Source organism: Rhipicephalus sanguineus, chromosome 1 (assembly GCF_013339695.2).
Source record: "Rhipicephalus sanguineus isolate Rsan-2018 chromosome 1, BIME_Rsan_1.4, whole genome shotgun sequence".
Classification (NCBI taxonomy): domain Eukaryota; kingdom Metazoa; phylum Arthropoda; class Arachnida; order Ixodida; family Ixodidae; genus Rhipicephalus; species Rhipicephalus sanguineus.
In genome coordinates this window covers 64,318,169-64,462,347 of record NC_051176.1, presented here as the reverse complement: position 1 = coordinate 64,462,347, position 144,179 = coordinate 64,318,169, and the positions used below count along the sequence as shown (strand labels likewise).

At 47.0% G+C, this 144,179-nt stretch overlaps 1 protein-coding gene across 1 annotated transcript; it reads left to right on the top strand.

Annotated features, from left to right (window-relative positions):
* Positions 1 to 54,746: 54,746 nt before the first annotated feature.
* Positions 54,747 to 121,255, top strand: LOC119393755 (regulator of hypoxia-inducible factor 1-like). Its single transcript, XM_037660927.2, has 14 exons — positions 54,747 to 54,800; positions 55,114 to 55,225; positions 56,671 to 56,755; positions 58,971 to 59,053; positions 65,155 to 65,328; positions 73,389 to 73,482; positions 75,260 to 75,349; positions 75,752 to 75,917; positions 76,842 to 76,921; positions 85,131 to 85,250; positions 86,433 to 86,553; positions 99,520 to 99,706; positions 105,656 to 105,798; positions 121,049 to 121,255. Exons 1-14 carry the CDS (start codon positions 54,747 to 54,749, stop codon positions 121,253 to 121,255), a joined length of 1,716 nt encoding a protein of 571 aa, XP_037516855.2.
* The last annotated feature ends 22,924 nt before the right edge of the window (positions 121,256 to 144,179 follow it).

The window sequence follows — 144,179 nt, the reverse complement described above, 5'->3', positions numbered from 1 at the left end:
TTATGTAACTAGCCCGTTGCTTTCGCGCGCCACACCCTAATGTCTGGGAACCTTCCAGATTATGTCAGAATCTTATAGGCTTGGAGCGCGAAAATGCGGACAGCTGAGATTATTGTGGAATTAACGCGGCCACCAGCGATAAGGCTCGAATGGTCGATGCCGCATGTATAAATACCGACGCGCCTTGCTGCAGATCTGTTTTTATTGACGGCCGACGCTCTGAACTTTGCTATCAGTGTACAGTGTGTATTGCTGTAGTTTCACGCTGCGTTTTCCTGCCACAAGTTCGGCCGAATAAAGAGTTTATTCTAATACGCCGACTGCTGCCTTTGTCGACGTCATGACCCCGCGACATCTGGTGGGTTTGCTGGTCGTTCACGTTCCGGACGGCCCCTTCAAACCGTGAACGCAGCCCACATCGCGAAGAAGACATCGACATCATCAGCGACAGTCGAGCCAGCCGCAGACTCAAAGGACTACCCCCACAATATGGTCCCCTACCGGACGAGCCTAAAGCAACGGCGACAAAGACAACAGGCACGATGACTGCCTCAGCGTCCCCTGCAGTGATAGTGATGCAGCCGCCCAGAGAGCCGCCAACATTCCGTCGTTCGCCATGTGAAGACCCCGAAACATGGCTGGAGATGTTCGAAAGGGTCGCAACATTTAACAAGTGGAACTGCGAGGACAAGCTGCGCCACGTGTGCTTCTACCTGGAGGAAGCAGTAAGGACATGGCTCGAGAACCGGCCGTCCACACTTCGAACCTAGGCCCTATTTCGCAGTGCTTTCTTGGAGACATTCACGAGCATTGTCCGAAAGGAAAGAGCCGCGGCCTTACTGGACACACGGGTGCAACTCCCGAAGAAAACCATGGCCATCTTCGCGGAACAGATGACCAGAATGTTCCGCCACACAGACCCTACCATGCCCGAGGAGAAGAAAGTTCGTTTTCTCATGCTAGGAGTCAAGCAGGAGATGTTCGCTGGGCTGATGCGGAACATACCCAAAACCGTCCGGGAATTCCTGTCAGAGGCAACGACTATCGAGAAGACTGGAAATGCGCTCCGGACACTACAATCGCCGCTTAATCCAAGACAGCGCAGCTGTTCACGCCCTCGGCTCCGATGATTTGCGCGATTTGATCCGAACATTCGTGCGAGAAGAGCTGCGAAAGCTTGCACCTTTTCCGCAGCCTGAAATGACTTCGATCACTGACGTTGTGAGGGAAGAAATTCAACAGTCACTGGGTGTTCCTCAGCAAGCACCGCCGCAGCCACAAGCCTTGAGACACGCTGCTGCAGCCCGACGCACCGCCCCACCCCCTCCTCGCCACGTCAAGACGCCGCACAGCCACAGGACCATGGCCAGACGCCGCCGCCATCACCGACGCCATACCGACCGCCTGTCGGCCAGCGCTACACCCCGAGGAAGACCGTAGTTTGGCACGCCCCCGACCACCACTCACTCTTCAACCATTGCGGAGAAGCTGGCCGCACCTACCGCCACTGCCAGTACCGAGAGATAGGGCTGCGCGGGTTCGCCATCGATGCACCGCGCCCACAGCAGGGTGAACGACCACTTGACATCGTCGACCATCTCGCAGGAGCGCAATGGACCACCCGAGAACTCTCCCGATCACCGTCACAAGGCCGGTACGTCTCTCCCCAACGCCGACCATACACTGGCCCAACGCAGGGCCTATCACCTAGTCCGTGTCCGGAAAAATAAGGGCAGCAACCGATGGAGGTGCGGTTGCTGTACGGCGAAGTATCGATGATCCTCCGCCGCTGTCGACGACGCCGCGACGAAATATGAGCACGCCGCAAACCAAGCGGAGCCCTGACGAAAAGACCTCGCAGCCTGAAGAAGACCTGACGACGCGACATAGAAGCAGCGGGACAAGCCGACCTAGCCGTAACCCGACGCCGTGACTTAACAAGCAACGCAAAACGACGGATTAGCGGCCTCGACCTACTATTCCACGGCCACAACGTCACCGCTCTCGTCGACACTGCAGCCAACTATAACGTCGTCAGTGGACCGTTCGCCACAAAGTTGAACAAAGTTAGGACTGCTTGGAAAGGCCCCGAAGTCCGGACCACTGGAGGCCATCTAATAACGCCGGCTGGAGTTTGCACCGCAAGAGTCACCATCAATAACCGGACTTATCCTGCGAGCTTTTTAACCTTAGAACATTGCTCCACGGATATGATACTTGGGATGGACTTCCTAAGCCACCACGGCGCCATCATCGACCTGAGGTCTGAGTCAATTACCCTAACCTCAGAAAAAGCGCTGCGGCCACACACGACGTCAGGAAACCCGGTATTGAATGTGATAGAAGAGCACGTCACCATTTCGCCTCCTTCCAGCATCATCATTTCCGTCGGTACCGAAGAACCCGCAGACCTTGAAGGCGTCGTCGAGGGCGATCAGCGCCTACTTCTGAACCGCCAGATTTGCGTCACAAGCGGCACAGCCGAGCTGCGTGATGGCAAAGCAAAGGTAGTGCTGACAAACTTTAGCCACGAATATAGCCACCTCAACATTGGTACGACGGTCGCCTACATCCACAAATTCGTGGACGCCAGCAATGCTTTCGCCCTTTTCGATGCTACCGAACCTGGTTTGACGGATCGAGATCCGCAACCCAGATTTCGACGTCAACCCGAGCCTCCTGAAGCACAAGCAAGACCAGCTCAAAGCCCTGACCCTGCTATTCAAGGACTGCTTCTCGTCGTCGTCAAGAATTGGACAGACCACAGTCGCGAAACACCGCATCATAACAGAAGAAAGTGCCCGACCAATCCGTTAGCGCCCGTACCGAATTTCGACGCGAGAGCGTGAGGCCGTTAAGAAACAGGTCTACGAAATGCTACGCAACGACATCATCCAACCGTCCAAGAGTCCTTGGGCGTCACCTGTGGTGTTAGTGAGAAGTGAGAAAGAATGGAACACTACGTTTATGCGTCGAGCCTGAACAAAGTCACGAAGAAGGACGTGTACCCTCTTCCACGAATAGACGGCGTCCTAGATCGACTCCACAACGCGAAGTACTTTTCGTCGATGGATGTCAAGACCACCTACTGGCAAATCGAAGTCGACGAGAGAGACCGAGAAAAGACTGCCGCTATAATACCAGGCGACCCATTCGAGTTCAAGATCGTGCCCTTTGGTCTTTGCTCGGCACCTGCGACTTTTGAACGAGGTATGGATGCAGTACTGGCCGGCTTGAGGTGGCAGACATGCCTCGTGTACTTGGACGACGTCGTTGTGTTTGTTTCAAACTTCGACGAACACATCTGGCGCCTTGAAGCTGTACTTCAAGCAATCAAGACCTCCGGACTTACCTTCAAGCCTGAAAACTGCCGCTTCGCCTACGAGTAGCTCTTGTTTTTATGAGTCACGAGATCAGCAAGGATAGAGTTCGCCCAGACCCGCAGAAAACAGCTGCCATCGCTGCCTTCCCGCCACCCACTGACAAGAAGGCGCACAAGCCGATTTCTCGGCTTCTACGCCTACTACAGACATTTCGTCAAGAAATTTTCATGAATCGCGCAGTCGATAAATCACTTCACGAAGACCGAGGTGCCATTCAAGGTGGAAACAGCGCAAATTGAAGCATTTCAAGAATTGAAACGACGCCTCAGATACTAGCGCATTTCGACTAATACAGTGGTACAGAAATCCACACCGATGCAAGCAGCGTAGGACTCGGAGCCGTCCTTGTGCAGAAGGCTGACGTCTGGAAAGGGTCATCAGTTATGCTAGCCGGTCGCTATCAAAGGCAGAGACCAACTATTCCACAACAGAAAAGGAGTGCCTGGCCATCATCTGGCCTACATCGAAGTTTCGCCCCTGCCTCTATGGCAGGCCATTCAAAGTTGCGAGTGACCACCACGCTTTGCGTTCGCTAGCTATAACTTGAAGGACCCTTCAGGTCGTCTCGCACGGTGGAGTGTAAGACTTCAAAAATTCGAAATTACCGTCGTTTACAAGTCCGGAAGAAAACACTACGACGCTGACTGCCTGTCTCGTGCCGCCGTCGACCTACCGCCGCAGGACAACCAGGATGATGACTGCTTCTTGGGAACCATAAGTGCCGATGACTTTGCCGAACGAAGGAGAGCCTACCCGGAACACAGGGGCCTTGTGTAATACCTCAAGGGCAGGACCACCGTTGTTCCGAAGGTATTCAAGCGAGGACTGGCGTCGTTTTTCTTGCGAGGCGGCGTTCGCCTAAAGAAGAACTTCTCACCCCTTCGATCCAACTACCTTCTCGTGGTGCCTTCAGCATTGAGAGCAGAAGTCCTGCAGGCGTTACACGACGATCCGACGGCGGGGCACCTCTTTGTTTCCCGCACGCTTGCATGAATACACGAAAACTACTACTAGCGGCATCTCGCCGTCGACGTCGTACACTACGTGAGGACCTGCCGAGATTGTCAGCGACGCAAGAAACCGCCGACAAGACCAGCAGGCATTCTTCAGCCGATCGAACCACCTCGCCATCGCGAGGTGGTTCGGTATAGACCTACTGGGGCCGTTCCCTACGTCGACATGCGGGAATAAATGGATCGTCGTAGCTACCGACTACCCAACCGCTACGCCAAAACAAGGGCCCTGCCCAAAGGCAGTGTCGCCGAGGTAGCGAAGTTCTTCCTTAAAGACATGGTCCTGCGTCATGGCGCCCCAGAAGTCCTCATCACCGACCGAGGTACGGCCTTTACTGCTGAACGAACTCAGGTGATCTTGAGATACAGCCAGACAAGCCATCTCTGGACTACCGCCTACCACGCACAGACCAATGGCCTCACCGAGAGTCTAAACAAGACCATCGCCCACATCCTGGCCATGTATACGTCGACGTCGAGCACAAGACGTGGGATGTCATCTTTCCGTACGTGACCTTCGCATAGAACACGGCCGTGCAAAAAACGACGCAGATGACGCCATACAATTTGGTATACGGAAGGAAACCGGCAAGGACGCTCGAAGCCACGCTACCCAATGTCACTGACGAAGAAAACCTCGACGCACTGTCTGCCTTCAGCGCGCCGAAGAAGCCCGATAATTCGAGAAGCGTACGTTGGGGGGCTAGTTGGTGAGACATAATTGAAAAAAAATTATAACTGCGCTAAGGACGAGACACCAGAAACGAAGTGGACAGGATATCGCAGACTAACAACTGGTTTTATTGAAACATACACTGCCCTTATGAAACAAACTAAACGCGTGCGCAATGACATTCATGACCACGTGACAGGTTTCACCACCCCCAAGACTCCTATGTACTACAAAGGAAATCACGCTCTTTTCTGGAAAGATACACGGATGTGTCGCTGACGCACTTATCACGCACTTATCACAAGCACGAACTCCTGGCAACTGCCCATAGCATTGCGGACAAAGTGCATGCTGAAGAAAGGGAGCGTTGTCGTCAAGAATGCGTAGAGACCGTGCAGAGCGGCTACAAGAAGAAGGACGGCACCCGCATGATGCGAAGAATAGCGGGATATATGAATGACTCAGGCCATGCACTCATGTTGGCGGACAAGGATGGAAGCTTTGTAGTCATGCCCCAGGGGCTCTTTGGTGACAAGGCCCTAGCGGCTGTGAAGAAGAGCTTTCGGATTTCGGTTGTGAAACCGCAAAAGCAAAAAAGGAGGCAGTGGCGTTGCTGGAAGATTTAAAACTCGACCGGATAAGGAGGGAGGTGAAGAACAACAAGGTTCATGCGCTCACCGTATTCTTCAGTGCAAAAAGCCATAAGGTGGATTGTCACTTCAGAGCCATTGTTACGGAGCGTGGAACATGGCAGGCTACTGTCAGCCGATACCTGCAGAGGCAGCTTACGGGGCTGGCCCCTGAGGACCCGTACAAGATCGCGAGTTCAGACCGACTAGTGGGGCTGCTCCAAGATAGTATACCAGGAGCGAACTCCGGCTTTTCTATTGACATTGAGGAGCTCTTCTACTCGATTCCCCACGAGGACCTTTTCAAGGCAGTACGCCATTGTATTGAACGCTCTGGTAAGGTGGCGTTCCAGAACTCGAGTGGTGTCTCGGTAGGGCGATTCCTGGAACTGCTGGAGACCTACCTTACATCTACGATTGTGAGTTTCCAGGAGAGCTTTTACGTACAAAAACGAGGCATATGCATAGGGTCTTGCGTAGCGCCAGTGCTCGCTGAGATATTTTTAGCTGATATAGATTGTTCGTTGTCCCGTGTCCTTACTGACGATTACATTGTTCAAGTCTGTAGATATGTAGATGACTTTTTAATACTTGTAAACACTGACTCTAACGATGACGTTGAAGAGATAGCTAAGCGCATTCTTCAGTCTTTTAAATCCACAGCAACTAAGTTGAATTTTACTTTTGAATTGCCTGACAATGCATATCTGCAGTTCTTAGATTTAAAGTTGTTTTTTAAGGACAGCAAACACTTGTGCTGGTCGTACTCGCCACGCACGAACAAGGCCCTATTGCCTTTCGATTCCTCGCACTCGAACCTTGTGAAGAAAGGCATGGCGGTGTCATGCTTAAGGTCTTCTTTAACCAAGTCATGTCACCACTATGTCAATGATAGTTTCTCTTCACAAGTGAGTCGTCTCCGAATTGCAGGTTTCCCGCAGACGCTGCTTCAGGCTGTAGCAGAATCACTTTTAAGGGTCATTTGCCACCGTACCACGGCCGATGACGGAAACGCAGAAGTAAATGAAGGAAAAGAATCGGAGAAGAATGAAAGGCGCAAGTTTGAAGTGATGCCGTACATACACAAGGTGTCGCACGGCATTAAAAAGGTGGCGAGAAGATACGGGGTCGATATGGTTTTTTTCAGCGCCTTGCAAGTTGTCGCGTTTGTGTGCCATGTCCAACGCGAGCAAAGTGAACAATGGAGGATGTGATGTTAAGCACAGACGTGCGTATGTACCCTGTACATCTGAAGTGGTCTACGAATTCCCCCTGACCTGTGGAATGGTTTATGTGGGGCAGACCGGAAGGTGTATTAACAAGCGTTTGATGGAACATGCTAATTCATTAGGAGACGGGAGTGGGAAGCACCTACCAGTTCATTGTGGCGCATGCGTGCATGGATGCAAGCCCATCTTCAGTAGCACCAAGGTGATAGGGCGAGCCAGAAGCCAAAGAGCAAGAGAAATTTTGGAGGCATCTTGGATAGCTAGACACGGGCCTGATAGTGCGTCAGCGACACATCCGTGTATCTTTCCAGAAAAGAGCGTGATTTCCTTTGTAGTACATAGGAGTCTTGGGGGTGGTGAAACCTGTCACGTAGTCATGAATGTAATTGCGCACGCGTTTAGTTTGTTTCATAAGGATGGTGTATGTTTCAATAAAACCAGTTGTTAGTCTGCGATCGTCCTGTCCACTTCGTTTCTGGTGTCTCGTCCTTAGCGCAGTTATAATTTTTTTTCCCGATAATTCGCTCGCCTACGCATCAAGGATCAGCAGACAACCGACAGTCGCCGTTACAATCTTCGACGACGCTTCGTGGAATACCGGCCCGGCGACCATACGTGCTTGTGTCTGGACGCCGATTCGCCGACGTGGACTTAGTGAAAAACTTCTTCGGCGATGCTTCGGGCCAGACAAGGTGCTTCGACTTCTGAGCGCTCTAGACTACGAGGTCATCCCGGACGGCACCACGATCTCTCATCGGCGCCGCGCACGATCTGAAGTCGTCTATGTCGCGCGCCTTAAGCCGATTTATACGCATTAGCGAACCTTAGGACTCTGCTTTTTCCTTTATCGTTGTTCTTTATTTGTGTATGCACTTTTCCCCCTTCCGTTTTCAGTTGCCGATGCTTTTTCATAGGGGGGCAATGCCACGCGCGCTTCTTTTCTTATTTTTATGTAACCAGAATGTTGCGCGCGTAGCCGCTGCCTTGCGCAAGCCGCACCCTAATGCCTGGGAACCTTCTAGATTATGTTAGAATCTTCTTGCAGGCTTGAGCGCGAAAACGCGAACAGCTGAGATTATTCGGGAACTAACGCGGCCACCGGCGATAAGGCTCGAATAGTCGATGCTGCTTGTATAAATGCGGACGCGCCTTGCTGTAGATCTGTTTTTATCGACGGCCGACGCTCTGTTCGTCGCTATCAATGTACAGTGTGTATTGCTGCAGTTTGACTGCCCTTCCCGGCCAGACGTTCGGCCATATAAAGAGTTTAGTCTAATACACCGACTGCTGCCTTCGTCAACGTCACGAACCCGTGGCACTATACTGCCAAAGATTGCAATTTTTACTTCTGATTGGCTGCAAGTGTTTGGTCTTCAGAAGAAGTAAAGCTATTTTGTTCCCGAAGTATGTGCTATATATATAATTTTCATTTTCCGGCAGGTGCCCATATAGGTTCTATGTTGTTATCAACCGGAATTAACGAACTAACTTGTACACGAAACGCGACTTAATGAAGTTGTGATAAATAAATAAATAAATAAATAAATAAAAAAGGGTAACCCGCTTCTAATTTTGGCACCGATGGGTTTTTATTCGAGCGACCGCTGCAACACTGTCGGGTTAAGACATCTCTAGGCGTCGTATAGTCACGGCCCTAGCTTTATTACAACAGACGGGGCAGTCGGTAGCACCCCTACGTGCCAAATGGCGCTAGGGGCGGCGGTGGTTGGTTTCGTTATTTCATGTTTGATGCAGCAGATAGGACTGATCCCTGCAACGCTCGGTCTGCTCGCATAATCACTGCACTTGTTAGCCACGTTATTGCATACCTCTCATAGCATCACGTTACCGTCCACCTGCCTTGCATCGCCCGGACATGGAGCCCCCCACGAGCGACAGGAAACGCTCCATGCCCGGGCCGCCGTTGGGCTTCCCTCACGGGTTTTTCATATGCGCGGGTGTGGGGGTGTTGCTACGTTACAATTTTAGATTTCGGAGGACCAAGAAGTCTCTTTCTAGTTTTGACGAACCTCCCGAGTTAAAAAAAATAATGCTGCGGGCGTGATCATCATTTCTCACTTCGTCAAATCAAATTTCAACTGACTGGTGTCGCTGAGTTTCCCAATAGAGCATACACGGCCATGCATGATTATTGGACCAGTGTGGCGCTTGGTACTGGGACGCTGGCACGCCGCACGGGGCACGCTTGGACACTCGGGCTGAAATCGGTCTTTCGAATTGCTTTTGAGAATTTAGGCCATGCGCGGGTCGTACTTAAGACTAAAACAAGAGCACTGCGACAAAATAAAAAATAGCCAACCCCCCTCTCCCCCCCCCATAAAAAGAAAAAAAAAACGTGCGTGCCGGATTCGAACCTACCACCTCAACGCACCTTGCATTTGTAGTCTGGCACGTTACCGCTACGCCACACTTGGATTTTTTTTTCGTTAATTCATGGAAAGATGACCCGTTATAGCTGTGAACCACACACTACATACTTCGTCACATTAGAATTACCTTAACATGCAGAACACCCACATTGTTGCCTACAGTAAGAGGCTGTTCAAAAATCAGGCAAACACACACAAGCGTCCAGAAGTGCAAGCCACTCCGGAACGGGCTCAAAAGTCTCAACAACACTGCGCACCTGAGCAGCTTCTTCTCGGAAGACAGACCTCGTCCATCGTGGTGGCTCGGCGTGCCTATCGATCATGCGACCTTTCCATCGCGAATAAAGTCCTAATAACATAAATAAATCATACGGTGTATTATTTGTGGCGCTCTTTTTGAAAGGGAGGAACCTAATACCATGAGCTGTGATTGGAAGGTCTTTTCTGATTGTTCTCTTTAGAATGTCCCAGAAATAAAATGCGCACGACAATGGATAAAACAATGCTCTATCGTCTCAGGTTGGTTACAGAGTCTACAATTTACAGTCCAGGGCACATATATTGCTCTTTCATTGAGCCATTTCTTCACTGGTAGAGTGGATGTGTGCAGTTTAAAGGAAAACGTTTTCGCTGCTGGCGATATACACATTCTACGTGCACGGAATAATACATCATGGCCAGGCAAAAGCAAATATGGCAGTCGGTATACAGGTTCTGGGAAAAGGTTATTCACAAGTGCAGCGGTTAGCGTTGTTCTGTCTATATTATATAAATACTCTAATGTAAATCTGGTTTTCAAAATGTTGACAGTATCAACAATTTCTTTTAAGAATGCCGACAACTGCGATTCCTTGGCAACACTTGTCGTGACATAAAGAAAAGGAAGATGGTAACTCAGACGGTTTCGAAGAACTGCCAAAAGAAATGGGTGACAGACGTCTTTAAGATAAAAAAATCGCAACACCAACTGTCGCACAAACAAATGCACCACACTGAGGCCGCCCTTCTCAAGTGGAAGAAAAAGTTTGTGTCTTCTCATGTGTTCCCATGAAGAGCACCAAATAAAACACGCAAATATTCTGTGAAATGCTTGAATGTGCACACGAGAGCAGTGCAATACCTGCAAAACATAGACAAGCTTTGATGCAAGAAATATATTGCACGCTTTAGCTCTTGAAAAAATGGAAAGGTCTCGTCCGTGCCATGTTGACACCTTTCGACGGATATTAGTTATCGCGGACGTCCAACGTGGGCCGCTGTTACGATAGTTATCAAGAGGCACACCAAGATACCGCATAGCAGTCGCATTCCAATGGATATTTGAGAACACTGAGGGAGTTTGAGCCCACATTCCCAGACAGAATCCTCTACTTTTAATTTATACTGGCTCCAGCGATTTCACAGAAGCGTAAAGTAGTGTTTACTGCTTCTTGATCACTAGGTTTATCGATGCAAGAGAAGGCGATGTCGTCGGCATAAGCTAGAACTTTAATTTCCTCAGCCTCATATCGGGGGTATCCTCTAATGCTAGAATTTAGAAGCACACTTAAACATAGTGGTTCCAGGTATATTGCAAAGAGCAAAGGCGAGAGCGGACACCCCTGACGTACGGATGAATTTAACTCTATTACATTCGAAAGTGTGCGGTTTACAATGAGCCTTGTAGTGCACTTTTTATAACAGAGTGAAATGCCATTGTACAGTACGTCACTCAACTGCAGATGTCTTAGGAGCCTGAACAGGAAAGGATGCTGTACCTTATGAAAGGCTTTAGCGAGGTCTATTTGAAGAAGGGCTACTTGGTCCATACTACCTTCAATACATTCAAGGACTGACCGCGCTATATGGATATTTGTGTGTATAGAGCGGCCTCGAATTCCACATGCTTGATGGTCACCTACGCATCTAGTGATCACTGTCTGCAGGCGATTTGTCAGCAGTTTCGCAAATATTTTGTAATCAACGTTACATAATGATATAGGCCTATATCCGTTAACTCGCTTTAACGCTTCAGTGTCAGTACTTTTTGGTATTAATGTTGTATGGCCCTGATAGAAAGAAGGAGGAAGCTCACCACGTTCATAGGCCTTCTTAAAAAGTTGCTCAAGAAAAGGAACCAGAAGTTCTTGAAATTTTATGTAAAATTCCCCACTAAGGCCACCTGGGCCAGGAGTTTTGTTTTAAATGCGAAGCATTTCTTAGCGAACCTCAGGCATTTTGGGCGTTTCTATCTACGTATCTATCAATCTATTTATCTATCTACCTAGCCGCCTATGTCTGGGTGCTCTCCTGGTCGTCTCCATAACTTCTAATATACCAAAGTTGGCATAGCAGGGGATCAGTGTATGGTGAACACGATTCACTGGTCATGACATCAGTAACGCAGAATACCTGTCGCGTACATCATGAAACCCTTTCTCTTAGTCACGTGTGGCACATACCCGCATAACAGAATTAATATTATGCTGGTATGTGCCACAGGTGATACAAAGTCTCAACAAACACAGTAAACGCGAACACACACACGCTGACACGCAAGGAAAGTGATAATAACAATAACTGTTGGGGAATAATTTTGACCATCTCGTATAGTTCAGAACAACCCTTGAAGACGCTCAACTACCACGCACTCACTCACGTGGTCCGCCACGTGGATCACGTCGGTTACGCAAAAACCGGGGTCAGTGCTTCCTACAATAAATCTGCTGAGAGAACAAGGCCTCTCACCATTACCCGTGACTGCAACATTGACTTATCAACACCCAACAACGCCTGGTTTTTATACTGCGTGAAAGACGGCTTGGATGTGGACAGAACATCAAAAGACCTCGCTGCCACGTGCAGGACAAGAGGCGTCATAGATCATTTCATCGTAAGAGGCATCCATGATTTCCACCAGCTGTGCTATACTTCGCACTTCGCTACACTGAGACACCTCGTAGCCGCTATCACGAACAGATCCGTTTAACAAGTCCGGTCCAGCTGCTGGTGCTCACTGATCACGGTGATGATGACCTTGTTCAAGAACTGTCAAGAGCCCCTTCTAAACATAAACACGGGTTCGTGAAATGTGCGTGCGTTTCCGTCATAACAGATAAGTATACGCATACCAACTGTAACGCAACTGTAACAACTGCAACTGTGACTGTAACGTACGTGCAGTGCGCCTACGTGTGCCACTCGGCTGTGTGTACATCCAGGGGAACTTTGCTGAATGAAGCTTAGATGCGAGTAACGCCTGTCCTGTGCATTTGTGTTTCTTCTTTGGGCTCTTCAGATTCGCGCTATCCAGTATTGAAGAATATAAGCACTACATATCAGCTTACCGCGTCTGGTGATGGTAACACCTATGTTGCTCTTGGCATCGTTACGCAACTGTAAACAAGTGGTTATATATTACGTATGCGACTCTACAGCATATGAATGTGTTTATACCACTTCCTCATTTTTCTAGCGTCATTCCGTAACGTTTCGCTCAACATGAAAAATTATGCCACAGTCACCATCCCGCGCATGCTTCGGATAACAACGATTCCCACAGTACGTGGGATCTGCCAATTTTTTCTGCAACGTGCTTATTGCAAACCTTATTTCTTCCCTATTGATGGGCCCATCAACACTCAGTCTGTCATCCTCTTGTAAGGGTGGCACAAGCGCAATAAAGTGGTCAGCTTTTTCTTCACAATCATCCCGAAGCTCAGCCACGGTAAATAGTTTTTTATAACTCTCTTCGAGTGCGGCTCTTATTTGACATGTCTCTGTGCAAATAGAACCACGTGATTCAATTTGCAACATCTGTTTAGAAAGTGCATACCGCTTTTCATCCCCAAGAGCGCTTTTTGTGGGTTCCTGATCAGTGAAACGAGTAACACGTGAACGAATCATTGCTCCTCTATATACTTCTGCATCATGTTTTTGTATCTGTGCTCGAACCGAATTTATCTCATCAACGTACAATCCCGGCTCTTGACTTTCAAATGCATGGAGCTTATGAAGTAAATCATAAAGATATCGTTTTTCAGCAGTTTTTCTATGGGTCAACTCGCATGAAATACCAATTGCCTCATATTTAACTTTCTCTTTGAACATTTCCCACTGAGCAAAAATTGGCAGCTGTCGACATTGTGTTACCTCACGTAGCAATTCGTTGACTATTTTTTCGAAACATTCCTCACGCAAGAGCTGTACGTTAAAGGGGTCATAAAGCACCCCTTGGGCTTGTTGAAAAAACACATCCTGCGGAAAGCTGACACGGCTATGAACTGCTTTGCCAAATATTACAGTCGTGCGCGCCGCGTAAAGGCCACAAGCGGAGCGCGAAGTTGCCGTTTCCCCAGGCACCCTCTTTTCAAACAGAGGCCGGTTCTCACTCTCGTCGGTGGGCGGGGCGTCTGCACGTTGACGTCGCGGATCTGCCAGTTTAGGTCGCAAGAGACATAGCATGCTAATTGGTCGATAGCAGACGTAAATCGAGAGCGGCGTTCGGATCAGATGCGCTTCTTGCCACGGGGTGCCGCCACTTGCCTGCGCCGCACTCCTCAGTACATGGTAGCCGCACTCGCGCACGCGAATCACAGCGGGAGAGCGATCGCGTTTCATGACGCGCGCTGGCGTAACTTCTTTCCCCCGTGCCATTCTTCCCTGTGTAGCTTCCAGTGCGCTCGTCGGCACGAGAAAAGAGAGAAAGCGCTGAGAGCGTGCGGCAAACCCCCGTAACTCCGCTCATTCTTGACGGATTCGAGAAATTTTTGCGGCAATCGATTCGGGAGGCGGTAAACTCCGATACTGATGTCATTAGATCGTTACTTGGAAAAGTGGTTCATGACCCCTTTAAGCGCCCATAGTTCCCAGTTTGGAGGAACCTTATGTAATTTTTGGGGACCCCATGAAACGGCGACTAAGCAATGGTCTGTAAAAAATATGGGCTTTACAGCATAGTTATGAATGTGAGACCATAGGTTTATAGATACATACATACGGTCTAGTCGAGCGTGCGAGACACCATGAAAGTGCGTGAACTTTACCGAGGAGGGCGCATGTGCTCCCACATCTATTAGATTGTGGTCATTCAGTAATTGCTGCAGTAAAGCCGCACTTGCATCATAACGATTCGTTATATATGAATGATCTCTAGTGTCACAAACACAATTAAAGTCTCCCAACACCATCAAATTTCTGTTAGTGTTCAGCAGCGAAGCTAAGGAGAGGAAAAAGCCTTCCTCTCGTTTACTTTTGAGGGACCATAGACACAGACAAACCTCCAATTATGGGAATGAAAAGAGAGGTCACAACAAACAAGGTGGCCTTCCCCATCAACATGTAGCGACATTAAAGTGTGATTTAACCGCTTTCTTACTAATAAAAAGCATCCAGCGGAAGCACCACGTGCTTGGCTTATGTATACATAATAATCTCCTAAAATTTCTAGTGCAAGGTCGCCATCATTAGCAGACGAAATCTTAGTCTCTTGAACTGCAGCAACGTCAATGTTTTACTGCTCAAGCACGTGGCGTAACTGCCACTGACGCCTAACATTTCTCAGGGCACGTACGTTGAGTGTCGCTACACACGTAGGGAAGGTAAGTGCGGTAGCCATTTTGCTCACTTAAAGCTTTTGTTGGTCGCCTTTAGCCACAGGGCAACCTGTGGCTTTACCTCCTTTTCACTTTTTAGCAGCACTTTCTTGAGGACGCTGGCACAGGCGGCGCGTCCCTCGGTCCCCAAACGAGACGACACGAGGGCCACAACAAGACATTTGCTCTGTTGCGTCTGACGCATTTGTTCTTGCTTCGTCGCTGAGCGGTGCCGGACGCTTCCTTGTCTGGCTGCTATCCATTGCCTCTTCTTCTTCCTCGTCATCAGGAGGCTTTTCTTTAAGTTCTTCCAGGAAGTGTTCCCCTGCAGTAATCTCATCGCTGTCTTCGCCGATGTCTTTAGCAGTGTTATTGTGGCTGCTGGGCATGGCTTCCATGGACAAGTGTTGATCTTCCTTATGCCACCTACTGCTTTTCCCGTTGCTTCTCCTGTCGCATCAACTACCTCAGTAGCATCCATGATATGGTCCAGATGCGGCTCTTCTGCGCTGGATTGGCCAGAACGAAGCTTGCTGGCGTAAGTCGACACGCAGGCATCCTACGAATGACCGAATCGATGGCACTGCATGCACCTCGCTGTTTTGCATTGTCGACGGACATGCCCCACTCGCTTGCAACGAAGACACAGCGGAGGCCTACCGGGAATAAGCACTAGGCAGTGGTGACCGTATATAGACATAATATGCGGTATTGAGCTCACAGTGATGGTGTCCTTGAGCTCCAAGGCAACATCCCTATTTGTTGTCGTCCAGTGTTCCATACCAGCACACTTCCATGCCTCTCTGTCAACGGACTTCACCACACCGTAAGCTTGGAACGCCTCTTCCACATGTCGTGATTCAAGATGAGGTGGAAGCTATAGAAGCTTTAGCTTAATATTCTTGGTCTCCGGGTCTATCACCATACACTTCCGCCCTTTTACACGGAGCTCACCACGGGTGACAAGTTTCATTTGATATTGTCCCACACCTATGATGTCTGCAGTGGTCACCACTTCGAGCAGCGCGTCACGGAAGTCTGGGGCACGATACGGTCTACCACTCAAGTCGGCATGAAGGAAAATGGAATGCAAAACATCGTTACCAGTTGGTAGACGAGGCAGGACGACTTTGTAGCTTGAATCTTCGTCAAGAAGCGGGGTTGATGATCCTCGGCCTGTGGCCGTTACGCTGTTCCCAGCAGAGAGCTTGCTTGCTTGCTTGCTTGATCCTCTTCTACTGGCTCTTACCCACAAAGGGGGAGTGGCCATGAAACCGGCGGTAAACATTACATGGAAATTTAGAATTTAGACAAAAGTAATTGAATTAATCGGACTACAAGCGAGTATTGAAAATAAAATAAGAATCTTTGGGTTATGTGCCAATAGAATGAGAAAAGAACCGTAATATCGAAAATAATTACTTAGAGAAAAGAATTATAAAATACCAAATTGCAATAGGAAATAACTTAATAAGGAAATTTTCTTGTGTCTCGAAGAAATTCGCAGACAGCTATGCAAACGTTCCTGTTGCTGTGGCCCAGAGAAGACGCCCCAAGGGAAAGAATTTTTGCAGAATCTAGAGGAATGTTCAAATTTCTGAATAAATATTCGAAATGTTTTTTTCCTGTGACTGGAGAAACGACGGCTCTTGACATAAAAAGCAAAGAGGGGACGGAACCAGACCAGCCCTGTGTAAATAAAAATTTAGAGGAGGAATACGGCATCGAAGTTTGGTAAGGGACACCTCCAATTTACGAGAGGGACACCATTTATTGTTCCAAGGAAAAGAAAGGTGCCCATATTCTTGCTGTGGTAATCTCGCTTTCATGGAATCCTGATGTAATGCGTATTTTCGGAATCTAGATGCAGTAATAAAGTCTGTATCCGGTACAATGTACATTGCAGGACCATCTAGGGACCACCGCGCGAGAACATCCGCCACCTCGTTTAAAAATATGCCACGGTGACCTGGCACGAGCATTTCCGAGCACAGCCGTTCGATACGGCTTCTTCTTCTTGCGTGGATTTCTTTTCTCTAGTTCATGGAAATATTACCTCTAATTATTGTCACCTGCGCACAAGATAATTCATCAGATTAGAAGAACTATGTTGTGCAAGGGTTGGTCTCTTTTTTTTCATGTAACAACTATTTACGGTGGCCCGTCTTTTCATTTTCTCGTTAAGGAACGCGGGTTTCAGTCTTCGCACTCACGACATCCTAAAAGATAGTTAATGTGTTATTTGCTGCCCGGAATCAGAACGTCCATCTGACACGTTTTGCAGTGAAACATATTAGCGCAACCAAAGATGTGTGCGACATTCGCACTGCCTCGCTAAGTGGTTAGCCATATCTTTGTACAAAAAATCGTACATCGAAACTGCAAACTCAACACTTAACTTTTCGTCACCCGATTCGACATATTTTCTGCCATTCTTGTTTACGTTCCGCGTACTACAGCCGCATTAGGTTACCCTAGCCGAACCGTCCAACAATAAGTTAGTAAAAAGTCACAGTTTCGCCGCAACGGCGTAGCAATGAATGCGATAGCAATAAATTGTAATGCAACGCGAAGAACAGAAAGCAGCTCGAAATTGCCAGCGCGTCACTCGAGCCCAAAGGACGCACGAAAAGAACGCACACAGGACGAGCGCGAACTAATGCGTCACAGCTCGACACTTGAAGCGCACTGCTCAAACATAAAGCAGGACGCACGAAACGAACTAACAGGTAGACACAAGACGAGCGCGATTTAACTGTCACAGTTGTTACTTATTTCTGTTTGAACAGCGCGCTCCTTTCACAAACGCGGCCGTTGCAGCGAGCGAAGCGAAGCACCCCACCGGCCGCGCCTTCTTTCCTCGAGATAAGCGCACGAAAGCGACCACGCCCTGTAGAGCGAAGAGCAGCGGCGTTCGCCGGAGAGTGGCGACGATCTTTAAAGCGCGGGGCCACACGCGCGCACGTCGCGCCATCTATGTGGCCACTAAGAAAGCATGCTGAATTACATGGTGTATATAAATAGCTCGCCGTTAGCAGGCTGAAAGACGGTGCTGTCGTGGCCTAACGTCTAACGCGGCGGGCTGCAAAGCGAGAGGTCGCCCGTTCGATTCCGCGCGTCGGAAAGAATTTCTGAAATACTTTTCTTTGTCGCTTTTCTATATATATACATACTAATACATATACGGTAAATGACGGCGACGGGGACGGACATTTTCCAGCCGAGACTGTCCATATAATTGCTATCGCAATAAAAAGGTAGTGACAGCAAGCAAATAGGTAGTAACGGCAGCGGTTACTAACTTCCTTGGACCATTACTAACCTATTGCTACCTGGTTACTAGCTACATTAGTAAACAGTTACTAGCTGCAACCGCTACTAACTTTTTGTTATCTTTTTACTACCTACGTTCCTATACAGTTAGTAACTGCAAGCATAGAGGTAGTAACTGCAGTCGTTATTAACTTTCTTGGACCGTTACTACCTTTTTGTTACCCAGCCGTTAACTACTTAACTTAAAATTGAAGTTAATAGCTGTTGTATTAATTGCCAACTGAAATCGTCCCGAAATAGCCATTTTAATGATGAACTGTCGAAGAAAATGCCCATAGATCAAGAATTTCCTTTTTTTTGTAATTACGCAACCGCAATGTCAAGCATCATTCTGCTATTGTGGAAACGGAAGAGAAAAGTTAAAGAACTATAAGCAAGTGCTACATGCAGTTCAGTACACGCTACAAAATCCAACAAACTTACATGACAGGCCGACGTGAAAGAACTTCAGGGGGTCAAGATTAATCCGGAATCGCTAACTACGGCGCGTCTGATAATCATATCATGGTTTTGGCACGTACAACCCAAGAAATAATTATTATTAGCTTTTTACGGCTTATGTAACAGAACAGGGATCAATTCAAGTGCATTGAGTCTATATTAGTAAGTTTAGTACCTTATCTCGACCGTTGTATATAATGCTTTTTTTTGACAGTTCTATGAAGACGGACATGAAATATTGTTTTTTTTTTACTACGGTTGATTAAAAGTATTGTGCTACGTCCCCAAGCACGCATAATCACTTTGTAGGGTACAGGACTATTGGTCCACATTTTTTTATTATTCATCCTGAAACACAGTTGCTCACCGATTCCAGATATGCATCTCCAAGGTAGGGGCTATAAACACTTCCGGAGACGGTCATGAAAAGTACTGTCGCGTAGTGAACTTGTTGTTACATCTGTGTGCTCTTCTCATTCATGCCATTCCAAGCAAGACTACCCAAAGTTGTGTCGTAATGTCAGCTCCTGAATCTGACGTCATTATTAACAATAGGCAAATAATGGGGAAAAATGAACATGTCAGTAGCGGTTACTACCTCTCTTTCTTGCAACCTTTATTTTATTTACCAGATATGGTTAGTAACGGCAAAGGTAGTAACGGTTACTGTTTGGTGTTAGTAACGGCCATAATGGTAACAATTACTATCCTTGCATTTACTAACTTGCACTTACTAACAAAGCAGTAACATATGGGACAAGCAGTTACTACTCGAATTTAGCAAGTACTATTACTTTTTTAAGAGTGTAGAAATCTACTCTGTGCCAGGATCGCTGTCAAGAACATGGGTATTCAATCACGAAGAATTTATTAACAGTTCGAACTTAGCTTCTATCATAACTGGCTCAAGCGAGGTATTATTTGCTTATTCGACTACACAAGTCAAAAGTTAAAAACGCGGAGATTGAGCGTTGTTAACAAACCTTCCTCCACATCGGCTAAGTGCTGCCGGTGACGTACGGCTTTCAGCCGTACCAACCCATATGAAACGCCTGACTGTTAGAGAAGGTTGATATTGATTATGAGACTGATAATAATGCCATGTTGTGTTAATAATGATACGTTCTTTCAGTGCAATTATATCAAATAAATGCACGGCACTCGATCACACACTTCAGAGAAAGTTCACGCGCTCTATAAAGATGTTTGTTTTAGCGTATGCGTACGTCCATTGCCTAAATAAAACTAAAGCTAGATAAGTGTTGGACACAGAATAGAACAATATTTTAAAAATATTCGATAAATAATGCGCTCGATATGTTGTGATCCAATATCAAGTTTTGGAAACACAGGCACACATAGGAGTATAATGGGCGCGCTGAGGTCCACTCAGCGCGCCCATTATACTCCTATGTGTGCCTGTGTTTCCAGTTCGCGCGAAGGCACTGTACAGTGTCCCGAGTGCCTCACAGTGCGCTGTAAGACAGTGGGACACACTGTACAGTACTCCTAGTGCCTTTCAGTTTTCAGCGCACTGGGCGGCACTGGCAACGCTGTACAATGTGTCGCAGTGCCTTCCAGCGCTCTCTAATAAACACTGGGACACACTGTACCGCGTCTCCATGCCACCCTGTGCTCTGAAAGGCACTGGAGACGCTGTACAATATCTCCCAGTGCCTTCCAGCGTTCTCTAATAAGCACTGGCACACATTGTACCGCGTCTCCAGTGCCCCCCTCCCCCTGTACTCTGAAAGGCACTGGAGACGCTGTACAGTGTCTCACAGTGCCTTCCAGCGTTCTCTAATAAACACCGGGACACACTGTGCCGCGCATCCAGTGCCACCTTGTGCTCTGAAAGGCACAGGAGATGCTGTACGGTGTCTCCCGGTGCCTTCCGGCATTCTGTAATAAACACTGGGACACACTGTGCCGCGTCTCCAGTACCCCCCCCCCCCCCTGTGCTCTGAAAGGCACCGGAGACGCTGTACAGTGTCTCCTAGTGCCTTCCAGCGTTCTGTAATAAACACTGGGACACACTGTACCGCGTCTCCAGTGCCACCCTGTGCTCTGAAAGGCACTGGAGACGCTGTACAATTGTCTGAGTGCCTTCCAGCGCTCTCGAATAAACTGTGGGACACACTGTTGCGCGTCTCCAGTGCTGCCCCCCCCCCCCCCCTGTGCTCTGAAAGGCACTGAAGACGCTGTACAGTGTCTTTCAGTGCCTTCCAGCGCTCTCTAATAAACAGTGGGACACACTGTCGTGCGTCTCCAGGGCCCCCCTGTGCTCTCAAAAGCACTGAAGACGCTGTGCAGTGTGTCCCAGTGCCTTCCAGCGCTCTCTAAAAAACAGTGGGATAACTGTAGCGCATCTCCAGGGCCCCTCCTGTGCTCTCAAAGGCACTGAAGACGCTGTACAGTGTGTCCCAGTGCCTTCCAGCGCTCTCTAATAAACAGTAGGACACACTGTAGCGCGTGTCCAGGCCCCCCCCCCCCCCTGTGCTCTCAAAGACACTGAAGACGCTGTACAGTGTGTCCCAGTGCCTTCTAGCGCTCTGTAATAAACAGTGGGACACACTGTAGCGCGTCTCCAGGGCCGCCCCTGTGCTCTCAAAGGCACTGAAGACGCTGTACAGTGTGTCACAGTGGCTTCCAGCGCTCTGTAATAAACAGTGGGACACACTGTAGCGCGTCTCCAGGGCCGCCCCTGTGCTCTCAAAGGCACTGAAGACGCTGTACAGTGTGTCACAGTGCCTTATACCGCTCTCTAATAAAGAGTGGGACACACTGTAGCGCGTCTCCGCCCCCCCCCCCTGTGCTCTCAAAGGCACTGAAGACGCTGTACAGTGTGTCCCAGTGGCTTCCAGCGCTCTCTAATAAACAGTGGGACACACTGTAGCGCTTGTCCAGGGCCGCCCCTGTGCTCTCAAAGGCACTGAAGACGCTGTACAGTGTGTCCCAGTGCCTTCAAGCGCTCACATCCAGCGCACACAGTGGGACACACTATAGCGCGTCTCCAGCCCCCCCCCCCCCCCCTCTGTGCTCTCAAAGGCACTGCAGACGCTGTACAGTGTGTCCCAGTGCCTTCTAGCGCTCTCTAATAAAGAGTGGGACACACTGTAGCGCGTCTCCGCCCCCCCCCCCCCTGTGCTCTCAAAGGCACTGAAGACGCTGTACAGTGTGTCCCAGTGGCTTCCAGCGCTCTCTAATAAACAGTGGGACACACTGCAGCGCGTCTCCAGGGCCGCCCCTGTGCTCTCAAAGGCACTAGAGACGCTGTACAGTGTGTCCCAGTGCCTTCTAGTGCTCTCTAATAAAGAGTGGGACACACTGTAGCGCGTCTCCGCCCCCCCCCGTGCTCTCAAAGGCACTGAAGACGCTGTACAGTGTGTCCCAGTGGATTCCAGCGCTCTCTAATAAACAGTGAGACACATTGTAACGCGTCTCCAGGGCCGCTCCTGTGCTCTCAAAGGCACTGAAGACGCTGTACAGTGTGTCCCAGTGCCTTCCAGCGCTCACATCCAGCGCACACAGTGGGACACACTATAGCGCGTCTCCAGATCCCCCCCCCCTCTGTGCTCTCAAAGGCACTGAAGACGCTGTACAGTCTGTCCCAGTGCCTTCTAGCGCTCTCTAATAAACACAGGGACACTCTGTCCCGCGTCTCCAGTGCCCCCCTGTGCTCCGAAAGGCACTGGAGATGCTGTACGGTGTATCCCAGTGCCTTCCGGCGTTCTGTAATAAACATTGGGACACACTGTGCCGCGTATTCAGTGCCCCCCCCCCCCTGTGCTCTGAAGGGCGCTGGAGACGCTGCACAATGTGTCCCAGAGCCTTCCAGCGTTTTCTAATAAACACTGAGACACACTGTTCCACGCCTCCAGTAATCCCTGTGCTTTGAAAGGCACTGGGAGACACTGTAAACGCTGTACAATGCGTGGCAGTGCCTTCCAGCATTCTGTTATAAACACTGGGACACACTGCACCGCGTTTCCAGTGCCACCCTGTGCTCTGAAATGCACTGGGAGTAGTGATGCAGAATTATCGATGGTACTATCGATACTATCGATAGCTGGGTCACTATCGAACTATCGATGGTCAAAGATACTATCGATAGCGCTATCGTTAGTAAAAAATTCGATGATACTATGGATAGCATAAAATAACAGCCCCTACTCACTGCAGAATAAACTTGGTTCCCCGCGCGCGTGGAACATAGTGGAGCCGGAGGAGCAGGCTCAGGGGCAAGAAATTTGAGGTGATTGTGTTCTTCAGCACAGTGCTTTGCTGAAACGTGATCGTGAAGTGAAACTGGTCAGCTGTAGCGGAAAGGAAGACTGTACATGTGATGGGACTGCGTGGCTTCAAATTAATATTGCATTTTATGATTTCAAAATAATAAAGATACCAAGGATTTAATTGCAAGGTGCAACTGGTTGCTTTTGGATTCGAATTTATTGATGTATATATTCCGCCATTTTCACTGCGGAAATGATTAATTTCTCTGCCAAAAATTGCTAATTAAGCAAAGCTGGTAGTAGGCTATCGCAAATTTTTTGGCAATATGGCCTGCAAGCAACTGTACCATTATTCACACCACTATCGATAGCATTGTCTCGTGGTTGTGACGGTGAAGAATGCTGCAGCGAGACTGGGAAATAAGGAGCTCTTTATTTGGGCGAACTTGTGCCCAGAAAATCAAAACTCAAGATACAAGCGATACATGCTGCGCACTGATACCGACGAGAGCAGTCGTCAGCCGTCGAGTAATCTGATCATCGGTGGAACACGTCGTCCTTTATACATCAGTCATCAAACCTTCCAGCGTTATTGCTGGCGTTCGCGTAAACTCTCGCATAAACTTGACTGTTCGCGTCCAGCGCGTGATCTTAACAGAATGATCTCAAACAATTCTGAAGCTTCTCAAACATTAAGGCGCCGTCTGCGTCAAACGTTGCTAAAAGTCTTGGTAGGTGAAACCCGAATACGTCAAAACAAAGCAATAGACAAGCGTGGTAGTAACATCGCTATAGTAATATTAACGATGGTACTACCGATTGCACTATCGATAGTTTGTCGATAGTAGCACTATCGATAGTTTGTTTAGACTATCGATAGTTTAAAAAAGCTATAGATACTATCGATAGTCAATTTACCGATAGTTCTGCATCACTAACTGGGAGGCACTGGAAACGCTGTTTTTTTTCAATAAGATATATATGTGGCATCTTTTTCTAAAATGGTCAAGCCCACTTTAAGTAAAACTGGGAAAACACAGTTTTTTGTTGCTGATAATTTGGTCGGGCCTGTTCCAATAATTTTTTGGCAATGAGCTTGTGTAACTAAAATACCTCAAATCTATTTGCGGCTAAGGTCTATATAGCCCATTATCGTCGGTATTCAGAAGTAAAATTTAGATTTGTCTATTATGGATTACAAAACGTATTAGGGTTTGAATTAGCTTGTAAATGAAGTGTAAATCACACCGAATAAACGATACAAGCAATATTTTGCGATAAAATTAACACCATTCTTGAGCTTCTGTCGATGCGATCCTTTGTTGCTTGGGCTTAATCGCGATTACTAGACTTGTTGAGCGAGTGGTCCTTTTTTGCCCACTCGGGGGCCTGTAGATTACAGATACTACTGATTTTCCTATTCGCAACGTTAGACCCTCGACATCCTCACTGATTTCTGAGACTTCTTCAGCCACAGAGTAAGAAAGGGAGTCTTTGACATATATTGCCACTCCGCCCCCTTTCTTTTTGTTCCTCACCAAGTGTTCAGAACGATAGCCAGGAAAAAACGGAGTTTGATCATGTGCTGTCATCCAGGTCTCGGTTATACAAATAATATCGAATTTTACTGCTGTCGATTCAAAAAAGATGCCCAGATCTTCTTCTTTATTTCTCATGCTTCTCGCATTAACATGTACTGCTCTCAAAGCATTCTCTTCTTTTAACTCTTTCGCAAGTCTACCTAAGGTGTAGTATCCATTTTCTTTGTTTTCTATTGCCATTTGGAAATGCCTCTCAGAGAGTGCCCCTCTGTTCTACAGGTGTCATTTTGGACAGATCGTCTAGACTAGTTATGCGCAGAACAGGAGTGTTGTCGTCCCTTCTTGCGCATACTTTGCCTTTTGACGTCCAAACGTACTTCCACGTTACTTCTCTCTTTGTTTTGCGGCTGCAAGCAACTTTTTGTTTGCCTGTGTCAGGTGCTCATTGACGAACACATTATTTGCAGTCTGATACCCCAGTGTTGCTGCATTTAACCTCTTTTTCCTCGCCAGTGTGAAAACTTCATCTCGCTTACTTCTTTGAACAAAACGAATAATTATATTCCTAGTTCCTGCCTTCGGAGTCTGCACCCAGTGGCAGGTGTCAATATCAGTCGGTCTGATCGTGGCACCAACACATTGCCCTATCCGTTCCACAACTTTTATCGGATCAGTCTGTTCTGTTATTCCCCTAATTTCCAGGTTGGTCATGCGTTGATACTGTTCCAGTTCGTCAATTCGTTGTGACAGTCTTTCATTCTCTGTTTTTAATTTTCTGTTTAGTGTTGTCATTTCCCTCACTTCCTCCCTGAGTGCTGCAATCTCTTTGCTCAGGCCCTTCACATTATCGCATGTGTCCGAGCAATACTTTATGCTGTCCTTCAATTCCCTCATTTCTGTTCTCAAGTCACGCTTCAGATTTTCAATTAGCTTCCCAACTTCTTTTATGTCTTTAATATCTGATGGTGCCATGACTAGTAACAAGAATGGCAGCACAACAAGAGAAAAAAAGGGCACTTTGTTCGGCAGCAGTGCGTTTTAAAAAAAACAGCTACGCAGTAAGGTATTTATTTTGTAGCGAAGCGTTCGAACTTGGTGATGGGTCGTCCTCTCGAGCACCTTCTAGTGGGTCGCCCTCTTCGGCTCGAAGAGAACGCAGCTCGCGCTGAGAGTCGGCCCCGCCTTGACTGTCGCTGTATCGTCGAGTATCGTCGCCGCTAATAAACCTCTTTATAATTTGGTGGAGAGTGCTGGGCCTTCACAACAACCTCGGCCCTCATTCGATGCCCCTGGCTCTTCGATCCCGTACCCTGCCGCCTACCATGCCTCAAGACGCTTCCCAGCAAACGCCCCCGCCCGCACCGACCTCATGTCCTGGTGTCCCCTCGTATTCGCGACCCTCCCGTCTTCACTGGCGCCGATGGTACCGACGTGGAGGACTGGCTCGCGATTTGCGAGCGCGTGAGTGGTCCCCAATAAATGGGACGAGGCAGGAAAATTGACTAACCTGGTTTTCTACGTCGCGGGTGTGGCGGGCCTGTGGTACAACAACCACGCATCCGATTTTACGACGTGGTCCGAATTCAAGACCGCCATTATCAACGTGTTTGGCCGCCCTGCCGTTCGTAAGCTGCAGGCCGAACAGCGCTTACGTGAACGCGCTCAGCAGGCCGGCGAATCCTTCACCAGGTACATTGAAGACGTCCTCGATTTCTGTAAGAAAGCCGACGCCACCATGTCCGAGTGTGACAGGATCAGGCACATCATGAAAGGCATCGACGACGACGCCTTCACCATGCTCCTCGCCAAGAACCCCAGCACAGTGGCAGAGGTCATAACGCTCTGCCAAAGCTATGGGAGCTGCGCCGGCAGCGATCGATGACCCGTCGCTCTCCATCACGCGACGCCGAGCTCGCTGGCTTGTCGACCGTACCCGACCACTCCGCGTTGCTCGCAGAGATGAAGACATTCGTGCGCGAGGAAATCGCGCGCCAGTTCTCTCTGCTGGACTTTGCTCGCCCTCGGTACGCTCAACAGCCGTCGCCCACCCTTCTGCCTCCCCTCCGTCGAGCAATCGAGCAGGAAATCGCGGAGGTCATGCCCGAGTACCACCAGCATCATCCGGCTCCTGCACCTTTGAGCTACGCCCAAGTTGTCGCAAGAACGCCCCCACCAATCGCTACGGCTGCCCCACACATTTACGCCGAAGCCTCCGCTCGACCTCACTCTTTCGAAGCGGATGTACCGGTAACCTATGCCGACGTCACGCACAGGCCACGACTGCAGCCCACCATGCAGTCCTATCAGTTGCCGCCCCGTCAATCCCGTCCTGCACCATGGGCGGGCCCTGCCCCAGCGAACCGATGGCGCACACCTGACAATCGCCCCATATGCTTCGCATGTTACGCCGGCCACGTGGCGCGCTATTGCAATCGCGTGCAGCCGCCTAGAGACGTGTCGCCTGCCACCAGCCAGTCGAACCGCCCATATTACGACCCACCTACGCCTCCATCGCCGACGTCTCGCCCAGCTGCATCTACCCGCCGTTCACAGTCACCACGACGCCGCTCGCTGTCACCGATGCGGCCACGTCCGGTCCCACGCGATCAGGAAAACTAGTCGTCGCAGTCCACGAGGCAAGGGCTGCGACGCAATCGAACTGCGAAAGCCCTCAGCGAAGCCCATCGAACGTGATAGACGTTTTTGTGGACGGTGTTCGCGCCTCTGCCCTTATCGATACTGGAGCCGCCGTATCCGTTATGGACGCTAAACTAAGCCGCCTGCTACGAAAAGTGACGACGCCACTTTCCGGGCTCTCCCTCCGTACAGCCAGCGCCCAAAGTATTCACCCGACGGCGGTATGCACCGCCCGCGTCATCATTCAGGACGCTCTGTACGCCGTCGAATTCATTATAATTTCTTCATGCTCTCACGACGTCATCCTGGGATGGGATTTTCTCGCCCGCCACGACGCCGTCATTCATTGCGCACCAGCCGAAATAGAGCTCTCACCATTCTCAGATTTGACGCCGGCAGACAGTTCATCGGCTGCGACCAAGGTATTCGTCAAAGACGACGTCACAGTTCCTGCAAATTCGTCAACGGCTGTGTCAGTATATTGCACCAGTCTCTGCGACGCCGTTGCACTCCTTTCTCCATGTGACCGCGTTTTCACTAGGAAAGGCTTGCTGGTGCCGTTTGCGACCGTGGAAATCACTCAGGGCGACACGGATATTTTTGTGACCAACCCATCCCCGTTCATTGTTACGTTGGTGCGAGGGGAATGTCTCGGCAGAGTGGAACCCCTCGAAGACGCACAAGTTATGGACGCACCCAACGACACGCACTGTCCCAGTTCCCGTACGCTCAATGCTGTTTCCACGTCCGATTCGTCACCTACTGATGTGTTTAGGTCCTCCATTGCTGACAACCTCACATCGGTCCAGCGTTCCCAACTTCTGTGCCTGCTGGAAGAATTTCGTTCTTCTTTCGATATCGGGCAAACTTCTCTTGGCCGCACTTCTGTTGTTACGCATCGCATCGACACTGGCGCCCAACCACCACTGCGGCAACGTCCATATCGCGTGTCTCCCGCAGAACGTCGGGTCATTAATGAGCAAGTCGACGATATGCTTCGACGCGACGTTATTCGGCCCTCGGACAGCCCATGGGCGTCTCCCGTTGTTCTCGTTGCGAAGAAGGACGGTTCCGTGCGGTTCTGTGTGGACTACCGACGGCTAAACAAGATCACTCGCAAGGATGTTTATCCGCTGCCGCGAATCGACGACGCGATTGACAGCCTGCAAGGAGCCGAATTCTTTTCATCTCTTGATCTGCGCTCGGGGTACTGGCAAGTGCCCATGGCGGATGACGCTCGACCGAAGACAGCCTTTGTCACGCCCGACGGCTTGTACGAGTTCAACGTCATGCCGTTTGGTCTGTGTAATGCGCCCGCGACCTTCGAGCGCATGATGGACACCGTTCTGCGCAACTTGAAATGGCACACGTGCTTGTGTTACCTGGACGACGTCGTGGTTTTCGCTCCGGACTTCTCCACGCATCTCCAACGTCTGCGGCATGTTTTGACGCGTTTGCGCAACGCCGGCCTCCAACTGAATCTGAAGAAGTGCCGATTTGCAGCACGGCAGCTGACAATCCTCGGCTACGTCGTGTCCAAGGACGGAATCCTTCCCGATCCGACCAAGCTTCGGGCCGTGGCCGAATTTCCCAAACCTACGTCCGTCAAAGAACTGCGCAGTTTCGTAGGACTGTGTTCGTACTTTCGACGCTTCATACGAAACTTTGCCACCATCATATCACCGCTGACGAAGCCCCTTGGAGGTAACGGACCCCTAAAGTCGTGGTCGTCCGAGTGTGACGACGCGTTCGCAAAGCTCCGTCGTTTGTTGACGTCTCCTCCCATACTACGCCACTACGATCCTACGGCCCCAACGGAGGTACACACGGATGCCAGCGGTGTGGGCCACGGCGCTGTCCTTGCGCAGCGCAAACCAGGGTTCCCCGAATATGTCGTGGCATACGCAAGCCGTACGCTTACCAGAGCCGAGACCAATTACACAGTCACGGAAAAAGAGTGCCTGGCGATCATCTGGGCCCTTACAAAGTTTCGACCTTATTTGTATGGCCACCCATTTGATGTCGTCACCGACCATCATGCACTATGCTGGCTGTCGTCACTCAAGGATCCCTCAGGCCGTCTCGCCCGCTGGGCACTTCGCCTGCAAGACTACGACATCCGAGTGCTGTACCGCAACGGACGCTAGCATGCTGACGCCGACGCCCTCTCGCGCTCTCCCTTGCCTGACGACAATGCCCCTTGCTCAGTATCTCACATAGCTGTTGCTTCAATCGACGTTCACACCATCGCTACCGAACAGCGCAAGGATAAATGGATCACCTCGCTGATCGACTTGCTCACTGATCCGTCCGCAACACCATCCACTCGCGCGTTGCGTCGTCAAGCCCACCATTTCGCCGTTCGCGACGACCTACTGCACCGACGCAATTACGACGCCGACGGCCGCCAGTGGCTACTAGTGATACCCCGCAGTCTGCGTTCTGAAATATGCGAGGCCTTCCACTCTGACCCGCAATGCGCGCACTCTGGGGTATCCAAAACTTACCACCGCATTCGACAACGATACTTCTGGCGAGGGATGTACCGCTACGTGCAGAAGTTCGTTCGCTCCTGCCTCGATTGCCAACGCCGAAAACCTGCAACGCACGTGTCGCCACCAGGTCTACAACCATTACCTTGCCCTAACCGTCCGTTTGGGCGCGTGGGCATCGATTTGTACGGACCACTTCCTCTGACTTCGGCTGGTAACCGCTGGGCCATCGTCGCTGTTGACCATCTAACGCGATACGCCGAAACCGCCGCCCTCCCAGCGGCTACAGCGCGCGATGTTGCCTCCTTCCTACTACACCGATTCATACTGCGTCACGGACCACCCCAAGAGCTTCTCAGCGATCGAGGCCGTGTCTTCTTGTCGGAAGTCGTGGAAGCCATTCTCAAAGAGTGCCATGCTGTTCACCGCAAAACTACTGCTTACCACCCGCAGACGAATGGCCTAACCGAACGCTTTAACCGCACGCTCGGCGACATGCTCTCGATGTACGTCGCCGCCGATCACACCAATTGGGATGCCATTCTGCCCTTCGTCACCTACGCCTATAACACCGCCCCTCAGAGCACTACTGGTTTTTCACCCTTCTTCATACTATACGGAAGACACCCGTCGCAGACCATGGACACGATACTTCCATACAAGCCGGATCGCTCTGAATGTGCGCCTATTTCTGCCACAGCCAGACTTGCTGAGGAGTGTCGTGAGCTCTCCAAGACCTTCACTACGCATAACCAAGAGCGGCAGAAGAGCATTCGCGGTGACAACACCACTTCTGCGCCCACGTTCCTCCCTGGAGCGCTCGTTTGGCTCTCTGTCCCTACCACTGCAACTGGCCTCTCTTCCAAACTACTGCCCAAATACGAAGGCCCCTACCGTGTCGTCGAATGCACATCCCCGGTCAACTACCTCATCGAACCCATAGAACCGTCTTCGGACATGCGCCGTCGAGGGCGCGACATTGTCAACGTGGAGCGCCTGAAGCCCTACCACGACCCCCTCATAGTGACTAGTTGCTAGGTCGCCAGGTGGCTCCCTTTTCCTACCCGGGGGTAATTGTAGCGAAGCGTTCGAACTTGGTGATGGGTCGTCCTCTCGAGCACCTTCTAGTGGGTCGCCCTCTTCGGCTCGAAGAGAACGCAGCTCGCGCTGAGAGTCGGCCCCGCCTTGACTGTCGCTGTATCGTCGAGTATCGTCGCCGCTAATAAACCTCTTTATAATTTAAAAATTCTCACCTGCAAGTGCAGACAGCTCAGATTAGATGCGTGTTGTAGTCGCACTGCTGCCGAACTGTTGAACGGGTCAATCAGTCCGTCATATTTGAAGCAGCGTCTCGGTGGGCGTAGTTTCCAGTCCGTAGTCAGTCACGTGGGTTGGTATGCGCGTTGTCTTCACCAGGGGCGTAGCCAAGGGGGGGGGGGGGTTGGGGGGGTTCAGACCCCCCCCCGAAATTTTTCAGTTTTGCTTGCGTATATATACACGCACACATACAAACGCACGCACGAACATACATAAAGTATGGTTGAACCCCCCCCGAAAAAAATTTCTGGCTACGCCCCTGGTCTTCACTGCTTGGCTTGTAGTGGCCGCCACATCGAAAACGACGCTTCTGCGCTCCGGAAGCGTTGGTCGCTGCTATCTGAGATACCTGCAAGTGCAGACAGCTCAGATTAGATGCGTGCTGTAGTCGCACTGCTGCCGAACTGTTGAACGGGTCAATCAGCCCGTAAAAGTTTAGTAATTTTTTAGAGCAGTTACTTCAGCAACAATACCAAACAAGTGAACTCTCCATTATCATGGGTGATATTAACATAAACTTGATCTCAGAAGACACATGGTAACATGAGATAAGTAATCTTGTTCATTGTCATGCTTTCAAAAACTTTATTGATTTACCCACAAGATTAACGGCAACTTCTGGTACTTTAATAGACGTATGCCTATCAAACATATGCAGTAGTGACATCAAAGCAGGTGTTCTAGCTTCCGACGTAAGCGATCATCTTCCGATTTTTTGCGTAATCAAAATCAGCTACAATATCGAAAACGCAAGTCGCCAAGTTCATTTTCATCGCAAAATTAATGATCAAACATTAGAGAAGTTTAGGCTGTTGCTGTTAAAAGAACGATGGCAAGATTTTTACCGTGAATCCGATGCTGGGAAGGCTTACAGTATATTCTTGCAGCGTACGCGTGAATACTATGACGTTTCTTTTCCATTGCAACAAGCATATCGCAGAAACAAAAAAGCAAGAAAGCCATGGGTAGATAAAAACCTGCATAAACGTATAAAACATAAGAATTCAATATTTCACAAGTTTCTTAGACATCCTGATCCACAAGTGCTAAAGGAGTATAAGAAATATAGAAATAAATTAAACAGCGATATTAAAAGGGCGAAGGACGCGTACTTCGAGGAACTTTTTTATCGGCTGCGCAATCAACCAAAAAAAATGTGAGAAGCAGTTAACAGCCTAGCAGGAAGATCAAAGTGACCAATCCCACACTGCCCTGACGACAGCAGAAAACATAAAATTAGTTGACGATATGAACAGACATTTTATAAAAGCGGGGGCTTATCCACGTGGTGCAGAAGGCAGTAGAAATGATAATGAAGTCATAACCGAGGTCAGTGAAACCATTTTCTTGAGACCAACAGATCCCAACGAAGTAGTAGCAGTAATAAAAAAACTAAAACGAAATGTAGCTGCGGGTATAGACGGAATTACTTCGAATGCAGTAATACATGTCGCGCATGAGATTAGCGAAGTGCTAGCATATTTACTAAATTTAACATTAACTGATGGAATTTTCCCAGAAGAATTGAAAATAGCCCGAGTTACACCAATACACAAAGGGGGAGATAATGGACAATTTAGTAATTACAGACCAATATCTATCTTAACCATGTTCTCAAAAATTTTCGAAGATATAATTTACGTCAGATTAGTTACATTCTTTAACGCACGCAGAGTAATTACAAAGAGTCAGTATGGCTTCCAAAAGAATAAATCCACTGAACAAGCACTTTTATATATCAAAGATAAAATAATAACCAATATTGAAGACAAAAACTATACGCTTGGTCTATTTTTAGACCTAAAGAAGGCATTTGATTCTATAGATCACAAAATCTTGTTACAGAAATTAGAGAAGTACGGAATAAGAGGTGTTGCAAGTCGGTTGCTGGTAAGCTACTTAAATAACCGTCAACAGTTCGTACGTATGCAGCATGTTTCGTCTAGTTATTTAACGCTTGAACGAGGCGTCCCTCAGGGCTCCAAGCTAGGTCCGCTATTATTCATAATTTTCGTAAACGATATAGGTAATATACCTGATTCACCTGAACTAATAATGTACGCCGACGACACCAATCTATTTTTTAAATCACGGGACCTGAATGAATTAGAACACAGTGTGAATCACTACCTTGTATCACTGGCTTGCTGGATGAATCAAAATAAATTGCAATTAAACGCCGAAAAAACAAAATACATTATATTCAGGTCGCGCAATACACCCATCGATAAGGAAATAACCATCACTTATGCAGGAATGAAACTGCAGCAAGTGACAAACCAGAAGTTCCTTGGAGTGACGTTTAATGAAGAGCTAAGCTGGGACGCGCATATTAGCCAACTATGTGTAGACTTATCAAAAAGTATTGGTATTATGTACAGAATTTCTAAACTAATTCCCCTATGGCTGAAACAACAGCTATACAATTGCCTTTTTTGTTCTAAGCTGTGCTATGGAGCTCTGGTGTGGGGAACAACTACCAAAACTAACTACAAGAAACTTGTACTTCTACAAAAAAGAGTTCTCCGCCTCTACTGTAAACACCAAGGAAATTACGAAAACTTCAGGACAGCACCTTTATTTGAAAGATATCATATGCGTCGTGCTGATCAAGTTTATTATATGAAAATATTACAAATCATATACAGAAAAAAATTCTATGAGCCCAACGAAGGAGCTAGACTACACACTTATCCTATCCGCCAAAACCTACGCCGTCCACAACGAACACGAACAAATTATGGTAAACTAACTTTTACCTATCAAACAACTTGCATATTAAACAAATTAGAACATAAGCTTAATTTTGATTGTACAGAAAAATCATTCAAGGTTCAAGTTAAAGAAGTGCTAATGCAGGAAAACATACTGTTTGATGGATCACAAAAAATAATGATGCTAGCAATGATAGTAGTTAGGCGTTGGAAATTTTGTACTGCATGTATTGTATAAACTATAAAAACGTTATGTATCACATGGCTCTAATGTTCTAGTCTAATTCTTTCTTGAGGGATTATGTTATGTACAAGATTTGTATAGTCAGACAGATTCAATGTAACATGACATTTTTGTCAGCTATTTTTTTTCTCTATTGCTTCTTTTGTTCATGATGGTCTGGATGCCGCGAAAGCTGTATTTTTTATTTGTTTTTTTATTTTGCTGTACGAACTGTGCACAAGGGTGTTGGGTCCTCTGTCAGGCTATATGCCTTTAGCCCCAACATCCTTTTGTTTCTTGTTCATTGTACAAGAATACAATAAAACAAATTTTGACATTGAATTGAATTGAAATTGAATTACTAGACTTGTAGAGCGAGTGGTCCTTCCAGGCAAAAGACTTTTCCAGGTTTTGGACTGTCGGTAGCGTTCTCTTGTTCTTGCATCTATTGAAGGGCTTCAAGACATACTTCAGCTTTTTTTCTTCTTCTTAGCTTGTTTTATGCCACGTCGTTTTGGACCACTTCTACTTCTTTGGGGAATATATCGGTGCCCAATATCTTCATTTCAGTTGTCTTCTATTTCAAATATATCATCTTCGAGCGAATGAAGGACATGCTACAGTAGCCGAAAACTCAAAAACAGACACTGAAAGGCAAAAAAAGGGGAGGAAAGTCGACGTCTTACTCTTTATATTCATGTTTTGCATTACAACATGATGTCCTTCGGAAAGTACCAGTATATATATATATATATATATATATATATATATATATATATATATATATATATATATATATATATATATATATATATATATATATATATATATATTACCAGCGACGGCGTTGTGGTAGAGCATCAGCATCAGCCTCGCATGCAAGAGGTCCGTGGTTCGAATCCCGGTGCCAGACAATTCCCAACCGGATTAAAAAAAATTCGTGTGATGATGGAATTTTGTAGAAAAGGCCTGGGGTGCAGCCTCACTGGCGACCACAGCCAGCAATGCATTCCCTCACCAGAGCAGGATTGGCCACCGTGGTGTAGTATTTGGCCACTACCTCCCACATGAATACACCAATTAACCCTCGGCCCTCAGTCCCCAGCGGCAGCGAAGCAACTGACCAAGGCGGCGGTCAGACCTGCGACGCAGCAGAGGGTGCTAAGAATCTCTGGGTCCGGACGGGCCGCCATTGGAATTCGAACTTGGCTACGTATAAGGCCAGAACTTTATCTAGTGAGGCGAGTCTAGCTGTACTATTCGAGGAATTAGAGGGTGTAAAATGGGATGTAATAGGGCTCAGTGAGGTTAGGAGGCCACATGAGGCTTATACAGTGCTGAAGAACGGACACGTCCTATGCTATCGTGGCTTAGCGGACAGAAGAAAACTACGGGTGGGGTTCCTTAGTCATAAAAATATAGCTGGCAATATAGAGGAATACTATAGCATTAATGAGAGGGTGATATGTATCGTAATTAAGCTTAATAAGAGGTACAAGATGAAGGTGATACAGGCCTACGCGCCTACATCTAGCCATGATGATCAACTGGTTGAACGCTTCTACGAAAATGTAGAATCAGCAATGAGTAAGGTAAATACACAGTATACTGTACTGATGGGCGACTTTAATGCAAAGGTAGGCAAGAAGCAGGCTGGAGATCATGCAGTTGGGGAATATGGCATCGGCTCTAGAAACGCCAGAGGGGAGTTCCTAGTAGAGTTCGCAGAACGCAACAACTTACGGATTTTGAATACCTTCTACAGAAAACGGGCTACTCGGAAGTGGACGTGGAGGGGTCCTAATGGCGAAACTAAAAATGAAATAGACTTCATAATGTGTGTCCACCCGGGCACTGTACAGGATGTGGAAGTAGTTAACAAGATCCGATGCAGTGACCATAGAATGGTAAGATGTAGAATTCAACTAGACTTGAGGAAGGAACGTCAGAAACTGATACGCAAGAAGCCGATTAATGAACTAGCTGAGAGGGAAAGTACAGGAATTCAGTTTCACTTCAGAATAGTTACGCGGCTTTAACCGAGGAAACGGACCTTAGCGTTCACGCAATGAATGATATTCTGATTAGTATCATTAAGGAGTGTGCAGTGGAAGTTGGGGGTGCATGTTCCTTGGGGCGGCGCAAAAACAAGGGACAAAGGAAAGACTACACACCACCTTGTTTTTGCGCCGCCCCTTTGGAACATGCATAACCAATTCCAACTTGCCCAGGCATCATTTCTTCTGAAGTCGGGGGTACAGTCGTTAGACAGGACACTGGTAAGCTATTCCAAGAGACAAAAACCTCAATAGGAAATGTCAAGCCATGAAAGCCTCAAATGCAACAGACAAAATAGTGCTGACGGAGCTTTCGAAGTTAATCAATAGGCGTAAAGTAGCCGACAAAAGAAAGTATAATGTGGAGAGAATTGAGCATGCTCTAAACAACGGAAGAAGCCTCACAGCTATGAAGACCAAACTGTACATAGGCAAAAATCAGATGTATGCATTAAGGGACAAGGAAGGCAACGTCACAACCAATATGGATAGAATAGTTGAGGTAGCGGAAGAGTTCTTCAGAGATCTGTACAGCAGCCCAGACAGTCAGGATGATAGCGTAAGAAGCAGTAATAGCCCAGAGGAATCTGACATCCCACCAGTATTGACAGGAGAAGTAAAGAAAGCCCTAAAGGGAATGCAAAGAGGCAAAGCCGCTGGTGAGGATCAGGTAACATCAGACCTGTTGAAAGACGGTCAAGAGATTATGTTAGAAAAACTGGCCACCCTGTATACGAAGTGTCTCTCGACGGGGAGAATACCAGAATCTTGGAAGAATACCAACATCATCTTGATCCATAAGAAAGGGGACGTCAAGGACCTGAAAAATTACAGGCCCATCAGCTTACTGTCCGTTGTCTACAAGCTATTTACAAAAGTAATTGCTAACAGAATTAATACGACATTAGAGTTCAATCAACCAAAGGATCAGGCAGGATTTCGTACAGGCTTCTCAACAATAGGCCGTATTCATACTATCAGTCAGGTGATAGAAAAATGCGCAGAATACAACCAACCCCTATACATAGCCTTCATAGATTACGAGAAGGTGTTTGATTCGGTGGAGACATCAGCAGTCATGCAGGCACTGCGGAATCAGGGCATCGACGAAGCCTATGTAAACGTAATGGAAGAAATCTACAGCGGATCCACAGCCACTATAGTCATCCATAAAGAAAGCAACAGAATCCCAATAAACAAGGGCGTACGGCAGGGAGACACGATCTCTCCAATGCTATTCACCGCGTGTTTACAGGAGGTTTTCAGGGCCCTAGATTGGGAAGAATTAGGGATAAGAGTTAATGGAGAGTATCTCAGTAACATGCGATTTGCTGATGACATTGCATTGATGAGTAACGCGGGAGACGAATTACAGCTCATGATTACTGAACTGGATACGGAAAGTAGAAGAGTAGGTCTGAAAATTAATATGCATAAAACTAAAGTAATGTGGAGCAATCTTGGCAGAGAACAGCGCTTTGCGATAGGTGGCGAGACATTGGAAGTTGTAAAGGAGTACGTCTACTTAGGACAGGTAGTAACCGCGGAGCCGAACCATGAGAGTGAAATAACTAGAAGAATAAGGATGGAATGGGGCTCATTCGGCAAGCATTATCAAATCATGAATGGTAGTCTACCACTATCCCTCAAGAGGAAGGTATATAACAGCTGCATCTCACCGGTACTTACCTACGGAGCAGAAACCTGGAGATTTACAAAGAGGGTTCAACTTAAATTGAGGACGACGCAGCGAGCGATGGAAAGGAAAATGATAGGTGTAACCTTAAGAGACAGGAAGAGAGCAGAGTGGATCAGGGGACAAACGGGGGTTAAGGATATCACAGTTGAAATCAAGAAGAATAAATGGATATGGGCCGGGCACGTAGCACGTCGGCAGGATAACCGGTGGTCGTTAAGGGTAACTGACTGAATTCCTAGAGATGGCAAACGCGTGAGGGGGAGACAGAAAATTAGGTGGGTAAATGAGATTAAGAAGTTTGTAGGTATAACGTGGCAGCAGACAATGTAGCGCCAGCATCTGGCCGACGCCGCACAGCGACATAGCTGTCTCGTAACTATAAGGCTCCTAGCATAGACGCCACAGATTTCGCTTTAGTGTGCCAAGTTAATACGATAACTTTGAGTAATAACAAAAGTAAGTTTTTGTCATTGTCAACGTTTGGTTTCTGAAACGCCAACAGCGGCAACTTCGAAGCAACCATCGAACAGCGGCAATTTCTGACGCGTTCCCAAACATTAGTTTACGACACAAACTAGTTGCCATTGAAATAAGGTAGACTCCAAAAGCATTAGTAGAAAAATAATAAAGGAAAAAATTCGGCAGATCCCACGTACCGTGGGAATCGATGTTATGCGAAGCATGCACGAGATGGTAAATGGCGAAATTTTTCACACTGAGCGAAACGTTACGGAATGAGGCTAGACAAATGTGGAAGTGGTGTACGTACACTGATATGTTGAAAAGTATATGTATTAGATAAAAAGTTGTTTACTGTTGCATAACGATGCCAACATGGGTGTTACCAACACCGGACGCGGTAAGCTGATATGTAGTGCTTATAATCTTCAATACTGGATAGCGCGAATCCGAACAGGACAAAGAAGGAAGAGAGATGCACAGGACAGCCGTTACTCGCAACTAAGCTTAATTCAGGAAAGTTTCCCTAGATATACCCACAGCCAAGTGGCACGCGCAGGCGCACTGCACGTACGTTACAGTCGCAGTTACAGTTGTTATGCTTATACTTGTCCGTTATGACGGACGCACACGGACGTTTCACGAACCCATGTGTATGTGTAGATGGTGTTGTTGGCAGTTCTTGAACGAGGTCATCAGCGTGATCAGTGAGCATCAGCAGCTGGAACGCACTTGTAATCGGATCCGTTTGTGATCGTGGCTACTATGGGTCTAAGTGTAGTGAAGTGCGAGGTATAGCACCGCTGGCGGAATTCCTGGGTGGCTCTTACGATGAAATAATCTATGATGCATCCTGGTTCGGACGTGGCAGCAAGGTTTCTCGATGCCCTGTCCACATTCAAGCCGTCTTTCAGGCAGTATAAAGACCAGGCGTTGTTGGGTCTTGATAAATCAATGTTGAAATCACTGGTAATGATAGAGGCCTGGTTCTCTCGGCAGATTTATTGTAGGAAGCACTGACCCCGGTTTTTGCGTAATCAACGTGGTCCACGTTGCAAACCACGTGAACAAGTGCATGGTAGTTGAGCGTCTTCCCGATGTGTTATGTCTTCAGCTTCCTCACTTTGCTTGCGTCCGCCGCGGTGGTGTAGCGGTTACGGTGCTCGACTGCTGACCCGAAGGTCGTGGGTTCGATCTCGGCCGCGGCGGTCGCACTTCGACAGAGGCAGAATTCTAGATGCCCGTGTACTGTGCGATCTCGGTGCACTTTAAGGAATACCAGATGGTCAAAATTTCCGCAGCCCTTCGCTACAGCGTCTCTCATAATCATATTGTGGTTTTGGGACAAAAAACCCCAACAATTATTAATATTATCACTTCCCTTGCGTGTCAATGTGTGTGTTCGCGGTTACTGTGTTGGTTGAGACTTTGTATCACCTGTGGCACACACCCGTATAACATGAACTCTGGTATGCGGGTATGAGCCACACGTGACTGAGAGAAAGGGTTTCATGACGTACGCGACAGGTATTTTGCGTTATTCATGTCATGACCAGTGAATGGTGTTCGTCATACACTGATCCCCTGCTGTGCCAATTTTGGTATATTACAAGTCATGGAGACGACCAGGAGAGCGCCCAGACGTAGGCGGCTAGATAGATAGATAGATAGATAGATAGATAGTTAGATAGATACGTAGATAGAAACGCCCAAAGTGCCTGAGGTTCGCCAAGAAATGCTTCGCATTTAAAAAGGCATGAGAAAAGATTCGACACATCCGACGTACAGTGGGAATCGATGTTATGCGAAGGATGCGCGGGATGGTGACTGTGGCGTAATTTTTTGCATTGAGCGAAACTTTACGGAATGACGCTAGAGAAATGTGGAAGTGGTATACGCACACTGATATGTTGAAGAGTCACACATATATTAAATAACCAGTTGTTTACAGCTGCGTAACGATGCCAACAGCAACATGGGTGTTACCAACACCAGACGCGGTAAGCTGATATGCAGTGCTTATATTCTTCAATACTGGATAGCGCGAATCTGAACAGCACAAAGAAGGAACACAGATTCACAGGACAGGCGTTACTCGCAACTAAGCCTCATTTAGGAAAGCTTCCCTAGATATATGGAACGCAGCCGTGTGGCACGCGTAGGCGCACTGCACCTGCGTTACAGTCACAGTTGCAGTTGCAGTTGTTACAGTTGCATCACACTTGTTATGCTTATACTTGTCCATTATGACGGGGAAAGCACGCACGTTTCACGAACCTGTGTTTATGTGTAGGAGGGCTTCTTGACAGTTCTAGAACAAGGTAAGGCGACCGAGGTCCAGCTGCAGGTGCTCACCGTGATCAGTGAGCACCAGCAACGGGACCGGACTTGTTATCGGATCCGTTCGTGATCGTTGCTACGAGGGGTCTAAGTGTAGTGAAGTGCGAGGTATAGTGCAGCTAGTGGAAATCGTGGATGCCTCTTACGATGAAATGATTATGATGCCTCCTGTCCTGGACGTGGCAGCGAGGTCTTTTGATGCCCTGTCTACATCGAAGCCGCCTTTCACGCAGTATAAGGACCAGGCGTTGTTGGGTCTTGATAAGTCAATGTTGAAGTCACCGGTAATGATGAGATGTCTAGTTCTCTCGGCAGATTTATTGTAGGGAAGCATTCACCCCGTTTTTTTTTGTAATCCACGCAGTATACGTTGCGGACCACGAGGACAAGTGGATCGTAGTTGAGCGTCTTCCAGGGGTGTTCAGTATTCGGCTGCCGCACTTGCCTTGGCCGCAGTGGTGTAGCGGTTACGGTGCCAGGCTGCTGACCCGAAGGTCGCAGGTTCAATCCCGGCCGCGGCGGTCGCATTCAATGAAGGCAAAATGCTAGACACCCGTGTACTGTGCGATCTCAGTGCATGTTAAAGAATACCAGATGGTGAAAACTTCCGGAGCCCTTCGATATGGCGTCTCTCATAATCATATCGTGGTTTTGGGACATAAAACACCAACAATTACTGTCATCACTTCCCTTGCGTGTCAATGTGTGTGTTCGCCGTTACTGTGTTGGTTCAGACTCTGTATACCCACATACCCGCATAAAATGAACTCTGGTATTCGGGTATATGTCACACGTGACTGAGAGAAAGGGTTTCATGACGTACGCGACAGGTATTTTGTGTTATTCATGTCATGACCAGTGAATCTGTTCGTCATACACTGATCCCCTGCTATGCCAATTTTGGTATATTACAAGTTATTGAGACGACCAGGAGAGCGCCCAGACGTAGGCGGCTAGATAGATAGATAGATAGATGCGTAGATGGAAACGGCCAAAGTGCCTGAGGTTCGCTAAGAAATGGTTCGCATTTAAAAATTATAAACTGTTCGTTAGCACAACTCGGACCTGCCACCTTGTCATCGCGAATCGAATTCTTTACCACACAGCTATGCCGCAACACGACGACCCCCCCCCCCCCCAAAAAAAAAAAAGAACGAGTCAGGACAGAACACACCACTCGGCTTCCTCTGTACGGGTCGCATAATGAAGACATGATGCGATCTTCCTTTTCAACTAAAACGTCCGTCTTCCTTAAGGCACAAACAAACTGCTGCCGACCATGAATAGAATGCCGATAAGGCCATCAGCACCAGCTTTCTTTTGGAATTCACAACTTCGGAAAAATGCAAATAAATTACAGGCGGGCAGTTGCAATTTATTGGCTGTTACTCTATCTACTGGTTTACACGCTCTTTCCACTGGTTGACATGCACAGAAGTTTTATGTTGACTGGAATCTCGTTCAATAAGTACGCGCGTACTTAATTGAATAACGTGCATTTTCTCGCGGAAGCGACGATATGCCAGTACAGTGGCCGTTTCAGTGTACTAATTTGCAGATCCGTAGATACCTACAACTACATATCCAATCGGAAAAAAAAATTGAATGCGCAAGAACGTATGCCATCATGTTAGTTCAATAAGGCTTACCAATTGATTGGTCTGTCAGCGATGTGCCCGGGAGTGCGTCCGGCGGCTTTCGGTGGCGACCTGTGTGCGTTTGCTCAAAGCGCGTCGCAACAATGCTCATCGCTGTTTGTGCGGACACCGTACGAAAGAATAAAATGGTTCATGCAGGTTAACCGATACCAAAGCTCGAACCACATCATGCAGTTGGATCTGATCCATGTCTTGCCGCAGAGCTTGCTATTATTGTGGCTAACAATAGGCCTATCTTTGTTTTCTTATGGCGTGCTTTTATAGCTGCGCAATTTGTTTGCTTTTCGCGCTGCAACAGAATTTTTCTAGTCGAGCCTAATGTTATCTGATTAAATGCAGAAACAGTAACGCGTAGGTCTCCATATCAACTGCATCGAAATGTGATTCTCTTGGTCAATTCGTGGTGTATGCATGCAATCGGTGAATCAATACGAATATGAGCGGTTTGCAGTACGAGCGTGCAGTAACAAGAAGTGTGCCATTTATTTCATTTTCATTAATTTCGGCAGAGCTCTCATTGAGCGTCCACAGTACCTGTTCATTTTGATTTACTACATGCAGTAATGAATTCCATTCATAAAGTTATTTAGTTGTGAGCTCAAGAGGCATTCGGATCGTGACTATTCACCGCGTTCTAAGCGCACTACCTGTATGTGTGTCGATGCAGTGTTCGATTCAACCGGCAAAATACCGACCGGCGTGTTCACGGGAACCACCACCGAACTGGGATCTTTCGATGAGTGCCTTGCAACCATCGTGAGAGACGAATCAGGCAGAGAACTGATCAGAGCCCAGTACTGCAGCCTCTTCATCCGCATGGACAAGGACACCTCGCTAGCCGAAATTCTGCTGCCTGGACTTCTCATGACTCACAAAAATGTAATACACTCCATCTGTCATTATGCCCTTTCATGACAACGAATAGGTGCGCGCACGCTTTCATTCAAAGTGCTGCCACATTAGTAGTCCAACTTAGTTATTAAAATAGTATGTGATTTTGCCTGGCTTAAATTGAAGGTTAATTGTGACGATGTACAATTTGCTCGTTCACTAAAAAGGAAGTTTACTTGAACACAGGGTAATGATTGCCGCTATAGATGATGAGGCTTATGTTAAAAGAACATTATGTTAAATTGCGTCTATTTACAAAGCTGACATTTTTGTTCAGTGCCTCAAAACAACTGCATTGCATGTATTATGCGAACTTTGCTTTTGCATTTTTGAGTACCCATAAATGAAGGTACTTCTTAAAGATGTTGAAACATGGGAGTTGGAAGCTGCACGCGGACATAGCCTTGCCGATATATACTGATGACAGTTGCTCTGTCAGAGCGCAACTAGGCAACCTAGGCGCGCGCAGTGTCAGTTCCTCATTTAAAGTGTGGCCGATAGGCGACACTTTAAATGAGGAATTGTTTATTCCAAATATATAATGTTGTTGCACAAAAGATGCACATTAAGAACATCTCATGCTTCCTGGTTATATGTATGCGGTTGTTGGCCAGGCGTGTGTAGAAATTTAGTGGCAGTTTATTTCTTGACCGCAATACTTCTGACCACGGTATAAGAATATACTCAGGTGATGACACTCTTCCCCCAACGCATGGGAAACCGCAATCCGCGCGCGTCCAGATAATGTTCGGGTTCTTATCAGATGACTTGCAGAGGGCGCTAAGAAAAGCGGGGCAGTCGTCTCCATAGCAACGCGCATGCTGCTGATAACGTGCATTTTTTTGTGCAATTTTGCTGGATAATGTGCATCCGCCAAGCGGCGTAGAGGGGCGAAATCGACAGAGCAATAAGAGAGGGAACGGCGAGAGCGGCGGCGATGACGCAGCACCACCGTGATTCGGCTACTCGCGGGCGCTCTCCGCTTAAAGCCATTAGATGGCGCACCGCTCAACGGACCGACGACCGAGCATATTCTGGCCGCTTAGGCGCGCGCAGTGTTAACACCTGAATATTCTTACACCGTGCTTCTGACCGGTAAAAGCGAAGACACTTGGTCGAGTTTGTTTTGGTTCATCACGGCGTATAACACAACGCGGAACATAAAAACCACTTTGAGCACGTGCCCAGGAGAGCCCTACAACGTGACCGGGTTGTATACGGCAATGGCGGACACGTGCGCAAAGTGATTAGACTGAACGATGTTATGATTAGGCTTGTACTTATTTTGTTTTCTGCGCATATAGTATACTGGTCTCTCCAGCTATCTCTAGCCTGAGTTTAAAAATATACTGGGGCACTCTATGACGACGCGACCATATGCACGTTGCTGACTATAGCGTAGAGTAAGTCCCACATTTTTTTTCTTTTCCGCTAAATTAAGCACGTTTAATTACCTCCCTTTTGAAGCAACGAAGGTGGCCAAAAAATTCCAATAGCAAAGTTGTAGATCGGTTTGCAAAACATCTGATTAGACAGTTTCTAACGTTATATCTGATAAGTATTAGTGTTTTTCTGCTTACTACATATGCCCGCGGCCGCGGAACGCAAGCAAATACCATGTGACTTTATATCTGCAAAGTATTAGTGTTTTTCTGCTTACTACAGGTTCCCGCGAAATACAAAAAAAAAAGAAATGCCACGTGACATGCCCACTTGCGCGCCATGCGCACCTAAAGACCTGATTGTAGTGCTCCCTAAGGTTCCGCGTACAAACGACATACTTCCCTCGCGACGGTTCATGAAGGCGATAAGCAGACGCGGTGGTTATCGCTTGTGTTGCTGCTAGCAAAACGTGCGTCATCACACAGCCACCACCATCGTCGATGTCTTGTCGAGGCAGCACACTCGCCCAAGTGCTACGGTCGTTTGCTGGCGGAACGTTAGGGAGCACTAAAACACGTTGAACATACTCCTATGCTAGATATCATTTTCGTGTTTGCTTTCGTAAACCGTGCCTGTACGTGCCTCGTAGCGAACTGAGTCGTCAGGCGCCTTCCGCACGACTCCGCTGAGGATGAACATTGGCGTGACGTGGATCACACAAGTGAGGGCTGCGTGCACAGATTTCACGGCATTCATGGCTCTATCATGCCGCCTTTCGGTCGCTCGGCGTACCAGTAATGTATACTCTGGCTGACCGAACGGCATCAGCATAAATAAAGACCACACGGGGCGGCCATTCCGAGGCACTGACGCCCGGATCGCACGCACTTTCCTGACACTACCCAGAAATGCCTCAATACCAAGCGCTTCGTTGGAATTGTTCTATCCGCGGAAAACACCGCAATATAGTGCAAGCAGCAGCGGCCGTGAAGCATACGAAAAAAAAAAAAAGGCATAACAGGAAGAATTACGGCGTGCCTTTCTGGTGCAGGTGCAAAGTTCCGAGAGCACGGAAAGCGCTGCGTATACCATCGGCTAAAGGCGGGTTTGAGGGAATGCTACGTCACGCGTCTTGTGGAGGCGGACGGTTTGAATTGCGCTAGCGGTATACACGTCAGACTCTGCATAGCCGGAGCTGCAAAAAAAAAAAAAAACGCCACCAGCGCCCTCATCGAAGCCTTGGCGCTAAGTGGTTAGTGCAACGAGAGTCATCTGCAAGGCAATGTGCATAGCCCACCATAGACCCCCCTCTTTCGTTTGTGTCGAGGCACGGTTTCATGAAAATCAAGGACCTGGAAAGCTTCTTCCGCCCTTCCAGCGAACCGCGGGTACAATGCAAAAGAAGTTGCAGTTGTTTCGGCGCACTCCAACTTGCAAGTACGGGTGAGCATCGCACGACATCGAGTTTGAGACATGCCCTCGGACGTCCGTTTTCTAGCACTTAAAAGCGTTAAATTTTGTCATATACATAATGTCGAAATGATTACGTACATACACGATCAATTTAGCTAGCCATGTATCTTATGAACACGCCGTCTTAATTTTTTCAATGCCAGCCAGATGCACCGATCCAGCCATTCACCGCCTTCTCCTACTCCTTTCCTACTCTCCCCCGTCGGCTAACCTTCGCGCCTGCTTTGCGTTCATGGGGGTACTGAGTACCCTTTAGGTGGTGCCACACGACGGATGTCACATGAGGTAACTTTTTGTTCAATTGTGTTCAGGTCCGTGAGGCGGCTCCTTGCATCCCTCATGATCACTATGTTGGCTGTCACGCTGGCTAGAGACGCGGTATTTTGAGATGGCACGTCACCCTCCGTTCGTGGCGTTATGCGGGCTACCAATGGGGACGCGTCACTGCGACGCTGCTGCATGCGCTGGCATTAAGATGTGCCGAACTATCGCTGGAAGGTGGCGGCGGCATTGCTTCCGGCCACAAAAGGAGGAGTACGAAGGAACCACGGAGGAAGAAATATTTAGGATGCGAAACCCCCGTTAGAAAGGGCGCTGGTGTGCGTCCAGATAACGTCACAAAAATACAACAATAACACACGCTGACGGAGGCACATCAATTGGCTGCGCCTTGCGGCGCGAAGCCGTAACGGCCAAAAAAAGAAAAAGAAACGCTACCAGCCGGGCGCGGCCGGGCGGGCACACCCGCGCGCGTACTCTTTAGCAGCGTTCGTGAGCACACGACAGCGGCGTTTGCTTTAGCGGGTACGCAAATTTTCTTTGTGGATTGCCTTCACAATAACCTTTCTTTTTATGTAGCGGCCGTGGCTAAAAGGCATTTGCTACCCTAAGATGGGACGCAGCTATTTTGTTGAAACCTGCAAAAGCGGGCGCAAGTCTTGCAGGGGTAAGGTGGAGCAAGAAACGAACGCGCTCCGCGTCCATGCTCCGTGACTGCGGCGGAGCGGGATCGACGCGCACGGCCCGTTCCCTCAGAAACCAAAATGGCGGCGATTCCCTTGCGTGCCGCCAGACACCGCCAACGTACACTCTAAGGAAAAAGAGAGTCAAAAGAGGGTCACGGCCGCGTGACTCTCTTCGGGTGTCCATTCGACCCCTTTTGGAAGGTAGATGAAGAGAAAGAGAGTTCGCATTCGGGCTGGAGTCACGGGACTCTCCTGAAACGCGTTCCGATTGGCTTCCGCGATGAAGGCGCCGTCGTATGCGCCATACGTATAGCGCGTTTGCCGTTCGGCGCCGCTGTGGCGGGGTGGCTCGCCGAAGGAGCCAGCCAGGCTGGTGCCGCGCCAGCCGCGCCTCGGCGGCCTCGGCCTCTTCTCTCAGTCTGGTCGGTCGTTTGGAATGCGTTCATGCGTTGCGTCGGTTGCGCGGGTTGCGTCAATTGCCTATCGTGCAGTTTGGTCGGTTTGGTGTTCGAAGAAAAACGCGCATCTTCGGTGACGCTGAGGCCAGGCTCCGTGCTCGAAGTGACGCTTGGAGGACGGAATATTCACGGAGCTGCGGACTCGGACGACGTGCGCCCGTTAACGGTGAGTGTACTGCTTTCGTAGGTACTAATTATACAGCTTTAGCTGGGCGTCTGCAGCAGCTCTGCGGATATTATCTGTCGTTCGGGCGCTCGTACTCGAATGTGTTTGCTGAGTATTTAAGGATGGGTTACGTTTTTAAAACATGATGTCAGTAACCGCTCACGGCATGCCCCTGACTGCCGGAGGGTGTGTTTGGGTGTCGGAATATGCTGGCGCAAAGCCGTGCTTATTTTGAAACCAAATTTTGAAGCGATTTCTCAGAAAAGAAGTGCTTTCATTCGTGTATAGCCAGTGCCTATTGCGAGACGAGGTTCCCGCTGCCTTTTACGTGAAAATTTGTTTTCGATTGGAAATTATTTTGAACGAAACATTCGTGTCAGATGTGTGTACAGTAACGGTTTGTTGAACAAAGGGTGGCTTTAAATACAAATAAGCAGTGTGTATGTTGTGGTTATTCCCAGAATCCCGGATCACTTCTTCCGCCTCTTCACTCCAGTTGACAGCCACACTCAAGGAAACGAAGGTGTCGCTTGGTCTGGCGCCTCACCGCTCGTGATGGATAAATCAACAGCGGCGTTCGCCCTGTCAACCGAACGAGGCAGTCGATCCTACATTTCCTTTGGTTGGACAAGACGACGTAGGAAAAGAGGTGAGTGGCACCCACGCAAAGGAGCTTAAACCAATTTCGTTTGTTGTTTAAAAGAGGCTCACATGATCTTGTGCTGCAAGTTTGTCACAAAGTGACGTGTTACAAAAGCTACTATTTGCAAGTTGTGTTTTACACGATAACGGCAAAAAACTTGGTTCCTTACCATGCCTGTTTGCATTTGTTGTTTTGTTGTGAGCCTTCATTATGTCCGTGTGAACTAATTGTGTAGATTTCGCAAACTTTTAGTGCAGTTTCATTTTCTCATCATAATATCACCTTCTGTTTTTCAGATACCGTTTCTATGGTGCTCACGCTGAACAGGAGCGACAGCCTAGCAAGTCACAAGTCTGATGCCTCCAGCCGTCACCACTTCTTGATTTATTCTTGATCATAAGGAATAAAGATTAAAACATGATGCCGATTTCTGCATTTTATTTTGCATCATATGACACTATGCACATCAGTCACACATTTTAGTTGGCTATACTCATACAAGCATGTTAATGAGGAATACCTAAACTTCTTAATTGGAAATCACAGACCATCTTTTCGCGCTTTCTATATTACTTTGCTGCGAAAGGCGTGTTGTTTTGACGAGTTTTATTCAAATAATGCTAAAATTGAAATATTCTTTTTTTGCAGTCGCTGGGCAGAACGGCAAGTATTATTGGACTTGCTTAAAATGAATACTTCACTATTTTCAACAGTAGTCGCGCAAAAGTAGTGCAAGGGTCAAATGAGTAGCTTAAAATAGTTGTGGAGTCGCTTGACGCTTCGGTATGGGTCACTTGACCCCCGTAGGAGTGTTACCGGCAAGAGTCGTCTGACTCCCTATAAGTGGTAACGTGATCCTTCGGATAAGAGTCCTGCCACTCTTCCTGGAGGGTCAGGGAACGCTCCTAGAGCGCGCCGACGCTGACCCACCAAGAGAGTCACCGTGACTCTTTAAAGAGCGTCGTATACGTGGCAAGTCAGAACTCTCCGAAAAGAGTCACGTATACGCTTTTTTTTCTTAGAGTGTAAAGTGGCTCCCCGGCAATGTGACGTTACCTGGTCGCCTCAAGCAGCGGAGTTGCACCTCTTAAATGTTTCTTGCTCCGTGGAAAGAACAAATCTGATAGACGCCTGATATAGGACAGGGACGACGCGTCTACCGCGCCTCTACGGGAACGAGCTCAGACGCACGTGTGACGCAAGCAGTCATACCCATAGAGTTTCTTACAATAACCTAGAGAGGAAACTGGCGCTGCGATCGTTCAACCACCATCGGAATGATGGGAAGTATAGGCTTCGGATTGCATTTCGTTAGCTAGCGAACTGTATACGGATCTTTTTCTACAGTTTCAGTTTCGTTCTTCGCAAGGCGTGGGCAGTGGGGTGCGTTGCAAAGCACTCAAGCAGTGCCTTTGTTGTTCAAAGAGGCTGAAGACCGCTAGGTTTCTTAGTTTGCTGCCACGTTGCAGCTTTACAGGTTGTATTTGACAGTTGTAGCAAAGCGTCATCTGGAACACAATTGCAGAGAAATGCATACCCTGGTGGTTGAATTTGTCCAGGTTTCAGTTCTATCCCACAGTCACGCAAACTTTTTGCAGTAAGTTTTACGTACAAAGCAATAAAGCAAGTTCGAACGGGAAATAACTTCGTATCGCTTTGTTTTACACTTGGCAAACGAGCGTCGCGAATCTCAAGAACCTAATCCATCCGAAGCAAATCCGCAGCCTCTATTTCCCATCATTCCCATGGTGGTTGAAGCGCCGCTCAAGGAGTCCGCGTACACACTAGCGCCAGATTCCCCTCTAGGTATTATTGTAAGAAACTCTATGGTCGTACCTGTTAGGTGGCGTCGTATCGCGACCACTCCTTGAACTAAGGCGGACCAACGGTTACCATTGAGGAGCGAGCATTTGCACTGGCATTGCAAAAATTCAACCAGCTTCACTTCGCGGACACCGATGAAACTGCGAAGCTGGTGGCGTTCCCTTCGTCAGGCTAACGCATTTCTCTGTTTCGCAAGTCTTTCAGATATGTTATATCACTGCTCTTTATTAAACACTCTTTGTTAACCTTTGAGGTGGTAGTATAGTTTTATTGCATCTTGACCATACCACTCATATAAACAGGTTTACAAAGGAGCCTTCGCTTAAGATGCTCCGATATGTTGTATCGCTACTCTTTATCAAACACACTTTGTTGAGGGCAGGGTAGGCCCTATACCTCCCATTCATTTTAAGGCTTTTTTAAAGGAGTACTGACAGGAATTTTAAAATTTTTCGGGTTGTTGCTCTAAATGAAAGCCCGGGTGTCGAGAACCCTAAAAAGAGTGTCGTGGTGCCTGGGGATGCATTGCATATATTTTTAATACTGCTTCTTTGAACCAGCAGTTTCGGTTTCGGTTTCGAGAGGGCGGCTTCATAGTGACGTGTTAAGTCTGCCCGTGACGTCACGGGCAGACTGCAACCCACGCAATATGCACCTGCTGTCCTTTGCTGTCGGTCGAACGTCGTTCATGATGAGTGAACTGTCGTCCAGTGCCTCCGACAGCGATTTCTGTGATTTAGGCTGCATGCAGAACCCAGACTTCGCAAACCAAGTGAGCTGACTTGAAACGTCATAGGGCTCTCCATGCGGTGAAGCTGCCTTGCAGATGCTGGGAGATGAAAACTTTAAAATCAAACTTAAATATTTATACGTGTTTCCCGGATGCGGTGTGGGGAGAGCGTTAACACTACATGCCAAGGAAACCAAAAACGTCCGTTTTGCTGCACTTCAAAATTGTGTCAGTACTCCTTTAAGACCCTTTTTCTCTGAAACTATTATATGTAAAGCGTTCTGGCTTGCTTCGTTTCATTCGTCGGCCTCTCTTCTTGCAATGGAACTAGAAATGCAATTTTATTTGAAGTGTTGACAGTTTTGCGATTCTTTTAGCAAAGGCAGTAATTTTTGTCATTATTTTTTTTTTACCTGTCACAAAAATGAAAACCATTGCGCATACGTGCACCATTCTAGTTCAGCAGCTTTGTATTGAAGTTTAGTTTATTCTGGTAAAAAACCAGCCTTATCTATTTTGTAGTTGTTTGGATAATGTGGCAAATGTAACAAAAAATCGATCGCGAGATATTGAGAGTTAAAGAGTAAAGACAAGTTTATTTATTGTTTTGTTCAAAACGATGTACTGAACAATTTAATTAATAGCAACGTGCCACATAGTCAGCACACGAATCAGCTTTTCGCTTCGTTTTCTTGTTTTCTTGGTTTCCTGGCTTGTTTTGTCATATCTTCTGTCTCTCTAATGGCCATATACTGCCGATGGCGGTCGACCTCACCCAACCATATCACGGTGTTGCGCCTCGGTGATATGCCAAACAGCCTTGAGAACGTTTACTCGGGCCATGCAAAACTTTTTGAAAGTTAGAACAGTTTCAAAGGCGGCAGTCCTGAGACTTTTCATTCCAAGAAACACGATACATTGTGTTCTGTACGAGTGCCGCAGTTCCTCCGCATTCTGTGCAGACACAGTTACTCGTAATTCGTTTTTGTAGAAGCTCAACATCAATCAAGGCTTAGCCATCGTCACTACAGGTAACATTTTGTCCTTGCGGCGATGCGTAATCAGGACAAAGCTTACTTGCTGAAGTGCTCGCACGAGTGCTCTCTGTCTCGTTTCTGTTAGTAGCCGAAGCGTGTCTATTTCCAATTATGCTGCACTTTCTAAACTGTTTCTTTGATACGTCAACACGAGCATATCTTTTGCCGCCGCAACAAAATCAACAAAGGCGCAACTAAACTCAAAATTAATGCCCATAACCGCGTATCCGTGGGCGTCTCACACACACAAGGCAAGTGGGCTCGGCAAACGCCACGCGTGTTCAAAAAAAGAAAAATGCACCATGTGCTTTCAAGTACCCGGAATACTTTTTTTAAAAACCTGCTAAGCTTATGGAAGCTACCAGTTTCCGTTTTGGAAAACATCATTAGAGGTAGAAAGATCAGGTTTTGCACCGTCTGAGAAAAAGGGGCTTCGGTGCTCGGCAGTTTCTCTCGAAAACATGGTTCTTTTGGCTAAATCAAAGCGCGCAAAAATGTGCGGAGCACTGGATATTGTTAAGGCAGGCCTTACTATTCTAAACCGGAAAAAAAGGAAATTACGATTTTTTTTATTTCACAACCCTATCCTCTGTCCTTAAGCTTTGAGGTAGTAATATTCGCACTGTCCGCGAACTGTAGGTGGCGCGCAAGTCGACTCAAGATGGCTGTTCGAGGGATGATAGGCGCTCCGCTTTTCCCGGAGAGACCCTTGTAAACACAGCTCGTTGCGTGTTCTTCAGCGCGGTGCGAAACGTTTTGCACGATCTGCGACAGCACATCAGCTGTAGACAGGAGCCTTTTCCTCTCAGGTGTCCACAGCAGCTCGGTTAAATAGCAAAAATATGTGTTTCAATGAACAGTAAAAGTTATTGGCAGATACAGAGGGCCCCACTTTTCGTCTAAGACACTCTCTCGATCGGTTTTAAGTTCATAAAACTGCTTGGTGTTAAACGGACGCATCATGTCACCTTAGATCGAAGCCTGCATAGATTGATTGTCTGCATTGTACAGGCCTCCGACGCGCGCAAAACCGTTGTCACGCGGGCACTTTTGATCACGGTCAGGGCCGATCTTGATTAGGCTCGGTCCGAATCAGGTGCTGCTACACGATCTCTTGATCGCGATCAGGCGCAATCGAGATCACGACGATTGTTATTTTGGTGACGTCTACGCCGAACTCGACGTGGATCAGTTTGGACCAATCACGATTAAAAGATGCGATTCGGATCGCCTTTGATGACGATCAAATGTGCCCGTGCAATACTGTTATCATAAATCGCTATGAATATTATTCGATCGCATCGAAACAGCTTCATAAGATTACGACCGAGCGTAATCCCGATGGCCCTGGCCGCGATCAAAAGTGCCCGTACAATGTCGGAGCTTATTGAAATATTTCACGGAATTCGCTTGTGTATCGAAGTCGGTATTGAATCTCTGTAAAAACAACTGCGAAGATCACACGAAAACAAGCAACTTCGCGTCCACTAGGTTTGCTCGCTTGCTTGCTCGTTCCTTAAACTTCCCGCAGTTTGCAGCATTTTTTTGTTTACTGTCCATCGCGTCGCGCCACGCTAGCACGTATGGGACTCTACGTCAATTAAAGCGAAAAGTGAGTGATTTCCACTCACCTGTATTACTCCCGAAGAAATCACTGGGGATGAAATGTGCACTGCAGACCCGCATCGGCGGCGTCACAGGCTTACCGATACGAAGCTTCAACACCGATTCCTTTCTTTCCCGCGAATCTTGCGGGAACGAATGGAGGCTTATCTTCTTAGGGGCAGCTCGGTTTGTGCAGTGGGGCACGCAGCACATTCGATTGTTGTTGTGCTTCTTGGCCATGACGCGCATAAGAAGAGTACAAAGGCGCGAGGCATTTGACTAAAGCAGCCAAAACACGCGTCGTCGTCTGCCTATCCTTCAAGAGTCGTTGCCGCCATGCGCCGCGGTGCGGCGCGACAGTCTACGGACATCGCGAATAGCCACCACTTTTTATAAAAACGAAGTACAGTGAAACCTCGGTGATACGATCACAGCTCATACGAATTTCGGGGTGATACGAATATTTCGTTGGTCCCGGCCAAGGCCCATTGGCCTCAATGTAATGGAGTACGGTTGTTGCGATTCAATTTTCACCCAGCGACGTTTGATACGAACGTTCGCTACCACCCAGGTTCGAAGAGGTGCGGTCCGCGCCGTCGCGGAAGACGCGCCAAGCACGTGCGAGCGCGGGAACGCAAGCGTGGGCATGCGCACCACACTGCCAAATCGTCAGAATCACGGTGTAAGAAGAACACTTTTCAGAATAAACCTTCAGAGGCGCGCCACGGCCTCCGAGTGTCGCGGGTCACAACGCACCTGGTTCATTAATTAAATGCGCGCGTACGGACCGTATATTTACGAGTGCTGGTATGATTGCCGACATCTAAAAACTTAACTGACAATCATTCAGGATTCTTCCTGACGTTGCCGTAGCCCTGACAAACAATAAATGAAAATGTACGCTAGCTTTCTTTTGTCGCATGGTAATTTTCCATGCTTTCTGGTGATACGAATTTCGGATGATACGAATATTTTTGGGGGTCCCGTGAGATTCGTATCACCGAGGTTTCACTGTATCACGTCACAGTGGTGCGACTGTGGTAACGCGCACGCCATTTGTTGGGCTAACTGTTGCCTTCTTCCTTTTTAGTGGAAGTTGTGTGCGGTGGGATTTACCCAATTTTTGTGGCACATGCGCGTTTAAGATGATGATTGTTTTCTGATAGGCTGCACAGATTTCTGTGCCACATACCCGATTGTTGGGCTGACTGTTGCCTTCACTTTAGTGAACCAGTGGTGAGTAGTGGGATTTACCCAATGCCTGAGGCGCATAACCGGTGAGGGTGCCCACAAGTGTTACCACGCGGATCGCGGACATGAAAGGCTCGACCGGGAACAGCTTCGCTGTTAAAATATAAAGGATGCGTTGCTTATGATCAGCGGTACAAAGATCGCTTAATCAGGACAGAATGGCCCCGGCGATTTTCTCCTTTTCAGTTCAATTCTCCCTTCAGCTGTTGCCTCCTGTGCATCTTCGAATGTTCCGTTCACGGTTGTCCGCCGTTTGACTGCAAATGGGGATACGTATGAGTACCATGCCGTCGGGCGCATCGGCACAACTGCCGCCGGCAGAATATAACAGAATGCCTGTGAGCGACAGTCTAAGCGCTCGTCCGCCAATCGTCGGCGTCTTCTTGTCGGTATCGTCATCGTGCTGGCCTATTGTGACCGGGCGTTCAACAACACGGCCCACCGACTAGTCGGCCGATCGTCCGCTACGGTGTCATGTCGGTGTTGTGTCGGCCCATAGTTTTGCGGGGCCTCAGGCATTCAGTGCTGTCGCTTCAGCCTTTCCTGATACTTAAACGCCTGCCAAATTAACGCATGCAAGTGTCGCACATTTCATGCGAGGTGTACATAACTGTTGTACTTTTCACGATTGACGCCCTATAACCCTTGCAGGCCCCTACACTCATGAATTACCAGAACCACCCGAGGACGCAAGGCTTTCGCTGGGGCATCTGCGTTGTCTCGGATTGCCAAGAAGAAGAACTACAAGAGATTGCTCGCTCTTGTAAGACATTTCCTGTTTCACAGTGCGTTCAGGCATTCTGCTATTGTTTCAGGCTCACATTTCGTGCGAATCAAGCATGAAGGCGCAGGGGAAAAAAATGTATTCCCGAGCACGTGCACGGACAGATTCTCATGCCTGCCGTACAATACGTATACAAACACATGTCGCAAATAGTACCTGGCGGTAGTGATACCACAGAATCGAGCTAACAATGCGCAAATAATTTAGGTTTAGTGGTTTGACCACTCACGCATTTTAGCGTTTTTCAATACACAGTCGAAGAACGTTTGAAGAGTCTTCAATTCCGTTTGTTGACACGGCGTGCCTTTCAAAACGCATTCCAGGCGCCTGACTGTGCCTGTAGGGCGCCAGCGGGCTAGGTGTATTGGTAGCTCGCAGATTCGGAACCTTCAAAGTCAGCACGCATATAATGAATCTTGAAACAATAATATTAATATCTGGGGTTTAACGTCCCAAAACCACCATATGATTATGATATACGCCGTAGTGGAGGGCTCCAGAAATTTCGACCACTTGGGGTTCTTTAACGTGCACCTAAATCTAAGTACACGAGCCTCAAACATTTTCGCCTCCATCGAAAATGCAGCCGCCGTGGCCGGGATTCGATCCCGCGACCTTCGGGTCAGCAGTCGAGCGCCATAACCACTAGACCACCGTGGCGGGGCAAACTTGAAACAGACGTTTTATGAAAATGGGAAGTTCGTGCGCTTGTTCCCGGCCAAATTAACGAGTGAAACATTGTTTTGTCGCTTTGAAACAAGCGCGCAAAGAGTGGTTATGTATGTTATTTATAGAGAAAGCAAAGTGAAGAAAGCTAAGAGCGTTCGGTTTACTACGCTACGCAGAGCGTAAGGGAGTGGTGTCTAGCAAGAAATGAGAAATGACAGGCACGCAAAAAAGGCGCACTGAACTTACGCGCCAGCGGGAGACCGCCTGAGCCAGGTCACAAGTGACAAAAAGCTCACCACGCAAAAATAAAATAAAATAATAAGAACGCAAGAAAAAGACGGTAACTGTATGCCGCATGGTGCATCGATCTAACCGTCTTTTTTTTTTAGACTAGCCAATCGTCATCGGTACAGGGCAGAACAATATGCAGCAGTTCATCAGGTCACGTGTGCAAACGACGAGAAGTATATTCCCCCGCCCTGCATCGCTCCCCCTCTATATTCCCCCTCTGAGCATCGCTGATTGCAAAGGCAGTAATACCATCCGATAGCGCATCACTTGCTCGCCACGTCGCCAAACACTGCAGCCAGTGTGGCCATCTGAATTCTGGCACGTTAGTTCTTCTTTTGTCACTATAATGAACATCTTTACAAAAGCACAGCAGCGTGAGGTTGTGGCTCCTTGAAAATGCTTGCTTCATTGGGGTGGTGGCAGAACACACCTTCAGGTGCATTTTGTTTTGATACTATTTGCAGTCATTGGAGACATGGTGACGGTAAATGTGAAGTACTGCATGACGGACATCACACCAGGGCTCACCACATCGCAGATTGCTGTTGTGTGAGTCTTTTCTTTGCGTCGGCAACGGCCATCGTGTCGTACATGCATATACGTCAAGGTGCACAGGCTGATACATTATTATTAGAGCTCATATAACAGCTTTATTTTAACATAAGCCCTAGTGATATATATATATATATATATATATATATATATATATATATATATATATATATATATATATATATATATATAGTAGTGGGAAAAGAATCTCGCGGACCCCGATAGAATAAGGAATGAAGAACGAAACTACGACTTTCGTTGATTCGGCACTGTATATTTTCACTAACGTTTCGTCTGGTGGACCAGACTTTGTCAAAGTCTGGTCCACCAGACACGCATCTACTACAGCTGTGGCTATATATATATATATATATATATATATATATATATATATATATATATATATATATATATATATATATATATATATATATATTAGCCAAGGGTCAAAATACAATATTAGGGGCAGGCGAATAGGATCAGTTGCAAATTGCTGACAGTCACCTTGCGCACTGCAGACAATTTTTTGTTTGGTAATTAATTAATTTGTTAATTACGATTATTTAACTAAATTGCTACATATTGACTTTAGAGAAGAAATTCGACTTGCCAAGTTCGAGAGCGTCTTCAGACACCGCCATTGTATAATTTGCGATAAAGAAAGTCTCACGTCTACCATTGTTTCCACGTTGCAAAGAAAGCTCGCGAAATAAAAAAAAAAAGAACCACGTGACTAGCGCATTCGCGCGCAGCGAACGTGCTGCTCTCAGCCGTGGTTTGAGCGAATGAAATCGGCTGCGGCCGCGACTCGCCGGCTCCGTTGCAGCGGTAGGCGGATAAGTAAACGGTGGTTTCTTGGCCCGCGCTCGCTAGAACTTGCGTTGTTGCATTTCTTGCGGACAGCTGGTCTTAGAGACAGACTTTAAGCTGCGTCGTTTACTGTATTCTTTTTTTCCTTTTCTTCTTCTCCATTTTTTTGTAACATCTCTTATCTATCACCTTTTATTCCCCATACACCTCCCCCAGCTCAGGGTAGACAGCCGGTCTGAGATCTGGCTAACCTCCCTGTCCTTCCGTCATTCTCTTCATCCTCCTGCTGATTTATTCTATTACGTTGCTCACTACAGATTCATTTTAGTGTACTTTTAGCATAAGTTCTGTATAATGCAGTATATCGAGCTATAAGTTTCATGTTGTCGCGGAAGTAATTAGCCAAGAATTTGAAATATTCATGCTTTTCATAACTTTTTCACATGACAAGTGTTGGCCATAGTTGGGAAGTGCACAGCCTTCCTCGGTTTGTAGCCTGTATGGACCAAAATAAAGTCCCTACTATGAGGTCTCACGCAGCGTGGGAACCGGTGAGATGGCCACGACTTGTGATTTGTGCAATTTTTGTTCCTTGTTGTTTAATTTGGCAATGCTTTAAGACGTTTCATTTTATAACAACATTGTCTATCCCTTTGTTAGCCACTAGCGCAAGTTAGTTAGCCACTAGCGCAACAAAATAAATACAATTTTTGAGCAAACGGCCCCTCCAGAAAAGTAGACTACTTATGATTTTTATTAATATATTAGCTTATGAAAGGCCCTACATAGAAATCGATTGCTGGATGAAAGGCATTACCGGTGAACAGGTAATCGTTAATCGAACAATGTAACAAATCTGCCGCCCCTACACAACACAGCTCATTATCTCCAAGACAAGGCCGCGCACGTAGCGTCAACAGTAAGCCACGCCATGCTCACCGACGGCCGGGATCTTGCATCGGACTCTTATAGTTGTTGTGACAATAATAAAGTTCACTGAAATAAGAACGTCGAAGCTGAAGGGCCACAGCTGTAGTAGATGCGTGGCGTACGGCACAACGCACACGCTCTATGGGATATGTTTGATCATTGACTTATTTGGAGTGTTGGCCGGCGTCACCCATGGCCCCGATAGCTTATATTTTGGAAGAATGAGAAGCAAGGTACCAAATGACCATTCGAGATACCCTTTTGCAAGGTAAAAATGTATTAAACCTCATACAGCATCATGAGAATACGAAGTCGATGTTCTTGCAAAGCAAGATGCGTAGAAAATCTGTTTAATTGGCCGGAGTGGTGATAAGTAACAAAGGTAAATCTTTAAACACACTCTGCATCGGCGACAACTACGCGTGGTCATTTTCACTGCTGGAATCCTGCCTCGCGCCATTCTCTTCCACAGGGCTATCCTGGCGACCATTCTAGTGTTGATGGTGGCCGCTACTTTTGTGGACGTGTACGCGTCCGATGACACAAAAAAGAACGGTGAGTGGTCGCACTAGTCGGATGCAATGAGAATAACAGAGATGTTGATGCATGTTACGTTAATAAATTAAGCGAATTATCATAGATTTAAATAACTTCAATATCCCAGCAACATGAGTGATTTCCTTGTGCAGCCGTCGTTGCTTCAGTGCGTGATGGGTCCACTCAGTGCAGCAGTTTTTAAATGCGAATGCATTTCTTAGTCGGGCTATGTAAGGCATCCGGCGTTGTCCGCGCGCTGGCAGGTGTTATATCTCCGCTCTTACTCCCTCTCCCATAGCAACAGCTGCGGGCGCGCGCGCTTATCCTCACCCCTAGCAACCGGAGCATGTGGTGCGAGAGAGTGTAGGAGAGGGTAGGTGCAGTGCTTCGCCGCTCCTTCTCTCGCCGTTCGCTCTCTCTCCTCCTTGCGCCCCACTCTCCTGTCCGCTCGCGCCTCACTCTCGACCGCTCGCTGGCTGGTCGCCTCTCAAGAACATCCGGAAAAGTGTGCTCGAGACGCCGCTGTGAAACGCCGACGGCGACCACAAGGCTGAGATTATGGCCGTCAGGTACGACAACACAAACAGGTGCTGATGAATGTGTAAATAAATGGTTACGGTACAAATCCTCATCTCGTCATTAATTTACGCCATTAAAATTACTACACCGTGTACTCTCGGCGCAAGAAATGCATTCGCATTTCCTCACGATTCCCTTCGGGGAGGTGGGGGCATTTTTTTAAGTGCCTGTAATCTCTCAGAGGCACACTTCCCAAAGCGTACGATTACGTTGTGTGACTTGTTTTCGCGACGTCGTGGCTTATTTAGGTAATACGAAAAAATACTCTGTGCGACCGCAAGTTATCAAGGTACCGTTACTTTAATGTTCTGTTTAACCGTTCCTGCTTCAGTCAAATGCCAAATATAGTAGCACGCTCTGCCCGTTTTCTTTCTTTTTTTTTGTTGTCCTCAGTCATGAAATATGACTGTTTGTCAATAAATGTGTCATTCTTGCATTGTTTTATGTGTGTTTTACCCATATGAATGAAAGACAGGGAACGTGATTGTATTTTGTGAATTTTCGAATGCACCTTCATAAATATAGCGAGTAGCATCTGAATTGATAAGCAATAAGAGACGGTGTGCTTCATTCGAAGACGAAATCAGTGACCTGTGGAAAGGTATTCACAGCTCAGGTATTGTCTGCTGACACTGCGGGTAACAAGAAAACGTGTTTTACTGTGGTACTACCCAGACGCAGTCCTTCCAGCCCCACGTGAAACAGAGCAGTGCCTTTGGAAAGGATGTCATATTCTATGTAGCAATACTCAACCCGTTAAAGTAGAATTGAGTCAGAACTGAGGCTTGAATATACAAGACTCAGTTGCCTGTGTTTCTTCACTTGCTAGCACAACAGAGAAGTTCCAAAAACTAGCTGTGTACGAATTTAAAATTAAATTAAAAAAAGGAATCGCCGAACAGATATCGATAAGCAAGGTTGTTGTACACTAAATAATGTGCAGGAAATTTATGCACTGTACAACACTATTGCAATACAGTACCGCAGTTATTTAAATGATCCTTCTCGCCAAAATTAAACCTCGAGATGTTGTCTTGTTTTATTGTCCTGTTTACATGCGCACTTCTGACTGATTATTAGTGGCGAACGTTGCCTTTAGGATTAAGTGAGTGCTCATCTCAGATGGTAGCACTTTCGACATCGCCACTGGTATGACGTAGGTCGGGGACACCGTGTGACTAGAGTGTACTAGAAGAGGGGAGGAGTACTCGGAACGAGCTTCGAAAAGTGAAGCCCAAAAGGGGTCAATCCGCTTGTGACGCTGGGATCGGTAGTCTGCAATGTGTCGTCGTTTAAGAGTCGCGCGCGGCTCCACCGAAGTGCTGCAGGGGTAGAATGGCCGCTTACCACTCAAAACGCCCGGGTTCGAATCGCAGCTTTAAATGGTGGGTTTTTATCCTTATTGTCACATTTTATAGGTGTACTGGTTTTCCATTGTTTCTTAAAACTAGCTTCAGTTGCTACCTGTTGCTTCAAAAAGTAATGCAATATGTGAAGTAAAATAGAAAGAATTTGACAGTGAGCGCAGTTATTTGCAGCTTCACCGCCCTCGATTCAACAGAAACGAAGAGTATGGCCTCCGAGATTTTTGCGAATACGAGACTCGAAACGAGATTTCACATTTTAAGTTACTTTTTGTAGCAATACGTTGCAACAGAAGCTAGTTTTAAGAAACAAAGAAAAACGTCACAGTTTCGCCGCAAGGCCGAAGCAATGAATGCGATAGCAAGAAACTAATGCTATATGAAGTGAGGCTCGCCAACGGATACTCTCAGTTTGAACAGCGCTCCTGTTGCAAAGGCGGCCGAAGCAGCGAAGGAAACTAGCGTGCTTCAAGTGTCGAGCTGTGATACTTGATAGTTCGCGCTCATCTTCTGTTTGTTCGTTTAGCGGCGTCCTTGGGCTCAAGTGGCTTCCGTACGCTCCGTAACACGAGAGCGGACATCACGGTGACAGCGTGAAACATCCCTCTTCCCCTCAGCACTAGAAAACCGCGCGAGCAGACAGCGGAAGGGCAAGGTTATCCCTGCGCAAGTATAAGAAAAGGCGAGCGAGCTCGCCGACGACTTTTAAATGCGCCTGTCGCGCTCCTAACGCCATCTCGCTGGTAATGAAGAGACGCTTATAAGCGCAGCCGTCTCCGAGTCCGTCCAGCGGTAAAGGGTGTGTATATAACGCTCGCCGTTACCTACGTGGGGGATCTGTGTATCGTGGCGTAGTGGCTAGCGCCACTCGCTGCGGAGAAAGAGGTCCCTGGTTCGATTCCGCGCTTCGGAAGCATTTTTCTGAATTATTTTTCTTTGGCGCTTATATATATATATATATATATATATATATATATATATATACACATACTTATACATATACGGTGCATGACGGCGGTGACGGCGACGGCGAAATCCAGCCGAGACTGTCCATATAATTGCTATCGCAATAAAACCAATACGGTTATAAAAGGTGACACTAAAGGCGCATTCACACTTGAGAAGCGAAGAGAAAGCGAAAGCGCCAGAGCGTCCGGAAAACCGTTTTCGCGCGCGTCGGAAATGTTCACATTTGTTCTGCCTCTCCCGCATACTGTCGCCGCCGCCGCGGCCTTCGCCACTTCGAGAATTAATTCTCTTTTCCCCGTTTCCTGAGCATTTAATTTCGTACCAAATTCAAGTTAAGTATGCAAAACACGGAAAATAAATAGCTTTCACCTTTTCAAACCGCCGTTTCGGGAGATACACCAGCAGAAACCACATAAGCGGACACGGCAGCAGTGGCGGCGGCGGCGGATTCACCCGGCTTTGCAAAACGCGAGGCACGTTGGGGCACGCCGACTCGCTGCTGCTACACCTTTTTTCTACTTCCAGTGTTCTCGTCAATCGTAATCCAAACCAGGTTCTCGAGGAACGCGTCCTTGTCGAGGCTGTGAGTCTTGTCGCGCTGCACGGGTAGTTTGCGAATGCGCCGATGCGAGCCACCGCCGACGCCTTGGCCGCCATGTTGAATTTGCGGTCTGTTGTTTACGTCACGTGATTTAAGCTAGCGCAGCCAAAGTACGGCTTCCCGTGAAGCGGAAAGGCGATCCGCTTTCGCGTGGCGGAAAAATCGGTCTCGGACCGATTTTTTCGCGTCCGCCTCGCGGCGTGGTTTTCCGGCCGCTTAGGCGGCGAAGCGAGTGAACTTCCGGCGAGTTTTGCCGCTTTCGCCCCCATCGAGGCCAAGTGTGAACGCGCCATAAGAATAAAACCCCGCCATGTACACTGTTAAAGGGAACATCGGAGCGTGTGGCGACAGCTCGGCGCCACCACCGGTCAGCGGCTGAAAAGAGTTTCGCGCAGGCGCAGTGCGCGCTGCGAATCGTGCTCTTTCGTCGTCTGCTGCCGTCTGCTTCCGCGCTGCGAATCGTCGCGAAGCGAACCGCTGACGCGACGAAAGAGCACCGGGCACGGCGCTCACTGCGTCTGCGCGAATCTCGTTGCAGCCGACGGCCGGCGGTGGCGCCGAGTTGCCGCCACGCGCTCCGATGTTCCCTTTAACAGTGGACCCCTGTGTACATCTGCAATTCGAACCCGGGCCTTTTGAGTGGGTAGCGGGCATTCTACGCCTACACCACTACGGTGGCCTCGCGCAACGACGACCCATTGCAGACTACCGATCGCAGTGCAACAAGCGGATTGACGCTGTTTGGGCTTCACTTTCTGTACATTGGTGCTGTGGCCGTTTCGAGCACTCCCCTGTCCTAGTACACTCTAGTGTGACGTTCCACGAGTAAAGCGAGTGTTGTTGACGTCACAGAAGATTTTCGGGTGCACGACTGGCTCCCGACGACGGCTATTGTTCCTGGGCCCTCTCGCGATGTTGGCGGGGTCCTCCCAAGGTGGTTCTGGCTGCTGACGCCAGGAATGTATTTTTTTTTCCACCCGCCAATGTGGCCTAGTTTTTATGGTGCTCGAGGGCTGACTCGAAGGTCACGGGATCAAATCCCGGCCACGGCGGCCGCATTTCGATTGAGGCGAAATTCTTGGGGCCAGTGTGCCTAGATTTGCGTGCACGTTAAAGAACAGCAGATGATCAAAATTTCCAGAGCCCTCCACTACGGTGTCCCTTATAATGATATCGTGGTTTTGGTACGTAAAACCGCAACAACTACGATTGCTATGATTTTCTGTATCCTGAGGTGACGCGCTCTTAAAATAGGAACTTACTCATAGCAACTCACTTAACTCACTAACACCGAAGCGCCCCCCACACTGTTTCATTCTCTACCACGCGTGGGGCCCCGATTCGAAACTGCGCTGTCAATGTCACCAAAGCTTGAGCGTACATGAACTTAGGCGCTCCTGCGCTGTGGGGCGCGTGTTTCGCACGATTTTAGCTTGGCTTTTCGAAGTAGCCTAAAATTGATCAATTTAACGACGCTAGCCTGAACTATACGATACGTTAGAGCATTTGGGGTTCAATTTCGGTGATACCAGATACAAAGCTACAAGTTACATTAAAAACGTCGCAAAGAAAGCTTTCGCTGTGAGGGGTCCTTTAGCAATAAAGCTTGTACCTGGGCGAGATGGTTCATACTTGAAGGTAAAAACTGGTAAGCGCAAATAAACAAGGCAGGGACACAGGAAGACTGAACATGGACAGGCGCGCCTGTCCATGTTCAGTCTTCCTGGGTCCTTTAACGTTGTCACGAAGAATGGATAGCTGCTTGGTATGTTCAAGAAGCAACGACACCGTCGTCAGATGTCACCATTTCTCCAGACAGCACAATCAGCCGCTCAATAGGCACACTAGTGCTGATGCGCTAATTTTGTCGTCGTTATTTAATCCTCTAAGCATGCCTTCTGAAATGGCAGGAGGAATGACAACTGTTTGGCACGACCACCACAAATATCGGTTTTCTAAGCCGATATTTGTGGTGCTCGGTTTTCTAAGCTGCATTGTGTGCTGTACAAAGCGATGGGGGGAAGTTGGTATAGCGCTATGAAGGTTCCAAAAGAGAGCAATGAAGACCAGGGGTGTCCGTTGTAACTTGTTCCCCTCCAACGACGCTCTTCAGGAGAAGTGACTTTGAGCTGTTCAGTGGGTCAATTACGACTTTTAGTGTGTGATTTCACTGCGATAAAACGCTTCAAAACGCGCCAGAACGCTTCGGTGTGTGTTTTCACTGCGACGCGGGATGCTCTATGACGTCATTTCAGACGTTCAACGAAGCAGGGGCCCGTTTCGGTTTCGATACATTGTTTATTGCTCTATTATTGCGAGAAACTGCGCAAAATAAACAAGGCCACGTAAGACACACGCACAAGCGCGTGTCAGTAATGAAGTACCAACTCGCACAACGCTCAGTCCTTTTAAAGTTTATTGCTCATTTGAATCACTGACGAGTCTTTAAGCAAAGTGAACCACCCTGGAAGTTACAGCGCTGTCAATATTATTTGAAAAAAGTAATATCTTATTATGGTGAAGAATACGCTGGGGTTCCCATTTAAGCTAATATTACTGTTTGATTATCGTGTTATTGCGTGCCTAATAACGCTCTTTCGCATAAGTGGCGGTGAACGTCCTGAGGTGCTTTTCCATGCCGGCAAACCTGAGGCTGCTGGCGTCGAAGCCTGAGAAGACGTCAGGCTCCTACCAGCTGCGGTTCATGCATGGCCTACGCGCCTTCAGCATCTACTACGTCGTCTTTGGCCACTCCTCATCCGAGATGGCGTTCGTCAGTGGTAAGAGCCAGAGCATTAATTCAAGAAGTGTACGATGGGAGGCTCCTTGGTGAGGCAGTATCTCAAAGCTCAAATTGCGCTGAGGACTAGACACCAGGGTAGAACAAGAATTAAGAGTGGATGTATGTGCTAACGTTCAGGATTGCTTCTTGCGTACGCGAATTTTCGGAAAATGCTTGATGTTTCAATGAAGCAGTGGTTAACCGAACTGACGGCCGGGTCACTTGGTTTTGATTCTTCTTTGAAGTGACTTACTTGTACAGAGTAAGACACAACACGGACGACATAGAAGCACACACGGACAGCGCTGACTCTCTCAACTGAGTATTTATTGGGAACAACATAGGCGCGAACGTGTACACCTATGCGCATGAAAAATAGATGCGAAAGCGAAACGAGAAAACACAAATTGTGCCCCAATATATTAAACGCTTGTGCGCGTTCTAAATGCGAAGCATTTCTTAGCGACCCAAAGGCACTGTGACTGTTTCTATCTATCTACCTATCTATCTATCTCGCCGCCTACGTCTTGGCGCTCTCGTGGTCGTCATCTTGCCTTGCTATGCACCAAAATTGGATTAAAGGAAATGAGTGTATGAGGAACACGACTAGCAGGTCATGACATAGAAAAGCCACAGTTTCGCCTCAAGGCCGAAGCAGTGAATGTGATATGAAGAAATTGGAATATCACAGGAAGAACGGCAAGCAGCTAGAAACTTGCTGCGCGCTGCTCAAGCACAAACGACGCAGGAAAAGAAAACACACAAGGCGAGTGCGAACCAACAAGTGACACAGCTCGACACTTGCAGCGCGCTCCTCAAACACAAAGAAGGGTGCACGAAAAGAACGCACAGGTATACGTGGGACGATCGCTAACGGTCACAGTTGTTACTTCAACCAGCCCCTACTTTTGCTCTTCTAGCTAGCAGCTCTCTCCTTTCACAAACGCGGCTGCTGCAGTGAGCAAAGTGACCTTCGTACGGTCTATAGCTTCAACGCAGACTTAGCGGTGAAAGCACAAGACATACAGAACTCTCCCTCAAGAGATAATCGCGCGAGCACGGTCGTCCACGCCCTGTATGTCAAAGTTCATGTCAGGGGCGCACATGCCAACTCCGGCGAGATACTAGAGAGTTTTCGAATTGGGGACCCAAGGAATTTGCGTGCCGCCAGGACGCAAGCCACTCTTGGACTCCTGCTCTCGCGTCGTCCCAAGACCCTGCGGCGCCTTCCTTTGGGCAGCGAACAAAACCGGCGAGCGCGCGATCTCAAGAAAAGAAAATAAAGACGGCGCTTGGCAGTGGCACGCGAAGCCACGGCTCGCGTTCCCTTAAGGAGAGAAGGGGCGTCATTTAAGGAAAGAAACAGCAAGGTGTGCGCTCCCGAGTAATAGGGTAACCTGCGCCAGTGCTCATGCATACGCTACCACACTGCGCTTCAGCGACGCGGGAGGCAGAGGTTAGCAGCTTGAGGCAGAGTTAGCAGCATTCTACGTATCGCTGGGCTCTGTCTCGCTCCACCAAGGCACGTCATTCGCCCGTCGACATCGTGGCGTTTCTCCAGCGCTTATTGCAGCAATTTTATTAGTCGGTACTATCGCACTAGAAGCAGTCGGTGGCGTAGAGACACCGTTGCTGCATGTGGAAGCTGCAGCACTACGACAACGAGCTGTCAAACGCTAACACGAATTGAAAGGAAAAGAACGTAAATGCGTCTAGGGCGACTCCCCGATGCAGGCGCAGCTGGTATTGAGACGCTTTAACTATGACCTCCCAGGTAGCGCACCGGCAGGTTTCCTGCCGGCGCGCAATCTCAGAGGCTATGCTTTAACTATGGCGTCGCCGAATCGTTCTCTATCGGCGCTAGTATGTGTCATAGCGCATTACTTCACCACTCACAGACAGCGGCACCACCCCGACCCGCCTAACCTCGCCAACAGAGAGCACCGTGCGGGAGCGAATGTGTGATAGATATGATGCGCGTTTGTGGAGTGTCAGGCTTCTGCCTCGGTATCTTAGTCAGTAGAGCGGTCGTCGCTTATCGTCGCGCACCGAAAAGCTGTAGGCTCCATTCCCGGCGACGGAACTTTTTCTTATAGTTATTTTGTTTCTCATCCGTTAGCGTCCATTTCATCAAACGTCATATCCGTGACGGAAATATCTCGCTGAAGTCTTGGTGGACCCCAATATAAAACACTTTCGTGTTAAAATTCATTATCACGTAATGACGTCACCATATGACGTCACAGGTCACCAAAATATTGGACGTCATCATGACGTCACAAATTTTAGCGTGACGTGACGTCACATGATACCGTCATCACATGACATTGTAGCTTGGTGAAAAGTGGGCAGGTTACGGAAGCAGTGCGAAACCAAGTGAGGTGCCTTCGATCCTGGAGGCAATGCAAAACCACGCTAGGTGTGAAAAAGCTTTCGGAAGGTGGCGGGGCAGGTTCAGTACATCGACTGACAAGAAAAAGAAGAAGTCTTTCACCTTCGAGTCGTCTTTTGTCAATGCATAGGGGCCCTTGGGAGTTTTCGGTAATTCGAGTATGCACTATTCCATTCGAGTACTGAATCGAATAGAACGCTATTCGGTTTGTTATTCGCAATTTTCGAATACTTGCACAACCCTACAATTTTTGTATATACGAAGTTAAGGAGGCGACCAGGAAAGCGCCAAGACGTAGACAGCTGGATAGATAGATAGATAGATAGATAGATAGATAGATAGATAGATAGATAGATAGATAGATAGATAGATAGATAGATAGATAGATAGATAGATAGATAGATAGATAGATAGATAGATAGATAGATAGATAGATAGATGAATCGAAACGGTCAGAGGGCCTTTGGATCGCTAAGAAATGCCTCGCATTTAAAGTACAGTATTCAAGCTACCAGTGCTGTATCAGAAGGTGACATTGGCTGAGTCAGGTACACAGCACATGCCACTCTGTTGAACAAGCAATGTGACTGGTTCAACTAAATGATTCCTATCTCGAGGGCGCGTCTGTTTCGCGCATGCACAACATGTAAAACACTCATCTCGCGTTATTCGAAGGTCGCAGGTTATGTCCCTGCCGGCGGCAAGTTATCTTTTCATCCACTTTACTTTCTTCACATTTACATTCTAATTACTAAAAATAACACCCCCTATACTTTCCTTGGCAATACTGACTGTTAGTTATCTTTAATATTGTGTCTAACAAAGAAAAACGAGCCCCTAAAAATCACCTTCTTGCCTTCATCTCGGCTATAAAAGACAACATAACAACTTTCCTTGTTTTTTTTTTATGGCTGAAGGCAATGATAGCTGATCCAGCTGGAAAGCCCGCACCACAACGTTAGTTACAACAAATGAGATTAGAAACTGTACATTGCAACAGGATTTTCTGATTCTCATAGCTGCATATCAAGCCAATCTACCTTGAGCCAGCACCACACAACACGCCACTGGGTTCACCGCAGAAAATCAAGTAATAAATCACACAGTGACATCGCGCCTCTCGCCCTCACTATTGATCATCGCTTAGTCTCCCACAGTCCGCTACACAGCACACAGCACTGAGTAATGGCAAATGAGATAAGCAATCAAGCAGTGCAACAGCCTTTTCTGATTCTCATAGGTGCATGTCAAGGCAATGAACTCTGAGCCAGCTACACACCCAACACACGCTCACTTAACTCCAGAAATTACATTAAAATTGAGGCATGTCTTAGCTTCACTGCTCTCTGAAGCAGTTACTTACTCCTCCAGCTATGGAAACACGCATATTTAAACTAAATATAACACTCCACAATACCTGAAGCGGAAAGAGACAGGTACTGGCGAATAGGTTCCAGCCTTACACATATTCAACGGGTCGATGCCAGATAGCACACTGTTAGTCTATGTCATGTTCACCCTGATGTATAACAATAGGTTGAACATGGGCATTTGCACCACCGTCTCCTACGAACTTTAGTTCGATGTCGATCACCTGCCGAACAGCGTTTGTCCAGTGTTCAGCTGTTACCTTGTAGCTTCTTCCCCCAGGAGAACCTCTGCATATACCAGCTTAAATCTGACATCCCTGGCTGTCACGCCTCATTTAAGCTGTGCCCATAAGAGCTCAATAAAATTGAGCTGAGAAAGGTAGGGCGGGAGAGTAAGCAGAGTGAATCCAGCCCTTTCCGCTGCACGGTAAATACGATACTTGATGTACCGTGTTATCACAGAGTCCAGAAGGCTCAGAAGCTCCTTTTCGACCATTTCCTTATTCCAACCAAGTCATTTTGACGTTAGCCAGTCCTGAATGAGTGTCTGGCGCGAAGCAGTCGTAGACATTGTTTCTACCAACCGCGAGTGGTGCGAGGCATTGTCCATGACAATTACAGTGCCTTGTGGCCAAACCAGCATCAAACCACCTCTCAAAGCGGATGATCTTTCGAGAGACACCCATGCAACCATCCACGAATCCGTCCTCGTTGCCGATGTGCGTCACAATCAGGCGCTGGCCTTTCCCAGACGGCTGCTTCATACCTGTCATCAGACCACGCATGAGGGCGTCGTGGCGGGAAGCAACCGTCCTGTCCGTCCAAACAGTCGACTGCATGTTCCCCTTGTTCAGCAAGTTTCATCCAGATAAAAGATTTTGCTATCTTCTTTCGTGTACCTGGCGATGTCGTAGAGGTACCTCTCCTTCCAAAGCGATGGCATCGTCCCGCTCAACCAGCAGTAAGCGCCGGCTGCTCTCTTCATAGATGAACCCAATGTCACTAACAGGCGGCGCACATTCCATGGCACATTCTATAGCTTCAATCCTGCGGCAGTTGCCTTTCCTTTCGGGATCTCATTGCGGCGAGGCACGCCGGAACTCAATGCGCACTTTTTGAAATCGACGTGCACGCCTGCATGTGCGTCGTCTCTTGTCCGCGTTTTTTGCGCGCGCTTTCAGAAGTGCGTCTAAACATTTCCATTATTATTCCCCACGTCCACGCTTACTCCAAGCAGACAACTCACTGTCGCGGCCGTTTCTTCTACGCTGCCTTCTGGGTGCAGGTGCTGCAAGCGAACGTACGTGTATCGGCTGATCTCCCGTCAACGCTGCAGAAGACACGGTCAGCTTCTGTTTTTCTTTAATGATAACGCAAGGCAGTCCTCACTCGAGAACGATAAAGCACATTGTGATGTCATCTCGACGGTCTCCATGGTGGAAGAGAGGAAAGAGAGAGCAGGCAATGCATAAAACCGAAAGCCAGAGGCAAGCGGTTAAGGGAAAACCCAGAATAGCAGAAATTCATAATCAGTAATAAAGTTGCAAGTCACTACTCGAGCTGATACATAAGCTCTTTCACCTGTTGTATTCTAACGGGCAAATAAAGAATTCGAGCTAACATTTTATATTAGATCAAAATTAGGGCGTCCTGAGGAGCTACATTTCGGCGCGGACGTACTCAGAAAAGCTTGGCTTCAAGCGCTGTCTGTGCGTGCAAGGTAGTAGGCCGCGATGTCACGTTGACATGACGACGCCATTGGCTGGAAGGGAGTCATTGAGGGGGACAAACCCCGCTGTTCTTGACTTGTAACCGAGTATAGTTGAAATCTGCTGGAAACAGCCTGAAGGTGGGCTTTCAGAAAGCAAACTTGTCTACTTTGCTCGGGCTCCAATATCTTGCGAAAACTTCTGCAGTGTCCGCTCGACGGCTGTAGCAACCCGCACTGGTTCCGAACTTACTGGGGACAATTTCGTAGCGTACAGTCGCGAGCATACTTAGCATGGACATGGGAGCGCGTGCTGCATGATGCTATCAGGGACACCTACCTAAACAAACGTGAGACTCGGCCACGCAGTGCCGCGGCATGAGTAGAACAGGTGTGCTCACCTGCAGCAATACTTCTACCTTGCTAACAAAGGTAGAAAATTGAAAAGGGCGATCGGAAGGAAATGTTCCTGAAATACTTGTCAAGAAAGCACATGATTCTGAGCGTTTTTGAGCTCGACGCATAAGCCCGCCTCATTGCTTGCCATAAAGGGCAAGACTACATGCTTGATTTCTCCCGCAGCTTCACCACCAGGACTTATAAGAATGCAGGGCGTCCGATGTTGGGTAAAACGTCGAGGAAGACCACACCTGGACTTGTCAAATACGTCCATGAGCCGAACATCAGCGTGAATCTGTGACATACATTTCTGTTATATGAACAGCACCCCTAAGTGAGAAATTTGACTGCAGCGCTTCCTCATTTCCAAGATCTCATGAGCCGAGCAGAGGTTTCAGTTGAGACGGAGCTGAGGCGAAAATGTCATTCAAAGCAGCGGGCTCGTCTGAAAGGCATATTTGTTCATCGACTACGCGTAACCAGTCTTCGTCTTACTACGGATGCTCCCAATAAGATTGCACTAATTATTAATTGAGAGCAGTGTTGTAACTCACGCTTTTCAAGCGGTGATGTTATTCTTCATTGCCGAAACAAAGCATAATTACATTTTGTTACATAATTACATTTTAATTATATGTGTTGTTGAAAGTGTATACACCTTGATTATTGCACATTTGTAAAAGGACGACAGCTTTATTGTTTAGCGCTCAGTTATTATATTTGCTGAGTATTTTCGCATGGAAGTAACAGTTGTTCATATTTCGGGACCCGTAAAGGGATACTGGGGAGATATATTAGAACGTGAGGGAAGCGTCGAAATTCGACGCGGATTACGCGAATATTATAATACACAGTGTTAATTTCACATACTTCTAAACAGATGGCTCTATTTTTTGGAGGATTGTGAGCGCACGCGGCCGCGCGCCGACGGCCGTGGCACCGAGTGGGCCGGCGACAGCAGCAACTGCAGCCGGCGCCATTGCCCGGCGGTCGCCCACCGGCGGCAGCAGCAGTGTCACGTCATCGGTCTCGCGTGATGCCATTGGCTGTGGCTATACCAAACTGTGAGCGCCGGAAGTGCGTCGGCAGCCGGGAGCATGTTTGGCAAGCCAGTTTCCGGCGAAGCAATGCCACTTCTAGTCTATGGCACGACCACTCGGCACGATACTTCGTGAAAAAAAAGAAAGAAAGGATAACACCAGAAATTAATTGTTTTCCGCTAATTTGTGCCTGCAAACGAGGCTGTATCGACGGATTTGAGCATCCAAGCGTTCGTTTGGGCTAAAGAATCCCGGCGGCTTAAGTTTTAGTCAGCGTTGTTTTAACACAGCCGCTTTAGCATCATACCACGCGACAGTTTAAACTAAACCGACAGTCGTTTTTGCTTATACAGGGGGACAAAAATTAAGCTTTTTCTTAAACTTCAGCACTAGGAGCTGCGGGAAGACCTGCTTTGCAAATAAGTTACGTATCCAGTGGGCCACGACCCACCGGGGTAGCTTAGCACGTAGGGGGTCGCACTGCAAAGCTCGATGGCTCGGGCTCGATTCCTGGCCACGGTGGCCGCATTTCGATGGGGGCGAAATGCAAAGATGTACTTGATTAGGTGCATGTTAATCAACCACAGCTGGTCGAAATTTTAGGTGCCCCGTCACTGCGGCCTCTCTCATATTCATATTGTGGTTTTGGGACGTATGACCCCAACCATTATATCAATATTCAAGGGGACACAGCGTTACCTGATAACTTTCGCCGTCAGCCACGCATTTAACTAAGACTGGATAATGAACTTTTAAGTGATAGCGATAAGCGAGCATGTAAGTTTTGAAACTTTACAGGCTTTCGTGTTTCTACACAGTTCCACTTGACAGAATTGTTCCAGCATGTCCGTGCTCCTAAATATCCGGCTACAAAGTTTAATTACGGTTCACGTCATAGCAAACGCAAGGCAGTGAGGACTGGGGCAATGTTCCTCACTGATGTGCCGCGTCATTTTCGTGCGGCGTTTAAACTGACAACGGCTTGGCGATATTAAAGAATGACAGCGCGTCAAATAAATGTACTTGCAGAGGTGATCTTCACGTACCTCTCAAAGCTGAATTTTAGGAAAGCCATTGTTGTAAATTTTGATCACCCTGAATATTATATGTATTTGCATTTCATCGCAACATCAATTTCTCTCTGTTCAGCTAACGCTACGTATGCCCTGCACTACATGGATAGATACGAATCGACCCTTGCGGCAGCTTCCTTCCTGTCTGTGGACACCTTCTTCTTCATGAGGTACGTGACACGCCTGTGACGTACTTCGCTCCACGTTCCGCGAAAAATAAAAGCGAAAATTTCTGCGAAATATTATTTCGGAGCCCTTACCCTATATATAGTTCCTTCAAAACGAATATATCGCGCTCTTCAAAGGCTAAAGTGGCAAATAAAGTTTCAAAGTTTGGAATAGTAGATGCGTGTTTGGCTGACGAAGAAAATCACACTCGCCACAAACTAAATATTGTAAGCCACTCTACATTTAGGGTTAAGATTGCTTGTCTGTAAAAGTTACCATGCTCCAACTGCTTTGCATTTCTTTTTGCACTATATTTTCTTCACGAGGACGCGATTAAGGCATTATTTCTTCGAAAGTGTTCAAAATGAAGAGGCCTTGAAAGAAACCTTTGAAAGAGTGTATCTAATAGAGTTTTTCATGGCAGGAGTAATTCATGAATATTAGTATTCAAATTGCTAAGCTTATTTTGTTCTGTACTGTGCGTCACCCAAATAAAGACGTTAAAATTAACGTATTTACCATATTAATGAGAACTAATAGACAATAATGCCAAGGAAGGCATTATTGTCCTTTCGCATTATTGTCTGCTAGCTCTCATTAATATTGTGTCTAACAAAGAAAAAAAAAACGAGCCTTTCAAAAGTCCCCTTCTTTCCTGCGTATTTACCATAGGCACTTCAAGATGTATCCAACCATGAGCACATACGGCTCTCATTCATTAAGCGCTTTATTTCAACACCGCCTCTTGCAAACACGCGCACATAAATTTGCGCAGAATACGAGTTGGAGCAAAGCCTAATTTGATTGTGGCGCAGAGAGGGCAGGGAATGTTCCATGAGTCTGCATAAAATGTTTTACTTGTTGAATTATGCGTTTGGAGTCTCTGCGGTCTTGTGGACGTTCATGATCTAATAAAAAGTATGTTTCAAACCGAATTCACTAATGAAAACGAAGGTGTGAGCAATTCATGGCTTTCTCAAAGGGGCTTGATTTGGCATACTTAGCGTGCCTAGTCGGCGAAATTGTCGCGCTAACCCGTAGCCGGACTTCGAATTTGCATCACAAGGGAAGGGCCACGTAGGTAGACAGCAAAGCAGAAGTGCACTGACATCTGCGTTCCTTTTAGGTACCGTTTTTGCATGTCCCCTTTGTGGACCACATCAAATGACCACCTACCGTAATGCGAACGCGAGCTAGCCGAATATAAAAGATTGGTGAATGCTCGCGCATTTATAACATCCGTTGTACGATACTGAAGACAGCGAAATTCTGGTCCTAAATCGGAAATCGATTTTTAGGGTCAAATCGCGTCCGCTCTCTTCCTTCCTGTGTTGGTTACTCGAACTAGTCATATTATTCCCACCAACTACGAGATATTATGTCGCACGGACGCTAGAACTACTCCTGCTGGGCCGCAGCCATGAAAATGCGGCAGTTGTCGAAAAATCAGAGAAAGTTCGTATACGAAGAGCATTGTTTGTCGAGAAACCGATTCATGCTTTGTTGGTACCATAAAACCCGGGCCCGCATTCACAGAAACATCTTTGGTCGTTAGAGAATATTTCAGCTAATCTTGATGCTGAAATATTCGCTGGCTGGCCAGTAAGAAAGGGCTCTTACGAAACTTTGTGAAGGTTTGTGAAAGGAAAGAAGTTTTGTGAATTCGCTCTCTGAATCTGAAAAATTCTCTTCGCAGATAAGCTTTGCTGGGTCGTCTATTGTTTTCATAACAATATTACTGCCCCAATGCCGGAGTACTTACTTACACGCTCTTCGCAGCGGATACCTGCTGTCCTATACGCTCAATGGCACCAAGAAGGGAAGAGGAGTCCTAGCAGTCATTGTCATCGCGGTCCGACGTTGGTACAGGTATGTGCCTACTTCACTGCCATTCCAGATAGAATTTATAAACGCGTTATGGAAGCGTTGCATTCACCTTTTCGTCTCGCCACAACAGCAGCAACAGGAAAAGAATGTTGCACGCTAGAAACCTTCGTAAGAGCGACTGGCAGCCTATGGTTCTTATTCACATATTGTAAATGATCGGAGGGATTCAATGGCAAATATCAGTTACGAAGTAGTCTACGGACGTAAAATTCACTTACTCGAATCCTTAGCAAGACATCTGTTTGGGCAAATTACAATTGCCCAAACAGATCCACTTGCCTTTTTCAGTCACCGCGAAAGAAAATGTTCTTTGCGTATCCCATCGCCTCCGACAGTTTCATGCGATCATGTTATACGCCCATTTCATTCATCCTGCCTTGACAGGTTGGTGCTGCCCTTGGTATTCGTGGCGTGCTGTTTCTCCCTGTTACCGCTGTTTGCTACGGGACCAACCACCACTCTCGTTTACGACAAGTTCTATGCAGACGTCTCAGGATACTGGTGGGCTATTGTGCTGAACATCCGGAACATGTATGAAGAGCTCACATACGTACGTACATACTGCTGTCCTTATAGTCCCGGAGGGCCGATATTGTAGTTGTAATAAATGTTTCGTTCTTTAATTCAGTAATGTGTTGTATTTTCGTGCCTCAGCAGTGGAAATTTTCAAAATGACTCTTCAGTATTGAAACTTGTTTCCAGGCAGACAAGACATGTGAGTTTAAGCAATAACTGCATGTTTTCAATTCCTAATACAAATATTGACGCGCACACGAACTGATTTTTCCGTGAACTGCGAAAGGGTGAAACCGTTTGCCAATATCTGTCTTTCATTCGAGTAGCACTGGAAGCTCTGAAGAACGCGTTAAAAGCAGTTTATGAAAATTGAATTTGTTGGTACCGTTCAAACATTGTCATAATGCTTTAGAATACATCCCGTAATATGTTCATATTGCATGTGATATCACATTAACAGTGTTAACAATAGGTATTTTAGCCAAACGTATAGTTTCGTCCTCGTTGTTTCATATTTTATTTACTTTTTTTGTTATATGCAAACTTGTTGCACCCAAGCTTTTACGGCCAAGACCGCCAGCAGCATTTGTAAGTAATAATAACAAATAAATAAATTGCGAATGTTGGGAGCCCACGAAATACCGAATGGTGGATTCCAGTGAGGCTCTTGAGTCTGGAAGCTTGGAAAAACTGCAGAGAGTTTGTTTCCAGAACACATGACTGTCGCCATTCAACTTGAGTAAGCCTTCGAATAATCACCGCTCGTCCATAACATAGAAGACTAGCGATCACTGTACACCCACTCACGAGAGCAGCCTTATGCCAAGTAGTGAACAGATACTTGGTGCGGCGCATCGCATGGCTTCTGCTATAGGTGCAGCATTCGCATCGTCATTGTTCATTTTACGTTGCCCTCACTGATCCCTGAACCAACGCATAATGCCTGTCGCTTTTGCAGGGGGTCAACGTCTATACGTGGTATATCTCGGCGGACTATCAGCTCTTCCTTGCGGCTCTTCTCGCTCATCAGCTGATTCGGTAAGGGTATTGTAGTGGGGACGGTTGGTCCGAAAATGACTTGAAGTGATTCAGATATAACAACCGGGAGGAAAACACCTATATAGCTAGCAATGTGGCATATATTGTACAACAATACATTTTAACAGTGGAGCTGTTTAGGCTTTTCGTTGCACCGGGCAGTGCGAACAGATATCATCATCATCATCAACCGGTACGCGCTCTCTTCATCCTCTTTGTCCGCTTCTTCATCTTCTGCTTCGCTCCCACAACACGTGGGCTGATTTATCCGGCGTGGGCTGCAATAAAAATAAAGGGAAGCAACAGACAGAGAGAAATAGAGAGAGAAATATATAGGAAGAGGAAGCAAGAGATACAGAGAGAGAAAGAAAGAAGAAAAAAGGAAGTTGAGGGGAACGTGATGTGAAATCACGTAACACTACTCACGGGACGTGCTCCCGCCAAAATCAGGTAACACAAGTCCCGTTACATGTTCCCTCCAAAATCACGTAACGCTAGTCACGTGACACATTCTTGCCAGAGCCAAGACGTAACGCTATTCGCGTGACATGCTCCCACCAGAAAAATAGCGTAACACTATTCACGTGTCATTTCCCTGCCAAATTCAAGCAACACTAGTAACTTAACGCAAAACCACGTACCATTAGTCGCGTGACATGCTCCCGCCATAAGCACGTAACATTAGTATCGGGACGTAAAATCACGTAACACTAGTCACGTGACATGTTCCCGTCAAAATCACGTAACAGTTGTCACGTGCCATGTTTTCATCAAAATCACGTAACACTAGTCACGCGACATGTTCCCGCCAAAATCCTGCAGGACTAGTCACGTGACATGTTCCTCCAGAAAAGTCACGCAACACTAGTCACGTGACATGTTCCCGCCGAACCCACGACATGAGTTTGGCGGGAACATGTCACGGAACTAATGTGCCGGGGCAGGAACACGGGCTTGGAAGGGCAGCTTCTTCCTCGGGAGTCCGAACAATAGCTCCGCTGTTGTTTCCAGCCTTGCACCGCTAGTGTGAGCTGCCCCATTTTTTAGTTATTCAGTAATAACGCTAAACGTTGCACAATCGTAATTTTTGCACCACTGCATTCACCACTGCAGAAAGGCCGTGACGTCGACGGGCGAATATCACAAAATTGGCAAAGTACGTCAACTGAGACACATGACAGCAGGAAGCACAATTCATTCACGCGTACCTGGGAAATGAAAGAAGCTGTGCCTCTGGCATTCGCGATGCTGATGGCGTCCAAAGTAACCTAACTGCACAGACACATTCGCATACAGAAAGCCACCAGCCAAGCGACGTCGCCAGACAGCAGAAGACCGCAAGCTGGCAAACTGATTTACTGACAAACCATTCGAGTTCACATAACTTTAGGGAAGGCCTGTGGCTGCGGCATTTACCATCCAATGTGTCCAGCTGCTACGTCAATTACTTCAGCACGTACAAAGATTTGTGGATGGTCTTCAACGATAATATTTGAAATGGGGGAGGTGACACCAGGCCTTCAATGACAGTAAATAATGCTGATGCCATGCGTCTGGTCTTCATTCCTGTGCTTTCCCGCGTTGTCAGATCAATCACCGACTCGCTTTATCATTACTTGGCGACAACGTGGGTACATCCGCATCAATAGCTGCAATGCTCGCCCAGTACGAATGCACACTGTGCAAATTTCACTTGAAAGAACAAAGCGGAAACTATTTCTATGAAGCCATGTTTAACTTTCGTGTTATGACGGATGCCTAAGAAAGAAGGGATCAGCCGTTTGTTTTTGTTTATCCGCGGGTCCGAATAGACATTTGTCTATTCATACCAGCGTTTCCTATAAAAACCTGCACATTGCTGCACAATGGGAGAGCCAGTAGGCGTTCGTACACTTGTTCCGGTACTGTAAAGCAGATTTTTTCTCGGAAAACGGTGCCCTCATTCTCCTGCATGCTGATCACTACCTCCAAAATTGTATACACTCGTGCTTGAGAAGCCCTTCTAGAAATATGCAAACAATATAGGGAATCCACAACGCCTGCAATGCCCTCGAGCGCTGTGGGTACTGTGATAAATTTGAAATGTAAATGTTTACCGTAATACCGTCTAATGCAGGAGTGTGCTTAACTGGGCTGGTTGGTACATGATTACGGCGAGAGCAAACAGCGCTAAACACGGGACGGAGAAGAAGAACGACAGACACAAGCGCTGAACTAACCACTGGTTTATTGCTTGGATATGCAATATATACGGAAGCACTGCGCAGGAACACAGTAACTGCGCAATGCTGAAAGAGGGGTGCGAAGTCATCATATTAGAACCGTCGGCAAAACAGGCTGTTAAGTTTTGGACAAATAATTAAGTTCACACTTATGCAGATAAATGGAAGGAACGCTGACGCACGCATTTCCGTGTGCATGGATATGGTGCGCTTCACTAATCTCCCGTGTTCTTTGTTGACTGTACCCTTCCAAAACGGTGCACCTCTCAAGACGTGGCTGACAGCCACACGCTTTGCAGTGTTGGGCTAAATGACTGGGCACTGAACCGCTAAGCGAGTATGCATGCTCTCGTAACCGGTCATTTAAACATCGGCCGGTTTGGCCGATGTAGCAACTTCCGCACGTAAATGGAATACTGTATACTACAGCCTTCCTACATTCGACAAAGTGCTTTCTGTGCTTCTTCTCACACATATCTTTCTTGCCGCCTTTGTTCACTTTTCGGCACAGTGCTGCAAGTTTGTTTTTTGCACTAAATACAACTCGTACACCAATCTTGCCAGCAACCTTTTTCAGTCTGTGCGATACCTCGTGAACATAGGGTATAACCGCCGTACCTGCACGAGGCCTTTGATCCTCTTTGTCGCGTGCTGCCTCTCCCCTTGTCAAGCTCACCAAAAGCCTCTCAGCAACAGACACCAGCAGCGCCTGAGGATAACCAGCATCGCTGAGACGTTGCACTTGGTGCTCGAAGCTAGCCGCCACCTGGTGGTGGCACGAACGAGTCAGAGACGCCTTTAGGCAGGAGACGGCAATACCCCTCTTAACAAGTTTCGAGTGCGCTGACATGAAGGGTAGGATTGCTTTCTTCGAGCGGGGTGTATATTGCCAACACACATGGTCAGTGTTAAACGACAGCTCAAGGTCTAAAAATCTTATCTTTTTGTCGGAGGGGTGCTCAACCGTCAGAATTAGTGGCTTCATTTCACTCTGAAATATGTCGAAAATATCCTGTGTTGACGACCCACTTGTGTGAAGCACAAGGAAGTCGTCCACGAACCGGAAAACCTTGGTCACACTGGTCAGCGCGAGGTGGGCCATGAGGCTTCTGTCAAATCGTGCTAGCAAGAGGTTGCTAAGGACGGGGGCAATAATAGAACCGATGCACACGCCATCCCGCTGAATGAAAATGGAGTCATTAAAGCTGATGAAGGTCGAATGAAGGTAAAAGCTAAGTAGTTCAAGGAACTTGTCGACATGGATTCCACAGACATTTTGAAATCTTGTGTTCCCATACATATCCATACATTCACTAACTTCATTACAGACAAGGTTATGGGGCAAGGAATAAAACAAGTCTTTCACGTCAACCGAGAATCCATCTACTTCCTTCGGGCACTCAGTCTGAAGGTATTCAGACACACTGTTCGGGCTGGCAATGACACACGGATCATCTTTGGGGAGGGCATCTAGGGATGACTGCAGGTGACCGTGATCTAGGGATTTCGCGCTGACCAGTGTGACCAAGGTTTTCCGGTTCGTGGACGACTTCCTTGTGCTTCACACAAGTGGGTCGTCAACACAGGATATTTTCGACATATTTCAGAGTGAAATGAAGCCACTAATTCTGACGGTTGAGCACCCCTCCGACAAAAAGATAAGATTTTTAGACCTTGAGCTGTCGTTTAACACTGACCATGTGTGTTGGCAATATACACCCCGCTCGAAGAAAGCAATCCTACCCTTCATGTCAGCGCACTCGACACTTGTTAAGAGGGGTATTGCCGTCTCCTGCCTAAAGGCGTCTCTGACTCGTTCGTGCCACCACCAGGTGGCGGCTAGCTTCGAGCACCAAGTGCAACGTCTCAGCGATGCTGGTTATCCTCAGGCGCTGCTGGTGTCTGTTGCTTAAAGCCCCTTGATCTAGGAAAGTAACGACACTCTCCTCCGCGCGCGCGTTTCCTCCTCGATTCTCCTCGCCCGCCGCCGGCGCGCTCTGCGCACGACACCATTTTTCGCCGGCGCTACCCGCGGGCGCGCCGTAGAAATCAATGGAGGCGCGTGATGTCGGGCCGCATTCGCGCCCCGGTGCTGTAGAAAACTTTGAAGAATGGTGATAACATGATCGAGAACACTGAAATGAACGTTTATTAAAATATTAGTTTCTTTCGAAAGCCGTGTAAATGGGGCATGCTAATTTAAAAGGAGCTTTATGCAGCGTTTCATGATGCAGACGTTTTTTCTGCCACATGATAACATGCTTTACATTTACATCTGATATAGTTTAGCTTGCGTCATGTACGCCTGTGTCTGGATTTTTTGTCTCTTTCCTGCGCGCGCATGTGCAACTCAGGTACTTACAGCGTCGCATCTTGAAATGACTTCGTGGATAATACCTTGTCCATCCATGTGTTATCCGACGTGAAAGTAGACTTGCGCGGTTGTCTCAAAACTGAACAAGACGCTTTCGCAGTGTCAGTACGATCAAGCGGCACCAACAGCAACTCATCTACCGCAATAACAGAAGCGCCGGAGAAAGATTTTTCAGAATAGTATTTTGGCGTTCGTGTCAAAGAAACTACCACTCGGTTTACCGTTGAGAGGAGACATTCCGTACGAATGTCAAAACACATCGATGCGATGACTTTGGCTCGTGTTACATGAACAGAAAGAAACTCTCCAAAAAAAACGCAGAAGGGTGATTTTAAAGCATTTGCTATCAGAGCGAGAATTCTCGGCCTCTGCCTCGAAGCCGATAACGACAGCAAACGAGCGCAATCAGTAGAACAACCCCTGCACGTCGTCTCCGCGAGAAAACCAAATTATAATCGTCTCCCAGTTATGCGTGCGTGGAATCGAAATTCAAAAGCAAACTGACGAACTGAAAAGAAAAAGTATTGTTAGCTAGCTGGCGCTGCTCATCTACAACACCGTGGGAGTGCATTCTTTCATTTCAATCGTTCACTCATTCTTTCATTCATTTCATTCTTTCAGGGCCTGCATTCGTTGCATTTTGTAGGCCGAAGGGCATATCAAAGTAAGCTGGAAGAATAACGCCTTTACAAGCCGCTGTTCCAATTTTCAGTAAAACAGACAACTTATCCTGCAAGAATGTTACAGCGCGGAAAAAGAAACGAACGGGCGAGTAGAGGCCACACGGATAAGCGCTGAATTGTACCTGAGGTTTATTTGGAAAAGCACGCATATTAGTAGTCACAATTGTAAATCTGAGCAAGGAAAATAGGAAAGCACAAACACGGCACGAAAAAAAAAACTGATTACTAAAGTGAGTCGTCATGTAGACGACAATGCCGTAAGCAATAGCGGTGTCACAGGGGCCCTTTTGATCGCGATCAGGGCCGTTCCAGATCAGGTGTTGCTACGCTGTCACTTATAATTGCGATCCGGCCCGATCGGGATCAAGATCATTGCGATCTGTTTATCGATATCTGGCTCCCTGATTGCGATTTGACTGACGTTTGCGCCAAACTCGATCCGGATTAGTTTGGACCGAATAGCAGCGATGATTGTTGATCGCGATAAAGAAATGCGATCCGGACTGATTCTGATCGCGATCAAAACTAGCCGTGTGACACCGGTATAAGAGATAATCTAGCTTTTCGTTAGTGAAGGAAGAAATGTTAATGCAGGCGTGACCAAGACGAGCCGTTTCGGTCGCGGCCTGCTAGATGACGGCTTACTTTCGCTATCAGAATGTTATGTTTTTTTTTTCTGTGTTGTGCTTGTGTGTTTCTTTTGTTATTGCGACTGATCGCATTTGTGTTACGATTTTTATGTGTGAATCCCCCCCCCCCCCCCCAAAAAAAACCCTAATTTGGGAACCAGCGCCAGTAAGTGTCATCTCTATTCGTCCATTCGTTTGTTTTTTACACCAAACATTCACAATAAACGGAATCTAAAAATCACGACTAGCGTGATCGAGAAGTTGTATCATCGCGCGTAATTCGCAGCGGAAAGCAGATCCTATAGTTGTGCACTTTAGACTGAATAAGAGTTGCCGACGTGCGAGGTGATGGACTCTCAGCTGAATATTCAGCATATTGAGGACAACCCCATTTTTAAGCAACGTGCAAATAGCCTAGGAAAAAAAAGACGTCGATGAGCAGGCCGGAACGATATTTACAATGTAGCATTCGGCGATGCTTTGATACGAGCAATAAGACAGGCGCCCTACCTCTCAAAGAACGCTGTTCTTTGTCGGAACAAAGTTTCTTTGGCCGATGTTTTGCAGCCACTGCTTCTTGCGCAAGCCATCACGCTGACCTCGGGGAATCGTAAAATGTGGATAACCGTTTGCACTCTCATTGTGGCAGTTATAGGCGCAACAGCGCGGCATAGCGCCCACACAAAGCACAGAAAACAAAGCGCGTGCAACGTTGGCTACGCGGAGCCCCGGCGTAAAATGGCGGGAGCGAAAAAGAAAAATATTAGCAAAACGCAAAACCCACGCGTCTCCAAGGCCAACGGCGAAGGAGACCAATCGTCGGCGCGGAAAAGCGGCGGAGAACGGGAGGACGCGAAAGGGGCGAGGAGGGAGAGAGGAGGACGCGCGCGCGGCGGCGGGTACAATGGATGGCGGTACTTTCCCAAGATCAAGGGGCTTTACTGTTGCTGAGAGGCTTTTGGTGAGCTTGACAAGGGGAGAGGCAGCACGCGACAAAGAGGATCAAAGGCCTCGTGCAGGTACGGCGGTTATACCCTATGTTCACGGGGTATCGCACAGACTGAAAAAGGTTGCTGGCAAGATTGGTGTACGAGTTGTATTTAGTGCAAAAAACAAACTTGCAGCGCTGTGCCGAAAAGTGAACAAAGGCGGCAAGAAAGATATGTGTGAGAAGAAGCACAGAAAGCACTTTGTCGAATGTAGGAAGGCTGTAGTATACAGTATTCCATTTACGTGCGGAAGTTGCTACATCGGCCAAACCGGCCGATGTTTAAATGACCGGTTACGAGAGCATGCATACTCGCTTAGCGGTTCAGTGCCCAGTCATTTAGCCCAACACTGCAAAGCGTGTGGCTGTCAGCCACGTCTTGAGAGGTGCACCGTTTTGGAAGGGTACAGTCAACAAAGAACACGGGAGATTAGTGAAGCGCACCATATCCATGCACACGGAAATGCGTGCGTCAGCGTTCCTTCCATTTATCTGCATAAGTGTGAACTTAATTATTTGTCCAAAACTTAACAGCCTGTTTTGCCGACGGTTCTAATATGATGACTTCGCACCCCTCTTTGCGCATTGCGCAGTTACTGTGTTCCTGCGCAGTGCTTCCGTATATATTGCATATCCAAGCAATAAACCAGTGGTTAGTTCAGCGCTTGTGTCTGTCGTTCTTCTTCTCCGTCCCGTGTTTAGCGCTGTTTTCTCTCGCCGTCTAATGCACTTACGTGGTTGAAACTAGTCGTCTCCATTTGCATTTACCGCATGCACACTTTTATAAAGCTTTGTCACCTTCGGTTCAACAAAAGAGTTGTACGCGTTTTGAGGCATCACTTTCAGTGAAAACATATGAAGGAGGCACGTATCAGTGTCCTGAAAATCCCATTTTTAAAGGGCTCTTCAGCATAGCAGAATTAGTGTTTGCTTTAAGAGAAGGTTTTTAGGATCAGGAGAATGCTCTCTAGTTCAACTGCTGTCATAGCAATGCTGCTAAATGGTACGTCGCTCCAAAAGGCGTTGTACAATTGATTGCATTACATTTCTCTCTGTCTTTTACATCAAGTCACACTGCAGAATTCTGTTCTATTTTATTCAGTTGTGTTGATTGTACAATATTGTACCACATGGTGATGGCACGTGCAATACTGACATTTTCTATTCGTTATAGTTACTTAACCAAAGTCTTTTCGTGGTCAAATACTGGCTGCAGGTGTTCATTCGCGGTTAAATAACTTACTTCACTAGTACCTACTTGAATTCACTTTGCTGATCTTAAATTTTCGCTTTCTTTATTTCTTTTCGAACAGAACACGCACAATCGTAGCCGCTCTGGTGGTGATGTCCATCGCATGTAGCTCCTTCACTGCGTGGCAGATGACTGGTAGTAGGTACTCACCGGTAATCGTTCACCTGGCAGAGACATTAGAGTGAGTATACATTTATTCCTGGCTCGATAACGTGGTGCAGCAAGTGTCCAGAAACAGTGGCGTAGCAAATATGCAGTCACCTCACAAATACGTGGGAATTCTACGCTAGGGATAGACACAGACTTTCGCTTTGAGAGAGACAGTGTGTGTTTAAGGGTGGGGGTGAATATTAAGCCAGCCCCCCTCTTTACGCTTTTTTATCGCAGACTTTTTTGTATGCCTACGGACATTAGGTGTCGAGAGAAAACGTTTCAGACGTACTGTTCTCCACGGCTTAAACATTCATATAGTAATTAAATGTGTACATTATAATGACCAATATCTCATTTGAAATGCTGAGAACATAAGACACCTTGGAGCGAAGTTCGTCGGCAGCAGCTCGGCTTCGTGATGCCTTCCCACAGCGGCTTTAAGTATTTACGGAATCAAATTTCTGACCCACACTAGCATCACTAATAAAGAGGGTGTCATTTCATCACCATCAGACCCATAGATACACGCACAAACTCGCACGATGCTATGCGAGCCCGGTGGTGCTTACATCACGTGCAATTGTCGAGTGCACCTATGTGACCTTTCTTAGAGTTCTAAAGTACAAAGCGCTAATTCGGTACGGGACATAAAAGAACACACAACACAAGACAAGTGCTGTGTGTGCTATCCTTTGTCCTGTACCGAATTTGCACTCCGCAGTTTAGCATTATGAACCAGCTAGCCCAGCAACAAATACGCTTAAGATACATTTCTTGTAGTTGACCAAAGGGCTCGAGTTTATTGTTTTTTCATAATACAGTACGCACTTTTAAACAATATGCAAATTCTAATAATAACGCTTTTCTCAATTACGATTCCCGCAAAGATCTTACTGGATGACGCCATACTGTGCTGAATGCTGATATGGCCTACCGTCAATTCATGCCGTCAGAAATTTCACTCTGCAGTATATCCAAAAGAACGGCAGGAAGTGGAAGATGGAAGCTTGCGCTGAAAAAATCCGTAAACAGGGGGTGGGTGCTCGAGCCGACGTTTCGACAAGTAGACTTGTCTTCTTCAAGGCTGGAACTTATCGAAACGTCGGCTTGAGCACCCACCCCCTGTTTACGGATTTTTTCACTCTGCAATATAGGAACACGTTTTGGAGGTATTCAAGGTCTCATGACTTATTTGTGAACTTATTCGCAGAGACTACATCAAGATGTTGACCAACGTGTACATGCTTCCTACATACCACGCCGCCAGCTATTTCGGGGGTTGCATTACGTTCTACGCCGTTGAAAAGTTCAAGAACGAAAAAATTTCGAAGGTAACTACACACGTTTTGGCAATCGCTGTTAGGAAAAGTGACCACAAAAGACACACAGGCAAATGAAAGAGCGGTACCGACAACTGTTCATTTAATAAGACGAACTATATGGATCAGACACACGTGTGCACCTAACCACTACCAAAAAACTGATAATAACACAGAGCAATCTTTAGCAAATGTGCGATACAAATGCTGAGATAACCAGCTGATACACAACAGAGGCACCGAGCAGGGGGCAGTGGCATAGCCAGGTTTTTTTTTCGGGGGGGGGGGTTGAGGTGGTTGAACCTCCCCAACTCCCCTCAGGCTATGCCAATGGCACCGAGCACGTGCTGATCACGTGGAAAGAAATAGAAGTTCTTTCTGAGTAACAGCGACTGATGGCGAACAAACGCAATTTGGCATGCTTGAAGCTTGGCATGGCCACTGCGCCTACAATCTAGCTTTCCAGCTGAGCATTTTTCCTAGCGATAATGTCAGTCTCAAATAACTTAGAAAAGCAGCCCCTGCAGGTACGGAAGCACGTCCCTCCTGCAGCCCTCAGAGAACGCGCATGCTCACGCAAGCGAATGTTAATGCACCTACCGGTTTTACCGGTTTGTCTAATATAATATCTGCCGAAGCTAAGTGTAAGCATTTACAAGACACGGATCGTACAAGACGCATACAAAGTTGCATGCTTCATTTCACATGAGGCCGATGCTGTGGCTCCATTTGCCACCATTCTGTGCGACTTGGGATGTTTACAAGGCGCCGAAAAGACATCATGAATGAAGCAGGTACCTGCGCGAACAAACACCCAGGAGAGAAACGACACACTTACACTCGAGCACTTGTGTTGTTTCTCTCGTGGGTGTCTATTCCCCCTTGTACTTCTTTGCTCCATGATGAACCAACTCGCCCAACCCCATGTTTACGAGACATTTTTTAGCAGCGAAGCTGTTTAAGCAAGCCGTAATGTGTACGAACCTATCTCGAAAAATAAACGGCTACGTGCCACAGAAATTGGGTAAATCCCACTACTCACCACTGGTCCACTACAAAGGAAGAAGGCAACAGTTAGCCCAACACTAGGGAATGGGAAAGGCGACGGATGCTATGAGAAGACCCCGACGCGATGGAAGGCCTGCGCCAACGAATACGTGCCCGTGGATCTATGAGAGATGCGAACGCTTGGTTTCAGCGCGAGTTTCTGTCTCTGGAGTTTGGACACCTGTGTCGTGTCTGTGACCGTGTGTGGTTCAACTAGAACATCTCTGCGTTGAGAATCAACGTAGAAACAACCTAGCATCACCTAGCTAAAGATTAGCAGCGACCTAGCAGCAACCTAGAAACAACCCTCATCATCTAGCTGAGGACTAGGAACAACCTAGAAGCAATCATATTAGTCTTCAGAATCGTCGAGTTTCGATGTTTCAAGGCTTGCGCGGCTTTGTGCTCAGTGCACGCTTCGCCAATTTTTTTATGATAATGGGAAGCCTTACGTATGTAAGAAAGCCACTTAAAGCTTCTTCAGGGAGACTGTTCATTAGAAACTAAGTCATTCTTTGTCATTTTTTCGAAGCCTTACAAGCAGTAACTCGGCAGCTGAAAACCAGAGGGAGCTCGTGAAACCCGCCTTTTCTAGACGCTCCACTTAAAATTGAAAATTGGAAAGCTGCTTGTGGCGAAATGATTTTAAAAGCGCTGATCTGAAATGTGACGACGCTGAACCTCGTTTTAATAGCTTTGAATGGAATGAATCGAAAGGCAGGAACGCCTTTTTTAGACCTGGGCTCGAACACTCAGCAGGCATGGTTAGCGAAAGATAAAATAACTTTATATAAAAGAATTGAACTGACCATTATTCAGAAGCTCGTAAGTGAATTTCAGCTGGTTTGAGCATTTGGAGACATCTGACAAAATCTCAAGAGCCACTTCTGCAAGGTACCGTCGGGTGAAGGTTTTAGTATGATTAAAAAATTAGCTACGTATCTAAACATTTTCAATATTAAAAAAAGTGAGTCAGCTTAAGCTTCGGCGCGCGGTCAAACGCGGCAAGAAAAATTTCGTAAAGCACTGGTACGACACTGGACCCAATAGGTATATGCCTTTCTTTTGACCATGCAAATTACCATCAGATGGCACAATTGTCGAATTGAAGTAGAATCTGAGCAGCTTTAAAATTTCATGAGAAGACACATCGCAAGAGTTCTGGAAACCAACGGCACCTGCAATGTCAGTGCAATCCTTAAAAGCCCTTAAAGTCTATTGTGTGACACCAATAAACGCTTTGATCGTTCTTCCACACCAATGGCGTAAGCACTGTTGTCACCTGGAACGACTAGCTTTTAGCTCTTCAACAAAACGTCGGAGCCGCTAAATTTATAAGAATCAACTGGCATCAGTGTCCTCAGATATGTCTGTAGAGACTTGCTCACATGTTCCTGACATGCTCCTTTTTCTATTACAATAGCCCGGTGTGAACAAGGCTGCTAACGGATCTTAGCAGTGAAAAAAGATGCAAAGCGTATTTCACTTGCTGCTCGACACCTGTTTTGCCAGTGTGCCCAGGTTAGATTCTTTCAGCAGAGGAATGGGCCTGCTTTTGACCTTGGAAGGAACCTGCGTTGAATGACTGACGTTCTTACTTAATGCAGCCTTTGATTTTTCTGCGAACAAAGTCTAGCAGGGAGCGTAAAGCAGACCTTATTACCGGCGAGGACAAGAGCAAGGTCATTCTTTCGGAAATTCTGGTGAACACGTGTGTCTGATCTATTTAAGCTCGGCGTTGTGCTCAGTAAATGAACAATTATGAGTACCGCCGCGTATTGTCTCTTTTTTTGAGCTGTGATTTTTGCGGTCACTTTTCCTAGTCATGAATCACCAACTGGCCTACACCCACACTCTTCAAAATTGCAATCAATAACTGAGGAAGTGTTGATTATTAGGAGATAGAAGTATATGACAACTCAGCACCGTTATCTCTCTGAGGTATATTCGGGTGGTCTTTTCAGTTCACGCTGGCAGTGCTATGAAGGTACTGAAGAAACAGTTTGAAAAGCTGCAGTAAAAAATACCTGCGCATGGAAACGGTAATCTTGACCTTTCATCACATGTTGAGCCCTTATTATGCTATCAGTAACACGCCCAGCAAAGGCAGCAACGCTGCTCCAAACTTTATGTTCTGGGTAGCCATCCCTAGTTACTTGAAAGAATTATTCGACCATGGCCTCTCAACGCTCTAACAGGCTTTTGTTTCAATAGTATACACGGTATTTCAGGGATTGAAGTGGTCTCGAGGCTACTCAAGGATAGCAAGCAAGCACACACGGTTGATATTTATCTCTCATTACAAAAATTAGTTTTTAGATTTAATGCGCTCATGAACCACCTTTCGGGCTCGGTGAGAAAGCACATCCCGAGGAAAGCAGACACTGCTATGAACAGCTCAGCCAGGTCTGGCAGTCGTGCGCGGCAAGGAGAGTTTAGAAGCGGAGCGCGAAATTGCCATTTTCTCAGGTGCCCTTTTTTCGTAAAGAGGCCCGCGCTCACTCTTTTCGGAGCTGCCGGCGCGTGCTGTTTGAGGTCGAACAGTCGAACAGAAACGTGCTATTCACCAATAGCAGACATAACTCACGAGCGGCGTTTGGATGATATGCGCTTCCTGTCACAGGATGCCGCTATGTACATACCTGCGCCACGTGCCTTAGTAACCCCACTCGAGCACAGTAATCACAACGGTAGAGGGCGATCGCGTTTCATCGCGCGCGCTCGAGGTTATGACGCGTACTCACGTGACTTCTTTCCCTCGTGATATCCCTCCCAGTGTAGCTTCCAGCGCGTTTGTCGGGACGATAGAAGAAAGAAACATCGCGAGAACCACAGCTTTAACATCGCGTTTGAAGAGAAGTTCAAAGGAACTAGAATCCAATATCGCATGAATTATGATGAAGGAAAGAAGGTGACTTTTTTAAGGGCTCGTTTTTGTCTGTTCGATACAATATTAACGAAAACTAACAGGCAATACTTTCTTTGGCATTATTGTCTGTTAGTTTTCATTAATATTACGAATTATGATGATAGCACTAGAGGCACAACAGCAGTAAAACAAATACAGCTGTTTCTAACACTTCATTAATTTCGCATAATGACCGTGCACTCGCATGTACTCGACATTGCATATGTATAGGTGTATGTGACAAATCGAGTATGTGCGCCCCGCCACGGTTATGGCGCTCGGCTGCTGACCCGAAGCTCGCGCGATCGAATCCCGGCCGCGGCGGCTGCATTTTTGATGGAGGCAAAAATGTTTGAGGCCCGTGTGCTTAGATTTAGATGCACGTTAAAGAACCCAAGGCGGTCGAAGTTTCCGGAGCCCTCCACTACGGCGTCCCTCATAATCATATCGTGGTTTTGGGACGTTAGACCCCAGATATAATTATTATTAAATCGAGTATGTGCAACTGTCTTCGTGTTCTATTTTGGTTTAGGAGGTACCGTATAGGAGTAGGGCTTCTATTCGATCAAATCGGCGAGCAGGTGGCATGTATAAATGCACAAACTTAAAGTATTGTGTTGTCCCGGTATTAGTCTCTCGTCACTGTGACTCGCAAAGTTAGTACGGACGCTTGTTGAAGCGATATTTTTCTAGAATCCAAAACACTAATGCTTCGTGGCCGGCCCCATAATTCTGTTTCAGGTCGGCCGGGATAACGCAACCATTCTATTACAAAGACATTCGTATTCAAGCTTCGTCAGTTGTAGAATCGGTGTTCGGTCCATGTGAACGACGAGTGGTGATTGGTGAGGGATTACAAAGAAAACATAAAAGTGAAATAAACCTTTAACGTTAGCTGTACCGGTCCTTCATGCATGACGTATAACTGTAGGCGCGTCGTCACTCCACAACACTCCACTTCACTACCTCTGCTCTTATGCGCGCTTACACACACACACACACACACACACACACACACACACACACCACACACACACACACACACACACACACACACACACACACACACACACACACACACACACACACACACCACACACACACCACACACACACACACACACACACACACACACACACACACACACACACACACACACACACACACACCACACACACACACCACACACACAACACACACACACACACACACACACACACACACACACACACACACACACACACACACACACACACACACACCACACACACACACACACACACACACACACACACACACACACACACACACACACACACACACACACACACACACACACACACACACACACACACACACACACACACACACACACACACTAAAAGAATGCTGCTTGGGCACTACGAGAATACGGCCACTGAGGCTATCAAAGTTCAGGTGCAGAACTTGTGCGCATGCTTTAGCTGAACTGCTACAGCCGTAGCTATATTTCCCACTTTTACATCACAGAGAAAATTATTCACTTAGTGGATCTTTCGAGACATACTTCCCTGCCATAGTGTTGACATAAACTACAATCCCCCTGTGCACGAACTAACTGAACCGGCTTATTAGATTATGAGACGAGGGAGTTTCAGTAATGGACCCAATATGAAACTAAACGTCAAACTATTAGCTTAAATCACTACATAACCGTCAAGGACGGCACCCTGTTCCCGTAGCACCCAACGAAACCAACAGACAGTGAAGCCAAGGAAAGTGTAGTTTGTAGTGTTTGGCTGTAATTTGGTAATTATGGTGAAGAAATCAAAGTGGACAAAAAGACAACTTGCTCCAGTTAAGAACCGAACATACACCCTTACGATGACAATAACTTCTTTTTCATATTTTAATGACATTTTCGTACACTTGAATTTCTTTATATTCCTATTGGAATTATTAAATGTAAAGACTACGAAATATGCCCCTATACTTTCCATGGTCTGTTGGTATCATTAGGTTGCACATAGACCACTCCTGCGATAGCCCTTCAAGGCCGCAGTACGTTGGAATAAACAAAAGATGAAAAATTCGGAAGATCTCACGTACCGTGGGAATTGATGTGATGCGAAGCATGCGCAGGAAGGTAGCTGTCTCGCAATTTTTCACATTGTGCGAAACGTTGCGGAATGACGCTAGACAAGTGTGCGAATGGTATACGCACACATATTTTGAAGAGTCGAACATGGGTTATATTACCAGTTGTTTACAGCTGCTTAACGATGCCAACAGCAACATAGGTGTTACCAACGCCAAATGCAGTAAGCTGATATGTAGTGCTTATATTCTACAATACTGGATAGCGCGAATTTGAATAGAGCAATGAAGGTACACAGATGCACAGGACAGGCGCTATTCGCAACTAAGCTTTATTCAGAAAAGTTTCCCTAGATATTGCTGCGGACAGCCATCAAAAGACGATTAGGCTGAAGACGACGACGACCATTTGGAGACTGTTGTGTGCCGCTGCCTTGCCTGAGCACTCTCCTGTAAATACACTTGTTTGCAGCCTCTAGTCTTCGTCTCTTCACGTAACATTTTGGTGGACGTGCTGGGTACCTCCCTTCGTCACGAAGCTTCGCAGTGGACGCCACCTTGAGCCTTCGAACATGGCTCTGGAAAATGCGCCGACCACTCCGGCTTCAACACCTGCCGCCAACGCGACGTACATCAACGTCACCGCTCCTCGTGACCCTGGTGTTTTCTCTGGCGCTAATGGGCAAGACGTCGACAAGTGGCTCAGCCTTTACGAACGCGTCAGCACAGGTAACCGGTGGGACCCTACTCTCATGCTTGCCAATGTGCTATTCTACCTCGACGGCACCCCGCGAGTGTGGTATGAGACGCATGATATTGAGCTGACAAGTTGGGATCTATTCAAGGAGAAGATACGAGAGTTGTTCGGCAACCCTGACGGTCACCAGCTCGCTGCGAAGAAGGCGTTGTCGACACGCGCGCAGACGTCAACAGAGCCGTACGTCATGTACATCCAAGACGTCTTGGCTCTCTGCCGTGCAGTGGACTCGCACATGACGGAACAGCACAAGGTTGCTCACATTCTCAAGGGTATCGCTGATGATGCGTTCAACCTGCTCGTCTTCAATAACGTGTGCACTGTTGATGCGGTCATCAAAGAATGCCGGCGCCTGGAACTCGCTAAAAGCAAGCGCATTCTTCCGCAGTTTGCTCGCTTACCTAACACCGCGCCGACGTCGTCCAGTGCCGATGTTCCCCGTTCTACAAGCAACGAGGCCAACGTTACCCGAATTGTGCGACGAGAAATTGAAGCTGCTTATCCGGCTACGTGCGAGCCCAGCACCTGCTCTCCCCCTGCATTTCTGGTTTCGATGATTCAGGCAGTTGTCCGTCAGGAGATTGCAAGCATGGGACTCCACTCTGTCTGCTCGGTAAATCACGTGGACTCTCGGCCGTATCCTCCGACTGCACGCCCTTCACCGACCCAGTTCCAACCACGTTTCCGCAACGCTGAATGGCGCACTGCTGACGACAGGCCCATCTGTTTCATCTGCCACCGGATTGGACACATCTCTCGGCATTGTCGCAATCGCTGGAACTCTCCTGCACAGCACACGTACACTGGCTACAACCGCGCCTATGGCTCTCACCGTCCCTCTACAGCACGTACAGATCACGCTGCAACTGAATCTATTGCTCCTAGCCGCCCGTACTCACGCTCACCTTCGCCCCTACGCCGGCAGTCCCGCTCACCCCAGCCCCGTCGCTCCGATTCGCCAAGCTTCAACGCACGCTCTCAACAGGAAAACTAGATAATGCAGCGCCCGGAGGTGCCGCTGCATTGCTCCCTACGCTGCCAAATCCTCTACTGACCCTTTTGACCAATATGAACCTCACTGAAGTACACATCGACGGTGTTGCTGTTCGTGCTCTAATCGACACGGGAGCCCATTTATCTACTCTTCGAACTCGCCTGAAGAAAGTTCTAACCCCAGCCGTGAAGCCAGTTGTTCGTGTCGCCGACGGCGGAACAGCTTGTGCAATTGGCATGTGTACAGCTCGAGTCGACATCGCCGATCGCTCTACCATCGTTGTTTTTACCGTACTCGACCACTGCCCCCACGACGTCATTCTAGGCTTGGACTTCCTTTCTGCTCATTCGGCGCTCATCGACTGCTCTACCGGTACTCTCCGCCTTGACCTTCCTCTTCCAGATCACCCTGCGCCGCCTCCCATTCGCCTAACCGCCGCAGACTTCGTTCGCTTACCACCTACAGCTCTAACCTACGTTGACTTGGTACCATCCTCACCAGTGCCCGACGGGGAGTACATTGCGACTCCTGTCAAGGATGTTCTTCTCTACCAGGGTATTACAGTGCCTCGTTCTGTATTATCTATTACATCCAATCGCACATGTTTGCCAGTGGTCAACTTTGGCTTGACAATGCAAGTGCTGCCACAAGGGATATCCTTGGCACATATCAGCGCCTTCGACGATCCCTCGATAGCATCAGTTACGTTGGAGGATGGTACTACCGAGCACACCGACCACTCGCAGTCCGCCGCATCTGTTCTCGACGACCTGAAGAGAATGATTGCGCCAGATCTACCCCCAAAGAATGCTGACGACCTCTACCGGGTTCTCTTTTCGTACCGCGATATTTTTGATCTTCACGACCGTCCTTTGGCACAAACTACGACCGTGAAACATCGCATAAATACTGGCGATGCCGCTCCTGTTCATAGGCGTCCGTATCGAGTGTCACACGCAGAGCGTCAAGTGATTCAAGCAGAAGTCAAGAAGATGCTCACAAAGAACATCATCGAGCCATCATGCAGCCCATGGGCGTCACCCGTTGTCTTAGTGAAAAAGAAAGACGGCTCGTGGCGATTCTGCGTGGACTACCGGCATCTCAACAAAGTAACAAAAAAGGACGTTTACCCCTTACCTCGTATTGACGACGCCCTTGACTACCTACATGGTGCTCGCTACTTTTCGTCTATTGACCTACGCTCTGGCTATTGGCAGATCGCTGTGGGTGATATGGACCGCGAGAAAACAGCTTTTATCACACCTGATGGTCTTTATCAATTCAAGGTGATGCCATTCGGACTATGTAACGCACCGGCGACATTTGAACGCATGATGGACTCCCTCCTTCAAGGATTCAAGTGGTCCACATGTCTATGCTACTTGGACGACGTTATAGTGTTCTCCCCCACTTTCGCGAGTCATCTAGAACGCCTATCTGCAATCCTGCAAGTTTTTCGCCGAGCCGGTTTGCAACTTAACGCATCGAAGTGCACCTTTGGTCGTCGCCAGATTACAGTGCTTGGCCACCTCGTTGATGCCAATGGAGTAAAGCCGGACCCTGCCAAAATCCGCGCTGTTACGAATTTCCCGATTCCTAAGTGTGTAAAAGATGTACGCAGCTTCATTGGTTTATGCTCGTACTTCCGCCGCTTTGTGAAAAATTTCGCGGACATAGCACGACCACTTACTGACCTTCTGAAAAAAGAGGTGCCATTTATATGGGGCGACGCCGAAGCTTCCGCGTTCGCTCATTTGATCCGGCTGCTTACAACGCCGCCAATTCTGGCCCACCTTGATCCTTCTGCGCCGACTGAAGTTCGTACCGACGCCAGTGGGCACGGCATAGGCGCAGTACTAGCACAACGACAGCACAGTACTGATCGCGTCATCGCCTACGCCAGCAGGCTCCTCACAACTTCGGAGCACAACTACTCTATCACGGAGCGTGAGTGTCTGGCCCTCGTTTGGGCGGTTGCGAAATTCCGCCCATACTTATACGGCCGACCCTTTTCAGTCGTAACGGACCACCACGCGCTCTGCTGGTTGTCCTCACTGAAGGACCCTACCGGACGACTTGGTCGCTGGGCTTTACGCCTTCAAGAATATTCTTATACGGTCATCTACAAGTCTGGTCGCTTGCACATGGACGCCGATTGCTTGTCCCGTTATCCGGTAGACGAGGCAGAAGACACCGCCCACGACGCACCCAATGGCATCTTTTCTCTGTCTCCTTTCGAGAACATCGCAGACGAGCAGCAACGCGACCTTTCGCTGCGAGAACTCATCCACCGTCTGCAGACATCGCCCAATGACGCTTCAGTGCGGCACTTCGTCCTCCAGGATGGTGTCCTATACCGTCGTAACTTCCATCCAAACGGGCCGGAACTTCTTCTAGTCATACCGAGACAATTACGCCGAACTGTTCTTTTTGAACTTCATGACGCTCCAACTGCAGGACACCTAGGTGTATCGCGCACGTACGACCGCATCCGCCGTCGCTTCTATTGGCCCGGTCTCCTCCGTTCTGTTCGACGCTACGTTTCTGCCTGTGATTCCTGTCAACGTCGCAAAACGCCCCAGATGCTCCCTGCTGGTCATCTCCAACCAATCGACATTCTCGTAGAGCCGTTCTTCCGTGTTGGACTTGATCTTCTCGGCCCCTTTCCTACGTCATCCACCGGGAACAAATGGGTAGCCGTCGCGACTGATTACGCTACCCGATATGCCATAACACGGGCTCTCCCCACCAGCTGCGCCACCGACGTCGCGGACTTTCTGTTACATGACATCATCTTGCTCCATGGTGCTCCACGACAGCTACTCACTGACCGTGGCCGTAACTTTCTCTCTAAAGTTATCGCCGAAATTCTGCGTTCCTCCGCCACTCGGCACAAATTGACCACCTCATACCATCCGCAAACGAACGGTCTCACGGAGCGGTTCAACAGAACCCTCACGGATATGCTGTCGATGTACGTGTCGAATAACCACCATGACTGGGACATTGCTCTCCCTTACGTCACGTTCGCATACAATTCTTCTCGACACGCCACTGCCGGATTTTCGCCTTTTTTTCTACTGTACGGTCGTGAACCCACCCTGCCACTTGATACTGCTCTTCCTTCGGCTGCCACCCCAACTACCGAGTACGCACGTGATGCCATAGCACTTGCCGATCATGCGCGCCAACTTGCCCGTACTCGGCTGACTGCCTCGCAAGACACACAGCGCCATTTCTACGATGCCCGCCACCGCGACGCACAGTTCTCGCCTGGCGCGCTCGTGCTGCTCTGGTCGCCTTCCCGTCATGTGGGACTTTCGGAGAAGCTCCTGTCTAGATACACAGGGCCCTACCGCGTCATCCGCCAAGTAACACCCGTAACCTACGAGATTACTCTGGTCAATCCTCCTTCACCCTCTGCCGCGGTGTCAAGTGACATCGTGCACGTCAGTCGACTCAAGGCCTACTCCAGTGTATCTGACCCTTAACTTTAAAAGCTCCGGGACGGCGCTTTTACCGCCGGGGGTCATGCTGCGGACAGCCATCAAAAGACGATTAGGCTGAAGACGACGACGACTATTTGGAGACTGTTGTGTGCCGCTGCCTTGCCTGAGCACTCTCCTGTAAATACACTTGTTTGCAGCCTCTAGACTTCGTCTCTTCACGTAACAATATATACACAGCCGATTGGCACGAGCAGGCACACTGCATGCACGTTACAGTCAAAGTTGCAGTTGTTACAGTTGCGTTACAGTTGTTAAGCTTATACTTGTCCGTTATGACGGAGAACGCACGCACGTTTCAAGAAACCGTGTGCATGTGTGGAAGGGGTTCTTGGCAGTTCTTGAATAAGGTCATCATTACGGTGATCAGGGAGCACCAGCAGCTGGACAGGACTTGCTATCGGATCCGTTCGTGATCGCGGCTGCGAACGGTCTCAGTGTAGTGAAATGCGAGGTATAGTAGAGCTCGTGGAAACCGCGGATGGCTCTTGCGAAGAAATGATCTATGATGCCTCCTGTCCTGGACGTGGCACCGAGGTCTTGTGATGCCCTGTCTACATCCAAACCGTCTTTCATGCCGTCTAAGAACCAGGCGTTGTTGGGTTTGATATATCAATGCTGAAGTCACCGGTAATCATGAGGGACCTGGTCCTCTCGGCAGAGTTATTGTAGGAAGCATTGGCCCCGGTTTTTGCGTAATCCACGGGGTCGACGTTGCGGACCACGTGCACGAGTGGATGGTAGCCTAGCGTCTTCCAGGGGTGCTCTGTCTTCAGTTCCCTACCTTTCCTTGCGTCCGCCGCTGTGGTGTAGTGGTTACTGTGCTCGGCTGCTGACCAGAAGGTCGCGGGTTCGATCCCGGCCGCGGCGGTCGCAGTTTGATGGAGGCGAAATGCTAGAAGCCCGTGTACTGTGCAATGTCAGTGCACGTTAAAAAAAGATCAGATGGTCAAAATTTCCGGAACCGTCCACTACGGCGTCTCTCATAATCATATCGTGGTTTTGGGACGTAGAACCCCAGCAATTACTATTATTATCACTTTCCTTCCGTGTCAATGTCTCTGTTCGCGGTTACTGCGTTGATTGAGACTACGTTATCACCTGTGGCACATACCCGCATAACATGAACTCTGGTATGCGGGTATGTGCCACACGTGACTGAGGGAAAGGGTTTCATGACGTGCGCGACAGGTATTTTGCGTTATTCATGTCATGACCAGTGAATCGTGTTCGTCATACACTCTTCCAATGCTCTGAAAATATTGGTATATTACAACCTATGAAGACGACCACGAGAGCACCCAGACGTAGGCGGCTAGATACATAGACAGACAGACAGATACGTAGACAGAAACGCCCAAAGTGCCAGAGGTTCGCTAAAAAATGCTTTGCATTTATTAACAACTAAAATGAGTCATTCATCAATGGCCCCTCCTTTGTTAATCTGTGCCCGTATGCAGTGGCGCAGCCATGGGGTGGCACACCGGGCACGCCCCCCCCCCCGCCCGAAACAAATTTCTACGCCATTACCCGTAGATGGTGCTACATGCATACCCGGTCGATAGGTCGGTCCCAATAGCGGGCGGTAGCGAAGGAAAGGCTTACGCATTCGAGAACATATTGTTCTTTATGTGTAATAGGTAGGCTCATAATGCCAACCGACATATTCAAATGCCGTAGACCTACGCAGGGCGTCCAGGTGATGCTGTGGGCCGTGGTCATCGTCTTCAGCGCGACCTGCGTGCTTTATCGTTTCGAGTGGTCACGCGGCACGAAACACAGTGAGCTGGCAAAGGTGTCGCTGGCCTTCTGGGATCGTATACTCTGGACGTTAGTCCTGGCGGTGTTCACCTTCATCCTCGTCTCAGGAAGAGGAGGTGAGTCGCACTTGCCTTCTTTAAGCTACGTACGAGGCACGAGCGTAAGTAAGGAAAAAGAAGTCACATGGTCCCCTATGCATTCGTATAAGACGACTCGAAGGCGACGTCTTTATTCTTCTTATTTACTTGTTACTTTTTCTCTCAGTCAATTCTATTTCTCTGCTCAACCCCTCACATGGTTTTGCAGTGACTTCGGGATCGGCCCACCTTTGACCAAAGCGACGATGCAATGTGATGACGTCGCGATGCGACGTCACGTTAAGTGACAACATAGTCACGCGATGTTGGCGTCATAGGGTGAGACCATGTCATCATGACGACTTCTTGACGGTCACTTTACGCATTTGATGGGGCATCTGAGGCTTTCGCCTTAAAAACAGCAGGGAATCGAGCACTTAAACGAGAGGTATTAAAAATAGTACACCTAAACGCCATTCCGGCGCTTATTCCGTTCAGTGCTGCAACGCATTCTGACTGAGGCTTTTGGTTTTGCATGAGATTAAACCCTAAGGCCCGCATTTAAAAAAAAGAAATAAAAAGAGGCGTCCATGGGACGATACCTTTGTTCACGATATTTCAGTCGATCGTTATGCTGGACATATTGTCGTATGAGGCCGTCCAATGACAAGAAAGTAAGAAAACTATTGCGACCGAAAAACTTTTTAAAATGGCTGATGGGCGAGTTACGCGCTCGTATTTTAAGTATCACGAAAAGCACTGTTGATCCAGTCCCTCACGAGTGCGTTCCCTATTGCCTTCAAGCAGTTATCTGCTTCCTCGCTCATTTATCTGAGCGAGGAAGCATGGCCTTTTGATATCGACGCGCCGGCGCGTGAAGCCGCTGACGTGCCCCGCATCGATGGCTTGTTGCCGCGGCATAACGAAGAAGAAAGCGCGCGCTGCGTCGATCTGTTGCGTGAGGCGGAGTAGGAAAGGGGTAGAAACCATACGTCAAGTACTACACAGGGTGGCCCGCATTTAAAGGCGTGATTCCGTAATTGGCTACCAATTTATCAATTTGTTTTCTAAAAAAACTGAATGACTTAAGGTTGTATAATCGGCACATATCATCAGGGTACCGAAGAGAACATATGTTCAAAATTTTATTGAAATTGGTGAATATAAATAAATTGCCAGAGTTCCCCTTTAAGGAAAGTGTGGGTTTTTTTCTTTAATCTTCTAAATATTAACATTCGTGGAGTATGTTGTACGCCATCTCGATATACAAAAATCTCGACGACGATATTGCTCAAAACCTCACAGCGTCCTTTAAGCATTCACCTACGATAACTCGAAGCCGAAAGCCATCTTCTTTTTCGCTCAATCGATGTATTAATCCTCCCCGGCCTCTCCGAATGATTTCTGCACCTAACGTTGTTTTGCACTGCTTCCAGGATCGGAGGCATTGCGAGCTTTCTGCACACGCCCGCTTTTGCACTGCCTCCGTGATCGGCCTACTTATGACCAATCGACGATGGCATGTGATGGCATCATCAAGTGACGCCATGATTACGACTCGGTGATGTCACAAATTTTGGCGATCTCTGACGTCATGATGACATCATCACGGGATGATTTCTTAACGCGATAGCGTTAAAGAACGCGTTCTGCAGAAATTCCGGCGTCGGCGTCGATGTAGGCGTCGTTGGTTGTGAGCGAAATATCATCATTTTGTATAAAATAAATAAAAAATCTTGCGTTCGAGTGAGAATCGAACCCAGGCCGTCTGCGCGGCAAGCAGGCGTTCTACGAAAGAGCTACCCCATTTTTTTTTCTTCCATGGTATTTATTACACTGAGTGTTAGATTGCACAATAAGAGCACAAATAAAGCAAACGAAAGTACAATCACATAGCGACAATAAGCGCTCAAGCGTTACTAAGGACACACTCGATGGCTAACACAACGTGCAGTAGAACAGTGAGAGTTCTTCACATCGTGTTATACTGGAAAGGTAGTGAGGCCGAGCACGTCACCAAGACGGAGTACCAGTCCGGTCTAAAGTCTAGGTCGTTTAAATGTTCTTTAGGTGAATAGCCATTCGAATGAAGTGTATACTTGAAGTGGTGGGTTCTGCATTACGGTCTTGCATACGTGTCTTCCATAAGCTATGCATAGCCACTCCATTTTTTTCTTTATTATCTGAAACAGAGCCATTTAATTGCTTGGAACTGCACTGAAATTATCCTTAATGCTTCACAAACATACGCGTCCTGTGTACAGGTGTCCCAGTACGAGACCCCTGGGCGCACCTTAACCCACCACAGCCTTGGTGAAATAGTTGAGCATCCGTTTCTGCTGTGGGAGGCAGAGAATTGCTGCCGCAGGGTACCTACCAGTAAAGTAGGGACAAGCGCACTTCCGGCCTGGTGCTCGGCAGAACGAAGTTCAATGTCGCTTGGGAGGGCACCCACCCTGTGGGAAATTGGCGGCATGGGACCGCCAGACCTAAAAATAAGGTCACCCTCTTTTAGCAACCGCAGCGGTGGCTATACGGTTGAGCGTCCGCTTCCAATGCGGGAGGTACCAGGTTCGATTCCCAGTGCCGACCGGGAACCCACCGGTTTTTCCAAAGGGGTAGAGGAGTACACCTACCTGGCGCTCGGTTGTTAATGGGTACTCATCTCGAAAGGTGACCCCATAAGGTTCTGTAAAGGTCCCTGGGCGCACCTTAACCCACCACAGCCTTGGTGAAATTGTTGAGCATCCGCCGCTGCTATGGGAGGCAGAGAATTGCTGCCGCCGGCTACCTACCGGTAAAATAGGGACGAGCGCACTTCCGGCCTGGTGCTGGGCAGAACGAAGTTCAATGTCGCTTGGGAGGACACCGACCCTGTGGGAAATTGGCGGCATGGGACCGCCAGACCTAAAAATAACGTCATCCTCTCTTACCACAGTGGTGGCTATATGGTTGAGCGTCCGCTTCCAAAGCAGGAGGTACCGGGTTCGATTCCCAGTGCCGACCGGGAACCCACCGGTTTTTCCTAATGGGTAGAGGAGTACACCGACCTGGCACTCGGTTGCTTCTGGGTCCTCATCTTGAAAGGTGGCCCCATAAGGTTCTGCAAAGTCCCCTGGGCGCACCTTAACCCACCACAGCCTTGGTGAAATAGTTGAGCAATTGCTGCCGCCGGGTACCTACCGGTAAAACAGGGACAAGCGCACTTCCGGCCTGGTGCTCGGCAGAACGAAGTTCAAAGTCGCTTGGGAGGGCACCCACGCTGTGGGAAATTGGCGGCATGGGACCGCCAGACCTAAAAATAAGGACACCCTCTCTTCTCTGGACCCCAATAAAGTTTGCATCATCATCATCACCCTCTCTTTTTTTTTTGCTGTTGAAGAGGGCGGAAACCTTTACCTTTACTATAGGTATGTCGAGTGTGTGTGTGTGCGTGTTTGTGAGACCGGGCGACTGAACATAATGACAAGCGAAACAGAGCACGATGAGGATGGGGCCGGATATTGCTATCGCGTTCAACTCTTAAAGGCGAAGCTTAAGCGTCCCCCAACCTTCAATCTTGTTCACGCCGACTGTCAATTTTCGCGTTTGATAAGGCATCTAAGGCCTCGCCCTAAAAACCTAGAAATAGTAGCAATGATTATACTAAAAAAGAACTGGAGCACGCTGCACAGCACGGAACTGTGGCAAGGCGTGCTGGGAGAAGCTCTTAGGGTGGAGTTAAAAATTTTATACGACATCACCGTTCAAGGAATCTTGGTCCTAGTCGCTAGTGAATTTGTACGCTTCTCTGCTTCGTAAGAACATGTGCCAGCAAGTTGCAATACCTAACGAGCGTCGTCACTTTATTTAAACTGGCCAGGGCGAATGCCTCTCGAAAATGCCTCCTCTTCTTCCTACGCTGCGTTAGTCGAGTTCATGTTGCGCCTTCAAATTTCCTCGGTTACATAAGTAAGTCTTCTGCTACTGCTGGAGCACGAGTGTCCACAGCACGCAACCAAGGCATCGCATCCGGCTTCTTCTTACAATGTGCTCCATCTGGAGCTTTGCAATTCTGCTTAAATATTATGTTTTTTTTATCCTCCTGCGCCATCCCTGGGTTCAATGCGTTCTTACGTTTTTGCTCGAAGAAAGAAAAACAGAGGAAAGTAAAATGTAGGGACGCTAAACTCAGTTGAGGTTTACTCTAGGAGTGTGTGAACGGTAAAATGTTATCTCGAACAGAATTCGAATCGAATAGTGCCCAAAAATATCGAATATCGAATACAAAACATGTTATTGAAAATTGAAAGAAAGTACATAGAAATGAAATCTTCTCATATCCTCGAGCACATGACGCGATGAGTGACTGCTACCGAAATACTACAATTGTCATACACAAACACAAACTGTTCCACAGGACCTGGCTTTAGGTTCTCTCGCCGTGATGTTACGGTGTGTACGGCTCATCTAACAACATTAATGTTATGCTTCATCTATATGAGTGCTCCGGGCCCAAAAATATTCGGGCGTCTGTTCACACCAGCGTTTTAACTGCTCACTGGAACGATGGAAGTTTCTGAACGAGTGATGCAGTTACAGTAGTTTGGTGCGGCAGGGGCGACTGCACAGCGTGAACAAATTTTCAAATGTGCAGCCAATCACCGAGGGTTTCGCGGACAAAGACGGGACGGACGTTCACCACGTTTGCGACCGAACTGCGCAAGAAGTCCGTGTCTTCGTTTCGGAAGCCAAGTTGTGAAGGGCTTGACGGTTTTCTCATGTGTTTTTTTTTTAACGTGCGGAAATGACATGATCTCCTCTAAAGTAAACACGCGCTCGCTTTTTAACCATGATATCGCAGAAAGCTTTAACGAAAGGCCTACTCTAACGACGTTAGCGTTAGATTTAGCCACTCCAGCCTAACCAAGTCGCACCTTTGGCCTTTGTCACATGTTAGATATTCGTGCTGCCGAATTATTCGAAAGTTCTAATGCTGGCTATTTGAAAGTCAAATCGAATTATTCCATTAGGTATTATTCGATCCCAATTCGAAATTCGAATATCCGCAAGCCCCTATAGTTTACTCTCGTCCCGTTTGCCCCTGTTCGCGTCTGCAGAGATAAGACTCCTTAAAATGTATTCAACAAACTAGCCCGACAAGAAACACTGTTGGGCCAAACTGCACATAACTCATATGCCTGCGGTTTAAGCTTGGTAATGCACGGCTATCCACGTCCAAGAGAAGCCTGTGGCCGAATTCTCGGAGCTTTTTCTTCGGAAGTGCGTTTTGCTATTGGCCGGCCTCCTTCGCTAATAATGTCAAGCATTAGCATCAGCAGGAATGTACTAGTACTAAGAATATTAGCGTAATAAATATTTTATGGATACGGGTGCTAGTAATTTGGTTTTAATGTTCAATACGAACGTTATCTAAAAATTATGCTTTGCAGCAAAATTCGGCATTCGGCTATGGATTAATTGGCCCATATAAAACGAAGGAAAAAGCTGGTCACCAACGGCTATATACTTCTACCAACCTACTGCTCTATAATTCCATTTACATGTATGTTACGTAGTACGTTACCTGCTGCGTATTTCAGAATACGGAATGTCTAATGATTAGAGGCCGGATTTTTAGGCAGTTAAAAAGGCGCGATTTAGGCGCCAAATTAGGCAGGCAAAACAATGTTTTAGGCGCTGAAAATAGGCAGGCAAAACACGTTTTAGGCCTCCAACGTCGTAAATGTAGGCACAACATATTTTTACATAAATGCAAATAACGAAGACGTGCGCAACCTGTATCTACGACGGAAAAGCAAAGAAATGTTATTGTTTATGATGGCCCATAGGCGCCATCAACGTCATATCCGTAACGATTATACTTGGTGGACCCTGGCATAAAACACTTTCGTGTTAAAATTTAGAAATGAGGCGTGGGATAGCTGCTGATGTTTTTAGACAAGCAATCGGTCGAATGCTTTCCTTGCTCCTCTTCTTCTGTTACAGGCTTTGTGCAAAGAATGCTGTCGGCTACGCCACTGGCGGTTCTTAGCAGGCTCACCTACGGTATATACCTCGTCCACTTTCCGTTCTACTTTGTTTGGAAAAGCGCCGTGAGAGAGAGGCTCTACACTAACATATTCAATTTGGTGAGTGCAACCAGGAAGCGACAGCGTTTCGTTAGCACTGCATGAGCACACTCCTGCCAGATGAAGTTGACGCCTGGCAAGGTTTGCGCAGGCAGTGTGGTCAGCATTGTCTTATTTCTGGTGAGCGGAATAGGATAATATTGGCAACAAATGTCCCATGCTATAGAGGACAGCATACAATGCATTGGGCGGTTACGAAACGTACGCTATTTTGCAGTACGACTTCCACAATACTCTCGTGTGGCCCAAACACCGCGACGAAATATCGTTATACAGGGTGTCCCAGGTAAGTTTAGCCAGAGTTTAAAAATATGTCGACACACTCTACGACGACGCGACCAAATGCATGCTGCTGAACTTTTACATGGAATACGCCACACTATTTTTTGCGCACTGCTTAATTGCTTAATTAGACAAGAAAAATTAACCAACCCTTTATTTAAGCAATGAAGCTGGGCAAAAAATTCCAATGAGTAAGTTCGAGATTGGTGTGCGAAATGCCCGATGTGACAGTTTCTCCCTTTCTATCGATTCAGTATTATTAGATGCGAAGCATCTTTTGCTCGGGGCTGTGTCCGGTCGTGGTGGTGGTGTCCGCGCGCCACGGCGCATGCGCGTCCTCTCCCCCCTCTCTTCTCTCCTACGCCCCCCCCCCCTCTCGCACGCCTCATTCTCTCCTGCGACGAGTAGGCAGCAGCGATGCCTCCGGCGTCTTGACGTGGCACGAGCGGCCGATGGCCACCTCTGCTTCTGTGGCTCCAGACGCGGGGCGCTCGTGCTCTCCTTCCCTCGCTGAAGAATCCCACGACGACACCAATGGCATGGACTGCAGACAGGCAGACGCACATGATCTTGCGACTTTGCGGGAGTCGAATACCCCGCGGACGCCGGCAGTTTCCCGCAGCGGAAGCTGGATGGAGACTGGAAGACCGCGCTGATTTTACGCCAGAGGAAACGCTGGTGTAAGGGAATTCGCAATGCCCATAGACTGTCGCGCCGCCAAGCGGAATTCAGAAGCGTCCTCTCGACGAGGGTTAGTAGAGGATAAAATGGCAGCACTACGCAGTCGCTCCCTTGTTCGGCTGTGCTAACCTCAGTGTTAATGCGTTGGCAAGGAAGGAACACTTCGACTTTGCATGTTCCCTGCATCAGTGAACAAACCGGGCCCTCCGTGCCACGAGAAATCTGATTCGTTCTTGCGAGACGCGAAGTTTTCGTGAAAATACGTGGCAACTCGCGCTTTCAATGCTAGCCCACAGCGTACGCATACTATCAGCTTCGCGGGCTTTCTGTAGCCGCGTAGGTTAGTTAAATGTTATCGTCTGACATATTCAGTTGAAGCTCACCCTGTTTTACTTCCATATAGCATTGGTCAGTGTTTCTTGTGCATAAATCCCATAACACTGTACGCGGGAGGTCGCGCGGGCTCGCGATGTGCTCTTGTAAAACTGAGCGATCTCAAGTTGTCGATACATTAAAATAGGGCCTCTATGATTTGTCAGCAAAGCGCTGTTACTAATCGTGCGAGCGACGTTTCAATCATTCGAGGACGCGTCTGCTCCACGCCTTTCGTGGAGCGAACGCTTTCCACACCGTCCTTCGCCAGTGTGTTGCTGCGCCGCTTGTTTTTGTACGTTTGTTGATAGGTGGCAGCACACTGCAAGGGATGTGCTCATTGACCGATCTGAGAGCAAAATGTTCTTCGCGCCCAGACGTATCTCTAATTGTAAACGTGGTGACGCGGAGTGGTCGAAGTCGTTCGGCGGAGGAAATTCTTCAGATTGCTTTCAAAAGTGATGTTGAAAGAAACCATCTTGACGACGAGGATTTTTCACTGGATGTAGAAGACTGTGAAAGCACCGAGAGTGACAGCGACGATTAACGATCAGCTGCTAACTCACGAGGAGCGAGTTGCACTTCACGTCCCCTCGCGCGTTAATGTTCTTTCACGCTCGGAAGTCAATTTGATTGTATTTAATGTATAATATCCTTGAGCGAGATCAGCATAAAAGCATAGTTCCTCTTGTGCATTGCATGTATCACAATTATTGTGGATATTATGGAGCGCCGCATCGCCAACACGCTCGAGCTCGACCAGAGAAGCGAAAGGGTTAGAGCGATGGAACGTGCAGTCACGGCTACAATCCACGCCTCTCGGCTAACTTCTTCGACGTTGCGAAAAGGATACGTGTGCATTCTTTTCGACATTCATGTTTCGATCGTGCTGATCGAGCCTGCAACATGCGAGAGAAGTGAATTGCACACGGCTAGAGTCTCAGCATGGCTGTGACACAAGCGCTACTGAATGGGATGTTAAATGCTCGTGCTCCGTTGAAGACGTAACTCCGCGTTCCCGACTGCGCAAGTAATGACGACGGCGTATTATGTTTGCAAACCATCACCACGTTAAACGTGCGGTCCCGTGCAGCAGCGATGACGCTACTCGCTGGCGGCCTACTACTGCGGCAAATCCGTCAGGCAGGCTCGGTACGTACTACCTCGCAGTGCCGTTCAGCTCATACGTCAATTTTAGTTCATGTAGTTTTATGTAGCACGCACAGTATTTCGCAAAGCATTGTTATGCACGCTAACGGAGCTGAAATATAACCTTTCACACCGCAGCAAATAATTATGTGGCGAGTACTTTGCACTTTCCATGGTTTGGGAAAGTATTTTAGTCTCATATCCAATTCAGCGCGGCTGATGACTTCATCCGGTGAAAGTGGCACGGGCCGTAAGTCCGCACGTACTATCTGTTCCTATGCTAACAAACGGGTTGACCCTCCTCCTGGCGCGATCTTGAAAAGCACTGCGCGCCACCTATAGTTCGTGGGCATTGCGAATACGGCCGCTCCAGGGAGAGATGCTCTCCGCATAGTCAATTCGCGTTGAGAGCGCAGCACGTAGAAGGGTATACGAGCCGCCCGCTGTGGTGGCTTTCGAGATAGCGCGCGCGCCAGCGATCGCGCCCTTAGATTCAAAGTTCAAAGTGGCTGCTTGCGCGACAACCCCCTCCCCACCCCCCCATCTCGTGTCTTTTCATGGTCGTTAAAGACGGGCGGGGCGTTTCCTGTCTGCTTTAACGGCAGGCCTCCCGAGCGGGGTGATGATATCGCGTGCACCCTCCGAGCGACGAAAATGGGCCGTCTCGTTTGATCTCTGCTTCGGCCGTGTTCGTCGCCCCCGATGGCGCGCTTTTACACACTGTAGCATTGTAGCATTTTACACTCTGTTTACATTGTAGAACATAAAATGCGCGGGGAGATCTTATCAATTTGGACTTCGTACCGGAATGACATGACGGCGACGGCGAAAACCCGTCGATACTGTCCATATAAGTGCTATTGCAATAAAACACAACGTATGTTGGTAGTAGTATGTTAATGATGAAAAGCAGCATACCATACGTTCGAACCAACTTGATAGATGTTTGGTGGAGTGTCGCTTGCTCTCACACACCACATAGTTCTTATGCAGAAGGCTCCGGCTCATTATACGTAATTTTAGATATCTGTCAAGCATCAATCTCTTCCGTTCTCGTGAAAAAAAAATATGATAACTGCACTTCGTTAACACAAAGCCGACTAACATCGAAAGACGCTTCTTTTCAATTCATATTACTCGACTACAGGACCAAAGTCTCACATATTAGAACCAAAGTTGACGGATCCGAAAGGCTGTGCACAATTTCTTCAGCAGAGGAACAAATATGGCTGATCTTTCTGTCATAGGAATCGGTATAACGCGAAAGTGAAACGTATCTTCACAGACGTAGTTGAGCGTTTGTTGTGCATTCTTTCACCACAAGCGCGAAGGAATGAATGGTACGGTAACAAATTGTAATGTCAAGCGAAGAACGGCAAGCAGCTCGAAACTTTCAACGCGCTCCTCAAGCAGAAAGGACGCACGGAACGAACATACCAATCGGGGGAAGCTTTTCGGGTAAGCGTTTTTCTTGGGCCGGCAATTACGCGGGCCTCCCTTCTCCGGCGCTCTGTGTCTGCAGAGCATACGTTTTTGTGCCTTTGAAGTAAACTGGCCACGGCAGAGGCTTTGTGGCTAACGGGATGAGAGGAATCATAATGAAGCTAACAACCGATGTGCGTCGGCTTCCTGTGAACGGAGAATTCCAAGCCCCTGCCTTTTCTTGTCACATGGACGTCGAAAAAGTCAAAGGTGAGGTAGCCTTTACACTCTATCGTGAACTGTGTGGCGGGGCAAACGGAACTTAGATGCTGTCTCAAGTTGTCGATTTCAGAAGTCTTCACTACACAAAAATAGTCGTCCATGTAGCGAGGAAAAACCTTGGGTCGCGGCGGAAGTTTCGCGAAACGATAAGCAGGACTGCAATCACGGTTCGCATAGACGCGCAAGCGGGCATGTCACGTGTTATTTGTATTTCGCGGGCACTTGTAGTTGGCAGAAAAATCTTAATGCTTAAGAGATATAAAGTTAGAAACCTTTTGTCAAACCGATGTACAACTTTCTAATTTAAACTTTTGTGCCCAGCTTTATTGCTTCAAAACTCTGTTAATTAATCTTTTCTAATAAAGCAATTAAACAGAACTCAGAAAACAATAATGCCAGGCCTGTGCAGCACACGCAGCATAGTCACAGCGAGCGCTAGAGAAGGCACCTTTCAAGAGCACGCTGTAAGCTCTCCTGTGGCGACTACTACAAGTAGAGTGGCGAAATACCCACTACGCCATAAATAATAATAATTTTGCGAAGTAGGGGAGTACCCACTATGCCAATAATCATCATTCTGAGGAGAAGCGAGGTACCCGATACACATCTGTAAGGCCTTATGTGCATGCACTTTGTTGATGCTGAGGCAAAAGGCGATGAAGAATTATCGCTGTGCGATTTGTAATTGGTCGAAAGTTTTAAACCACCCACTCGTTACGAAATTCGCATTCTATGACACCTGGCTGTTATTTTGCTCTTCTACCACGCTATACTACATCTATCTGTTAACGTGATTCCTTGCCCGATGTGACACAGTATAGGATCTTTTGCCGAACGAGTTTGAAGCTGCGGCTTGGCTCTGAGGTAGAATACACGAATCCCACGCAGTGGGCCTGGGGTCAAATCACGCTCGATCCTGGATATTTTTGTCTCATTGTGTGCGCTAGAGGTTACGGACACAAATGGCAGCGGCGGACAACTGCGCCACCAAAATTGGCTACTGTTGTGATCTCATAACAGCTTTTGGTGTGGAACCGTGTGACTTACTCTACGTAATAGTCAGCAACATGCATTTGGTCGCGTCGTCACAGAGCGTGTCGACATATTTTTAAACTCCGGCTGGAGTTAGCTAGGACACCCTGTGCGGCCAACATCCTGGTTTCTTTATCATTGTGGCAGTTATTGACACACGTGACTTTCTTAACTATCGACCAGTAAAACGGGCTTCATTTGCTTTGCAGTTTTCAAGTTTTGCCAACGTTCTCAGTTTTATCACCTGATAAAGTGTCTACCTTCATTTTTCCCGCCACAGTACCAGCTTTCCGTGGACATTAGGCGTTTATGTTATCTGTGTCTGTTCTTACAAGTCCGTGTTAGCGCTTCTTTATCCATCGGTTGACCCTACCGGCTTCCTGACCTTACTATCGTTCTAATCAAGTGTTCATTTACGGTGTGCCCAAGCTTTTGTTATATGCCGTATTTGTTCACGTACGTTCGGAAATATATATCTACACAAACCTCAGACTCAGCGCGCCGCAGCATGACTAGCTCAAATTGCTAAGTATGAGAGTCGCGTTATAGCGCATGGTTAAGTGTTTCTGGCGCCAAAGCCCATGTCGGCAATGTGCCACTACCTCAGCCGTTCGATGATTGTGGTGGGCAAAGTTTCGTTTTTCCTTTGCAACATATTTAGGATTTAAGGGGAGTGGCTCGCCTGTCGACGGGAAACAAACAATGCTTGAAAAATACCCCATCGTGGCTATACGCGTCAAAATCTTTGAACAACCGTGTAATGACAAACGGGTACGTGAACGCAGCAAACTAACCCTGCACTTGCCGCCGTAAGCTATCTATATTTTCACCATTACTCACAACGCGGGATTCTGTTTTATTGCGATAGCAATTATATGGTACTCTCGGCGGGTTTTAGCCGTAGGCGTCGCCGTCATGTTTCGTATGAAGCCCAAATCAATATCATCGCCCCGCGCATTGTATGTTCTCCCTTCGAGTAAAAGCGTGCGAGTGCTGGCGACCAATGCGGCTGAAGCAGAGACAAAAGGAACCAGCCATCTCTATCGCGGCAGGCATCAGCAGACGGCTCGTATACCCTTCTACGTGTTGTGCTCTCACCGCTTACTTCGCGCTGAGACGACAGACAGCATGAAAACCTGTTCTCTCCCCGGAGCGGCCGTATTCCCTTACAGCAGCATTTGGTATGGTTGCGCAAAGTCGGATCCAAAAGAGTTAGCTGCAGTCTTCCATCGTATAATGTTACCACTCTTTGCTATTGCATTCAATGCTTCAAAACTATGATTTTTTATAAGCATTTGATAACATTGCCTGCTGCACGATATACACTTGCCTGTAGAGCATATGTAGTCAGTAAAGTTCTATTCTATAGAGTTGGAACTCGATTTAACCAAGTGATTAACGTGCTCGAAATGTATCGTTAAATCTGGAAGGTTGTAAAATCGAGATAGGAATTGTCCGGTCCTCCTAAAGCCGTAGTTGCAACGTAGCTACCCTGATAAGCTATCGCCGCATTGCACTTGCTGCTAACTCGCGCCTTCGCGCGTGAAAATAACCTGAGGGAGGAATGGACACACAGCCTGTCATGCCTGAGAGGTGCAGGCCGGATAGACCGTTATGTGAAGCTATGACAAGTTGCCTACATGGAAAGGCAGTGATTCTGCAAGCAGCCCAAATTAGAAAGTTGCGAAGAGACTACCGGAATCATCTTTTCCATAAACCATAAAATAACGAAAGCAATCACCTAGGGGGCATGGGATAAGAAACTACCGCCGGCTGTCATATGATACGTAAGAACGCTACCGCCTGCCGTTGGTTCGTGCATGGGCGCTGCTTACGGGCTTGTGAAAACGATTCTAGGGTCGTGACTGGGGCGACTAGATGTTTCAACGTGGCAGCGTTAAAGCGAACGCTCCAGGACAAACCCTTTTGTGTCAAAATTAGAAAAAAGCAGCGCTTTTTTACTAATATATTACAGGAAAAACTTGGTTAAATGGTTAAATCCGTTTTCGTGCCAAGATAGATGCTGTAATTTGGCTTAATGAGAACACTGAACCCTACACTGCAAACGCAAACTAGCCGAATTGGGCGTTTTAAGGGCTACAATCCTCCTTAATACTACCTTCATCTGGACAGTACTCCCTTAGGGGGTAATGAGGTGGGTGTAATAAAGTTCTGCGCCCTCAATTTTACTTAGTTAAGAAATTATGTGGAAGAAAGGAGGTAAATTCACTATCTGACGCCATTCGTCGAATGGAGTTCAAGAACAAAAAACTCCCATCTCAGTTCCTCTGGCATGTCTTCTCTTTTTTTTTCCGAAGCTTTCCATAATGCCTTCAGTGCTGGCGGGCATGTATGCAGCTCTGCGGAGGAAAGAAGTAAAAGAAAGAGGCGGCATGCTTAAGCGCACTAAAAATCCGTTGCACAGATAGCCTAGAGAAAGAGATACACGCGACCCTCCGAACGGCTGGAGAGGAAGCGAGGAAGCCCTTTGGCCTTGGCGGCTGCAGCTTACTGCGGCCCGCCCCCGCCTGGTCAAAAGCAAGCCAGACGAGGCGCTACCGAAGTGAAATGGGGCGAAGCTTCGGGCCGCATTCGCGCGCGAAGAAAGAAAGACATAGAAAAAAAGAAAGAAACGCGAGGAGGGAGTCGTTCCTGCGACGGCGCGATCGTCGTAGCTAGGCCGGCTAGGTCGCTAGGCCTTGTGAACACCACTTCTGAAGCGATCAGCTGTGTCGGTCGTGTGTGCGCGTTTTGTGCCTGCAGCCTCACTGTGTTCTCGCCGCTAGATGCGATATGCGTGGTTTGACGACAGTGCGACATGCTGCGCTGCGAGTGCGATAATCGCGACGGCCTCGACTCAAGCGAGCGTGCCGCTGTGCATTACCAAGCAGATGATGGGCACCCTGCATGCTCGGCACAGTCAGGAACAAAAATGGTAAGTAACACTGATGTTCTCTCTCTTTACGAGCCCTTATCGTCGCTTATGCACCTGTAAATGACCTTCTGCACATTGCGTCGCTTGAAAAGTGCAATGAACAGCAAAAAAAAAAAGATCGGCATGTCAAGCTTGCGAAATGCCCGCCAGCGCACCATGAGCGTGGCATGTAACCCATGCCGTAGATTACACGCATGTCATTCATTGTTTCCAGGTTACCAGCTGTCATTTATATACGTCATACAGTCACGGCACGCTATACAAATCTTGGTATGATATCAAGTTAGAGAACCGGACGCGAGTGCACCAGGCTCCATGCCGTAAATGACATACATGTCGTTATTTTCATGTTACTATATGTCATTTATGTTCATCGCGCAATCACGTCACGCTATATCAATTTAGGTGTATGTCAAGCTAGTGAACCGGCCGCGAGCGCACCATGAGCGTGGCGTGTGTACATGACATGCATGACATTATTTTCATGTTGCCAGCTGTCATTTATGTTGGACGCACATTCACACTGCACAATACCAATTTTGGTGTATATGAAGCAGGCGAAACGGCCACTAGCGCTCCCGAGACCATGTTGTCAAAATAACGCCATACATCACAAGCGTGTCATGATTTGCACGTTAGAAACTGTCGTTTATGTGCGTCACACACTCTTGTGACGCCATACCTATTTTGGTAAATATCAAGTTAACGAAACAGTCGCAAGAGAACCAAGGGAGTAACGTGTAAATCATGTCGTTAATGAAATGCATATCATAATTTTCAAGTTAAGACCCATCATTCATGTTCTTCATGCAGTCGTGTCATGCCACACGAATTTTGGCATACATCCCATTAACGAAAAAACCACGCGAGCTATGAGTCGTAGGCGGCTAGATAGACAGGTAGATAGATTCGTTCAAAGTCGCAGAATTGTTCAACAAATGCTTCGCATTTAAGTCGTTAAACTCAGATAGCAATGATGTGTGATGCATGTTTTGAAACTTCTGTGAATATCACTCATGCTTCATACGACCAGTCAATCGACCCAGGAGTGCGCCCTGATAAAGTTGTTTGCACGATATAATTTTCTTGCCTGCGGTAAAGCATGAATGAGGCATGATGCTTTCAGGGAATATACATTAGAGCAAAAGGCCACGGTTATCACATTGTCACATGATGGAATGTGCATAAAGGACAACTTTGTTTTCGATTTATTCCTTTCTCCAACTTCATTTGTTTGTTTTAATCCTTCGTCATCGTGTCAATTTGCGCACATTGACATGTGACAAGACCGTGCTCTCTCATTTTGCAGAATCTACCTTGGATACAGTCAGCTACCCTGGACATCTTTCTCCCGCCATGCAACTGTGAGAACCCACCGAAGCACAGATTATCAGGAAGTGAAAAGACTTTTCGGCAACAATTTTGCATTGCGCACTCTGCCCGTCTCCTGAAATAGCATATTAAGGTACATAAGCACTGTACCTTCATACATATGCATCAAGGAACAGTGAAATAGCATATCAAGGTACATTAACATCATTAGCTTGGATTCATTTAGCTAGAACGAATAAATCATGTTAAAGCTATACAATGACGGCCATATCATGTGACAGACATCTGCTAAGTGCAGTGTGTATTGTGAAGCACATGCGTTTTATGGTATTGAATGAATCGATAAATGTTTATTCCAGCGAAATACAGGAAATGGGCCTCAAGTGAAAAGTGACAATGGTAGCTTGGGAGGTGCACAAGGCCCAGTAGAGCAAAAAGAGAGACAGAGCAGCAGAAACGTGTGCACGTTCAAAGGCAAAACATATACGCATACAAAAAGAAACAGGAAAGACAGAGCAGAAGAAACGTGCACAAAATGAAAAAATCAAAAAGTGACAAAATCAAAAAGGGCGAACATTTACGCTAGTGAAAACAATGAAAATCAGAAAACAGTGAAAACAGAGAAGAAGGAACGACCATTCAACGGCATGGAAGGAATGCAACTTCATTGGTCACGTATCAACAGTGGAATTTGCCAAGGTTACATGTGCATATTCGTAGCCATTAGGAGATGTGCAAGGCTAATTTAATCGCATTGATATAAGTCAGCTGTTGAGTCTGTTGAACCAGATTGTTGAATCATCTTGTTTATTCCCTCTCGTTAATTTGCTGTTTTGCATTATGTTGCCATAGTTTTCAAGGCCAATACATAGTATCATGACTGTTGACACAATTTGACAAGGTGAAAGCGCTGTTATTGTGCCCAGGCCTTAGTTTATCCTCATTAGAAGTGCGCTGTATATTTTTGCCATGGTTCAGTGCCAAGTTGCCCAGTCTTCACTCCTAAACAGAGTAGATGCGGTTAATCAAGACCTTGCTAACATTCACAACCCTTTTCAAGTGTACTTATAATGATAACTTTACTGACATCAAAAAGTACCCACATAATGGTAAACATGGCAAGAGTACACTTCTGGTGGTGTTTCGCATTTTTTTACATCCGTTTGTTTTTCGCCCTGTGCACACGAAGTGAAACGGTCACAAGGAAATACTTAGCAGCATCTCAATTTTGTATTTATTTCGTGTTTTGACAAAATGTCTGCAATAAGGATAGTCAAGTGCGAATCTTCAGTAAGAAATTCATTTTTATGTATGCAGAAATCTTAGTGGACTTCTTTTTTGTGTAATTTTCAGGAATACCCTTCTGGCAAAGCAGCAAGTGTTGCTTGCGCACCAGCCTGTGTTCAAGACAAGTGTATTGTGGGCATGAGTGTCGGCAGGATTTTGTCTTGGCGGTGCAAGGCGGCGTAACGTGTCGGCCTGGTGAGCAGGAGAGCATTGGTGTAGTTTGGGTGGGGTCAAGTGCTGGTGTGTCTTGATGGCGGCAGGTGCCCTTTGTGCAAACCCCTGCCGACACCCATGATAGTGGAAACACCCTGATGTGCCTCACTTTACACTATGTCGAACAGCTCGTACATCTTACCACATTTAGGCTAACACTGGTATTGATGCAGAGTGTTATGCGCAATACTGCGTGCAACCTTTCTGATATCGTGTGCATTTGAAAATTTCGCATTGTTTAAAAAGACGCTGAGTGGACCCAGTGTTATTCAGCAAACATAAGTCTTAACAGGGGCAGTTGGGCGAGTTGGTGTATATGCATAGTTAAAGAGGGTGCAAAAAAATCACAGCACAGAGAAATGAAAGGGACAGGATGACGCGCTACTAGCAACTGAAGTTTAATCGAAACCACAGAAAGATGTAAACACACAGTACGAAAAAATTACAAGACTAAACACTCACACATCCACAGAGGAATGAAGGGGGCAGACAGGACAATGCGCTACTAGTAACTGAAGTGCAATCAAAACCACAGAAAGATATAAACTCACGTGACTAAAAAAGCCAAGCACATGTTCAACTTCAGTTGTTAGTAGTGTGTCGTTCCGTCCCCTTTGTTGCTATGTGTTCTGATTTCGTGTTCACGTTTTCCTTACCTATGAACTCAACTGCTGACTGTTTCAGTCTATATATGTGTGGTCAAATTTTATTCATCCTGATGGCATATCAAGTCCTAGGATACATGGTGCAAAGCGACCAGTCACTATTTACAGGAATTTTTTTATGTAGTGCCTGTGATTGCCTAATTGCAAGTTGACGTTGAAGCCATGGTGCTTGGATTATTTTCATTGTGGTAATTATGCGTAAGCCATCAAGTGAGGAATTAAGGATGAACTTTTGAGTTACAGATGGCACTAGCTGGCATAAAAACATTGAAGCATGGCTGTACTTGTTATGCATATTAGAAATATTGGTACATTGCAGTCATGTGATTATGCCGACAAGTTCCCAAGCACACTTCCAGAAATTTACGATGGCTTCCAGGTGTCTGTGAGTAAATATGTACAGCAACATATGAAGGCAACCTTGTAATTTTGTGGGCATTGCTGAATGCTTTTATGCACCTTGGTAAGTGGACCTACAGTCAACACCACAGGTCTATTTTGGGCTTTTTTGTAGGAAACACAACTCCAAAATCATGTGCGACATGTTTTGATGCCATAGGGCAAACTAATGCAATAAAAAACTGTACAACTGCCTGTCTACATGGTTTCATATTTCCCAAAAGTGATGCTAGCCTTATTGTACTAATTAGTTGCCTTCGTGTGTAGGCTGACACCAAGTTCCTTGGGTAGCTTATTTTTTTTTTTGGATTGTACTTACATGCTGGCACGGTGAAGTGCACACGTTAGTGCGCATCATGATGAAATTTTACACCCCACTTTCGTATTGCTTTACTGCTGTGAATTATGTATAGTGCTTAGGCTGTACTGTATATGTTGTTCCACATGTTCAGTTTTGGGAGTAGGTTCTGTGCACGACGATAGAAATATATACCTATATCCTTACATGGACACGAGAACTGCTGCTGTTTTGATTCCAATAAAATGTTGCAACCACTGGTTCTTGTATCAATTGAAGTATGACTACTTGTCGTGCATGCAAATTGAAGAAATGAATTTGTGCTTGCAAAACAAATTGCTGAAACACTGCCTGCTCAATGTAACTGCTTGTGTTTTATTACCAAACACATTGAACAGATGATTCAGAGATTATGACACATTGTAGAAGATAGGCAACAGAAAGTTAGACAGAAAGTCATCACTGTGTTCTAACATAGATTGGGTGATCTTTTATCAATAGTAGCATAATTGAAGGTTGCTGTTGTATAACTAAAGTTTAACGTAGTGTGCAGGTGGACGAGGGAGTGCACATATGATAGTTTTTCAAGTTTTCTGCATATTTGCTACAGTCCTCGTGTTCCTGTGCTACGATTGTGAAATTCTGAATTGCAAACAAGCCAACCTCTCTGCTGCTGTGGTGAAGTAATTCAACAGAACCATATTTTCTCAAGAACAGCTGTTCCATTGAGGAAGAGGGTAATGCTTTTTTTTAATGGGTACTGCATCATCTGGCTGAGGGGAGGGCCAAGTACACATGGACGTTCACAAGAGAGAAGTGCAAGTACATTAACTTTTTTGTTTTGTGGGAGACCTGTCACTGGTAAACTGGGGAGGTTGTCCTTGACCTTGGGGCACGCGTTAGGCATTCGCTTTAACGCGGTGGCGTGATGCTTACCAATAAAAGCTAATTAGTAAGAAATGTAGGTAGTATCCGAGTATGAAAGCAAATAAGTACTGAATATGCGTTATAGAGAATCACTGAATGCCGTGCTAAAGCGTGCATTGCGAATAAGCGCTAATTGCGGAAATAGATAAGCGTTCAGCTGCTCAGAAGGCGCTGCTGCCCCTAGCTGCGTGCAGCTCGCGGCTGTACGCGCGCATTCAACGCACTTTATGTAGGCGCGTTACAATGTCCTTGTAATTCTGGAATTTTCTGCGTGTGTAATTTTTATATGCGAACGCAGTCGGTCCGCGCTAAAGAGTGCATTGCGAATAAGCGCTAATTGCGGAAACAGATTTTTGTTCAGCTGCTCAGAGCGCGCTGCTGCCCCTGCTTGCAGCTCGCGGCAGTACGCGCGCATTAAATGCACTTAATGTAGGCGCGTTACAATGTTCTTCTAAGTCGGGCATCTGCGTGTGTAACTTTCATATGAGAACGCAGGCGGTCTTCGAACCGCTCATAGCACGCTGCCGCATCTGGACGCGTGCAGTTCGCGGGTGCAAAAATAACGAAAATTGCTCCACAGCATACGCTCATGGAATGCACATACGTTCGCTCATCTGAAGATACCTTTGTCACGCTGGTATTCACGAATTTAGCGCCAGCGAAGAGGGCACACGTTTATAATTTTTCTAGCGGCACGACACGGTGAACCGGAGAATTCGGAGCCGAGGGTGTTTACGTCGATCGGCTCGGCCTGCATGACGCCCCACAAATTATGTATTGACCTTCCGCAAGAGCAAACACACGCCGATGGTACAAGAACAGAAGTTCGAAGTTGTGCCGACGGGTTACCAGCCGCTTTTTACATACATTGGTATATGTATATAAGCCCACGAAGAAAAAAGTAACCTTGCAGGTGGTGGCGTTGTGGTGTAATGGTTATAGTGCTTGCTTTAAGTGCGTGTGGTCGCGAGTTCGATTCCTGTGTCGTGCGTACTCGTATGCAAATGTCATGGTTGTGCATAAGTACTTTGATGTCCATTTTCTATTATACCCTAGTGATTAATAGTAGCAGAAATTGGCCGGTAAACGTAATATAGTGCCTAAAATATACTTTTTTTTTTCATTTCGCGACCGCTCTAGGGCCTTGTATAAAAGGAGGCTTTAACAGCTTTCAAAAGAAGCAGAAAAACTCTCAATGCGCTCTGTTCAAGCCCTAAAAATGGGTTACATAAAAACACCAACTTTACCTCCAAAAGGAGGCTTTAAAATCTCAAAAGAACCAGAAAAACTTCCAATGCGCTCCATTCAAGCCCTCAAAATGAGTTCAATAAAAACACAAGTTTACCTCCTTAGTTCCGTCTAATCACTCCCTTAACAAAGGATGTAAATAAAACCTCCTTTTGAACCTCTTTTTGAAGGGAGTTTTGCGTAGTACCTTTTGTATGCACGTTATGCGTCGAGCCCGAAACTCCCTAAAAGGCTCAAACCCGTTTTCAGTGTAACGGTAGCTGCTGGGAAATGTTAATTGGTTCGTTAGATCGGGCACTTCTTAAAATCGGCTTTCGTAACATTTAGTTTCAGCTCTACTTTTTTTATGTTCAACACGGCCGAGAGCGTCATTCACGCCGCAGTGAGCGCATTTGAATGAATGTGAAATACAATGAAATTTATCGCACTTAAATTTAGTTTCATAAATACCAGGTGATTGAAATTAATTCGGAGCCACGTTCCCTCTCCCTATACGGCAGCTCTCACATTGCATCTGGGTTTACTTGGGAAATCAAACTGACAACTCAATCTTTGATTGTCCGCATACTATCGTACAAATTACGTCAACTAGAGGAAGTGTCTGCTTTGTCTTGCTTGAATTCTTTTGCTGCTTAAATTCTTGTTGTGCTGCGGGCACTATCCATCGCGGCTTTCTTCGGCGCTTGATTACCAGCCTTGATATTCGTCTGTTTTACATCTCTGCAGTTCAACGAGAGTGTATCTGTGTTTGTGTGGAGCTGCATGCTTGCGCTCGTTCTGTTCCTGGCCTGCGAGGCCCCCGTTGGCCGCCTGGACAAAATCATGTGGACAAAGTCGTCGGTGAAAAGTAAAGAAGAACAAGTCAACGGGGGGACCGACCTGGAGCTGCCCACACACCGCTCTGAAGCACCTGAAGAGTCAAATCAGCAGTAAAAAAATGACAACCGCTTACATATTGTGCATACTTTGTAGCGCTTACTTCAGGAACGCGTTGCGTGCACTTCGCTACGAAAAGATACGACCATTAATGTTACTCAGTAAATCGTAGTGCGGAGAACTATAATGCGGGTTTAGCTTAAACCAGCGGCAGTCGCATTCTGACAGAGCCTGATTCGCAGACGGAAATGTATTTCAAACTCGAATACCCACGAAGGGCGAGACAGGCGGTTCGATTTTGCAGCCGATCCGACGTCCGACGCGGGGTGCGGCAGCCGGAATGGTGACGTTTCGTCGTATATCGGATGTCCAGCGCGCATCAAACCGGGCAGATAGTTTCGTGTCCGTATTCTACCCACAGACGGCCGCAGCCATTGACAGCGCGGGAGACGTGAACGTCACGCCGCTCCTATCTCCCAGGCTGAGGCGAATTGAGGCTCAATGCATTTGCCGGCATCGCTTGTCGCGGCGGCACGATAAACACTTAGGATAACTGCCAGTTCATGATGAAAAGGTTCATGATGAAAAAAAAAAAGCACTACTTGCCCGAAGATTCAGAAAGAACACAGGGCGGAGCGCTTACTAGCAACCGAATATTTTTTTTTATATCGGAAAGAACGTTCTTATATATGCATCACACGAATGCACGTCACCACAAACCATCCTTATCATCTAATAACACTGTGAATCAACGAAAGACCGCAAGGATGAACGAATGTATCCAGCAGGGAAGCACGTATTAAACCGCTTGATAAAATAAAAAGCGCCGAGTAATGTTACATCCAAAAAACCACCATGACAGGCTACGGCAACACGGCCCTAAGTTTTGTGTGGAACCGGTTCTCTCCCCTGCCGAGAAGGTGGAACTGGCCAGGTCTGTGTCCAGGCGAGTGAAGGACGAGGAGAAACTGAGGTGCAGTACTGATTGTGTAACTGCGTTTTCATCTAGCAATGTAAGACCAAACGTACCGATGAAACTGTGACCGGTGATTACAGTTCCTGGCCAATAGCGGTAGTCGTATCGCAGTTTCGGATGAGGAAATTCGTATTTTGTGGACATTTCCAGTTGCGATAAGAGTTGCTTTGGAAGCCTATACCTTTGAATTGCCAAAGCAACGCAATATTTAGATTCTGGACATTGCAATTTAGTTTTGTCCCTTTTAGGCGAGTTGGATGTATCCCACCTTTGCTAAGCTATCAGTCGGCACATTCAAAGATAGTAAAGAACGGGACTGGAACTTCCTGCATAAAAGCAGCCCTCACAAAATCGTGCGTGCATTCGATGAATGGGAGCGTTTCCGCGCAGACAGAGCGCTTAAGGGACGAGTGTGTCCTCTTCGCTTGTGAGAAGAATTGTCGAGAATAATAATACCTGGTGTTTAATGTCCCAAAAACACGATATTATTATGGGGGACGCCGTAGTAGAAGGCTCCGAAAATTTCGACCTCCTGGGGTTCTTTAACGTGCACATAAGCACACGGGCCTCAAACATTTTCGCCTCCATCCAAAATGCAGCCGCCGCGGCCGGAATTTGATCCCACGACTTTCGGGTCTAAAGTCGAGCGCCATAACCACTAGGCCACCGCGTCGGGGCAGAATTGCCGAGAAGTAATATAGATAAAAGGCAACACCAGAGGCGGGGACGACCATGTTATGGGTGGGACAAAGCGCAGAGCAGTCGTCCCTTACCTGCATAACGTTTCACACCGATTGAAAAAAGTTGCGTGGAGGTATGGGGTGTGGGTTCTATTTTCAGCCACGAATAAACTGCCCGGCAGTGCAAAGGCTGGCCGCAAAGAAAAGCACAGAAGAAAAAGATGGATGTGACATAAACATGGCAGAAGGTTTGTTCAGTGCAAAAAAGATGTCGTGTACCGTATTCCTGTCACATGTGGAAAGGAGTACGTCGGCCAGACGGGCCGTTGCCTGAACGTGCGCCTTCGATAACACCAGAGTTCGCGAAAGGGGGCCCCATACTCGTACTTAGCGATGCACTGCAAGCAGTGCACATGCCAGCCAAAGCTTTGTGACACAGTCATCATTGACAAGCACAATAAGCGAACGACAAGGGAAATAATTGGAAGTCTTTCGCATTTAGAAGGGAGGAGATAGGTGTGTCAGCCAGGCGTCTGTATTACTATCAGATTATCAACGTGCACTTCTGGATGTAACATGACTCAGTGCTTTTCTTTTATTCAGCAGTTTAATACGTGCTTCCCTGCTGCATGCAGTCGTTCATCAGTGCAGTCTTTCGTTGATTCACACTGTTTTTAGATAATAAGGATGCTTTGTGGTGACGTGCATTTGTGTTATGTATATATAAGGACGTTCTTTCCGAAATAAAAATTTTCAGTTGCTAGTAACCGCTCCGCCCTGTGTTCTTTCTGACTCTTCGTGCAAGTTGCGCCTTTTTTTTTCATCATGATAAACATTGAGTACAATTTGCTTGTGACGCGAAATAATTCCTGATTGAATAAAGTGTTGTCTGAAGTGTGCCATTTCTCCAACACAGAGCCCGTTTCCAAACCACTAGCGATATCGCCAGCAGCGAGGCAAGGTAATTTCGCAGGTAAAGCCAGGCACACCGGCAGTCTCGCATATCGAATCCACCTTGCTCCTAACATGGAGGGTTTCGAGGAAACCAATTGCATATATAAACGAGTGATATAAGAGGACAAAGTTCAGTCGTGTTGGCAAAACCAAGCGCTCTATGACGAGCCCGCGTTTGTTCAAGAACTGCGTAGGCGACGAGCGGCATCCGCGTTGCTGTAGGCCTATACCCCTAAGGGTAATGTGTGACGGCAGGCTGTTGCGATGTGCTTGTCGTTCGCGAAGCCGTAGTTTTATTTACTATTTTTTGCAGAACGAAGCATGGCTGTTTAAAGTTGTTTGTTTTGTGCTTAATAAAGAGGATACGAAGTTCTCCGAGAGCACATTCCGAGGCACCGGATATGGGCGGAGCCCGTGGCTGAGAGCTCGTTCACCCCATGTGCCCTGAATCGTCGTACGCCGCATGCCGGATAATCCAACGCCGCACGTCGACTCGGATCGCAAGATCGGAACGTCGTTAGAAGCCACTGTCGCGTATGGGAAGGGTTTTTTTAGGGTACTAAGCGTGGCTTGAAAAAAAAAAAAATTGGTTGTGCATGTTGCGCTTTCGCTCATGCTTTATGATTGCCTGTATGTATGACTCGATTTTCTATCTGTATACCCCAGTTTTCCTTACGTTTATTGTCAAGAGATTCAACGCATGCGCTGAGGAGAGTATATCAGATTGTTGAACAGCAATAAACAGCAGTTCAGCGCGCACGTCTATGTCGATGTTTATCTGTGCGTTTCGTCTTGTTTTTGATGCGCGCTGCTATCAGCTTAAAGGGTAAGTATCACTCGCTCTTGTAAGCCAGTAATCTCGAGATTTACTCAGCTACAGACCAACCCTTGCACCGTGATAGATGTCCGATAGTACGCATAACACGACGGACGCGTACTCCAGCCTCGTCGTGTGTATACAAAGGGTGTTTTTTTTTTAGAAAATACAGATGTTTAACAAAAATTGAATGACAGAAAGGCTCCTGTCGTTTTCGCACATGAACTACGTCGAGAAGGAAATACTTGGTCCCAGCTGAAATAACACTGTTGTGACTAATTAACAAAAAATTGTAAATTAACTTTTTCATTATTTGCTTGAGGGTGGTCGTTTATATTAGAACGTTGTAGTGCGTGCCAATTTATGGTATACCCATTATTTAGAAAACAAAAAGGTTGCACGCAATTCGAGATATTCATAATCGAATTTTAAGGGCGATACCGAACCTGACGGCGCCTGGCGCGCAGGAAACGAGGCCTTTCGGTAACGTAAGACCGGAACTGCACGTGACAAGTAAGCGACGAAATTTGAATCAAGGAGCACCAAAGCAGAACCCGGTCAGGAATATCGGCAATCATTCTGAAAGACACAAGTAGGCAGCTTGTTCTTTGGGTGCAATCTGTGATGCTTATCGGTTTCTTCCATAAACTACAAGAGGCGCGAAAAACTATTTTGCATGTCTGCAATAAGGCGCGCCGCAGTGGCTGCTCCTGAGTTTTATGTTTCACAGACATAGGAGACGTTGACATTGCGCTTTTCTTGCGCATAGATCGAAAGAAACTGATAAGGACCACACACCACACGCACTGGCAAGGCGATCCGTTGGCGAAGAAAAGATACGGCCACGACGCGCCTTCATTCAAATTTCGTCGCTTCCTTGTCGCGGGTTGTGCCGGTCTAGCGTAACAGAGACGTCGCGCTTCGTGCGCACCGAGCGCGAGTAGTTTCGATATCTCCTTCAAATTCGATGATGAATATCTCGAATTGCGTGCAATTTTTGTGACTTCTAAAAAATGGGCATGCCCTAAATTGTCGTGCACTACAACCTTCTAATATAAACAACTGCCCCCAAGTCAGTAATTATCACGTTAATTAGCAAGTGTTTGTTAATTATTCAAAACAATGTCATTTCAGCAGAGGCAAAGTATGTCCGCCTCGACATAGCTGTGGGATTATCGGTAATGAACGGGCCGATCAAGCTGCCCGTTCAGCCCATACAGATGACCGCGGCCTGTCGATACCTCTTTCTAGGACAGACGCTGCTCGGAAGCTCCGCATGCTCGCTCGCCAATGCACCCCGTCAAACTTGAATTAGCCACATTTCATGCATGCACGACTACACTCCGTTGATCCCAAGTTAAGCCTTCGACTCCCATCAAGACTTCACCAAGGTGATGCTACCGTTCTGTGAGTATTATGGCTGGGCATCGCGCACCAATGCCTATGCGTTCCGCATAGGGATGGCCGACACCGCCGCCTGTGAACACTGCGGCGATGAAGAAACAATGCGAGATGTTCTGTGCGACTGTCCGGAGTATAGAACACAGAGGCAATCTCTTTGTTATGCTTTCAACAAGTTAGACGACCAGCTTCTATCAGAAGGAAGACTACTACGCCATCGTCCTGACATAACATCGCGGAAGAAGGCCTTACAAGCGTTAATAGGCTTCCTGCGATCTATTGGCCTGTCAGAACGCCTCTTAGTGGAACGCTCGCGTGTGTGTGTGTGGTTGTAATTGTTTTATTTTTTCCTTATTTATTACTTATTTTATCTCTCTTTTCTTTCAACCCCCCATTCCCCAACCCCAGTGCAGGGTAGCATACCGGATACTACCTTCTGGTTCACCTCATTGCCTTCCTCTTCTCTTTCTCTATCTTATTCCAAATTCTTATTATTTCTCTCTCTTATTCAAAACGCCCCGTATATACATATACAGGGTGTTTCAAGAAATGTGTCCAGTATTTTTTTAAAATCACAGATAGGAGGTATCTGCGTGCTACCTGCGGCGTTACCTTTACTGTGGGAGAGGGCATTTTGAGATGCGTAAAAACATTAATTACGGTAGTAATTATAGAAACTAAGAACATTAATTATTTAACCAGTGGAAATAAGTGGTCGAGTCAAATGGGCGAATGGAAGCCCTTCCTGAGAATAGCCCATAACCGCTCTGAAATTTTTGAAAGGCGGCCACTGGTAATCACCGCGGAGCGAAGAAATCTGGCTAATCTTGCTGGCGATACCGAAACCTACGCACCAAAAAGCGCGTCTGCCATTCACTGCGGAAACGCCCTCAGTGACGACACTGTTTCCCTCGCACGGGGGGAAGGAGGATAAGCGAGCGCCAGATAAGCGAGCGCCCCCCCCCCCCCTCCGTGCGAGGGAAACAGTGTCGTCACTGAGGGTGTTTCCGCAGTGAATGGCAGACGCATGGCAGACGCGCTTTTTGGTGCGTAGGTTTCGGTATCGCCAGCAAGATTAGCCAGATTTCTTCGCTCCGCGGTGATTACCAGTGGCCGCCTTTCAAAAATTTCAGAGCGGTTATGGGCTATTCTCAGGAAGGGCTTCCATTCGCCCATTTGACTCGACCACTTATTTCCACTGATTAAAAAGTTAATTTTCTTAATTTCTATAATTACTGGCGTAATTAATGTTTGTACGCATCTCAAAATGCCCTCTCCCACAGTAAAGGTAACGCCGCAGGTAGCACGCAGATACCTCCTTTCTGTGATTTTTAAAAAATACTGGACACATTTCTTGAAACACCCTGTATACTCCTATATAGGGTGTCCCAACTATCACGCAGCACGATTTAAAAAAAAGAGGAACCACGCTACGCAAAGAAAACATAGTTCGTATTTTCCTAGTACAACGGAGCAGCCAGTACTACTTTTTTCGTTATTAGGTTTAATTAATTAATCATAACTATATTTCTAACTCGACAAGTACTCCCCTAATGATCAATTATCAAAATGTCAATGGGGCATATGCAGGCATTTTCAAGTGGCATGTAACTGCGCTACTTTGAACAACGTACTAAGTGCACGCTAAATATTTCCGGTTGATAAAGAAAGCCCGCGAAACCTGAAAAGTGGCACGTGGCTAGACCATTGCGCGCATCAGGAAGCAGCGCCCTCAAACAGGCTCACTATGAGGTAGCCAGTGTGAAGGAAAAAAATGCAGCACGAAAAAAATATCGATCGCCCTATCTGCCATTCCCCAGACGAAGAAATGCACCGCTTTGGTCTTATAGAGTCAGCCCGTAATCAGAGCAGCGCTTCTGCCGCGTTATCAGTGAGAACAGCCGGCCGTGAGATCTGGACAATGATCGTGATTACAATCGAGTGGATTGAATCCCTGCAAGATTGCGACGCATGTTGGCGCCACGACCTTGCCAAAGTGCGAAACGCTGTCTGGACAACTGGCAAAGTGGTTACTTGCAGTATGTGTTGAATTTCCCGCGTTCAGCCTGCTAGAAGAAGAAGAGTTTTGGGGCAGCGAGCGCGTGCGCTCGTTCTACCAGGAACCAAGGAACTTGTTCTATTCGCTTCAGCACGATCACCTCACGTCCACTCTCCAGCAGTGTATCATAGATGATAATGATGAAGTGATTTTCAGATCAAATAGCGGGATTTTTGTTGAAAGGTTCCTGGAACTTGTAGCTTTTTATTTAGGATATATGTACATTTCCTTTGACGGCAAATGTTTTTTTGCAGAAGGTGGGAATTTGCATTGGATCCCGAGTTGCCCCCATGCTGAGTGACATTTACTTAAGCAAGGTTGACTGAACTGTTGAAAAAAGCATACGGGTCATCCCATGCCAACTGTCCGAACCTTGGCGCTCGACCACCTGCGATTTACTTGAAAAAAAAAATGAGGACTATCTATCTAAAGAGAGAAGTGTTCCACCAAATATCTTTTGCGAAAAAAATTTTTCAGTAGCGTAATGCTCATGTGAAGTTTTTCGAGAAGCTCGAAACTATGACACGAAAAATAATTTATTAAAAAATTTCGTTCTTTCGGAATTAGGCCGGGACAAATTTTTTTCTGCAGAACGATGATAGACTTTACACTTAAAAAAATGTTTTGTCAATTTTGGTGCAACCGTGTTTTTTTTATATGGGCTTAATTATGAAAAATATGGTCTTTGTTGGGACTTTTTTTCTGGAAACATTACATTTAGTGAAAAGGAAAATTTTGCGTTAGAAGATGGTCATGAATGTACAATGCGCGAAAAATAGCTTTAGCCGCATATAGCGCGAAATAGTGCGTACAGCCGGCGGCAAACTTTCAAAAAAGTTAGTTTTGGCCAATGTTCAGTCGTAAATTGAACATTGAGGTGGTCCTAGTAAAAATGCTCCAAATAGCGCATTTATTAGCAACGTGCCCTCCCCCCAAAATGAGAAAGTTTTATCAAATTACTTTTTGTTTCAAGCAAGAAAAAAATTTTTGAAGTTGACTCCCACTTGTGTCTGCCCTTGTACACATTTTGTCTTTCAAGGAAAGCGCCCGAACAGTAACTACGACTTGCGCTGGTGTGAGCCTTCCTGCGCTGATAGGCCTACATCTAGGCAACAGAGTCAGCTGTTCTACGTGTTTATTGAAGTGATTTATTAGCCAGCATTAGAAACGCGGAGACTACTAGAGTGTAATTCAATGTATGTCAATGTCCGCTGACAGCGAGCATAGCGTTCTCGCACACCTCAGTCAAGCGACACTGTTGTGTTCAATAAGCCGTTACCTGCGATAGGATTTAGTAATACGGAAATAAGCCGTCGTCATGAAAAGCATCACAACCGGTCAGCTAATTGAACCATAGCGCAAAAGTGACAAAGGCAATAGTTCATCACTCTATGTTCATCTGGGTGACAGTATTTCCACGCATTAGGATTTATATACAGAGCAGAACTGATAGCCGGGCTAGTTGTTCTGTATTCATGTTTGATTCATATTTCAGTGTTATTTCACAGGCGGCTATCACCAGTAATGAAATCGGTAGCCTTAGTAAAGCTATAATAGATGGACTTTGCAGCTCTGCAAGAAGACCACCAGCGGAAATCCATAAATTTAACTATACTCCACTTTCCGCGCCAAATCTTGGCCGTCTTGGGAGCAAAGCAGGCACCCTTTACTGCTGATAGTTTACGATAACAGGCCGGTCTTCCCATTTAAGTTTTCAGTCATCGTCACTCGATCCTAGGAATTAACAAAGATCAGCGGACTAAGCGTTTCTCCCAATCGGTATGAATATAACAAAAGGAGGGAGTAAAACAAAACGTGTTTTTTTATTTCTGCCACCTTTTTAAATGCAGTACATGGCGCTTAAGCCTGCCGAAGCGCTTACAGAGAAATCGTCACGGCTTCTTTAACGCCATGGTCACCATGGTCGCTTGAACGCGATTGTGTTGCTAAACTTTGCAGCATATCCACCAGCCTACGCGAGCGATGCTTTTCATGACGACGGCTTATTTCCGTATTACTAAATCCTATCGCAGGTAACGGCTTATTGAACACAACAGTGTCGCTTGACTGAGGTGTGCGAGAACGCTATGCTCGCTGTCAGCGGACATTGACATACATTGAATTACACTCTAGTAGTCTCCGCGTTTCTAATGCTGGCTAATAAATCACATCAATAAACACGTAGAAAAGCTGACTCTGTTGCCTAGATGTACGCCTATCAGCGCAGGAAGGCTCACACCCGCGCAAGTCGTAGTTACTGTTCGGGCGCTTTCCTGGGAAGACAAAATGTGTACAAGGACAGACACAAGTGGAAGTCAACTTCAAAAATTTTTTTCTTGCTTAAAACAAAAAGTAATTTGATAAAACTTTCTCATTTTGGGGGGAGGGCACGTTGCTAATAAAATCACTGTTTGGAGCATTTTTACTAGGACCACCTCAATGTTCAATTTACGACTGAACATTGGCCAAAACTAACTTTTTTTGAAAGTTTGCCGCCGGCTGTACGCACTATTTCGCGCTATATGCGGCTAAAGCTATTTTTTGCGCATTGTACAACTTCATGACCATCTTCGAACGCAAAATTTTCCTTTTCACTAAATGTAATGTTTCCAGAAAAGAAGTCCAAACATAGACCATATTTCTCACAATAAGGCCCATATAAAAAAAAAAAAAACACACGGTAGCACCAAAATTGACAAAACATTTTTTTAAGCGTGAAGTCTATCATCGTTCTGCAGAAAAACATTTGTCCTGGCCTAATTCCGAAAGAACGAAATTTTTTAATAAATTATTTTCCGTGTCATAGTTTCGAGCTTCTCGAAAAACTTCACATGAGCATTACGCTACTGAAAAATTTTTTTCGCAAAAAATATCTTGCTGGAAGACTTATCTCTTCAGATAGATAGTCCTCCATTTTTTTCAAGCAAATCGCAGGTGGTCGACTGCCAAGGTTGGGACAGTTCGCATGGAATGACCCATATACATAATTTAACAACAAAAGTGTTTCGGTATGTTGATGATTACTTAATAATAATGAGCGACAGCCGTCAGGACTCAACTGCTAGCAAGCTTTTGTCGATTTTTGAAAATGAAGGGCTTGGCCTCAACTTCACGTGTGAGCGCATGAGCGAAGGGTGTATCCAGTTTCTGGACCTGCGCCTAAAGTTCTCTCCCACGCATGTGTGTTGGCAGTACGCCCCGAGGTCAGTAAAACCGTTGCTGAATTACACCTCGGGTCATACAAAGCTGGTAAAGAATGCCATAGTGATGTCGTGTTTCCGCTCGGCGCTCACAAAATCCTGTCCTCACATGATGTACAATAGCCTCAATTCGCAGGCTTCTTAACTGAGGAGGTCCGGCTTTCCAGAGGAAAGGCTTTCTTTCGCTTCAGAAAAGCTGGTGCAAGACATAAGAAGGGCGGAACAAGGGAAGATGATGGGTGTGAGCGTGAGCAGCGAAAGAAAGCAGCTGTCCTCCCCTACGTGCATGGCCTGATCCATTGCATGAAAAAGGTCACCTCTCGCTAGGAGTTGCTCGCAGGATTTCATGAAGAACGGTCGCATCGTCCGCGACGCCCTGGATCTCTCCTCGTGCCTCTCGCTGATCGACGCCCCGTGACGGCTGCCTGGACCGCCATGCCGTGCGCCTCTCATCGACGGCGCCTTCGCCGCCTCGTCACCGACGCGCATCGTGCCCCTGGCTGAATCGTGGTCCCGTCCATGAACTCTTGTGACCGGCTCCCCATCTTTCCTGTCTTTTCTCTTCGTCGTTCTTGCTTGCCGACCACCTATCACTTCTTTCTCTTTTCTCTCTTACTTTTCCTTTTATCCCCATCCCCCTACCCCTACAGGGCGCTTAGCCGTGTCGCCTATCGGCAGACAGAAATTAGCGCCCTTTTCCTTTTCCCCAAGAACCATGCACTACTACTACTCTCGCTACATTGCTGATGTTGTCATTTCTGCCCCCAATAAGCTGGGCAAGCTTTGTGCAAGGGTTGACCTGCGCATTGCTAACAGGTCGAACACACGGGAAAGTGCATGTCAGATAAGACACGTAAACAAGTACATCCCTTGCTGTGCTTCCGCAGTGTACTTGATCCCACTTTCGTGCGACTGTGTGTATATCGGGCAGACGGGGCGCTTCATTAATGTGCGTCTACGTGAGCACAATAATTCTTAAAAGGCCAAGCTAGCTCCCACCTATCGCTGCACTGTCGCGATTTTGGTTGTGTGCCTTTATTTGGTAACGCGGCCATTCTGTATCGACACAGGGGGCAGACGCAGCGGAAAATCATGGAGGCTGCGCATAAGCTCTCTGTCAGATGTGTGCGTTGCGCAGGCCTCGATCAGATTAATTCAAAAAAGAGATAGACTATTTGGGCATACGATGATAGTTCCTACAGTTTCTGCTTTTTTTGGTTTTTTTTAGTAATAACTTTTTACCTTTTCGTCCCCTCATGTTCACGTTGTACGCCGGGCTGTTATTTACGCATGGGTTATGTGCCATAAATGTTGTAGTTGGCTCAGCGCTTGTCCTGTGTAGTATTTATTCTTCTGTCTCCCGTTTTTTCGCGCTGTAAATTTACTATGAATTCTTACCAGGGTGATTCCACGTAAGATCGAACAAACGATGGCTGGTCGACCTCTCAAATTTATTTCAAAATTTTATATATTTTTTGCCTGATGAGTGGAAAGAAGAGATCCGCAATTTGTTTTGCCGCGAAAAATTTTTTCGAACCACAGGAAATCAATAATGACGAAGAGGTGGAGTGGAGCGCTCATCCGCTCTGCTGTTTTGGCGAACTTTCGTTATGAATTGCACAAAATATAATAAAATTAGGTAGCTGAAATTTATTTACCTAAAGATATGCATGTTTTTGCTTCTGCTCAGGTATTTTTAGTTTTTATGTGTAGTGTAGATGTTTTTATAAAAAACCTCAAAAATGGCCCAATCGGCAAAATTTTCTTTACTTTGAAGGTCTTTATCTCAAAAAAGCCTTGCAGCAGAGCGACAAAAATTCTGCATTATGTTTTTCGCATGCTTATCTACCAAACTGCCAAATCTTGTATTTATATAACTTTTCAGTAAAGAGATATGATCGGGCTAAATTCAAGAAAACACCGAACAATGGAAACTTCTGACGACAATGAAAAAAAACCCCATTTTTTAAATTTCTTAAACTTTGTCCACTTATTCTCCTCCACATCAGCTCTCACAATCATTAAAAACATGTTGCATATTGTCGTTGCACTAATAGTTACGGCCCCTCCAATGAGACGCATAGGCAAGGATGGGCAATTCCGACTTCTTGCCCAGCAAGTGTATAAAATGCAGGCAGGATTGAATTTCTTTTTATTAAAAGGCCAGCAGGTACCTAAAAAGGTGTCGCCGGCACTGAAGACGTTAATTTTGAAAATATTTGGTCACTGCAGCGGCCACGAGCGCGGGGCTACCGAGCAGGCGCGCGCGCACCCGAGATGCTCGTTGTAAGAGACGGCGCAGTGAGCTCGTTTTCGCGTCCTCAGACCGATTGAGTTCGAAACAGCAACATCTCTCGGGTGACTTGAACGCACGTGCACCGGTAGTCGCAGTGATCTGGTTAATTGCGTCGATTTCTTTTTCGGGGGGCATAAGAATGTCATCGTTAAAAAGTGCGTTCCGTGAAGATTTTTCATTGCAGTGGTAGCAAAAGCACGCGTAGCACAAGTAGTCCGTCTCACTGACAGTTACTGATCTTTCGGGCGTTAAATGTTCCTTCAAAGCATTTATGTCGAGGTCGGTAACTCTGCGAAATTTTGGCTTCTTTGCAATAATTAAAGGAGTACTGACACGATTTTGAGACATCGCAAAAGAGACATTTTTTGCTTCGTTGGTATGCAGTGTCCACGCTGTCCACACACTGGGGTCGAACACGTATAAAATATTTTAATTTAACTTTGAAGTTTTCGTCGCTGAGCATTTGCAAGCCAGCCACACTGCAAGGACATTATCCCGACAAGTCAAGACACTTCCTCCGAGTTCGCGAGTTCTGCGTCCTGCATGCAGCCTAAGTCGTAGAAATCACTGTCAGGGTCACTGGACGACAATTCACTCATCGTTGTCTATTGCACCACGAGCAGATGACGGATTTCCCGCTAGTACGTCGCGAATTTCTGTATCTCCGTGACGTCACACTGCTATGAAACGACACTGAGAAGCCACCTCCTCGATATCGAAACCGAAAGTGTCTTTTTAAGGTGGCGCTAATTAAAATATATAGGATGCATTCCCAGGCACCACAATAGTCGTTTTACGTTTCTCGACACCAGTATTTTTATTTAGAGCAACAATCCGAATTTTTTTAAAATTCGTGTCAGTACTCCTTTAAGCTTCTTGTGCTTCGAAAGGTAGTCTCCACAATACACTCATTCCGAGCTATACTTTCTCGCCATGAGACGCGCAGGAGGAGTAGAGTAAGAGCAAAGCACAAGAACTATCCGCGCCGAACGAAGTGTGAACAGCGCACCGAACGCGCGGCCAGTTCACGCCGTCTGCTGCCGACATCTAATATAGACAAGCGCATCCGGTTACCGATAGTTTTGCTTTTCTTTTCTTTGACAATCCATATTTTGCTTTGCCACTGGAGCGCCACGTTCATGCTTTCCACTGATCGCAACTGGCGCAGCGCAGTTTCTGTGGTAGCAGCGTGCGTGAAGCGAGCGCTCATAGCTCCCTTATAGAGTTTTCATCTTGCTTCCACCTCCGCCGTGTTATCAGCGCCTAGCTGAGATGCGAACAGAGGGCGGATAGAATAGCGAAGCTCCAGTGAATATGCGTTCAAGTCGCCCGAGAGGTGTTGCTGTTTCGAACTCAATCGGTCTGAGGACGCGAGAACGAGCTCTCACTGCGCCGTCTCTTACAACGAGCATCTCGGGTGCGCGCGCGCCTACTCGGTTGCTCCGCGCTCGTGGCCGCTGCCGTGACCAAATAATTTCAAAATTAACGTCTTCAGTGCCGGCGACACCTTTTTAGGTACCTGCTGACCTTTTAATAAAAAGAAATTCAATCCTGCCTGCATTTTATACACTTGCTGGGCAAGAAGTCGGAATTGCCCATCCTTGCCTAAGGGTCTCATTGGAGGGGCTGTAACTATTAGTGCAACGACATTATGCAACATGTTTTTGATGATTGTGAAAGCTGATATGGAGGAGAATGAGTGGACAAAGTTTAAGAAATTTAAAAAATGGGTTTTTTTTTTAATTGTCGTCAGAAGTTTTCATTGTTCGGTGTTTTCTTGAACTTAGCCGGATCATATCTCTTTACTGAAAAGCTATATAAATACAAGATTTGGCAGTTTGGTAGATACGCATGCGAAGAACGTAATGCGGAATTTTTGTACCTCTGCTACAAGGCTTTTTTGTGATAAAGACCTTCAAAGTAAAGAAAATTTTGCCGATTGGGCCATTTTTGAGGTTTTCTGTAAAAACATCTACACTACACATAAAAATTAAAAATAGCTGAGCAAAAGCAAAAACATGCATATATTTAGGTAAATAAATTTCAGCTACCTACCTTTAATATATTTTGTGCAATTCATAACGAAAGTTGGCCAAAACAGCAGAGCGGATGAGCGCTCCACTCACCTCTTCGTCATTATTGATTTCCCGTGGTTGGAAAAAATTTTTGGCGGCAAAACAAATTGCGGATCTCTTCTTTCCACTCATCAGGCAATAATATATACAATTTTGAAATAAATTTGAGAGGTCGACCAGCCATCGTTTGTTCGATCTTACGTGGAATCACCCACCAACTAGCCCGGCTTAGCACTCTTTTGAACCAAGGAGCCTTTACGTGCTGGGCTCATATGCGCACGCTAATAAACGTCTGTTTGAGCTTCCAAGTCCGCGTCGGCTGTTCTTTGTGCCACATATTTTACAGTAGGCTTATTTTAGGGCGCTGCTTTGTTTTGCGGGTGGGAGTGCAGTCACGTGTTATATTTCATATTTCGCGGGCTTTTCTTATCAGCCCGAAAAAATAAGCATGTAATTAGTACGTTTTTGAAAATAACGCAGTTAGATGTCATTTGAATATGCCTACATATGCCTCATTGACATTTTGCTAATTACGAGACTACTTGTCGACTTACCGATATCATTAACACTAATTAATTAAACCTCATTAACGAGAAAATAAGTGGGGGGTACTTCAATCTACTGGGAACAATATTTACTAAGTTTTGCTTCGCGTTAATCTTTTTTTAAAATCATGCTGAGTGATAGTTGGGACACCCTGTATGTATATAGAGGCTATTCCATTACAAGTGAGCCTATATAGCATATACGGGCCCACTTGAAGGTGGCTAAACCGCCATCTCCAGTCATGCTGAAAAAAATGTGCTAGTATATGTGAATGGCACTAGAATTTATTGAGGTGGTATTTCTCTGGAAAAAAATTTCTCATGCCTAGAGTGTGCTCCAAACATTGGACGTAGAAGTGAAACTGTGTCGCGCAGAATAATTTATACGGCATAAATGTTATTACAACAACACAATATTTTTCTTAATCTCAAGGCGCCGATCCTCCATGACTATGACTGTTCATTTTTATCTCAATTTTCATTATTTTTGTCAATGACCGAACATTGCAAAAATGCTGCATCTTGAACATTTTTTAGAAAAAGCACAAAATTTTTCGCGATGAATATACTCAAATTGCGGGCCTTATAAGTTCACATAAGAAAGGTTAAAAAAATACTACGGAAACGAATGCAGCAGAAACTTCGTGACAAAATTGTGACAAATTTGGGGAAAATGGCATTTTGACCCATATCGAGGCTTTATTTTCGCAGTGTAGCGTTCTAAGCAAAAATATGGCTCATACATAATTGTCTAGTATACTTTGTTCGTATAATACAGAGAAAGTTTGAAAGGAGCCATTCGTGTTTTAAGCGAGAAAAAAAAAAGTTTCGAACTGAACCACAACGTGGTCCGAAGTTTCCTTTTGCCTTGCTTTCACTGCATAACGCGTCAGCGCTGGATTCCCGCGGGCGTCTTTTCGCAGTGACTAGACGCCATACAGCTGCTTGTCACTTATTCAAGTAATATTTCTGTATATTTCTGTATAGAGCGCCAAATATGGGAATATAGCTCAAAACGATGCAAAGTTATCGTCCGCCTTGGACCATGAAGGGCAGGTAATTCAAAGGTGGTTCAACCGCTTCATATACCAAAGGGGACGAATTACAGCGTATCAAGACGACGGCCTGCAGGACCGTTCTAAAGCGTTGCGTTTTGCTTCCGATAATTAAGTTTCATGGCTGAATGGTATTAGGTGCATCTTGGCTTTGTGAGAGGAGGGCTGGGCAGATGGGGCCCGTAGCACACTGTGATACTGTGTGTGCGCGCGCGTTCAAGCACGCACACTCGTGCTGCGCATTCGTTTGTTTCGGCGCCTTTTATATCTTGTTCCACTTGGCGCCATTTATCTTTAAGATACCACTATCACGTACGGGCAGTATATTTATGGTGCACGACTGTGACTAGCGCTGGCAAAGCCCGGCGTTTTGCTTAGCGCTAAGAAGCACCTAACCAAGACCTAAGGCTAGCCTATTGGTGCAAGGAAACTACATTCTAGATACACTTGGGACCGGGGTTTCATCGCTAGAGATGCCGCGCGCACGCAGACATTGGCACTATTTTTTCTGCCGGCGCGCTCCGCCGGCGAGAGGCCGCCTGTACGACGTTCCGAATGAGCAAACCTGTGTTTGCTCATTCGGAACGTCGTACAGGCGGCCTCTCGCAGGCGGAACTGCCTGTACGTTCCGGTGTGCCACATGGTTCCGTTTTGGGCCCACTACAATTCTTAATTTATATCATTTATTTGCCTAACAACATAACTTCTCCTATTTGCCTTTTTGGAGATGACTGCGTTCTTTATCGCGAAATTACTAACGACTATGATTCCGAGGCCCTTCAAAATGACCTGAATAACAATCTACGTCGGTGCGACCTCAGGTAAATGCAGCTTAACACTGCTAAATGTAATGCAATGAAAGTTTCTCGTAATCACACACATTCATCTAAATCTAACTACTCATACTCTTTGAGTGCCATCCCGCTCGAATGCGTCAGGTGCTATAAGTATATTGACGTCCATATTACTAGCAGTGCACTCTGTCCTGGTCTAATCACACTGACTATGTAATATCTAAGTCGATACTCCAGCTCACCACCACCGTTCATCACTACCAAAGCTACGGGGTGTAAGCAAGCCGCATGCTTGCGCAGCAAAACATAGTTCCACATATAGCTTCCCTTAGCATTGGCAGGGTTGAGACATTTGCGCATGTTTGGCACGTACTGCCCCACAGGGATATGTGATATTTTTATTCTTCTTTGCACTTACGTCGTACACTTTTAAATAGTGTATCAATAACTGCCGGTAACTGCGTTTACAAGTCAACTTGGCAGAGCCCCTGCAGACGCCACTGCCCGCTTCGATTTGAACTTGCACTTGCTACTCGCCCACTGCTTTTACAGCAGTAAAATAAATGATGCAATCAGCCATCGTTTTATGCCACCTCATGATGAGGACAAGGCATCGTACGCTATGTTGTTATTGGCAAGATAAGCTGTTTTTTTTATTCACGCCTGCTAAGCCTAACACGGCAAGAATTTCATAAAGGTACTGTAAGCAGCGCGACATAGTCACAAATACATGGTTCTGTAAGCATCGGGACATGAATCTAAAGCAAATGCAAACGTCAGTTTGCAACTTACGGGCAGCGCAGCGCACGGCGACGACTTGATAAATTCGAAGTGGAATGCACTAGCTTCCATGGCTGCAGCCATGTTTTATTTTTTCGGCGCTGCCGTCTGCTCTCTTTATCGCTCTACGAGTGCGCGCAGACGCCAGGGGGACGCTGAGCAGACGACGCGGCGCGGATGAATACATCATGAGGGATCTTCGCTCTTCCAATTGGCTAAGGGCCCTGCAGCCTCCACAGTGCTGAAGGGAACTTTTGAGATGGAGTATAATCGCACGTTAGGCTACATAAAACACAACGTTCCTCTTGCACCATCATCATAAAAAGAACAGTTATTTATCACTTATATTGCTGCTTTGCTATAACACGTACGCCTCATCCATATGGGAACCCGTCCAAATAACATTTAGTAAACAAGATAGAAGCAGTTCAAAATCGCTCGGCGTGTTACATCCTATCAAATTATCATCGAACACCCAGTGTATCTGCCATGAAAGCCAACCTCAATGTTACGTCATATGTCATGCGGAGAAAGCTGGCACGCCTCAACATCTTTTAAAAAATATATTATCAAAATCACATTTTAAATCACGTTTAATACAGCCTGCATCTTTCATATCATCTCGCTTTGATCTCAATAACGAAGTATACATTCCTCGCAGTAACGCGTTAACATACTCTGATTCCTTCCTTCCAACACCATGCCGCGACTGGAATCATCTGTCTGCATCAGTAGTCACTATTACTAACCCTGACACATTCCGAAACGCATTAATATATGATATGTCACTTTGATATCATTTCTTGCTGACGTGATGCAGCGACTTCTATTTTGTATGCTTTTGGTTTTTGTGCATGTACTGCGCTTTTCTGTTAAACATGCCTTCTTGTAATTTTGTATTTTCCTGATTTCCTGTATTGATTGTATTGCAAGGGCCTTAGTTGGAGTGATGTTATCTTTTATTCTTTTTTTGTTGCCCCTCCCCTCTACAATGCTGTAAAGCCCTGAGGGTACAATGAATAAATAAATAAATAAATAAATAAATAAATAAATAAATAAATAAATAAATAAAATTATAAATAAACAAACGGTTCGGTATTGAATTACGGAAAACGCACGTTAGTCAAACAAATACGATCAATTCCTTGTCGACGCTGCAGCGGTTTGTTCGCTGTGTCTCCAGACACCTGCAACAGCACTTCCGTCGCTTTTTTTCTGCTTGTCAAACCGGTCGTGAGCTCGTGAGCTCGCCTACCTGCCACCTCTTCTTCTACCCTTCTCTTGGAAAGCACAATATCAATAACTAAGCATCATCGCCTTGTACTAACAGTCGCAGCGGCACAGTTTTCCTAGTAAATGTAGAAAGAAAGTTTAAGGCGTAGACAAAGAATGCAAAAGAAAAGGCAGTCCTTTTCAGCCCTTTTCGCCTTTTATTAGAGTAACGTCTTGCTCTTACGCTATCTCTCGCCACCACACTCTTCGTTTTCTTCCGTAGTGGCGCGATAGATCAGGATTGCCATTGTCATCAGCGTTACAAAACAAACAAAATTAGTGCGCAGTTAGCGGTGCCATATTGCCACTGCTAATCATGGATGACGGAGCCACGGATGGCTTAAAATATGGCACTGGAGACGTGAATATGTGGGTGCGATGCAGAGAACGCGGCAAAGGAGGTGGTAGATGCATTAACGGCCCACCGCCCAGGCAGCCGACGTTCGCAAGGGCGGGACCGTCATCAGCACTTTGCCCTAGCAATGAACGTAAGAACCGCGACTTCGGCGGTCCGTCACAGACGCAAGGCCAGTATCAGCGGCGTCCTCCTGGCGTCCAAAGAGCAGAGGGCGATCGCCGCCCCGATCTGACCGGGATGAGACAGGTAAGAGCACCGGACAGGCGATGATTCAACTTATATCTCAGGCAAGCGTGTAGTGCATGCTATGCCATGAGGTCACAGGCATGACTTCTTAAACTAGATTCATGAGTCGAATGCACTGTGGAACAAAGGTGTCCTAGCACTGGAAGGTCGCGAACATGGTTCTTATTTTTCAGAGGAGCCGAGATGCGTCAATAATGGCCTATAGAAGCAGTCAATCGCAATACGTCGACGAATGCGCCGCTTGCGCTAGTTTTCGTCAACCCTTTCGTGAATTTTCAGGGGATAACATAGGCGTTATATACCTTCCTGTTGAGGGATAGTGATAGATTACCATTCATGATTTGATATTGCTTACCGAATGAGTCCCATCTCATCCTTATTCTTCTAGTTATTTCACTCTCATGGTTCGGCTCCGCGGTTACAAAGAGGGTTCAACTTAAATTGAGGACGGCGCAGCGAGCGATGGAAAGGAAAATGATAGGTGTAACCTTAAGAGACAGGAAGAGAGCAGAGTGGGTCAGGGAACAAACGGGAGTTAAGGACATCATAGTTGAAATCAAGAAGAAGAAATGGATATGGGCCGGGCACGTAGCACGTCGGTAGGATAACCGGTGGTCATTAAGGGTAACTGACTGGATTCCAAGAGATGGCAAACGCGTGAGGGGGAGACAGAAAATTAGGTGGGTAGATGAGATTAAGGAGTTTGTAGGTATAACGTGGCAGCAGAATGCACAGGACCGGGTTGATTGGCGGAACATGGGAGAGGCCTTTGCCCTGCAGTGGGTGTAGACAGGATGATGATGATGATGATGATGAACGTAGGCGTATCTACCAGAGGGCAAGCCCCTCCCCCCCCCATCTACTCTCACAAGTTGGGGGACTGCGGCCCCCCCGATTTCGAGAGCGGTCACTGTCCACAGCAAACTGGCAAAGCAACAACTAAGGCAAAGTGTTGTTTCACCGTCGCAGCCGTGTGATTATGCAATGAAATTTTATCACGCATCTATCCCAAGCTTCTCCAGTGAAGGTTGTCGCCCGTATCGCGCCACGACGTGTGGTGGGTTCTCTGCGCCTACACGAGGGTTTGGCGCACTGTGCTCCAGCATTGCAAAGGAGGCCATCAGCGAGCATGGGCTCTACTACGTTGTAGTATTAGGTCCTGTTTCCTTGTTCCGCCCGACTTAAAATGTGCGTAAACGGCGGCGCAAAAATCGGGAGGAACCAGCAAACTTTTTTGTGAAGGCACCGATCAAACGCTTTTTGTTCTTCCGGAAATCCTTTTTTTTTTTTCGAGAAAGAAAATATGCTCTAAATGCACTGAGTGCACAGAAGTACGGAGTGTTTAAGTTAGGCACCTAAAGCTTGTAGAGCTAGAAAGGTACGCGGGAGGGGTTCCGCCTTAGTTTCCGAATTATCTGCGTATGGCACGGTTTCTTGCAACGATCGCGGCGGCTTGCAACAAGGTGTTAAACAGCGCGTTCTCAAGAACAGTGGGCGACACATGTTTCATGCGCTTCCCTGGAAGCGCTGCGCAAGTTTATTGACTGGGTAGGCAATATGGCCCGGGTCCACGGTTTTCTGGAGTAAGAAAAATGCCCATCTAGTTCGAAGACTTTTTCCTGTTCTTCATTAAAGGGACCGACAACTGGCCAGAACGTGTGATTAGATCCTGGTGGAAATGAAAAGACCGTGAATTAGTGACATATATCAAGCATCCTTTTCGTAATCTGAGGATTTCCGTTTTACAGCAGAGCTGTTATGCCCGCCGTTTGTCCGGTTCGCGATCGAGACAAGATACAATCCTCATCATGGCCGGCGCGCGCTCTCCATCGTGATCTTCTGCTTCGCTCCCCGAACACGCGTGTCCGGAGCGCGCTCTCCAGCAGCGCCGATTTCTCTGGCGTGGGGTGCATTAACTCGGACGGCCCACAGTACGAGCACAGAGAGAGAGAGAGAGAAAGATATAGGAGGAAAGAGAAAGAAAGAAAGGGAAGAAAGCGAAAAAAAAGATCGTAAGACAGAGAAAGAAATAGACACAGAGAGAAGAACCTAGAAAGAAACAGGCGCACAAAAAGCAGACATCAATACAGAACGAAAAAGAAAGCGAGAAAGAGAGATCCAAAGAGAAAGAAAGTTTAAGCGAGAAATGTATAGAGAGAGAGAACGAAAGGCAAGAAATAGAAAAATACATAGAAAAAGCGGGAAGAGAGAGGTAAAGAAACACAGACACCTAATCGAACCTGATCAGTACCAAGCCAACACTCGTGATTTACAATGTGATCACGTGAACACTTCGTGCATCGGCGAGTGTATGCTCGTGCGCCCAGTCAAGCCAAGACAAGCCGAGTGCCAACCAGCTCTGCTGTGCACCAGCCTTGCGCAACTCAGTGCAAGCTGAGTCGCGTTTACATCGCGTTTAAAGGTCACAAAAAGCCGGTATGTCGCGAAGCCTAGCGGAAGTGACTTGAAGCTGGATCGTGGAGTCGTTCAATTAGCTGTATGTAGTCGAGCATATTCATGCGCACCCTAATTAGCGCTCAAAATTAGAGCATTTATATTATTACCCATCCCCACTATTCTGTGCTGCTTCCGAGGTAAGAAAAGTTGCGCTCTGAGAAGCGGCGCTGCGTTCGCGGCTACTAGTGGAGCATGTCGAGCCGCGGCGTATGCGCGCGGAGTGCACGCATGCGCAGGAAACCACCGAAGGCAAAACCAACCGCTCTCGCGCTCACCTCCCAATGTGTGCAGTATCTGTTGCGTGCATGCGACTTTATAGTCGCCGCAGATCGAAAAATTTCATTATATATGTTTCACGGTGTTTTCCGCGTTACCATTAGACACTCTAACCGGTAAGCTTTCCGTTGCGCTAAGCAAAACAGGTTCCATAAAAATTGCTTTTGATCCCTTTAAGGCTTATTTCTCTCGCTCAGCAAAGTAGCGTTCAGAGAGCGCTGTCGTATACGCTCACAAACGGCTTGGCAGCGTTATACATACTGTATAATTCTATTATATTGTCACGTATTTGAGGCGGGAAGAAGGCTGCGGCAAGACAGGAAATACGGAATGCTATATTTGGGCGAACTTGTGCCGGGAACATGAGAACTTCTGCCCGGAAATGGCTCTTGCTTCTCGAACCATGTCCTAGCGGTGTCTTCCATGGCGAAGTAGACATGCCATAATTTGACTTGACTTCTTCAGCTATGGAAAACGGCGACGTGGTCGTATACGCTTCGAGCCAGCTTTACGGGTATTTTTCGGGTATTTCCACCTCGACATAGTGTGCGAAAACGACAGGCGCCTGAATGTCTTCTTCTTCTCAGAATTCTTACAAAAAAAAAAATCTGTATTTTATAAAAAAAGGCACACTGTATATGCTCTTTGTCTCTTGTCGTTCCTTTTCTGTGTTATTGGCTGTGAAAAAACATTTGTATGATTAATTAGTCTGGTCATTGGCGAAAAAAGTGTTCTTTTGT

Excerpts from the sequence above, each read along its gene's own strand:
- LOC119393755 (XM_037660927.2), top strand. The coding sequence starts at position 54,747 with ATGCCGTCGGGCGCATCGGCACAACTGCCGCCGGCAGAATATAACAGA. Across the intron at positions 56,756-58,970 it reads ACATCGCAGATTGCTGTTGT|GGCTATCCTGGCGACCATTC; the intron begins GTGAGTCTTTTC and ends TCTCTTCCACAG. Across the intron at positions 76,922-85,130 it reads CTCGCTCATCAGCTGATTCG|AACACGCACAATCGTAGCCG; the intron begins GTAAGGGTATTG and ends CTTTTCGAACAG.